General features: G+C 35.7%; 20 protein-coding genes, 1 long non-coding RNA gene, 2 other non-coding genes and 2 pseudogenes across 39 annotated transcripts in view; 11 read left to right on the top strand and 14 right to left on the bottom strand.

The window, feature by feature from the left end:
* The window catches only part of LOC140834799 (stem-specific protein TSJT1-like), a 1,944-nt gene extending 859 nt beyond the window's left edge, over positions 1–1,085 (top strand). Inside the window, exons 2-4 of the mRNA XM_073199934.1 lie at positions 58–298; positions 383–503; positions 640–1,085. Coding sequence (XP_073056035.1) covers positions 58–298; positions 383–503; positions 640–836 — 559 coding nt within the window. The 3' untranslated portion in view covers positions 837–1,085. The remainder of the gene's footprint in view (positions 1–57; positions 299–382; positions 504–639) is intronic.
* A 209-nt stretch (positions 1,086–1,294) lies between these two features.
* On the bottom strand, positions 1,295–2,579 carry LOC140835517 (E3 ubiquitin-protein ligase RMA1H1-like; annotated as a pseudogene).
* Positions 2,580–3,226: 647 nt separating this feature from the next.
* Positions 3,227–5,473, top strand: LOC140833575 (uncharacterized). Its single transcript, XM_073197908.1, has 8 exons — positions 3,227–3,399; positions 3,483–3,572; positions 4,369–4,428; positions 4,518–4,557; positions 4,658–4,751; positions 4,824–4,883; positions 4,985–5,076; positions 5,278–5,473. The coding sequence occupies exons 1-8, from the start codon at positions 3,299–3,301 to the stop codon at positions 5,362–5,364; spliced, it is 624 nt and encodes a 207-aa protein (XP_073054009.1). The 5' UTR covers positions 3,227–3,298; the 3' UTR covers positions 5,365–5,473.
* A 1,003-nt stretch (positions 5,474–6,476) lies between these two features.
* On the top strand, positions 6,477–7,878 carry LOC140833576 (CASP-like protein 1C1). The gene is made up of 3 exons (XM_073197909.1): positions 6,477–6,786; positions 7,021–7,123; positions 7,517–7,878. The coding sequence occupies exons 1-3, from the start codon at positions 6,626–6,628 to the stop codon at positions 7,745–7,747; spliced, it is 495 nt and encodes a 164-aa protein (XP_073054010.1). The 5' UTR covers positions 6,477–6,625; the 3' UTR covers positions 7,748–7,878.
* Positions 7,879–8,548: 670 nt separating this feature from the next.
* Positions 8,549–12,836, bottom strand: LOC140834796 (probable ubiquitin-conjugating enzyme E2 24). 2 transcript variants are annotated; one of them, XM_073199931.1, is made up of 7 exons: positions 10,830–12,836; positions 10,580–10,693; positions 9,817–10,227; positions 9,673–9,736; positions 9,397–9,536; positions 9,015–9,326; positions 8,549–8,936 (listed from the first exon to the last, which is right to left on the bottom strand). In XM_073199931.1, the coding sequence occupies exons 1-7, from the start codon at positions 12,189–12,191 to the stop codon at positions 8,718–8,720; spliced, it is 2,622 nt and encodes an 873-aa protein (XP_073056032.1). In that variant the 5' UTR covers positions 12,192–12,836; the 3' UTR covers positions 8,549–8,717. The 2 variants fall into 2 exon arrangements, with proteins under 2 accessions (XP_073056032.1, XP_073056031.1); XM_073199930.1 differs by having other exon boundaries at positions 10,580–10,717; positions 10,830–12,834.
* A 9,998-nt stretch (positions 12,837–22,834) lies between these two features.
* LOC140834795 (large ribosomal subunit protein bL21m-like) lies at positions 22,835–25,218 on the bottom strand. Its single transcript, XM_073199929.1, has 5 exons — positions 24,687–25,218; positions 24,379–24,459; positions 23,337–23,438; positions 23,136–23,210; positions 22,835–22,969 (listed from the first exon to the last, which is right to left on the bottom strand). The coding sequence occupies exons 1-5, from the start codon at positions 25,080–25,082 to the stop codon at positions 22,853–22,855; spliced, it is 771 nt and encodes a 256-aa protein (XP_073056030.1). The 5' UTR covers positions 25,083–25,218; the 3' UTR covers positions 22,835–22,852.
* Positions 25,219–25,423: 205 nt separating this feature from the next.
* LOC140834792 (probable hexosyltransferase MUCI70) lies at positions 25,424–29,938 on the bottom strand. The gene is made up of 9 exons (XM_073199926.1): positions 29,658–29,938; positions 28,372–28,614; positions 28,018–28,228; positions 27,801–27,910; positions 27,523–27,722; positions 27,363–27,464; positions 26,304–26,493; positions 25,993–26,192; positions 25,424–25,801 (listed from the first exon to the last, which is right to left on the bottom strand). The coding sequence occupies exons 1-9, from the start codon at positions 29,914–29,916 to the stop codon at positions 25,664–25,666; spliced, it is 1,653 nt and encodes a 550-aa protein (XP_073056027.1). The 5' UTR covers positions 29,917–29,938; the 3' UTR covers positions 25,424–25,663.
* A 2,270-nt stretch (positions 29,939–32,208) lies between these two features.
* Positions 32,209–32,281, top strand: TRNAF-GAA (transfer RNA phenylalanine (anticodon GAA)). Its single transcript has one exon. It is a non-coding gene; the product is annotated as a tRNA-Phe (tRNA).
* Positions 32,282–32,493: 212 nt separating this feature from the next.
* On the bottom strand, positions 32,494–35,096 carry LOC140833574 (uncharacterized). Its single transcript, XM_073197907.1, has 3 exons — positions 34,695–35,096; positions 34,369–34,594; positions 32,494–33,126 (listed from the first exon to the last, which is right to left on the bottom strand). Exons 1-3 carry the CDS (start codon positions 35,094–35,096, stop codon positions 32,693–32,695), a joined length of 1,062 nt encoding a protein of 353 aa, XP_073054008.1. The 3' UTR covers positions 32,494–32,692.
* A 9,740-nt stretch (positions 35,097–44,836) lies between these two features.
* Positions 44,837–52,014, bottom strand: LOC140834793 (cysteine-rich receptor-like protein kinase 44). 2 transcript variants are annotated; one of them, XM_073199927.1, is made up of 7 exons: positions 49,190–49,663; positions 46,982–47,116; positions 46,776–46,897; positions 46,441–46,651; positions 46,114–46,351; positions 45,515–45,665; positions 44,837–45,260 (listed from the first exon to the last, which is right to left on the bottom strand). In XM_073199927.1, exons 1-7 carry the CDS (start codon positions 49,407–49,409, stop codon positions 44,973–44,975), a joined length of 1,365 nt encoding a protein of 454 aa, XP_073056028.1. In that variant the 5' UTR covers positions 49,410–49,663; the 3' UTR covers positions 44,837–44,972. The 2 variants fall into 2 exon arrangements, with proteins under 2 accessions (XP_073056028.1, XP_073056029.1); XM_073199928.1 differs by lacking the exon at positions 49,190–49,663 and adding an exon at positions 50,993–52,014 and having other exon boundaries at positions 44,851–45,260; positions 46,982–47,118.
* Positions 52,015–53,098: 1,084 nt separating this feature from the next.
* LOC140834794 (uncharacterized) lies at positions 53,099–53,801 on the bottom strand. The gene is made up of 3 exons (XR_012118760.1): positions 53,673–53,801; positions 53,470–53,591; positions 53,099–53,351 (listed from the first exon to the last, which is right to left on the bottom strand). It is a non-coding gene; the product is annotated as an uncharacterized lncRNA (long non-coding RNA).
* Positions 53,802–54,104: 303 nt separating this feature from the next.
* Positions 54,105–55,000, bottom strand: LOC140835515 (antimicrobial ginkbilobin-2-like protein; annotated as a pseudogene).
* A 2,270-nt stretch (positions 55,001–57,270) lies between these two features.
* On the bottom strand, positions 57,271–62,054 carry LOC140834791 (cysteine-rich receptor-like protein kinase 15). 2 transcript variants are annotated; one of them, XM_073199925.1, is made up of 7 exons: positions 61,059–62,051; positions 60,439–60,564; positions 59,486–59,616; positions 59,166–59,376; positions 58,838–59,075; positions 58,363–58,513; positions 57,275–57,863 (listed from the first exon to the last, which is right to left on the bottom strand). In XM_073199925.1, the coding sequence occupies exons 1-7, from the start codon at positions 61,975–61,977 to the stop codon at positions 57,489–57,491; spliced, it is 2,151 nt and encodes a 716-aa protein (XP_073056026.1). In that variant the 5' UTR covers positions 61,978–62,051; the 3' UTR covers positions 57,275–57,488. The 2 variants fall into 2 exon arrangements, with proteins under 2 accessions (XP_073056025.1, XP_073056026.1); XM_073199924.1 differs by having other exon boundaries at positions 57,271–57,863; positions 58,838–59,376; positions 61,059–62,054.
* Positions 62,055–66,751: 4,697 nt separating this feature from the next.
* Positions 66,752–68,394, bottom strand: LOC140833573 (uncharacterized). Its single transcript, XM_073197906.1, has 4 exons — positions 68,249–68,394; positions 68,003–68,119; positions 67,021–67,131; positions 66,752–66,942 (listed from the first exon to the last, which is right to left on the bottom strand). The coding sequence occupies exons 1-4, from the start codon at positions 68,262–68,264 to the stop codon at positions 66,878–66,880; spliced, it is 309 nt and encodes a 102-aa protein (XP_073054007.1). The 5' UTR covers positions 68,265–68,394; the 3' UTR covers positions 66,752–66,877.
* A 2,796-nt stretch (positions 68,395–71,190) lies between these two features.
* Positions 71,191–72,531, top strand: LOC140834790 (thiamine thiazole synthase 2, chloroplastic-like). Its single transcript, XM_073199922.1, has 2 exons — positions 71,191–72,157; positions 72,324–72,531. Exons 1-2 carry the CDS (start codon positions 71,264–71,266, stop codon positions 72,489–72,491), a joined length of 1,062 nt encoding a protein of 353 aa, XP_073056023.1. The 5' UTR covers positions 71,191–71,263; the 3' UTR covers positions 72,492–72,531.
* Positions 72,532–73,973: 1,442 nt separating this feature from the next.
* Positions 73,974–77,320, top strand: LOC140834789 (CRIB domain-containing protein RIC10-like). Of its 3 annotated transcripts, none has more exons than XM_073199921.1 (6): positions 73,976–74,251; positions 74,349–74,449; positions 74,906–75,066; positions 75,353–75,450; positions 75,569–75,653; positions 76,835–77,320. In XM_073199921.1, the coding sequence occupies exons 3-6, from the start codon at positions 75,006–75,008 to the stop codon at positions 77,059–77,061; spliced, it is 471 nt and encodes a 156-aa protein (XP_073056022.1). In that variant the 5' UTR covers positions 73,976–74,251; positions 74,349–74,449; positions 74,906–75,005; the 3' UTR covers positions 77,062–77,320. The 3 variants fall into 3 exon arrangements, with proteins under 3 accessions (XP_073056020.1, XP_073056022.1, XP_073056021.1); XM_073199920.1 differs by having other exon boundaries at positions 73,976–74,266; XM_073199919.1 differs by having other exon boundaries at positions 73,974–74,449.
* A 2,378-nt stretch (positions 77,321–79,698) lies between these two features.
* LOC140834787 (homeobox-leucine zipper protein MERISTEM L1-like) lies at positions 79,699–84,822 on the top strand. 4 transcript variants are annotated; one of them, XM_073199918.1, is made up of 14 exons: positions 79,699–80,098; positions 80,203–80,291; positions 80,556–80,606; positions 80,988–81,242; positions 81,325–81,442; positions 81,523–81,711; positions 81,861–82,301; positions 82,407–82,508; positions 82,644–82,844; positions 82,938–83,112; positions 83,190–83,461; positions 83,568–83,663; positions 83,841–84,232; positions 84,553–84,822. In XM_073199918.1, the coding sequence occupies exons 4-13, from the start codon at positions 81,013–81,015 to the stop codon at positions 84,207–84,209; spliced, it is 2,193 nt and encodes a 730-aa protein (XP_073056019.1). In that variant the 5' UTR covers positions 79,699–80,098; positions 80,203–80,291; positions 80,556–80,606; positions 80,988–81,012; the 3' UTR covers positions 84,210–84,232; positions 84,553–84,822. The 4 variants fall into 4 exon arrangements, with proteins under 4 accessions (XP_073056019.1, XP_073056017.1, XP_073056018.1 ...); XM_073199916.1 differs by having other exon boundaries at positions 80,983–81,242; XM_073199917.1 differs by lacking the exon at positions 80,556–80,606.
* Positions 84,823–90,053: 5,231 nt separating this feature from the next.
* On the bottom strand, positions 90,054–90,927 carry LOC140834786 (vacuolar protein sorting-associated protein 28 homolog 2-like). Its single transcript, XM_073199914.1, has one exon. The coding sequence runs from the start codon at positions 90,925–90,927 to the stop codon at positions 90,298–90,300; it is 630 nt and encodes a 209-aa protein (XP_073056015.1). The 3' UTR covers positions 90,054–90,297.
* Positions 90,928–94,333: 3,406 nt separating this feature from the next.
* On the top strand, positions 94,334–102,379 carry LOC140834785 (phospholipase A I-like). The gene is made up of 18 exons (XM_073199913.1): positions 94,334–95,321; positions 95,803–95,950; positions 96,075–96,153; positions 96,265–96,418; positions 96,515–96,724; positions 96,802–97,047; positions 97,132–97,294; positions 97,380–97,640; positions 97,747–97,868; positions 98,255–98,416; positions 98,524–98,716; positions 98,810–98,946; positions 99,527–99,665; positions 99,863–100,054; positions 100,170–100,647; positions 100,743–100,959; positions 101,035–101,124; positions 101,741–102,379. Exons 1-18 carry the CDS (start codon positions 94,644–94,646, stop codon positions 102,179–102,181), a joined length of 4,110 nt encoding a protein of 1,369 aa, XP_073056014.1. The 5' UTR covers positions 94,334–94,643; the 3' UTR covers positions 102,182–102,379.
* Positions 102,380–104,805: 2,426 nt separating this feature from the next.
* On the bottom strand, positions 104,806–108,056 carry LOC140834784 (pentatricopeptide repeat-containing protein At1g11630, mitochondrial-like). Of its 5 annotated transcripts, none has more exons than XM_073199912.1 (3): positions 107,941–108,056; positions 106,646–107,846; positions 104,808–106,000 (listed from the first exon to the last, which is right to left on the bottom strand). In XM_073199912.1, the coding sequence occupies exon 2, from the start codon at positions 107,828–107,830 to the stop codon at positions 106,658–106,660; it is 1,173 nt and encodes a 390-aa protein (XP_073056013.1). In that variant the 5' UTR covers positions 107,831–107,846; positions 107,941–108,056; the 3' UTR covers positions 104,808–106,000; positions 106,646–106,657. The 5 variants fall into 5 exon arrangements, 3 of the variants coding, with proteins under 3 accessions (XP_073056011.1, XP_073056013.1, XP_073056010.1); XR_012118759.1 differs by having other exon boundaries at positions 104,814–105,256; positions 105,450–106,000; positions 106,646–108,047; XR_012118758.1 differs by having other exon boundaries at positions 104,815–105,269; positions 105,450–106,000; positions 106,646–108,047.
* On the bottom strand, positions 107,985–108,056 carry TRNAW-CCA (transfer RNA tryptophan (anticodon CCA)). Its single transcript has one exon. It is a non-coding gene; the product is annotated as a tRNA-Trp (tRNA).
* A 4,731-nt stretch (positions 108,057–112,787) lies between these two features.
* LOC140834783 (polyadenylate-binding protein RBP45-like) lies at positions 112,788–117,633 on the top strand. Of its 2 annotated transcripts, none has more exons than XM_073199908.1 (7): positions 112,788–113,224; positions 114,089–114,554; positions 116,147–116,202; positions 116,292–116,422; positions 116,515–116,611; positions 116,696–116,853; positions 117,272–117,633. In XM_073199908.1, the coding sequence occupies exons 1-6, from the start codon at positions 112,901–112,903 to the stop codon at positions 116,846–116,848; spliced, it is 1,227 nt and encodes a 408-aa protein (XP_073056009.1). In that variant the 5' UTR covers positions 112,788–112,900; the 3' UTR covers positions 116,849–116,853; positions 117,272–117,633. The 2 variants fall into 2 exon arrangements, with proteins under 2 accessions (XP_073056009.1, XP_073056008.1); XM_073199907.1 differs by having other exon boundaries at positions 116,696–116,857.
* A 1,527-nt stretch (positions 117,634–119,160) lies between these two features.
* LOC140834781 (iron-sulfur cluster assembly SufBD family protein ABCI8, chloroplastic-like) lies at positions 119,161–121,449 on the top strand. Of its 3 annotated transcripts, none has more exons than XM_073199904.1 (2): positions 119,161–120,584; positions 121,033–121,449. In XM_073199904.1, the coding sequence occupies exons 1-2, from the start codon at positions 119,202–119,204 to the stop codon at positions 121,132–121,134; spliced, it is 1,485 nt and encodes a 494-aa protein (XP_073056005.1). In that variant the 5' UTR covers positions 119,161–119,201; the 3' UTR covers positions 121,135–121,449. The 3 variants fall into 3 exon arrangements, with proteins under 3 accessions (XP_073056005.1, XP_073056006.1, XP_073056007.1); XM_073199905.1 differs by having other exon boundaries at positions 121,016–121,449; XM_073199906.1 differs by having other exon boundaries at positions 120,975–121,449.
* A 3,915-nt stretch (positions 121,450–125,364) lies between these two features.
* Positions 125,365–130,056, bottom strand: LOC140834780 (uncharacterized GPI-anchored protein At1g61900-like). Of its 2 annotated transcripts, none has more exons than XM_073199902.1 (9): positions 129,784–130,056; positions 129,573–129,659; positions 128,231–128,410; positions 127,542–128,147; positions 127,112–127,357; positions 126,973–126,984; positions 126,493–126,636; positions 126,324–126,371; positions 125,365–125,777 (listed from the first exon to the last, which is right to left on the bottom strand). In XM_073199902.1, exons 1-9 carry the CDS (start codon positions 130,001–130,003, stop codon positions 125,707–125,709), a joined length of 1,614 nt encoding a protein of 537 aa, XP_073056003.1. In that variant the 5' UTR covers positions 130,004–130,056; the 3' UTR covers positions 125,365–125,706. The 2 variants fall into 2 exon arrangements, with proteins under 2 accessions (XP_073056003.1, XP_073056004.1); XM_073199903.1 differs by having other exon boundaries at positions 129,573–129,656.
* A 4,680-nt stretch (positions 130,057–134,736) lies between these two features.
* Positions 134,737–136,211, top strand: LOC140834779 (ATP synthase gamma chain, chloroplastic). The gene has a single exon (XM_073199901.1). It carries the CDS (start codon positions 134,917–134,919, stop codon positions 136,051–136,053), a length of 1,137 nt encoding a protein of 378 aa, XP_073056002.1. The 5' UTR covers positions 134,737–134,916; the 3' UTR covers positions 136,054–136,211.
* The last annotated feature ends 1,816 nt before the right edge of the window (positions 136,212–138,027 follow it).

Raw genomic sequence — 138,027 nt, 5'->3', positions numbered from 1 at the left:
AAACCTTTTCGACAGCGGCAGCTACATTTGGCGCTGATTTTTACGTTATTTTTACAGATCAATTGTAGTGATAGATGAGATATCCTGCCTGTTTTCTGGGGCTTTGTTCAATACTCGTGATTTGAGACGTCATTACGGGCTTGCGAGACAAGCTACGGAAACCATGGTTATAGTTGAAGCCTACAAAGTATTGCGGGATCGTGCTCCTTATCCAGCCGATCAAGTTGTCAAACAACTCCATGGAAGTTTTGCTTTCATTTTGTTTGATTCCAAAGACTCCACTCTTTTTCTTGCCAGGGTTTGTGTCGTCTTCAAATATTTGTTTGAGATCAGCAACAAATTATCATAATTACTCAAATTATGATGGCCAACTTTTTTGCAGGATGGTGATGGACGCGTGCAATTTCATTGGGGAACTGCAACGGATGGATCCTTAGTATGCACTGACGATCCAAATGTCATCTCTGTTGCCTGTGGAAATTGCTACACTCCCTTCCCTCCAGGTAAAATTTGGTGCTTTCTACTGTTTCCATGAACTGAAGTAAAAATCTTGATCTACTATATTTGTAGCCCGGTCGGTCCCGTTTGTTTGGACTTTAAAAAATGTGCATGGAAATCCAAGTTTACGAAATTTTGCAGGCTGCTTCTTCATAAACAAGAGCGGGCTAATGAGTTTTGATCATCCACTTCATAAGGTGGTAGGTATCCCTCAAGTAGATAATCATGGACATATCAATGCTGTCATTTTTCAAGTAGACCTCTTTACCAGACTTCACAGCATCCCCCGCACCGGCAGCTCAACGAATTGGGCTGGTGCCGCTATCTTTGACGGCTAGTAATGACGCTTTCTTTTCTCAATTCACACTAATCAATCAAACCACACAACCCATAGAGTAATTGGGGTGTTTCGTTTTCTTGAAAAGATATGTACATTCGGTCTATTCGTATTTGACGAATAAAGCCACTGGGTCTGAACTCTGAAGTATTGTATTTAAACGATCACCTTCGATTCTGCATCGCGAAGATTTTTTTTTTTTCTGTTCTGTAGTTCGTGCCTCGGTGCCACGTTAGTTTTGATGGGAACTGGCAATTAGTGTATTTTGGAATATGAAATTTATATTTTAAAAGTAAAAATTGGAAAAAGTATTTTTATTTACAAAATGCAATTGGATATCTGCTTGTCGCTGCTAGACCCGTCCCTAGTAACTCATTGCCAGTATAGTGTACTGAAGCTTACAAATGGTGAATATATCGTCATTCATAAAAAAAACTAATGATCAACAAAGTCGAAATCCAGGCCAAATTTATCATTTCAATGAAGTTGACCATTATATAAGACCGTTGATTATCATCTCTTCGACAAACAGGCACAAACAAAAGTCCCATAAATTTATACAAACGTGAATATATATATGGTCTTCAAGCTCAAAACAGGAGAAGACACAAGAGAATGCAGCAGAATGGAAAAATGGTAACCCTGTTCAAAGATTTATCAGCCTGTATCTAGTAAATTCTGCTCATTCTCATAAAGATTATGCGAAGGGAGGTGCTGTAGCCACTGGCCGATGGCCTAGGATTGATGGTGTCCGCTTCTTGTTCAGATTTGGAAAAAGAGTCCCCTGCCGTATAAAGGGATCATGGTTTTCTCAGAAATTTCGGCCTCGCAAACGGGGGCATTGGGGGAGCTCATTTGGGGCGGGGGATACGCTCTGGGAATTAAACCATTTGTATATGCTGGGCCAGCAGTAGAGGTAGCCACAGAGCGTTACTACCGGTTCACGAGCAAAATCCAAGCATATGCTGCAATCGAAACAAACAGAAATATTTTCAGGTCCCCATTCTTGCACAAAGTACTGCTGAAACGCCATCCGCGGAGTTTTCGTAGTTCTTTATAGCTCTGGATTCTTCAGACTCTGCAAAGAAACGAGCCGTCTTGGTGAAAAAACTAAAAAATTTCTACTTCGCACGAAATTTATTAGTGGAAAATTGTTTTACTAGAATAATGATGATTCTCAAAGGTGATAAAATTGAGAAGATATACAAAGGAAACCTATTATCTTTGCATCTCAAGCACAAATCTTTACATAACAACTAATTCCAAGGTAAATGAATGGAAATTTTCTTCCATAATCCCGAACAAGTATCCATACATTAATTTACACATTCAGCGTGATTTGTTTCCGATCTAAACCCAGTGAAAATTTCCTACACCGACCTAAATGATGGGCCAAGCTGATGCACAACTCTGCTCGGAGCTTAAGATCCATAATACCGCAGTAATCTCTTCCCCAACAATATTATGCAGCCAAAGAATTTGACAGTGATTATGTGTACACACACGCTCGTTAGGTCCAACTTCAAACTACAGATCTTCACTAATACTCTCCCAAAAAATCACGCAAGCAACAAAAAGTTGATAAAACCCCGAATTTTGTTTTGATAAATTAACGTAAAACAATCCAAGAACAAATCAACTTCTTATACAAACCAACCAAGATGGAAAAAAGAAGGGATAATTCCAATCACTGAAAGTAAAGAGAACAAAATATGGAGACCAATTTAAAAAATCAGAAATTATCGGTCACAAAGAGTTGGCAGCTGGGTTTATACCTGATATTTTTATTCAAGTATGCATGGATGTGATATTATTGTTCATCTATCTTTTTTGAAACAATTATAATATTTTAACTATATTTTGTTGGTAAATTTTAATCCATTTGAAGTATGACACCATATAATTATATAAACTTATCAATGATATTAGCTATTTAATTATATAATTATTGTGAGAAAATAAAAATTGATTATTGTTATATAGTTATATAATCATATTTTATTCAACTAAAGATATATGATAAAAATTGTCACACTTCACTTATCGGTCCATCATGTACTAGATGAAAACGAATATTGTGCTGGTGTCTTTTGACTAGATTTTCAATTAATATTTTGAATTTCATAATTTTTCCATGAGATCTATATTTTTCAGAACGAATAGTAAATTTTTTTTAAATAAATAAAATGTTATTTAATATTTTTTTCTATCAATGGGCTGAAACACGAAAGTTAAACCCAAAAATGAATTGGACTCGGACTAGCTCGTATTTACTTGTACCGGTACAGTTGGGACTTGGGAGTCGGCCCAGCCCAAAATATTTGCGAGGCATCTGGTATTATATAAGCAGATTCGCGGTTCACCGCCAAAATCACTACTAGTTCGATCATATTCAAATATTAGTAGCCGAAACAACTGCAGCAGCGATCGTGCGTGGAAGAATCAAAGCCTAAAAGATTCGCAATGTCAGCAGAAAAAGGGATCTCCAAACGAGTGTTGGAGTCGAATAATCTGAAACGAAAGCGAGTCATAGTCGACGATGATTTTGATGCCGCTATCTCCAGGTTGGCTTCTGTTTTCCGATTATTGTTATTATCGTGTTTTAACAAATTCCGTGAAACGATGTAATTTTTATATGGAAATCAAGTGATATCAAAGGAATTTTGAGTGCTCTTCAGCATATCAAGGAGAAGGCGCAAAAGGATGGTCAGAAGAAGAATGAGGAGACGATTTCGAGGCGAGACTCTGCATATCTCTTTAGATCTAACAATTTATTCATGTTTGTGCATTGATTCTATGATATGGTTAGAATACGTTGAAACGTATAACAAAGAAGTTGTTCTTTATTGTTCGTTGTTAGCTATTTTTAGATCTCAAATTTTGGCGTATTTGGATCTCTGTACGTGTAGAAGAATGTTCGAAAACTATCGTGATTCTAGATTTCTGTAGTCTTTTTTTTTTTTTTGAGTTGGATTTCTGTAGTTAATAGGGGAATAATTTAGATAATTATCTATGCAAATAGAACGACAATCAGGTTGCTAACGTAGAAACGTTTACCAGGTCCTTACCATCATGTGTTGTTCAGAAATCTCACTGATAAAGGAGTGTTGGTATCTATTTCTATTTACCCTGAATGCATGTGCAAGTTATCTGAATCATAGCATGTTAGTTCGCAAGAATGTGTATGCATATCGAACAATTTTTGGGTAACATAGATGGACAGCATACATAAGCAGCTTACATGAATTTAAATAATTTATTCACTGTTGATAATGCGGGGTGAGTGTGCGTGCATCACAGAAAAATTAAGGTCAAATTTATGCTCATGGCTTTTGTTTTCTCATTTTTTTCTTGACATAAATAGCTTCAAATCAGAGTTGTGTTGATCTATCAGAGAAATAAAACCTGCTTAATCATGAGCGATCACGTTCTTACGCCTATCACACAATTGGTGAAATGCTAGGTCACCTTGGCCATAAGAATCTCCAAAATTTCAAGCCTGTTCATGACCTTATATGTGATTTTCTTGACAGTGTGTCTTCAGAGATCAAGTCAAGTTTGGATGAATTGAAATCAAAGCTTGAGAAAGAAAGGTGATAGCACTTTTGTGAACATATAGTTATCTTACTCTTGCCTGTCATTAGCTCTGGGTCACTTCTTCAACCATTTCTGACATTGTCAGGCAAAACTTTGCAAAGACACTCTACAAGAACTCAAAAGAGGTGACACACTGGGAAATGAAAAGGACTTTTCTGAGTGCTTTAAGATCATTTCGCTTTCCATGCTTCAATTTGAATGCATGTATTTCTTGGATCCTTGCAGTGTGAGAATCTACTGAAGAACGAGACAGCTAAGTTTCAAGAAACTTTTGAGAAGTTCTGCAAGGAGAAAGCTATGCATCTGCAGGCCTTGAAAGGTACTTCCAATGCATATTCATCTGTGAACATAAAAAGAGTAACTGATTTGTGTTATACTTGGGTATTGACAGATGTGATCTCCAAGTATGAAGAAGAGAAGGAACGATTATTCATACGATATGAACAACTAAGTGAGAGATTTTTTATAATATTCTATTTAGTATTTCCTACTGCAGAACTACATGCATAAGGAGAAATTAAAATAAGATAACATTTTCTTGAATGCTCTCAGGAAAGAAGGAGAAGAATATGTTAAATGAACATGAGAAATCAAGCGCTGCAAGAATAGGCCAACTGGAGGAGTCATTGAAGAAGAAGAAGCAGGTGACATATATTCCTTTTGCTTTGTCATCTATATCCATATATGAAAATAAAAGAACAACAATAACTTCTTTGACATGTTTCATGTGCATAATGATGTAACAGTGCTGTCATTGTTATGGTAACATGTATCGATCAGTAGTACATGAATGATTTGTAAGTCGCTGTAGGATGAGTTTAATTGAACATCTGTGTTATTTGCAGGATGATAAAACATTCAGCATGCTAAGGAAGACTCTGGGCTCTTTTTTGGGTAATACTTCAGACGAGGACTTCCCTCCTGATGACTGAAAGTTGCTCTTCCGATCATTGGTCTGTCCTGTCCTTTTGAAATATGACACTTCCACTGATGCTTTAATAACAACACATCTTGTGAATTTCCGTAAGTTCTTTAAACTAGTTATTTTGGCACAAGATTAAATTTCATTTTGATCGACAATTTTTAAAGTCAAACCAGAAAAGTTATTTCTCTCTTGACGTTCAATTACACAAAAGGGTGATGCATCTAAAAATTCTAAACTACACCATGAGCAATTTGCCTTGCTAGTTGCAACTTGCAACATAGTCAATCTGTGAGTTTAATTGTGATATAAATGTATGTAAGTCAGTTTGGGTAATTTAAAATTTAAATCACTTTTCCTGGTCTTCGAACAAAGTCAAAGGAGGCAAAAGAAAAAAAAAAGAGTTAGGCCCCCCATCCTAAGTTCTCAACCGGTGAGTAGTTGAACTTACAAGACAACATTCAACGGTTCTCAGCCCACCTTTTTTTGTGAATATAAAAGAGTTGCAATAATGTCATTATATTACGTGAGCACTAACTCTGCGAAAACGCCCCCCGAACCAAGCCTTCATTAATTGTAATGTATTCAAGATTCTACAACTTGCATCATATATATATCAATTGGTTTTCAGAAAGATCAACGTTCTGTAAAAGCTAAATTCAACTAGATTTGAAATGAGCAGTGATGCATCTTAATTTTTTTTTTAATGATGATTGGCAATTTTTTTTAAATATATAAAATGAATTCAATCAGTTTCTTACAATCCTAAAACTATAATTTAAAAATTGACACCTCTCCCTATCGGGTCTTCGCGCCACGGTTGATTAGCTAATTTCTGCTTACCCATTAAATTATTTCAAATAAAAAAATGGCAAAACGTGCATGTCACCTATTGGATACGTAAGCTTAAATATGAATTCAAGGCATGCCTTTCTCAGGATCAAGCATTTTTACCCTTGTAAGTTCAAGTCAAATTCCAAAAATTATAAGAATAAAGGCATCATCACGTTTCTATTTTATTATATTATATAATAACATTATTTTATGCCCTTTTTATTAGGTTACCTAGAATATAAGGACCCCTCCAGGATTTTCAGAAAAGACAAACTTCACCTCCCAACTTATTAGCCTTTCCTAACTCACAATTTTCCATCTTAATTCTAACCCTCTTTGCCAAAATATTTCAACTTTAAATATCTTTACACTCTTCTAGTTTTAGTTCACAAAATTTTCATTTCGTTAAAAATTTAAGCTGCATCTTCATATAATCGATGGGTTTAGATTATAAAGGCAGAATCCCCATGTTTGTGCTGAGGCTTGTGGCCTTGGCTTCCACACTTACTGCAACATTGATCATGGTCACAAGCCATGACTCGGCTGAATTTTTTAGCATCAAATTCGAAGCCGATTACAAGAAATCACCGGCTTTCAAGTAAGTTAATTTCACTTGCACAGTTTTATAGAATATTATCGAATAATCTCTTTGTTTGAACTGGGAATGGAGAATCGTGTTTTCTATGAGATCCTTAAAAAATGGACGTTTTATACTAACATTTGATATTTTAACTACCTATTTGTTTGAACTGGGAACAGAGAATCATGTTTAAATTCTCTTTCAGATTATTCAAAAATGGATGTTTGATCACAACATTTGATATTTGTGCAGCTATTTTGTAATAATGAATGCAATAGCATGTGGCTACACCTTTATACTATCCTTTCTCCCTGCTAAGAATTCTTACGGCCACTTTGTCTTGGTTCTCGATTTGGTAAGCTTAGTTTATTAATATTTTCCTCTCTTTTTTGTGGAATAATAAAAGGGAAAAATGGTCTTATTTTTGTTCCATAATAAATGTTTCTGCAATTTTATTTTTGCACATATACATGTATGATACTTAAATTTTCTTTTTTCCATCCTGTGAGCATTGTTTCACCGACACCTTTGATAGTTTGGCAATGTAAAAATATTTTTGGTTGTGGGAGAACTCAGGCAGACCTTGCTATCTAAACTTGCAGAACATGGTTCGAAAATTGGTTGACCTACGGTATGGATTGGATGTGATAAAACCCACGTAAATTAAAATTAAAAATAATTATCTATTTTGTGATTGTAAATATATATGGCTTTGAAAAGTTTTATTTGTCCCCATTTTGGTTAATAGGTTATGACACTATTGCTGGTTTCTAGCATATCGGCATGTTTGGCTATAGGCCAAGTGGGGAAGAATGGAAATAGCAATGCTGGTTGGCTACCAATTTGCGGCCAAGTTCCTAAATTTTGTGACCATGTTACGGCTGCTCTTATTGCTGGCTTTGTGGCCTCAATTATTTATCTTATCATAGTTATTTACTCTCTTCATAATCTCATTAATTTACTCACTCTCAAGTCATAGATTCATTCGTTCGGAAGCTTCTTCATTTTAATTTAATCATGCAGATTTCTTTTTGTCCTTAATTATTTGTGAATTATAACATGTATGTTGTGAGTTTATACGTTCAACCATATGTTATGTACAATTGTAAGTTGGGAATATAACTATCTATCCTCTATATAAATAATACTATATTGAGTTGAAGATCATAAGAAGCATCTATATAATATTGGTGATGAGAAAAAATTGTAATTTTTCCAATTAGGAAGTAAAATTTATTGTAATATTGTCCTTGTGATGAGTCCACTTAAAAATTTGTATGTATACACAATCTCGCTGATATATAAGAATTTGCAATGGTTGTAAATCATATGTTTTTTTTTTATTATTTTTAGTGGTGTTGGTCAATAGTATATTAATTTGAAATTTTTTGAATTTGATAATTTTTTTTATCAAAAAATTGACGTGACAACATATATCGTTAGCATTATGGTGAAATACGATTAAAATCGAAAAAAAAGTATATGCATAGAGTAAGACTGAATTTATGATATGATCATAAAACAAACGTGTAAACGTAATTTTCTGTTGCAATTTATATGTACTTGCCTGTACGCGTGCCTTTGAAATATTTACCAACGAAAATTGATATAAACAGACCGCTAAAAATCAAATGAAAACTCATCCGTATATAATCTGCGAAGTTAGGTCTGATATATCGATCCAATGCACAGAAATTTATCCCAAGCCATCATTTTCCACGCACACATCGACAATACTGCATGCCTTAGTTTCTTACAAATCAACATACAAACACAGAGCACACTTAAACTAATCTACACACATTATCATAAATTATTCAAAGCTTCAAAATATTGTACCCCTAATGTTACATATACTTATAAAATTTCTTTCTAGATGTACGGACAAGAAGTGTAACACCACGTTGGAACAAAAGATCAGAACAGAGCCACACAGAAACTGATATTTTTTAGGCACATACATTGCCAGAGAATGCTTCCACAAGCCTAGGATAGATCTTGCTCAGCATAATCTTGAATCCAGTTGAGCTTCCTTTCCGATTTTCTTGTTCAGTTTCCCTGATCCTGAATGGATAACCTACTGGAGCTCCTTCCATATATGCCTTACAAGCCAATAAAATACTGTTGCCATGTCGACTGAAGTGTTCTTCGACAAATCCCTCAAAATGCTGTTAGAAAATTCAACAGATTGAGTTCAAGATTCAAGATTCATACACAAGGCTCTACATGATAGATTAATAATATACCTTAGGTGGCTTGCGTAGTATGTATAACATGGATGTGCAGCTGACAAGAAAAGCATTTTCATTATAGTTAAGGGAGTTTTTTTCGCCCTCGGCTTTCCCTATCTGAGAATCATACCCCGTCTCATTGAAATAAGGCTTTTCGTTGAGCACCAGGGCCTGGAGAGAGAGGAGGACTTGAAGTATTGTGGAGGATCCTGGATTCCAAATTTCGGTATCCGAACCTTTCCATGTATTGAGAAGACTCAGACAAACTTTTCCTGATTCGTATAAGTTGGGATTGATCCGAAGTCCACCAGAGTTATAGCGCACCAGCTGCATAAATATGGACTTTATTAGTAGTACAACTTCACTCAGATGTGCAGAATTTAAAAGAACAACTTACGGGTGGTTCGTTGGGATATTGTGGAGGTAGGTGGACATCAAAAAAGAATAATCCATCATGATATGGTGTCCCAGCAGTCCCAACAACTGCTGCTCTAAGCAAGTCTATTCTATCCTCATACACGCGTACATAAACCGTTTCTGTCAAGAACATAGAAAAGCCATATTTCAAAGTTTCTCGTATCTTGGATGATAGGACGACTGATTTTCCAAAAAATGTAACATTAAAAATATATGTTCAGATATGTAAATCCAACATTAATGTGGGACTTCTCACCTGGAAGATTTTTTTCTAGAATGTTCCATTCTTGGTGAACCTTCTTCAGCCAACCTCTTTTCATCTGTACGTCAGAACAAATAAAACTGAACCAGGAGTTGCACAAGAGAGCTGGTTTAATCAACTTAGATTTCTTTCTTTTACCTGGGAACACTGAAGGCCCGTCCCAGATGCATTGACAAAGTGGTGTTCCAAGCAACCACTTACAATATCAAACTGCTTAAAAAGTATTGGATGCTTGCTGCAAGATGGTAATGTAGTATCATCACTTGATTCTTTACTTTCTTCTGAAGTGATTGTTTGATGTGTCTTCGAGTCATCTACCATCAGAAGTCGTCCACCGACATCCATATTGCAAAGTTCCAAGGCATCCTCGCCCTTGGGTTTCCCATGATTTATCGCATCCATAGATGTGCCTCTATATGCGCCAACTAATGCTGTACTTAGAGACTGAAATAGGCTTGAAGTAATACTAGTGCAAACACTAAGAGCAGCTTCAGAAAAGGAAATTGAGCCAGAGTCCTTTGCATTGTCGTGATCAAAACCTAGCACATCCTGGCAGGTATGTTTAGTTTAACACTTATAAATATCTAACAGAGCTACAGCACAAAGAACAGATCCAGTAAAAGTAATTTTTTTAAAAAAAATTATGCATAATTTTTCTAAAACGACATATTTTTCCATCATGCCGGCATGCCCCTCTCCTAAACTGCTCAATCCGTGCCTGTCAGAGATTATGAGGATCACAGGTCATCTTTGCCCAAGTGCCGGTGATCGATTCTTTTAGAGTTTTCGTAAGGAGTAGCAGGTTATTTAGCTTAACTGCAGCAGGTTTTGCGTTCTTGAAAGTGTAAGATAGTACAAATTCATGGAACATACATAAAGGGTGAGAGTATGTTGGTGCTACCTTTATTTTTTGGCTTAACAATTGGTCGTCTTTCACTTGAATAACCTCATTAGGTTGCAGAACATTTTCACCGCTGTGCATAAGAGTAGAAGTCATCCCTTCGCACTTATCAACCTGATAGATATCATATGGGGCAACCTGTTATGATGTTGAATATTGAATTAGTACTTTAAGAAAAGTACAAATATGAATTTTTGAATTTAATACCGAAGCTGCAGAATTTTAGCAACTAAGGGTCGAGAATGCATACCTTACTTATGGTACCTGTAGCCCATTTTACTTCAATCTCTCCATTTCTTAAAGCAATTATAATCCCGATGCGAGATAAGAAATTATTTCTGAGATATTCAGTCTGATCGCTGCCATTTTCAAGGTCAGAGTTTGCCAACGAACTGCAATCTGTGAAAACATCAACAAACCTGCCCTTCCTAAAAACTGCCTCACCTGGACTGTACGCATAACCTGGATGCTCGACCAATTCATAAGCACTCACAATCTCTTCCACCTGCATTTTGTCATCAAAATTTTCATTCACAGAGGACATGCACCATTTCACCTTTACCATTCGTTCTTTACAATCCACACATCTGACAATACCAAATTTTTTGTTTTCAGGAGGCTGCAAATCAACTGTTCTCTTTTCCAGCACAAATGAATCGGGCAAAAAATCATGGAGATCTAGAATATTGACTGGGCGTAGTGTACATGAATCACGTCCTAGTGCTTGGCTGCCATCCTGCCACTGGACATCAACCATAGTCTTTGTCTTCACAATAACAGCAGTCTTAGTCTCGCTTGGTGTTTCAGATTTCTGACTTCCTTCAACCAGCTGAGACGTGTTTAAGCTTGGCAAACTCTGCTCATTTGGAAGAACACACCAATCACCAAGTTTCCAATTTCCATAAGGGAAACATGGGAAAAACGATAAATCTTTTGAATTTTGTAAACGATGCGGAGCAGGACATTTCTCACCGTTGATGCCAACACAATCAAGCCAATCAACGTACACGAGTCCAGCATCAACTTTGCAGATGGTTCCTAGATCTCGTTTACCCCTTCTATCACCGCACAACCAATTAGTTGACTTAGATAGAGAAGACTCCACCTGAACTCTTTGTCCGGGATAGAAAGGATACTGGGGATCTTCAACTAAATCTGGAGATAAGGAAATAATCATCTCTGGGCCGTTGGCGAAGAATTGGCTCTTTCTACCATCGTCAAATAAGACAATCACATTGTCGACTATCTTTTCGACTTTGCCGAGCCACATTCCGTGAACCACAAAGTCGTTAACTGAAATGTGGCGTATTTTCTGGAGTTTTTCAGAACTGATACTATGAATTTTGCTTCCACAAATGCTCTCCAAGTCCACGATCATGTCCATATCGATGACCTTTCCTATTTGTCCTGACGGGTCAGATGCCATGCAAACTATGTCCCCGTGCAGGTATCGGGGCTCAAACAACAGATAATCGTCAATCTTTTCTATGGTTTCCTCAAGACTAGAAAATATAGAACGGGCCTGCCCTCCATATAAGGATTCAAGGTCGTCCTGATAATCAGAACTGCTAGTTTCGCTGTAGCTATCAAAATCATTGAGTAGAGAATCCATGGTACTGTTTCTTGATAGACAGATGCTGCCAGCCACAAAGATAATATCGACTATAGACAGATTCTTGCAGGTTACCTCGACGGTTTATCTCTGCTTGTAATCCATCTACTTATAATTTCTCCAGAGATGGAGATGAAATGCCAAAGGAGATTTGCCCCCGAAGGGAATCAAAGAAAGTCTTTTCAAAACTCTGGTTCCCAACGGAGATTGTACAAAAAAGTATCACAAAGTTCCACCAACAGATACAGCCAAATAAACAAAAGAAATCCAAATTCAGCAATCAAAACAATTGGAGTTCAATCTCATGAGTACTGGAAATTTCTTATTGCCCTCCTCAACTATTGCTGCAAACTGGCACGGCCTAGCTGTAGGAACTTCAAATTAAGCAAAGAAGTTTACGCATTGTAAGAGAATATATACAGTTGAATGGCAACTATTGCTGCAAACTGTTGGGTAAAACAAATAAAAGAAATGGCGAAGAATTCTGCGATACGAAATCGGCTTCAAATCGTGTAGGATCTACACTTTCCTTTAGGCTTTATTTGCTCTCTGTTTTGTGCAAATAAATCAGAGCAAATATCCTGTAGGATAAGATGAAGAAACTAGAAGAAACAATGCACTTTGAATGTTCTAGATACAATATACGTAAGAAAGTTTCTTTCAATAATATTCAAACCTTGTAGATAGATTTTCTGCAGCAAACCTAACTCAAGTTGACCCCTTTTATTGACTTCAATAATTGATGAATTAAACATTGCAACTATTCATATATGGCCTTTCAGAAAAGGTGTAAACCATTCCTTTTGAAATTGTATTGTTTCAATACAAATACAACTTTTCATACACACCTTTTCAATATATACGAATATATTTAACAATCCCCTGCCATTTTCTATATATTGAAATGCCTTCAAAGAATCACCGAATATTCGTGAGAATTCATGCATCAACAATGGTATCTTTCGATTGAACCATTATCTTAGTAAATGTGCTTTATAGTTACTGAATACAAATAGGTAGACAAGCTTTGAACCACCTGTATATAAGAATAACCACATAGACAAATACACACAAATTTAAAACTTCCTATTGTCATAAACGATACATTAGGTCTCGTATCTCTATCCTTTCGTGAGTGTTTACAAAGTCTAGTCCATGAAACTTTGTGGATGCCCTAAATCCAACACCCATATAGGCAAGTACTCAATGCCCCTGCCATATGTGGCATTTAACAAGACTTGTTAAGAAAATTATTCAACCTTTAACTACTGGCAGGAATACCAACACTACTCAACTTTTGGGATGACATCGTAGTGTTCAAATCACTATAACAATGTACTTTTAAATCATTGAATTCAAGACCAGAAGATATATCTAGCATTGAATTGAGGTTTCCATTGTTAGTGATTTTATTTGTTGGACTTTAATCCCATCTCTTTTGATGTTCGCAATACCATTTCTCTGTTCAATCCTTTTGTCAAAGGATCTGCTAGATTTTCTTTTGATGGTACAAAATCAATTGTAATTATTCCACTTGTAATCAAGCTTCTTACTATACTGTGTCTCAATCCAATGTGCCTTGATTTACCATTATACACTTCGTTGTAAGCTTTTGCTAGTGTAGAGGCACTATCACAATGAATAGATATTGGTGCCATTGGTTTGGGCCACATTGGAATTTCAAAAAGTAAATTTCGAAGCCATTCGGCTTCCTTGCTAGTTGATGCTAAAGCTACGAATTCAGATGCCATGGTGGAGTCTGAAATACATGTTTGCTTCTTAGAACCCCAGGAAATTGCTCCTCCACCAAACATAAAGATCCAACCACTTGTGGATGAGTGGTCATCTTTGTTAGTTATCCAACTAGCATCTGAGTATCCTTCAAGAACAGAAGGATACCCACAATATCGTAGGCTATAGTCTTTTGTGCCTTCAAGATACCTAAGTATCCTAGTTATTCCAAACCAATGTTGCTTATTTGGATTGCTCGTGTACCTACTTAACACGCTAATAGCATAAGCTATATCAGGTCTTGTGCAAGTCATTGCATACATTAGACTCCCAACAACTTGAGCATACTCCAATTGGGATACTGAACCACTAGAGTTCTTCACATAATTGATCTTGGGATCTATAGGAGTTGAGGCAGGTTTGCATTCTAAATGATTGAACCTCTTGAGAATTTTCTCTATGTAATGAGATTGTGAGAGTTGAATTGATTCTCGATCCCTTACAATTTTTATTCCTAGGATAACATTTGCCTCACCTATGTCTTTCATTTCAAATTTGCTAGATAGCAATTCTTTGGTTTTAATGACTTGTTCTAAATCGGTGCCAAAAATTAGCATGTCATCTACATACAAGCATATAATGACACCTTTGCCTTCGTTATACTTGCTGTAAACACATTTGTCTGATTCATTTATCTTGAATCCATTAGCAGTAATAACACAATCAAATTTTTGATGCCATTGTTTCGGTGCTTGTTTTAGTCCATACAGAGATTTCACAAGTTTGCATACTTTTCTTTCTTGACCTGATAGAATAAACCCTTCTGGTTGTTTCATATATACTTCTTCTTCTAACTCACCATTTAGAAATGCTGTTTTTACATCCATTTGGTGAATTACCCATTTTTGGGTCGAAGCTAAAGCAATAAGTAACCGAATTGTAGTTATTCTAGCTACCGGTGAATAAGTATCAAAATAATCCAAGCCGTGTTTTTGAGTAAAACCTTTGGCTACTAATCTGGCTTTAAACTTGTCTATTGTTCCATCTCTTTTCATCTTCTTTTTGAAGATCCATTTACAATCAATAGGTTTGGAACCAGGTGGTAAATCCACTAATTCCCAAGTTTTATTAGCCATAATTGAATCCATCTCATCATTTATCGCTTCTTTCCAAAACAAGGCATCTTGAGAATTTATTGCCTCATCAAATGTTTTGGGATCACTTTCGGTAATAAAACAATAAGGTATTTTGTTACTTAGTTCTTGTCTTGTTCCTTCAGTAAGATAAGTTACAAAATCTGAGCCAAATGACTTAGTTATCTTGGCTCTTTTGCTCCTTCTTAACTCAATAATTTCTTCTTTGTCATTTGAAGCTTTTAATGCTGTGAAGTCTTGTTTTATTTTATCACAGACTTCCTTGTGCATTGAGGAGAACCTAGACTCATCAAAAATGGCATCTCTTGATTCAATTATAGTATTAACTGAAATTAAATCATGAGGTTCTACCACAATAAATCTATAGGCCTTGCTATTTTGTGCATATCCCAAAAATGTGCATTCAACACCTCTTTCTCCCAACTTTCTTTTCTTTGGTTCAGGAAGCTTCACTACAGCTCTACAACCCCAAACTCTCAAATATTTGATGTTTGGTTTTTTATTGAACCAAAATTCATATGGGGTGACAGAATTTCTCTTAGTAGGAATTCTATTTAGTATATAACAAGCAGTTAAAACTGCTTCTCCCCAATATCCTTGACTTAATTTTGAGTTTGACAACATGGCATTAACCATTTCGATTAATACTCTATTTTTCCTTTCAGCCACACCATTTTGTTGTGGCGTATACGGAGCAGTTACTTGATGTTTGATACCACTAGTTTCAAAGAAATTGTTTTGATAGTATTCACCTCCTCTATCGGTTCTAAGACATTTTATTCTAGATTCACAAAATAACTCAACTTCAGCCTTAAATATTTTAAATTTTTCAATTACTTCATCCTTAGTATGTAATAAATATACATAGCAAAATCTACTGTAGTCGTCAATAAAAGTAGCAAAGTACTTTTTTCCTCCAAAAGTTGGTGTACCATGTAAATCACAAATATCACTGTGTATCAGTTCTAATTTTGAAGTTTTTCTGTCTATTTTAGGAAATGGTTGTCTAGTTATTTTTGTGAGCATGCAAGTCTTACATTTTCCTGCATCTTGTTTAATCCATGGCAATAAATCAAGTTTTATCATTTGATCAATTCTTTTATAATTCACATGTCCTAATCTATTATGCCATAACGTAAAAGGTGACTCAATAAAGTACACAAAAGAAGATATATCTTTATTCTTGTTTATCGGCATGACATTTAATTTAAACATGCCGTTACAAACGTAACCCTTTCCAACAAACATTCCTCTCTTGCTAAGGACAAACTTATCAGCTTCAAATACAAGTTTGAAACCAAACTTGTTAAGCATACTACCACTAACAAGATTCTTTCTTACTTCTGGCACATACAATACATTTGTCAAAGTTACAACATGTCCAGAAGTGAATTTTAAATCTACTTCTCCTGTACCTAAGATGGAAGTAGTAGATGCATTTCCCGTATATACCACTGCATTGGGATCATTCATGACCTTTAAATTCTTGAAAAATTCCTTGTTTTTGCACACATGTTTGGTAGCTCCTGTATCAACCCACCAGGAAAAGTCTTCCTCCACCATGTTCAATTCAGAAATCATGGCAACCATGCTCTGTGTAACTTCTTTTGGTGCTTCACCCTTGTTAATCTTCTTTTTCAAAAGGCGACACTCAAACTTGTAGTGCCCTTCTTTGTTGCAGTGATAACACTTGCCTTTTCTCCTCTTTTTTTCAAGTTGATCATCTTTAGACTGATTTGCCCTTTTTCCTTTGTTGAACTTACTGGTTTGTCCAGATTCCACCACATGCACTTTGCTTGGTGCATCTTTGTATTTTGACTCTTGCAGAACCTGAGAATTGTTTTTCTCTTGCACACGAAATTCTTCTTCTATTCGAAGAGAGTTAGCAAGGGCCTCAAGAGAAATATCTTCCTTTTTATGTTTGAGATCCTTTTTAAAATCTTTCCAAGATGGAGGAAGTTTATCTATGATAGAACTGACAACTATGGTTTCATCCATGTGTAATTTGTGTTGGTTAAATCTATTAAGCATTTTCTCTACTTCTGAAAATTGTTCCATGACAGGCCTTGAATCTATCATTTTGAAATTCAGAAAAGTAGAGACCAGAAATTTCTTACTTGAAGAGTCCTCTTGCATGTATCTTGCCTCTATTCTGTCCCATAACTCTTTAGCGGTGGGTATCAGATGATAGACGTCAAATAAACTGTCACACATGGCGTTGAGTATATGTCCCCTGCATATTTCGTCATCATTCTCCCACTTTTGACGGTTCCTTATTTCTTCAATTGTTTCTCCATCAGTTTCTGTAGGTTTGGGAGTACTGAGAACATATGCTATCTTTAAAGCCACCAACAGGAAGTGAACTCGTTTCTGCCATCGTATGAATTGCCCACCATCAAAACGCTCCAACTTCACGATATTTGTAGCCAGATCCTTGATCGAACTTGCCATTATTTTGAAACAAAGATAAAGCCTAAAGATTGTTGGGTAAAACAAATAAAAGAAATGGCGAAGAATTCTGCGATACGAAATCGGCTTCAAATCGTGTAGGATCTACACTTTCCTTTAGGCTTTATTTGCTCTCTGTTTTGTGCAAATAAATCAGAGCAAATATCCTGTAGGATAAGATGAAGAAACTAGAAGAAACAATGCACTTTGAATGTTCTAGATACAATATACGTAAGAAAGTTTCTTTCAATAATATTCAAACCTTGTAGATAGATTTTCTGCAGCAAACCTAACTCAAGTTGACCCCTTTTATTGACTTCAATAATTGATGAATTAAACATTGCAACTATTCATATATGGCCTTTCAGAAAAGGTGTAAACCATTCCTTTTGAAATTGTATTGTTTCAATACAAATACAACTTTTCATACACACCTTTTCAATATATACGAATATATTTAACAAACTGGCATGGCCTAGCTGGAGGAACTTCAAATTAACCAAAGGAGTTTACGCTGAACTATTGTAAGAGAATATATACAGTTGAATGGCTTGAAGAAAGTTCTTCTTTCTGAAGCCTAGAAAGAAATGCCGAAGGAGATTTTCCCGAGTGTACCCAATTCTCAGTAAGCTCCAGTCTACGCCAAAGAAGTGAGATTTGCCTCTCAAACAAGAAAATTGAAAGTTCATGTTACATCAATTAAGAAATGGACAATAGCAGAAATCTGATTTTATTGTCTGCAGTAAGACACTGGATATCTTGGCTTGTTGAGTAAACATTCTTGTCAACCAGTATGTTTCGCATGGCGAGATAAGCATAACATGAAACCTGCATGTGCACCACATAATAAAGTAGATAATGTAAGCAAAGAACCACTCAATGCACTTTCAATCTACGCAATTTCCGCTTTGTTCTCCATAAACAAGCATTTAAGTACTAAAGCTATTAGAAGATAAATCCATGAAACAACAGGTAAAACAAAATTGGCATAACTAAAATCTCTACAAATGGAAGTGATAAGCATCACAGCGATGAATTCACTGGAAAGATGATGAGGGACTACTTTGAAATTCTCTATATTATTCTGATCGAGTATAGAAACGAAAGATCCATCATTTCAAACGAATTGAAACCAATACAATTGACATAAATAAAAGTTTCACTACCATCTATCAACAGGGTATTATAATTCAAATAAAATCCTTGACAACTTTCATTATCTTGTCTGTATATTGAATAATACTAAAAAATAACACATGCATCCGCATTTTAATAATGAATAGAAGAACATCAGGATCTTCACGTTCAATCCTAGACGAAAATCCTCATGGAAAACATGAAAAGAAATGACATTCCAAAGAAAATAACAACCAAAGATTTAAATACTAATAATAAGAAATGAAAATAAAAGTAAAACTCAATTTGATCAAAAAAGCTTACCCGTTTACCATTTTACTGAAGGAAACAATTGAACCCGAAAGAAGAACGCTACCAAATGTAGTCAGACAATACTAAATCAGAAACCTCCTCCTCCAAAAGCTGTCAGAATCCAAGAAAATGGAACACTGGCCACCGCCCATATAATTTTCTCCCACTTTGTTTAGTTGTTTAGCATTATCTTGCCAATTTACCCGCAATTTCTTGGCCAGAGTCCACAGTAAAAAAAAGAAGAAGAAAAAAGAAAAACAAAGACAAAAGCAGATGATGAATAAATGTTTTCAACGTCAAAAAAAGGAAAAAAGAACTCGAGGGAATTTAGAGATGCCAACAAGACACCCTCCAAATTCCCTCTATCAATCCATTTGTGCAGTTCTCAAACATGGAAAAAGATGATTTTTTCACTCTATCCTTGAAGAAAAAACAGTTGTTCTCCGCTTATTTATTTCTTCCGTGTGTTGTGATCATCTCAGTGTGTTGTGTAACGGTCGTTCGGGGACCGGTAATTAATCCAATGGGATCTTGTCGGATACAAGGAATATACCACATAATATCACGCTACAAAATTTACAAATCTATGCGTTTTAGTATTTTATTATAATTTTAATTATATCAAATCAATAAATAGATTAAAAAATATATCAACATTCAAATTTAAAAATAAATGTATAAATTTTAGAAATTTTTTAATATCAAAAGTAATCAATAAATAACATTTAGCTCCCTTTATGATTTTTTTTTCCAGAACAAAAATTATATTAACGAATATATAAAACCAAAAATTTTAGAGTCTACTTCACGAAAGAAAAAAAAGTTAGCTAAAAAGTAAAAATAAATTTAAAATAAACTTTTATTTAAAAAGTAGGCACTTAGTGCGGTCAACTCTAAGTTCTTTCTCAACATTTTTACCCTAATTTTTTATATTTCACACTTATTTCTAGTTCTGACTTCCCTCCCATCTTAGTAAACACAGCATTTTTTTGCAATAAATTTAATCTAAGCAGATGCTTGCGACTAAATAAATAAAAATGCCGTGCTTACTAAAAAAAATTATATAAATTGTTCAATTAGGTGGTATTAGCCAATGTTTTCCTAATGGTAAGGGTATATATTTTAAAATAGCGGTTTAGTCTGTCGATTCGATTGGAATAATGTTATATTATATAAAATAATAATATAATATAGTAAATTATATATTTTAAATGTGTATATAAATAACGAAATTATATATATAAGAAATAAGTAAATTATAAAAAGAATGTGAACCGGTTTTTAACCGTGCATAATCTGTCCGACCAATTTTTTACTGGTTTTAACCGGCAAAATGGTTTATGTGTGTCGTCAGTCTCGAGCCGTGACCGGTTTTCAGTCGAATCGATCTCATCGTGCCGGTCTTGTCTAGTTCTGAAACCAATTCTATTAGGGATGATTCGTCATCCCTCACTTAACGAAAAGAGTAACAATTTGCTGACATAATTTTTTTCTAACCAACTATGCAATCTAAAATTTTCAATGTTTGATGTACCACTTACAGAAAGTTATGTTAAAATCATTATTCGTATCAAATTGTTTTTCTCTTGTTGGGAAGCCACTGACCACTATAATGGAAAAGAAGAAGTTTCAAACGTGTTGGGCATGAGTCGATGGACTGTGTGAAGTTTGAGCTCAAAGTTCCAGTTTAAATCTCACAAAAAAAAAAAAAAATCTTCGTTTGAGTCTGTCTTCAGTCTTCTGGTAGATTACAAGGTGTGTGTGATATTTGTAAACTACTGCACATATCCGACGTATACCTAGTGGAAAAAAATGAAAAAGAAGATTTGAACGTGATTGTTTACATAGAATAAATCACAGTATGAAGCACTATTCTAGTTGGAAATACCACATTAGCAAGTGCATGTAGTTTACTAACTGAAAATGACATACATAGGTCTTGATGTTACATTTTGATGCAATAAAAACACTATTTTCCGCTTTCTGGCCCTTTTAGATTGTCATCTTATTTAGTGGATTACAAAGGAGATTCAACACTTGCCTTTTAGGATTTCAATCGGCTGTTTCGACAAAGTGAATTATCACAGCATAAACTTGGGATCTGCTTGCTTTTCAACTGAGCACTTTCTTTATCCATTTCTGAACCGTCCAAATATTTGGGATATATATATTGTCACACTTGGAACAATAACTACTCCTACCTACTATGCAAAGACGGTGGCAAACCTAAGAATTCAGCTGTTTTTAATGTATAGAATTGAAAATATGTCACACTAAAAAGGCAGCACTTGAGTCCACCTTGTTGGAAGTTGGAAAACTGCATGAGAGAATATTTAGGCATGCTTTTTAAAGTAAATGAGACTATAATTTTGGTGCGGTCTCTAGTTTTTTTAACACCGGTCTCTAGTTTTTTTCAACACTGGTCTCTAGTTTTTTTAAAGTAATGGAAACAGTAAAGATTCCAATCATGAAGAGCACGAAAACCATGCCACCCCAGTATTAAAATGGTTTTCTTGTTTGATTCTTCTATACTGTGATATATGATGGATGTATCAGATATTTTTGGTTAACAATCTGTATTCTAAAATGATAAAATTTATATGAAACAAACAAAGCATATCGCATATCTTTGGAGATGATTCCCTTTGATGCAGTGACATGCTCATCTTTTTCGACCCTTTCTTTTTATGTTGGCTGATGGCAAAGATGGTGGACCATTAGGGGAGGCCTATTTTTTAAAAAAATAGAATAAATGAACATGACGTATTGATGCTTGTAACACATCAATAGCCAAAATCAAATTTAAATGTTTTTGACTCGATTCATTCGTTTTTATTCCAGGGAAAATATCAACAATGCACAGGCCAATACACAACCCAAAAAGGTCCAATTTTTTTAAGGCTGCTTTATGTAATGGAGAATAAAAGTTAAGAGTGGAGAAACTATTAATATGACACGGAATTCCATAATAGCATCACGGAGTTTCAAAAAAGGCTCCTCAAAATGCTTCAGAAAAGTTATTTGCACGTATTCTGGGCTCTGTAGAAGCGAGATGGTGCTCCGTTAATGTACAAAACGAGTAAAATTACACACGGGACTCCAAAATTGGAGAGAATGAGACAATGGCAAACATCACATTGATTTGAAAATTTGTTCATAGTGTCACAACTCTCGACCTTAATAATTAATATTTAAGTGGAGAGAGAGAGAGACCAAATTTCTCATTAGAAAAACCAACACAGATGCCTGAACACCGTCCATTGCTTTTCAGTGCAGATGTAGATTTGGATGTTTAGATGAGGAACACTTGTTTCCACTTGCCAGATATCGCATCCATAGCTGCTTGCAAGAAGTTCGTCTGGAGAGTAAAAAATTACGTGTTTATCGATGAAGGTAAAAACTTAATAATGAATTGCCTGTGATAAATAACCGAACAATAAACAGCCATGAGAATTCCCAAGTACGGCCTAGAAAATAAAGTGATTTGAAAAAGAATGCAAGTCGGGCATTCTCTAGTCATCAGAGTTGCTAGGCGCAATAAGGGCGCATAAGTTCTGGCACTTAAGCTAACATACTTAATCAGAGGAACGCTCAAGACCTGCCTCGAGCCTTAAGGCACACCAAGGACCAGCTTTAGGACAAAGGCAATGCGCCCAGAAGAAGAGTGTGCTTTGGCTCGCCCCTAGTGAAAGAACCGTGGCTTAAGCCTATACACACGGCTTATGGATTTGTAATAAATATGAGACATCATACTTAATTGGAAGTTTTTTGGTCTTCAAGACTAAAAAAATTACCAATTTTTAAATACGAAACCTCTAGGAATAAGAAGAAAATGATGAGAAAGTAAAAGGTGTTCTACCGAGTAATAGGTATAAACCCTGCCATGTAAACTTCGAGTTTCTAAATAGCTTCAATCGCCAACTTCCGCAGCTTCTCTTTCTTTTCTGTCTTTAAGGGTATTACTTTTTCTGGCTTCTCGATTCCTTGTATATCTGTTATCCTTAACTTGGTCAGCTCCTGAAATTTTCCAAGGAAAAAATGTCGGAGATTTTTATTAACAGAAATCAACTACAAGTTCCAAGCACTGAATTTAAGAAAAATCACGACAAAAGTAGTGAGGAAACATAAACCCATCAAGATTCAGCTTAAGAATCTATCTAATATAAATCTCAATCCCAATTACCTGTCGATGACCTTTGGTTCTCCTATAATTTTTCCTTCTCTTTTTCTTGAATATAATCACTTTTGCATCTAATGCCTGCATGATAAAAGAAAAATTAGAAATTAAACTTCTAGAGTAAAAATCCAAGATGAAGTAAAAATGATGAGTAGTTAGATATCGGAAGCAGCAGCTAACGAGTAAATATAATCTAGATTTTCTTACATGCTCCTCGACAACAGCATGAACCGCTGCATCAGGCAAAACCGGCCGTCCAATAATCGTCTGACACTTTGAGCCTAACATAAGAACCTTATTGAGAATCAACTGCAAGAACATGGTAATAAAAGAACAAAAATTAATTCAACTCGAACTACAACTACTTCAAGCAATTAATTAGTGCTGATCACTTAATATCTAGATGAATGAAGTCAAACCGAGGTCCTGAATTGGATATATTTTCCGGTAGAAAAATATAGATCATCATTAACATCAGCACAAAAGGCAAGCAAAAGCATTACGGATCTCCAAATGACACAACTCGAAAAATGAGTAGAAAATTTGATACTTTGATCAACACAAAATACAAGTAATTTTGAAATCTCATCATTTTAGTTTAAAATCATTTGAAACAATTGTTAACCATATAGATGTGTCGAAACTTGTTATATTGAGGGAAAAGATTACAACACTTTTTTTTCTAATTATATCATTAGCATAGTGGTAAAATATAGAAATCAAGAACGAAAGCAATATTTACAAGATATCATTTCAATCTGATGCAAGTCCAGAATTTGTTCACAAAATTTAAATCCTAGATAATAAACAGAGTTTTTTTCTGTGAATAGCCAGCCTGCAAGGATACGAGCATCATATTTTAGTTTTGCATAATGCAGTTTAACCAAGAAGCGGCAAACACGTTGATGCATGAAAAAGATTTCACCTATTCACCTAATAACGAGGTTGCTGTGAGGTATAATGCAGTTAACTTATCAGACAAAGTTGTAACTTAATGCTGACAGAGGCTTCAGAGACCAGGGAACATAGGCTCAGACCAAATCATGTTAGGCAAGTTGACCTAATAACAGCCATGCCGTCCGCTCTCATATACCTTACAATTCAGTATTTGAAAAACTCGACCTTGCAAGTAATGGGACAATCATAACCTTATCCTTTGACATTATAGCAGGTAGATCAACAACAATTCTGGCATATTTGTTGACAATACTCTGTACAGCACCACAAGCTTTCAAAATACAACACAAACCTTGTCATTGACATCACAGAACTTCAACCTCTCTGTGAAAATGCTATCCCCGTTGCTCACTTTAAACTGATGCGAGCCAATCTAAAATATTAGATATCAAATGGGATTAATGGGAATAAAGATCTTGAAAAAAAGGGCTTGATTGGGCAAAAAAAAAAAAATGATCAAGCTACTGTACACAAATATCCATAACAGAAACGCTTAATTCAACACAGTAGTCAATAAACACAACATTTTCATGAAAAGGTACAGAGCTTCCTCAAGTTCCCAACTTTCAAAAGAAAAGCAAGAGAAAAATACGAATGAACCTGAACAATGGCGAATATGGGTTCGTAAGGTTTGAAAACCAGGTCAGATTCCTGGAGCGGGCCCATGACTTTGTACCCAATTTCATCAGCTTCTCGTTCTTTATCCTCAGGCGATAAAAAAGCTTCCTCATCTCCAATTTCAGTTTCCTCTGCTTCATCGTCACTCTCATCAGTGTCCTCGTCATCATCCGTGGGCGTGGATGAGAAATGCCGGGAAAACAGATAGCAGTGTGGATAGGCAGACAAATGTTCGCAAATGCGATTGATAGGCTTGGGGTTCTGGGTTTGGTGGAGGAAGTAGATTGAGGCAGGGGAACGGGTATGGGAAAGTGGGTTCAGGGTTTTAAATGACTGGAAATAACGGGTCCAGAATCGAAGGCAACGTCGATTTGCCATTGTTGTCACTTCCCCCGGTGTTCTTTCGCAGGGTTTTGTGAATCTAGGTTTTAGTTTCCGCTTGAAATCGCACTTTCTATTAGCGCTTCTTCATACTTCTCCCCAAGAAAACCAGCATGGACCATGTCTGATGCATTCCGACAAAAACCCATTAATATTTCAATTGAGCTGTTTTAAAAAAAAGAAAGATTACTTGATTTGAGTTTATATAATTTTGAAAGTTGACGTAAATATTTAGATTGCCTCCAACTGTTAATGTTGACCAGCCAATTCTTGTTTTCGTAATTCGTGATTTTCAACTTTTAGTCTTTGAAATTTTGTTTTAGCTCTAGTCTAGAATCTCCAAGCTTCTAATATTCAGTTTGTTTAATTTATATATACATCAGATCAGAATAAAAAAAATATGGATGCATGTAACAAAAAATTAAAAATGGCAACAAATGGAAATACAACTCTCAAAATTCCGAGTCAAAAATTTCTCTCCATGCTGGTATCCTTGATCGCACTTGTGCTCTTCCGGTAGCGCTTAGACTTCCTATCTTTCCCACGCCCACTGGAAGCTTTCTTCACTGGAAAGCTTGCTAAAATCTCTGGGGAGGAGGTGTCCTTAGCTTCATGTTTTCAATGGTTATGGAAGGTAGCGGCGGAGGATGACCGTGAGCAGGAGCATTGGGAGGCGGCGGGGGAGCCCAGTGCTCGAGCAAGTCTCTATGATATCCCTGCAACAATAAACCAGCCAAAAGGTTGCTGAGATCCATCTTTAGGCATCGGTATACACTTAATAACCCGCTTGATCTTGATCCAATGAAGCTAAGCTTATTTTCTCTTCATGAAACTCTACTGAAGCAAACAATGCAATAAACCTAGAAGCTTTTTGGAATTTATTTGTGGGATGCATAACACCTTTTACCTGAATGACAAAGTTGCGTCTCTCGCAGTCCAGGAACATATCGATCCTATAATTAGTCTTCAACCAGATCTTAACCCTTACAGTGGCAAAGCTAATCTGATCTCTGGGTGTAAATCTGTCCACCTCATTAAACCAGAGGCAAGTGAAGAGGTTGGAGATTGGAACGTGCTCCCGAACTATAACACATCCTTCAGGGACATCTGACAGCAGCCAAACGATTCATGTTCATGAAACATGTAATGACCGGACAACCACTGCTTAAAAAATAATGCAACTATAGGGAATTAAATTGGTTAATCGGATAGTCCTACCACTAGTTATTGGGAATTTATCGGCGGAGAATGGGGTTAAGCCCTCCTTTTTATAAAACTCGATTTGGAAATCAATGGAAGCATTTTCATACTTCCCGGCAGCCTTGTTAGCTTCTGCTTCTACGAAAACATCAAAACGTCTATAATGCCTCGATATGGCAAAGCTAGCATTTTTCCTCCACAAAAACCTGGAATATTAGTAAAATAAATTTCAGTTCCAAATAAATAAACTACAGAAAAGGGATAGTGTTTCCACACACACCTAAGCAGGCGAGTATTGGTTACGTATACTAGTACTTTTCGGCTGCGTTTGGTTGGAAGGATATGATAAACTAATGATTAGTACGTAAATGATAAAGAAAATTATTTTGGTAGGATTGTAATATATGGTGTAAAATAATATTATGTTTGGTAAGATTTTTAAGTGTAGGATAATTTTGAATTTTTGGATGAAAAGACGAAATTGCCCTTCCCTTCGCGATGGCCGCGGCCGGTCGGAAATGGTGGCAGTTTCCGGAAAATTAGCGACGGATTTTAAAAACCGTCGCTATTAGCGACGGTTTTTGAAAAACCGTCGTCGATCTGGTTTTGAATTATTTTAGTTACTAAAAAATTTGACATTTAGCGACCGTTTGAAAAAAACCGTCGCTATTTGCGACGGGTTTTTACAAACCGTCGCTAAACAGCTGTCGGCCGGCGGTCCATCGCCTGTCGGCCGGTGCTCGGCCGCGGTTGGCGGTCCGTCGGCGGTCGACCGGTGGTCGGCCGGCGGCGGTTGTGGAGGCGGCAGTCGGTGGCGGGAAGTGGTGGTAAGTTTGATTTTAAGCGGGAAGTGGTGGTGAGTTTGAATTTAGGAGAAGGGTAAAATTGGAAAAATAGGAGGTATTAAGAGTGAGATAAATAATCCTATTGGGTGAGGAGATATTATTTTAACCTACCTAATATAACCTAATCATTCATAGGAGGAATTGACTTGGTTAAATAATCACCCCAACCAAACGCCGGATAGAGTAGGATAAAATTATCTATCCTACCCAATCACCCCAACCAAACGTTACCTTCAAGAATTTGATACGGATCAACGACTAGTTCCAGTTTTGCATCAACCCATAGTGAATACCGGGCATTTGGGAAAAGTCGATGGAGAAGCAATTTTGGGATCTGCGGTAGCAAAGTAAGTCTCGGTTAAAAATAAGAGAAATCAACATGCAAAAACTACCTTTCCATTACGTCTTGGATCAGAATATGGTAAATTGTGCACCACTAGAATTCTCCACAGCCCAATTTTCTTGTCACTCCGAAGTTCACTAGAATTTTTTAGAAAAGCCTCTGTTTCTTCATCCACAAAAATATGAAAACAGGAATTTCGCCGGGTATATTCACTAATATTTTTTGGTTGTCGAATTATATCGAAGGCCCCTGATCAAGAAATAATTCCTCCATCAATTAACCAAATACTCTCACTTAAAAGGAAACAATACATAGGTAAGTGGGTACCAAATATTGCTGATGCAACAACCACCCCCTGGCAAGTTTCCATCTCAAGAAGGACCGAATCAGCAACGTCAAAACCTGTCTGATGGCCAGGCTTCACTCCTCTGACAAACCTAAGACACATGCACCAAGCATCAGAGTTCGGGTATGTTGAATGATGCAAAGAAAATAAATACACAAATGTTTTCGAGAAAACTGTTTCAGCCGATAACTATCATACCCACAGTGCACATTCATGGACTCCTTTACATCGAATGAATCACTTCTCTGTCTCAATGAAGGATACCCACCGAACTCAGAACCTCCAAATTCAGTTTTAGTTAAGTCGTCTTCTCGCACGTAAGTCAAAATTTTAAGCACGGGAGAGAAGGATGGCGCATTTGGCACGAGTGCAATAACATTTTCCATAGGAAGGTAGCAAACTGGGCATGCTGAAAAAGCAAAAGGCAAGAAAATGCGCAAAAAGGAAAACCTCAGTCATAACATGAACTAGTAAAAAATCATGCACATCCTGGTTACTAGTATTTTTGTACAGGAAAACAGAGAGCCCATAAAGCACAATGTTCTAACTCACGACGGGGTCCAGTCCTCTTTTTGTCCGCTGGTGGCGGAGGTAATGTAAAACTCTCACATGGATTCCCAGGAGGAAGAGTATAACCAAGAAAATTTGGAGGTGCTGAAGGTGGAGGGGCTACATTTGCAATTTTCTCCATCTCCTTGAGTTTCGAAGAGAAAGCTCCGTTCGTATTATCCTCCTCGAATATTGGCTTGGATTGAACATCAGTTTTCAGAATAATGGTTTCTCGAGTAACTTCACCTGAAAGCAACCACAAAGTCCAAAAATTAACTTCTCATAATAAACAGCCGGGCATTGATCACATAATATAAGGAAGTTGTGGAGCTCATTGGGAAGTCCTGGTTTAACGATTAGCTTTTTATCTCTCGCCACAAGGCTGCTAAACATTGTTTGAATGCAGTGTTAGAGCTTTACAATCTTGGTTATACGCCTCATCATATGCTTCAGATCAATAAAATTTATAATCAATCCCCTATTACATCACCTTAATAAATGAAATCACTGAGTAATGGTAAGTGATGTGATCCAGTTGAAATGGATGAGCCGGGTAAAGAGCTCCAACGGATCAAATCAACAATTTATAGTGTTGTTTAGGAAAATGAACAAGGTAGATGGCTTCGAACGTGACCTGCAAACAATGAAAGGAACTCGTGAATGGACGCCGGAGGGGTGTCCGACGTGACCACTCCGATGCTTAAGTCAGCAGGTTATAAGATGATAACCAGTGTAGCTTTTAGAGAAATAAAGACTACTGGTGTAAATATGTGTGTTAACATATGTGAGTGCCAATACTCAAGATTCAGCCCCCACTAAATGAGAAACATACCTGCCATTTATAGTAAAAAATGAGGTAGGTACCTCGATTCCAGTGCCACCTACTAAGTATGGCAAGTCGGTTGTCCATACCCTAGCTTCTGATGACTTCTAAGACACTCCAAGCCCAAGTTGTTCTGACAGATTAGACGGCCTGTATCAATCATACTCGAGTGTGGTTCAATTCTCGAGGTGGCCTGGTTAGAATACCTCTCGGGGCTTTATATGAGAGCCCGGGCGTCTGGTTGCCCGGAGAGTAGAGTCCGAGCTTGCACTTGTCCGACTTCAGAAGAATCCATCCTGCAAATTGATCCTGATTTGAGAATCCATTTGATATCCCGGGTCATTCATGACCCAGGCTCTTACAGGAGGCTCTACAGGGGTATTAGTAAGCTAATGCCCAAATTAAACAAAATCAAAACTAGAGTAGAAATTTATCAACAAAGATTTCAAATTTTAAGCAAACCAACCTTTGCCAACATACAACACCCACACGGAAACCACCGCGGAAACAATAGACAATAGCAGCATTCCAATCTTGTTTCGAGGGGCAAATTTGCAGATCCAGTGGAACAATCTATCCTTTTCCTTGAACATCTTGGCGGGCTTTCTTGAGGATACAAGAGGTGTAGTTTGTATAGGCAATGACAACAAACTGTTCTGAATTTGCTGCTGCTGCAATGATCCATTACTTCCTGAAGATCGAAGATCCAATGACCCTGTAGTCATTGTTGTCCCCTAGATACAGAAATTTCACGGATTAGGATCCTCTGTTGTGCACAGGACGTGCTGTTCTATTCTTTTGGTTTCACCAATAGTTCACGTGTAAAGAAATAATATATAATATTATATTATATAAAAAGACGCAGCACTTTGTTCTGTTATATTCATTTCAATTTTTTTTTATTTACGATGGTTTTTCTTTTCAATTCCGTGTGTGTTATATTTGGAATTTCACGTTGAAGTATTAAAACCAATTTTTATAGTACCCCATGTTTTATTAAATAAATAAATAGGAAAACATAACAAAATATTTTTATTTGAAAGTGGTAGAAATTTGAATAGAGAAATAAGGGAATACACAGATTTTGAATCAATGCATAATTATTTACGTCCAAATGTATAAACATTAAACATATCATTTTAAAGCTATGTATCTAATATTAGCATTAAAGTTTTGTATCATTATCGTACAAATATTTTTTTCGGACGAACAAGTCGCACATAATTTATTAAATATAATTTAAAATTTATCTAACTAATATGATTTTCAAATTATTATGTTAATCCAAAAATTTATCCAATACAAAATAAATGATAAAAGTCCGTGATTCTATCGATATAAAAAAAAGTTAATGTATCAATTAATTATACTAAAACAAGTAATATATTTGATCCTTTCGAATAAAAAAAAATTACAATTCAATAAAAAATTTAGAAAAAATAAAACTGCAACTTGGCAATTATCCTTTTATACAATATAATATTATATATTATTATTATTTCTTTACACGTTAACTATTGGCGAAACCAAAAAAATAGAACAGCACGTCCTGTGCCACAGTAGAGGATCCTAGTCCAAATTTCACCACCCATTTCCCCTAATCCCACTTCCAAATTCAGGTAATGTATGTACATATAAAAAATATACTCGAATTTTGAATCTTTATCCCTTTACCGCTATATGAATCCACTAATACCAATCCAAAAATGGGAAAAACCATAAATAATGATTATAAGAGTCCGTATTCAACAGAGTACCGGTGATAATATAACTTGACGAGAAATGATACATCACTTGGCAGATAATTACATGGCTCAATGGAGTTTTTGTGCTATCAAGTATCTTTGTTACGAGACGATTTGATGTACTTATATATTTAAGAGGTGTTCATTTGGTTCATATTTGTTTCATGAGTTAAATATGATCGAATATGAACCAAATCAACTCGTCTACACGTAGAGATCCATCTTATTCTAAACCCATGTTTCTGTTAGCGTCAATGGTAGATGCGAGAAATTTGTGTAGATTTTCTTTGTTTCCCTCCCAAAATGCGCTCTTTATAAAACTCTATTTGTGTGTTTGGTTGAGTGGATTAAATAAGGATAGATTAATAATCAAATATTTGTCGTTAAAATTTTAAGATGTTTTAATAATCATTTTGACCCCGTTTAATATCCAATTTTATCAATCAAATATTTATCCATAAAATTGGATCTTAAACCGGGTCAAAATGATTATTAAAACAACTTAAAATTTTAACGATAAATATTTGACTATTAATCTATCCTTATTTAATCCACCCAACCAAACACACTATGTGACATAAATAACAAATATAGGAATGACGCAATTATCGTATATATTAATGTTCATTTATATTTTTTTCTTGTTTGCAGATTAATTTTGGTGGTATATTTGCTATGAAACAAGTCATTTGTGACAGATTTATAGCAACCATGAACAAAAAAAAAATGAAATTCTAATCTCCCAAAGATTACCACATGCGGTACTTAATTTGTAGGTATATTGTTGGTTTCAATAATTGTTCCTGATAGGTAGAACAATTGAAACGTGTTGTTTAATGCAATTTAAAAGATTTGAGTAACAATGTTATCAACTATAACTTTTGATGTTCGATTATACATATATTATACTATATAATATATATAAGGTGAAAATGAAATTCATCCTATATACCAAAGAATAATGAAAAATTTTATATGTATAATGAAAGTTATATTTTAGGTTGCATATTACATATGAAATTACAAAATTATTCCAACTGCATTTTAAAAAAGTTTTTTCAATTAAAACGTATTTGAGGTAGTTTTCTTATTTCAAATATAACGTATCGTTGTATATATATATATATACAAGTATACAACTCAAGAATTAATTAGCATTTAGATTGATTGGCTAGTTTAATCCATTAACTAAATAATGTATAAATATATATAAATATAATCCAGATACTTTTATTTATATATTTATATAAACGCACAAAAAAGAAATATCTAGCGGGGATAGCTCAGTTGGGAGAGCGTCAGACTGAAGATCTGAAGGTCGCGTGTTCGATCCACGCTCACCGCATGATGGACTTTAATTTTGTTTTGGGCTTTTGTTGCTTTATTTTTCTTTGGGCATTTTTTTGCTTTATTTTGTTTGGGCTTTATGAGTACAGCCCAAAATTGATCTGTACAGCATGTCAGCGGCCCACCCTAAATTTCCGCGTAATACCGAATTTTTATTTTCATCGAAATGTACATATAATGTCACATCGATCGATATGAACCTCGATTCAATCTATCTTTATATCTGTTGCTTCAACATATATATTTTAATTGTGTTTTATCTCAAATTTGAGTAAAATACATATCCAGAATATACACTTTTAAAAATATAGTTTATTCGTGTACCCAAATGGAACACAATCGAATGACTCAAGTCCAAATTCACGGGATAAAAAAAAACGAAGAAAGGTTCAAATTCATGAACACCCATTCACACAGCTTCAACAGCAGCAGGTCTATACAAATCCCCAAGACTTTCCTTAAGATCCACTGTTAGCAACGATACCCTCGGCCGCGCCACCCTGCCGGCATATCCATATTCCTGCCACAGTGGCTGTGCCACGGCGAACCGCTCACAGGTTTTAAGCCATTTAGCCTGCATGTACCGATGCTTTCGCCATGGTCCCATATGCTGTTTTTTCGCCTTCATGCATCTCTTGGCAGCGGTACATAAGATCTTTAACGATGCCAGAAGCCTTTCTATTTTTCCCACGAAAATTTCGGGCAGGGCTGCGACCAGCTTGTCATATTCCGGGTTTGCTAGGGCCATCTCGAACTCGGCCCGAAAGTTCAATTCAATGATCACCCTTAATTCCCCTTTCTTGGGGTTTGAAGTGTCAATTACATCCAAGAATGTGTGTTCACCTGCATAAACATCCACTCTTTTTCAAGACAATTGTATAATTTGTATGTCTAAGTGAGAGGGTTACTTTTTGCATAGTAAAAATGTCATAACAAAATTTGAATAAAATTTAAAAGTTATTTTGCTAAAAAAATAACTAAAATAGAGGAAACTAATATATATAGACACTCATCTTGATGTACGTGCTCATGTATATATATATATATACGTGCTCATGTGAGGCATTCATTAAATTTGTAAAAAATTATATATATATATATATATATAATGGTATAATTTTTTACAAATTTAATGAATGCCTCACATGAGCACGTACATCAAGATGAGTGTCTCAGTTGTCAGCCAAATAAATTAAAAACACGATATTTTCGCAAATAATTTAATTCGTAATTGAAATAAGTTTACTTTACTATACTCCACGGATTACAGCTAACTTTTTGCGAAAACTTTTGACTCAAATCAAAGAAAACTTTCCTAGCTAGATCAACATTTGTAAAGCTAGCTAAGACAGTGAGTATTATATAAAGTAAATGATAAATAAATCTCTAACGATATATTTATATTGTGTTCCGTATCTGTCAAATCATTTTTTTTTTGCAATATTTGATTTACAAAAAAAATATTGTAAAAAAGAAAAAGTTTTTGCCCTATCTTGCCTTGCAATTATTTTCTTGGATAAAATTTGATATAAAACATTAAAAATCTGATATTAATATATGATATTTGAGTACAAAATATTTCAGATCTGACAATAATATATGATTTTTGAGAATTCGAACATGTATAACTAATATTAATATTATTGTCATGTCTTTTTTCAAATGAAAATGAGTACAAAATATTGAAAATATGATATTGATATATGATAATCGAATATAAATATTTTAGATCTAGTAATGATATATGATTTTTGAATATCCAAACATATATAACAAGTAGTATTAATGATATACATTAATTTGAAAATCTGTATAAAATATAAAAAATGTGATGTTGATATATGATATTTCAATATCTACTATTTCAAATACGATAATAATATAACAGTTAATACTTATTTATCTTATATCAATTCAAGATTTTAAATGTTTTATATCAGATTTCATCTAAAAATACACATGGGCCTGTGATTTGAAGAATCATTTTTTGCATGAATCAAATAATGCAATTTTTTTTTTTATCTAACAGATACTTAACGCAAATGCATCTGGATTGAGAATGAAAAGCGTCTCCCTTTTATATACCTGAGGTGATATGTTGTGAACTTCTCCACTTGGACTTGCAAATTCCACTGTTAAAGCCAGAACTTTGCAGGCGCCGGCAAACGACTTCCATGAGACATTTCCGGCAACCCTTCGGCTCCGGCATCCCGCAGGCGCAAACATTTCCTGCCTGCTGCGCTTCTTTCAACGCTTCCTTCACGATTTTTCTGATTCTTGACTCTAAACAACTCGTTCTAGATATTGTAGCCTGCAAAACAGCGCAAATTTACTCAACATTTCTTCAGCTTATCAAAATCAACTAAAGACTGGTGCATGGGCATATATAGATAAATAAGCTTATAAAATACTTGTAGAAGATGGAGTTGTGTCTCCCATGAGTTCTTGTCATCATCTTTAGCATTTCCATTGATATTGTTATTTTCGTTTTCGTTGTCTTGTTCTTGTTCTTCTTCATCATCAAAGCTGGTGCTGATAGATGAGAGTCTGTCGGACTCTTCGCTTAAGAACTCAAAAACTGTGTCGGATAAATTAATTCCAGGGTCTCCGGATAACTCAACCAGCTCCCCGATTTCGTAACTCAGAATCCTGTGGTTTATGGGAATTCTAGACATATCTCCGGCCCCGAACAGTGTACGTAATTTAGTTTTGTTGGGACCGAAAGACTCTTTCAGTTCTCGCTCTAACCTACATTCCCCAACTTGGGATGAGATGTTGGCATTAAATACAAGAGCGGTGCGCAGGCTCCGCATATTCTCATTTTTATGCATAATATATAGGGAAAATGATGCATAGTTTATTTTTAAAAATACAATAAATGTTTAAAATGATGCATGGAGAAGAATATAATAAATATATATTAGTTTTGATTGTAAAAATATATTTTTATTATCATAATATGTTGGGATAGTGATGCCACATCATACATAATTAGTTATTTTAATAATATATTTTAAAAAATTCTAAATATAATAGAATAATAATTAAAATAACGATAAAAATATTGAATTAAAGTAGTGATGCTATTGGAGATATATAACATTAAAATAAACAAGTTTAACTAGAGGACAATTTTTTGGAAAATTTACTACATGTGGTTTTTCAATATTATTTCAACTTTTCACTTTGCTAGCTATTTCTAAAATGGCATTCCACATAAAACAATTGAGATCATTCAGAAAAGAAATCTCTAAATTTTGAAGTATAAAATGCAAATTTTTACATGTAACAAAAAGGTAAATATATATTTGAGTAAGTATCTTGTAAGACGGTGTCACGAATTTTTATCAGTAAGATGAGTTAATCCTACTGATATTCATAATAAAAAGTAATAATTTTAGCACAAAAATAATACTTTTTCATGAATAACCCAAATAAAAAATCTGTCTCATAAATACAACTCATGAGATTGTTTCACGCAAGTTTTTACCGAAATATATTTGGAAGCACAATATGGCCATTGCATTGCTCATGATGTCTCCACGTGGGTTTATCTTATTGGTGTCATAAATAGATTGGTTCACTTGTGGGACCAGACAGCCATGATCCACCTCGACCACGCTCAATCATTGAATCGGCTCTGAAACTTATGGATATACTCGAATATTCACATTTTATTTTTTTATTCTTAATATCATTTTTTTTTGCTTTTGGCATCTGTATTAATTATTTTTTTATTTCTACCTCACCACGTAATTTGTTTACGTATTGGCTTCTCTTATTATATTTTCAGCTTCATTTATTTTTTTTGTATAAAGATTAATTCTAAATTTTCGCATCGCCGAATACACAACGTTCCATGAAAAATTATATTAGGCTTATTTTATATTAATTGAAACAATTCATCGAATGTTTTCTTTAAGTGTAGAATTGAACCAAGTTTGGATGAGAATTGAATTGATTTAGATCAGACAATGTAAGATTGATTTTCGTGTGAAAGAGTCCATATTAGTGATCTTCTTTCTCTTTCAAATCTCTATCTATTTGTTTATATCTCTCGATTTATCATATCGACTCAGTGTTTCATACTCATGGAAGAGTTTTCCATCGTTGGTAAACCTTTTTTTTTAAAAATAAAATTTGAATTGATTGGATAAGGCACATCATTGTACGCGGCGACGGGCCCGTGGTTGTGTTCCAACCGAATATTAGATGTCCCCAAGTTTCCACTGAATTTCGAAGTGTGTGGGAAAAGGACAATGGGCAATTTAGTATTTTTACCGCTCGTCCCATCTGTTCTTTGCTTGAGTCATTCAAAATAGGAGCTAGGAATAAATGACAAAGTTGTTGAGTAAAATAAATAGGTAAAAATTTGTGTGAGATTGTCTCACGAATCGTATTTTGTGAGACATATATCTTATTTGGATCATTCATGAAAAAATATTATTTTTTATACTAAGAATATTATTTTTTATTGTGAATATCGGTAGGGTTGACCCGTGTCACAGATAAATATTCATGAGATCGTCTCACAAGATATATGTATTCAAACATATATTCGGTTGGATTATTTTATCCAATGGATGCACATTATGCATGATTCAATTTATTTAAGTGTCCCTACACATTATTGATTGTTAAAATTTATATTCTTGGCCAAAAAAATATAAATAATGTATGTAATATTATTAAATATCCGTTCATAAAGTAGATAAGAATGCGTGGAGCATTCGACTTTTGAAATTTTTCCGTGTTACAAAAGCATATATTATTCCTCTAACATTATAAAATTTATTACATTCAATAGATAATATATTTAATTGAGATCAAGTAAAAATAAACAAGGATGTTAATATTTCTAGAAATTAATGGAAAACATTATATATGCTGTTGAATTTCAAATTTGTTTTTGTATTTTTTTTAAAAAAACAAGAAGGAAAAAAAAAAAAGCAAAATTTGTACAAGTTTACGGCATGGCCTGCTTTTATATGTGCTTTCCGATGTCAACAAGCGAAGATAATATCTATATTGAACATGCCTTATCCACATCAATGAATGAATGCTGATCGTAGTTGACCATTTCAACACCAAAAAGAGAAAATTAAATGAAAAAAAAAAATCAATTCCATTCAAATTCCTCTTCTAAATTTTTTTTAAGCAACGCAATGCGCTTCAAATCTTCAACTCTAAGAATTAAAATAATTTGTGTCTCAAGAAATCATTATTTATTTCGAATTTTGGACTCAATGAATATTTTTATCTGAGAGCTGAAAGTATAAAATAATATTTTTAAAAAAATCTTGTTTTTTTTCTTCTAATTAACGCGCCAAGTCAATCCTCTAGTCTTTGGCTCTATTGGGGAGAGACTGTTGAAGAGTATTCGGGTCTACTCATTTGTCGAAATTACGAATTATTTTTTTTGAACATCAACTAACAACTTTATTAATCTTAAACTTGAGAGTGATAATCGTTCATAATGATTGTGCTAATAGAGATAGGGTTGACTACAGAAATATCAAAGCAAGCTTGTTGGAGAGTGGTTTTAACCAATGTATGAGCGGCTCTATTAGCTTGTCTCCTAACGTGATCGACTTTGAAAGAAGTCTGATTCCTGATGATGGCCCGACATGCTGTGGAAATGGAGAAAATAAAGACTTTGGGGGAGGAAAAAAGTGGCTATTTCCCTCGGTTCGTTCGATCCTACTTGTGGGGCATTTTTTCACGTGATTTAGATGGTCCAGATTTAGCCATATTTTTTATTTTTTTAAAAAAATAGTGGACCTCATGTACTTGTGGCTAAATCTGAATCCTAGATCTACACATTTGCACTGCCCCACATATAGGGTGAAACATTCCATTTCCGTCTGTCTATTCAAATTAATGTTTTATAAATTTTTGTGGCATTTTGTCATTATTCTATATTTTTAACAATCTTTTTCTTCCACCTCTTGCCTTGTGCAATTACCTTTCTTCAAAATAATGATAATGAATCAAATACATATGACTACATGAGGCATTGACTTTTGATACCCCCGGATGGAGGATGGGCTCGGCCCACTCCCGATAGCCCATCTCGTGGGAAGCCCAGCGCTCAGAGGAGCGCTTGAAGTCATCCGCGGGAGGTCATCCGGGAGGTCATCCCAACCGACCTCCCATGTCAGCAGGACCGTCGATTAGAGAGGGTGGCCGAGGTCCCATGCCGATCTCCCGTGCCGACCTCCCAGCAAGATGCCGAGCCGACCTCATACGTTGCGATATCGGGGCGGTATGAGACGCGTTGGCTGAGCTCCCGAGCCGAGCTCCCATGCGGTCCTGGCTTCACGTGGGCTCATGCCTACAAGAGCCCTTCCTCAGATGCGAAGTGCGTAGCCCACGGAGATCAAAGCCCAGAAAAGTAAAGCCCATCAGATATCTAAATCAAATCTGGGTGAAGATCTAATCAAATCTTCCGGAGATTCTGGAGATCGAAACCTACCAAAACTAGGACTCTATTGTTCTCCTATAAATACCAGGTTCCGTTCATTGTTTTAGCAATTCATACTTTTTCACATTCTCTTTACACACACAGTTTTCTCTCTCAGTTTTCTGACTTGAGCGTCGGAGGGGCTACGCCGGAACAACCTTCCGGCCCCCTTCTAACACTCTTGTTTGTGTTTCTGGATTTCGAGGTGTCTGATCCGAGCTCCCAAGGTGAAGATCCGACCTCCCAGACAGCATTCAAACGTTTGGTCCGAGCTCTCCAAGCAGGGATCTGACTTCCCAGCTAGCATCACCGATTTCAGCGATATCAATTGGCGCCGTCTGTGGGAATATACTGAGAAGACGTAGACATGTGGGGACGAACAGGTATAAGAACAGGCCCTGCGCGTGGTAACCGAGGTCCCGGAGGTGGCAACCAGGGCCATGCAGATGGCAACCGAGGTCCGGAGGTGGCAACCAGGGCCATGCAGATGGCAACCGAGGTCCCGGAGGTGGCAACCAGGGCCATGTAGATGGCAACCGAGGTCCCGGAGGTGGCAACCAGGGCCATGCAGATGGCAACCGAGGTCCCGGAGGTGGCCAAGGCAGAGGTGTGGCTGATCTTAGTCTAGACCAATTGGCCCAGTTGATTAATAGGTCTGTGAATGAGGCCCTCCGTCGAAATCGTACTCCATCACCACCGCCACAACAACCTCCTCCTCCTCCTCCCCCTCCTCCCCCTCTTCCTGAGCATATGGAAGCCATTTGGGAGGAAGTCAGGAGGCTTGGCAGGCGGATGGGGGGCCGACCTCCCGTATTGGACAGAGAAAGCCCACTCTCCCTCGAGATACTAAATGAAGACCTCCCCGTTAATTTCCGTCAACCAACCGTCAAGGATTATGATGGAAGTACGGACCCCGAAGAATACCTCGGAAGGTTCAATAATTCTGCTTTGCTTCACCGATACTCAGATGGGGTCAAATGCCGGGTCTTCCTTACCACCCTAGTGGGACCCGCCCAGAGGTGGTTTGATTTGCTCCCGCCACATTCCATTACCAGCTTTCGAGAATTCAGCACCCTATTCATAAACCAGTATGCTACAAGTAAGAAATACTTGAAAACCTCATTGGGTCTGTTCAATTTGAAACAAGGAGATACAGATTCACTGAGGGACTTCATTAGGCGATTCAACAGTGCGGCCTTGGAGGTCCCAGCTGCAGCAACGGAAACTCTGGTAAATGCTTTCACACAAGGGCTCCGAGGGGGACAATTCTTCAACTCCTTAGTCAAAAAACCCCCTCAAAGTTATGATGAGCTCCTGAGCCGAGCTGAGAAATACGTGAATCTTGAGGATGCACAAAGGCAAAGGCGAGTGGATATCCGACCCGATGATAAAAATAAGGGGAAAGAGAAAGTGGAACCAAGTAGGAAGAGGCCTGCAGAAAGAACAGAGGAACGGAGCCGAGGTACTGGACCTTTCCCTTATGCCCCGTTGGCAATGAGCTTGGAAAGAGCTATGGCCATTTGTGAAGAAAGAAGAAAGCTGGAGCGACCGAAACAAGCCGAGAAAGGGCCGCGTTTACCGCCCTCAGAAAAGTTTTGTGAGTTCCATCAAGAGTACGGTCACGTCACCAATGATTGCCAGAAATTGGGGGAAGAGGTCCAAAGAATCATGCAAAGAGACCCTCACATGAAGAACCTCCTAGCTCGATCAGAAGGAAGATATCGAGATGATCGAAGGGATCGAGGACCTCCTGGGGTTAATCAGAGGCCACAACCCCGGGAGAACCGACCCAACCGCGGGGGTCGAGATGACCCCCCGCGACATCAAGGCCCTCAGGTCCAGCAGATTGCTAATGATCCGACCAGAGGTATAATCCACATGATAACGGGCGGCGCCACCGACGGAGATTCGGGCAGAGCTCGTAAAGCTCATGGTCGGAGATTGGAAAGTTTGGGGTTAGACCTTGCCCCCAAAGATGACCCCGTCATTGGCTTCGGGCCGGATGATATGAAAGGTGTTGTGGCACCTCATAACGACGCCTTATTAGTCACTCTTACTATCGCCAACTATGACGTCGCAAGAATCTTTGTTGACACCGGAAGCTCAGTTAACGTTATTTTCAAAAGAACCCTGGACCAAATGAAAGTGGAAGGTTTCGAGTTTGATCATATCTCTACGCCTTTATTTGGCTTCACAGGACATGCGGTCCAAACTGTAGGGCAAATCATGCTCCCCTTATCCCTAGGGGCGGGACCTCACCGCATCACAAAAATGACATGTTTTACTGTGGTGGATGCCCCCTCTTCCTACAACGGAATACTTGGCCGACCTGCCCTGGCCGACTTCCGAGCTGTAAGCTCTACCTATCATCAAAATCTGAAATATCCTGTGGGGAATGAAGTAGGAGTCGTCGGGGGGGATCAGAAATCCTCTCGACGATGTTATGTGGATGAGGTAAGGCAAGAAGTCAAAAGATCTCGGACCGAGGTAGGGATGATTGTGGCCCAACCAAATATGACCTCCAGAAGAGAGGTTCAGCTCACCTCAGAAGAGGAGCCAGAAACGGTGGAAATAGGGGTCCAACGGAGTGTCAGGGTGGCGGCTGATCTTGATCCCGAAACCAAGCATGATCTACTGGCTTGTTTAAAAACTAACATTGATGTATTTGCTTGGTCTCCACAAGAGCTTCGGGGGATCAGCCCCGGGATAATGAAACACCACCTCAACATTCTCCCTGAAGCCCGGCCAGTCAAACAGAAGAAGAGGCATTTTGGCCCCGAGAAAGACAAGGTAATAAAAGAACAGGTAGACGAGCTTCTTAAGGCAGGACACATTAGGGAGATCTTTTTCCCAACATGGCTATCAAATGTTGTCCTGGTCCCCAAGAGCTCGGGAAAATGGAGAATGTGCGTCGACTTCAGAGATCTTAATAAGGCTTGTCCAAAAGATTGTTACCCCTTGCCGAGGATAGACCAACTGGTTGATTCCACCGCAGGTCATCAGTACTTATGTTTGATGGATGCTTATCAAGGATACCATCAGATCCCCTTAGCAGAAGAAGACCAGGACAAAGTGAGTTTCATCACTTCCGAAGGGACGTTTTGTTATGTAGTGATGCCTTTCGGGTTAAAAAATGCGGGAGCCACCTATCAAAGGCTCATGGACAAGATTTTCTCAGCCCAGGCCGGAAGAAATGTGGAAGTGTATGTGGATGATATTCTTGTAAAGTCGAAGAACTCGGCTGATCTCATAAAAGATCTCCGTGAGACCTTTGCCACTTTGAGATCTTACAGGCTAAAGCTGAACCCCCAAAAATGCACTTTTGGGGTCAAAAGTGGGAAATTCCTTGGGTACATGGTAACAGAAAGGGGAATTGAGGCCAATCCTGAGAAAGTAAAAGCTATTCAATCTATGACACCTCCTGGGAATCTCCAGGAGGTCCAGAAGCTCGCCGGGAGAATCGCCGCTTTGTCACGATTCATTTCAAGAGCGGCACATCGTAGTTTACCCTTCTTCCGAGTCCTCAGGAAAGCTAAAAAATTCGAATGGGATGAAGAATGCGTGAGGGCATTCGAGGATCTGAAGAAGCATTTGGCGGAGCTCCCCATATTAGCCAAACCAGCCCCAGGGGAACCATTGTATGTTTACCTCTCGGCCACTGAGATGGCTGTTAGTTCAGTCTTGGTCAGGCAGAAAGGCACGGAACAAAGCCCCGTATATTACATCTCTCACGCCCTCAAGGGAGCGGAGCTCAGATATACAGTTGTGGAGAAGCTCGCTCTGGCCTTGGTAACAACAGCTCGAAGACTAAGGCCTTACTTTCTATCTCACCCCATTATGGTCCTCACCAACAGCCCTCTCGGGAAAATAATGACGCATGCTGATATCTCAGGAAGGTTGGTAAAGTGGACCACTGAACTAGGGGAATATGACATTCAATATGGGCCTCGAACCGCAATCAAAGCGCAGGCCTTGGCCGATTTCTTGGCCGAGACTTTGCATGTGGAGGTGGAAGATCTTTGGAAGGTCTATGTGGATGGTTCATCCACCAATGAAGGCAGCGGAGTTGGTGTGTTATTAATCTCTCCAAAAGGGGATGAACTAAAGTTAGCCGTGAGGCTAGACTTTAGGACATCCAACAATGAGGCAGAATACGAAGCGGTCTTAGCGGGTCTAAGAGCAGCACGGCAGGTCGGAGCAGCTCGAGTCCACATCTTCTCTGATTCTCAGCTGGTGGCCCACCAAATGAATGGATCATACGACATCAAGAATGAAAGATTGATAGAATACGTAAAAGCGGTGGAAGCAGCTAAAGAACTCTTTACAGAACTGGTTTTTAAGCAGATCCCCCGAGAGGAAAATGAGGGAGCCGACGCCCTTGCTAAAATGGCCAGCTCGCTCCACAGCTGGAAATCAAGAGAGGTGGTGGTCCAAGTAGAGCTAAGCCCTTCTGTGCACTACCCCTCTCCTGAGCACGAAGACAATGACTGGCGCGCCGAGTTATTAGATTACATGAAAGATGGGGTGCTCCCCGAAGATCCGAAGAAGGCTTACAGGATGAAGCGAAGAAGCCTTCGGTTTGTAATGATCAACGGAACTCTTTACAAGAGGTCAGCCTCTCGGCCTCTTCTCAAGTGTTTGGGTCCCAAGCAATCTAACTATGTACTAAGAGAGATTCATGGAGGCTGTTGCGGGAATCACTTGGGATCTTATTTTCTAGCACGAAAGGCACTCTTGGCCGGATATTTCTGGCCCACTATGTTAAAAGATGCTCTAGCCATCGTCATCTCATGCGACAGCTGCCAACGTCATGGTAAGCTCCAACATCAACCAGCTGCCCTAATGAAGAGTATTGTGGCAGCCTGCCCGTTTGACCAATGAGGGATCGACATTGTGGGACCTTTTCCCCCGGCCCCAGCCCAGAAAAAATTCTTGCTCGTGGCCATAGATTACTTCTCAAAGTGGGTAGAGGCTGAGGCTTTGGCTAAGATAACTGAAAATGAGGTACTCAAATTTCTCTGGAAGAACATCGTCTGCAGGTTTGGGGTCCCGAGGAAGTTGATATCCGACAACGGAAGGCAATTTCAAGGAAGCCGGATCCAAGCCTGGTGTAAAGAGATGAAGATCCAGCAGCACTTCACCTCCGTGGCCTACCCTCAATGCAATGGCCAAGTGGAGGTCACCAACAGATCCTTAGTGCAGAGCCTGAAGACCAGACTCGGGAGCGCGAAAGGTAATTGGGTGGAGGAACTCCCCAGCGTGCTTTGGTCGTACAGGACCACCCCAAAAATAGGCACGGGGGAGACGCCTTTCAGCCTAGTCTATGGAAATGAAGCCGTGCTTCCGGCGGAGATCGGTGAAGAGACACCTCGCGTCACATTCTATGATGAGCAAAACAATGAGAGACGAGCAACAGACTTGGATTTCGTGGAAGAAAAAAGAGAAGCCGCGGCCATAAGAATGGAAGCTTACAAGAGACGCATAGCCCAGTCTTACAACAAAAAGGTCATTCAGAGGAGCTTCCAGGTGGGAGACTTGGTCTTTAAGAAGGTTCAGGAAGAGAAGATCGGAAAGCTCGATCCAAAGTGGGAAGGGCCGTTCAAAGTGGTGGAAAAGCTCAGCTCGGGTGCCTACTACTTAGAAGACTGGACAGGGAAGAAATTGAAGAGGCCGTGGAATGCTTATCACCTTCGCAAATATTATGCTTAGATATTGCTAGAAGCTTTAGTTTTTTTTTATGTCATTTACTTTCGATGCAAGGACGTCAGGCTTTGATGCTTTATTCAAATACATTAATAAAGTTATGCATTTTGTTTGAAATTGTTATTATTGCAGAAAGGGTTTTCACCCTCAGTCAGGAGCCCAGAGCTCACCTCATCTTGGTCACGCCAAGTATGAAAAGGGTTTTCACCCTCAGTCAGTTCAGGAGCCCAGAGCTCACCTCATCTTGGTCAAGCCAAGTATGAAAAGGGTTTTCACCCTCAGTCAGTTCAGGAGCCCAGAGCTCACTCCAAGCAGGGATCTGACTTCCCAGCTAGCATCACCGATTTCAGCGATATCAACTTTATTTGTGAATTAATAAACCTCAATGATTTTTTAAGGAATTCCAAGAACTAATAGTATATTTATCAGAACATCAAATCAATTCTTCTCGACTTGACAAATTACAAAAGACAGATGGAAAACATAATACGACATTCCTTATCAAATATATCGTTTCGAAAGATCATCTCGGATAAAACTCAGTGACTGACATGTCATTTTTTGCATTACTTGAGTTATATCTATTGACCGTGGAATACCTTGGCTCCAAAGGTACCGGAGGCAAAGATGCACTGAAGCTGCTAAGCATAAGAACAACAGAAGACATCGTTGGTCTGTCAACAGGATTATCTTGTACGCATAACAAACCGATATGAATGCATCTTAACATATCATGTATGGCACTCGAACTAGTCCTGAGCACAGGATCGATCAGATTCTCAGCCACTCCTTGCCGCCAACTTTTCCATCCCTATGAAATACATTTTCCTCAACACTAGTTAATCATACATGCACATGTATGTCCCACTACCTATGGGTATCAATGGATGGAGATTTGAGTTTAAATGAAAATTAAATGGGAATTTTTTGTATAAATTTCGTGTCCTAAATATAATCAGAACTGTTGTAATACAAATCAAACAAAGATATTAACCAAAAATATTACTTCAGTTAACCACTGATATTAGTAGCTGATAGAATAGGATTTCGGCTTTCCTTGCTTACCTTATTTAAGAGGTCGTCCATATCCTCCCAATTTTGATCTGATATATTTTTCTGACCGCTTACAATTTCGAGCACCAACACACCGAAACTAAATACATCAGACTTGACAGAGAAATGTCCATACCTCGCATATTCTGGTGACATGTATCCACTATAATAAGCATGTCGTTCGTTAGTTGTTGAAGCAAGGAAAGTCTTACAAGACATAATCATTCATCCTCCATTAAAAAAAAAAAAACAATGATGTTTGCTAGTCAAGAGGGGACTCGATCTTGGCTGAGAAGGAGTTGATTTCTAAATAAAAAAAATTTGAAATTTATATGTATTTTTTATAAAAACGTAAAGATACTTAGTTGAACATTTGTCTATTTACCAAAAATTATATCTAATGTGAGAAAATTACAAAAAACATCCGGTAACTTGGTCTGTGATGCAAGTAATCAGAATTTTTTTTTTCTTTTTCCCTTTCTGGGTCTTTTTTTTTTAAAAAATTGTCGCAGTGTTGATCTAACATCTAATATTGTAGAAATGACAACCCGAAATCCATTAACCGCGATTTTGGATCTCAGTCCTAGTAATGCTATCGTGAGAATACTTACTATGTTCCGACAATTCTATTGGTATGAGCTTGAGTTTCATCAGCGGCAAACAACCTCGCCATGCCAAAGTCTGATATTTTGGGATTCATATCACCATCTAAGAGTATATTGTTGGCTTTAAGATCACGGTGAATTATTTTGAGTCGAGATTCTTCGTGCAAATACAGAAGTCCCCTAGCTATTCCTCCTATGATCTTGTATCGCTTCCCAGAGTCCAAATTCATACGTTCTATCGGGTCTTTAATAATATGTAAAAAACAAAAAAACGTTAGAGCTCAAAAGTATTTAACTGATTAATTTTTGCTGGAAATAATATCGAAACATTACCAAATATATATCTGTCGAGACTGGCATTCTCAACAAACTCATAGACAAGAAGTCTCTCTCTGCCTTCAATGGAGAAACCCAAGAGTCTCACAAGATTCCGGTGTTGTAGTTTGGCCACTAGTAAAACTTCATTCTTGAATTCGATGTCACCTTGCCCCGAATCTATAGACAATCTTTTTACAGCAATATCACATCCGTTCGAAAGTTTACCCTATTATCAAATACTAACATATTCAAAAACCAGTCCAAACTAGCTATATCGGTGTCACCATGAATATTGGATGGATATTGTTGCAAACTACAAGAGTTTTTGTGGAATCTATATGTTTGATTACCTTGTAAACAACACCAAATCCACCTTGCCCTAGTTTATTAGTATCTGAGAAACCATCTGTTGCAGCTTTGATCTCCGAAAAATCATATTGTAAAGATTCAGCAAAATTAATGCCATGTGTGGCTTCAAATTATTAAGAAGGGAACGCTTTAGAGAAGTTTCTACTAAAACCTGAGTGACAAGTTAGGGAAAAGATGAAAAACTTACACTCAAGTTCTTCCTTGTTCTGTTTTTTTGTTCTCTTTATCAACAGGATGCCAGCACATACAGCTAGTGTTATACACACAACGATTGAAACAACAACGGCGATGATGATTCGAGTTCTACTGGCATCTTTTTTCCCTGTAAAATCATAATATTTCAATCATTTTACAACCCCAACAAATTGAAGTTCTGAGTATGTATTATTTATTTTGAGAGGAATGCATGTCATTATCATATTTCGGCAGACGATTGCATTCCTTCAAAATGAACATGGACATGCAGAAGAAGGACAAGGGGAAGACGATTGTATTCTAAGTCTCGAATGACTCTTATAATGATCTTCTTAAAATATCCCAAGAGGTTAATGAAATCAGATCTTTGTGAGGATTCAATCGCATATATCACAAAGAAAATTGGGGATTATTTGAAGAGAATCAGAGATAAGAAGAAGGCTGGACAACCATCGAAGTTTCCCAGTCTTCCAGCCCCTAAACCTCCTGTCCAACAACAATTTCGACCAAGAAATGAAGGCAATGGTCAATTTAATTTGAAGAAGTATGACTCGATGCAGTGTAGAAAATGCAATGGATTTGGTCACTATGCCAATGAGTGTGCTAACAGATTACGAAAGAACAAAGACTATAATGTTTCTCTAAGCGATGAAGAATCTGATAAGGAGGAGAAATCTAATGATGACGATAATCACACCTCTATGACTGCACTCTTGACTGAAAAACTTTGGCTGCAAGTGAACCCTTTAGGTGTTGCCCTAGGTGTTGCCACTCCTGGACGCAACACGTGCGCAAAATTAGTATGCTTAAAATCTATGTCTTCTGGAAACTTGAGTACAGATGATGATTTGGAACCTGATGATGAAGAATTCACTCTTGAGAGTGTACAAAATCTTTGTGAAGATTGTATGCTGATTGGATTAAAAGAAACAAGCTTAACTCAACTCTCATGAAGGGAACACCGAACTAAAAACTGTGGTTGTCAAACTTGAAGTAATCCTAAGCAAAAAGGACTTCGAACAAGGCAAGACCAAGGGTGAGCTTCAAAAAGAAACTGAGACTTTATCCAAGTTCAATTCGAGTACATCCAATCTTGAATCCATACTTTTGATGGGAACAGATGACAAAAAATGCTTAGGTTTCAAAGACAGTGTGTTTGAAGTTGGTGAATCTTCAAAATCAACTATCTTTGTGAATGGAAAAGCTGATACATCCACACAGTCACAATCCACGTCGTCGATCAAAAGTTCTCCACCAAAAAGACAACTTGCTGCACACGTTCCTAAGAAAAGAAACGCGGTATGTATGTCATTACTGTTTCAAACCTGGACATATCAGGCACTACTGTTTTAAACGTAGGGAGGATTGCATAAATCAAAAGACAAGCCGGATGTTGCCCCGAATAGGGGTGTCAATCCGGATGTGTTGGCTGGGTTGAGCAATAGTACTATTCAAAAATTGCTCGTCCCGAATCCAACTCGAACCCGAGCCAACCCGAAAACTCTTAACCCGAATCAACCCGTATAACCTGATTTTGAATTTTTTATAAAAATTTAAAATAAAATTCAAAAAAATAATACTAATATTTTAATTTAAATACATAATAATAAAATCTCCCTCATATATATAATTTAAATTTGAAAGTCTAATTGTAGAAAAATAAAGTGTATTTACTAAATCAAATAAATAATTGTTTAAAAAAAAAATATTCAAAATAAATATTAAATTATGAAATATACAATTAATATTTTTCAGACACACAATATATAAAAATGTAGGTAAAATTTATTAATTATATATTTTAAAAAAAATTAAATTTTTTGGGTAAACTGAACGCAACCCAACCCGATCATTTATTTTGGGTCAGCTATCGGGTCTAACCCGATCTGACCTGAACCCGAAAACCCCAAACCCAAACATGTTTTTTTCGGGTTGAACCGTGTCGGGTTGGTAGGTCGTATCTTATTTTGACACCCCTAGCTTTGCATGTTGCCCAACACTTCCCGCAACACCTCCAACCGTCGACCTACAGTAAGACACATTTGAGTACCAAATGTAAAAACTAATTGTAATGTTGTCTATACTTCATTGAAAACAAACATTGCAGGTCATGATACTTTGATAGTGGAGGCTTACGTCATATAACAGGATCACGAGAACATCTCATTGATTATGTGGAACAAAAAGGTGGTAGAATAACCTATGGAAGAAGATAAGTGTTCTATAGCCTCTTCAACTTCCTCCCTGCCGGGTCCTCCAGATAGTAGGTGTCTGAACTGAGTTTCCCTACCACCTTGAATGACCACTCCCATCTCGGATCCAACTTTCCAACAGCCACATCTTGAATTTTCTTCCAAACCAGGTCTCCAACTTGAAAGCTCCTCTAAATGACCCTTCGATTGTAGGACCTGACTATACATCTTTTGTAAGCTTTCATCCTAATGGCTGCGGTTTCTCTCTTTTCTTCAACTAGGTCTAGGTATGCCACTCGTCTCTCATCATAAAACATCACTTGGGAGGTCTCTTCATCGATATCTGCTAGAAGGGACTGCTTCATTTCCATAAACCAAGCTGAAAGGTGTTTCCCCGGTGCCAATTTTCGGAGTGGTCATGTATGACCACAGACGGCGTCAATTGATGTTGCTGAAATCCGGGATGATAACTGGGAGGTCGGATCTTCACTTGGGGATCTCGGATCGGACCTTCGAAATCTAGAAGCAAAAACAAGAACGTTAGAAGGGGGTCGGAAGGTTGTTCCGGCGTAGCCCCTCCGACGCTCAAGTAAAAAAAAAGAAAGCTGGGAGAGTAATGTGTGTACTTAGAGAGAGTGGATATATAAATGAATAAATAACGAACGAAACCTGGTATTTATAAGTGAATAATAGAGTCCTGATTTGGTAGATTTAGTTCCTCAGAATCTTGTGAAATATTTAGTTAGATCTTGTGCCAGATTTGGTTAGATCTTAGTGAGCTTGATTTGGTTAGATCTTAGTGAACTTGATTTCTGTGGGCTACCCGTTAACGTCTAAGTAAGAGTTCTCATAGTCATGAGCCTGCTTATCATTTTGGTCTCTCGTAAGCTCGACTCGGGAGGTCGGCCAAAACATTACCAATCGGCACGATGACCTCATCTTGGAGGTCGGCTCGGCTCGGCCATGGGAGCTCGGCATGTGAGGTCGGCATAGGGGCTCGGCACCATTTTCCCTGTCGCGATTACGGGAGTTTGGGAGGTCGGCCGAGATCACCTCCCGCCAACTTGGCGGAGATAATCTCTCAAGAGTTTCTGAACGTTGAGCCACTAACTATCTGGGCTACGGAGAGTGAGCCAGACCCATCCTCGGTCCGGGGTATCAGTTATCTATGAGGAGAATCATAACATGAGTTTTTGAAATTATTTGATAATATAGAACAACCATCTTATATAATGGATTATGTGAGTTATTGCATGGTTATTTTAAGATTTTTTAAAAATATATTTTAAGATTTATTACAATAATAACAATCTGAAAAACTAAAAAATAATAATAATCCTGCGAAATATATTTACGCGCTTGGTAGAAATGAGAGAACAAAAGATCAAAAAATTAGACCAAAAAATTATCCATATAATTCAAGAGGTTTGATTTAGTATTATAAAGGTCCAACAGTAAATACATATAATTATCATCTCTTACCTGGCGGTGCCGGCTGCTGTGACAATCCTGCTGGTGGCGGCGGCTGCAGCGGACCTGGTGGTGGTACCGGCTGATGTGGTGGTGGTGGTGGTGGTGGTGATGATGACAGATGTGGTGGTGGTACCGGTTGATGTGGTGGTGGTGGTGGTGGTGGTGATGACAGATGTGGTGGTGGTGGTGGTGGTGGTGATGATGATGATGATGACAGATGTGGTGGTGGTGGTGGTGGTGGTGATGATGATGATGACAGATGTGGTGGTGGTGGTGGTGGTGGTGATGATGATGATGACAGATGTGGTGGTGGTGGTGGTGGTGATAATGATGATGATGACAGATGTGGTGGTGGTGGTGGTGGTGGTGATGATGATGATGACAGATGTGGTGGCAGCGTTGCAAGCTCCTGTAACTCCCGAAGCCTGGTTTCGTTGTATAATGGTAATTGATGATAACGAAAATTGCAGCTCGGCCATAGTACTCTACACCATATGGAAATGTTGCAATATGTTGGGATACTCTCAGCGGCACCAATTAAACAACTACTGCAATTCTCCGGAGACAAATCAGGGGTACACTGAACCAACGAAAAAATAATCCGAAAATCTGCAGAGCTACTATTCCCAGCAGCCACTTTCCTCAGAGAACCACCATTAGCAGCTTGCCCACGAAGCTTGTCCAGTAGCCTGCTAACGTCCGCCATATACTGGACAGGACTCGAGGCGTCCTTTGGATTCCACCAGTACTGCCATGGAAAAGTCGTCATTATCCCGAACATAGATTCATTAGAGTACCGTAGCATGCATATTTCATTCCAGTGAGCGGCTTGCTTGTAATTTGGACACGATTTTACTAATTCAGCAGTGGCGTTTCGGATACAAGTACGGCATTCTTCAAGCTGTACGTCCCCTCTACACAGCACTGCTGCATAGACTATATCCGGGCTCTGCCCTTCGGAGGCGTTGTAGAACCCATTAATATCTACGTTTGTAGGAAGGGAGGATAAGAGTGTGTCCATATTATCCTTGTACGTGCTCAAACTGCTGTAATTGCCGTTGTTTATGCAAGAAGACTGCGCTGCGGCAAACACCAAAAGGTTTGTAAGGATTAAGAAAATGGAGGCGAGCCGCCATCTCTGTGAAATCATAGCTCTCTAAATTTTACTTGCCAGCTACCTTCAACTCCATAATCACTTTTAAGAGGCTGTTGAGGTTCGTAAGTATCGGTATTTAATTAGACAAGCTTGTCTCGACAAAACTCAATTTTATAAAATTATGCACAAAAGTATATAAAAAAAACACAAAAACAATATTAATATTATCAGTTATATATAGCAATATTTTCATAATCGGAATATATGATCGAACCAAGTTTATATTAAAAAAATTAGGACATGAGTGTATGACGGACAAGGGCACAATAAGGGAAGCTTCCCACAATTGACCATTTCAACACCAAAAAGAGAAAATTAAAAAAAAAAAAAAACAAATCCATTCAAATTCCTCTTCTAATTTAATTTTTTAAGAAAAGCAATGCGTTTTAAATCTTCAACCCTAAAAATTAAAAACAAAAATTAGATGAATATTTTTATCTGACAGCTCAAAGTATAAAATTATATTTTTTTAAAAATCTTGTTTTTTTTTCTTCTAATTAGGGCCCCAAGTCAATCCACTAGGCTTTGGCTCTATTGGGGAGAGACTTGAATGCGACTTGAGTCTATACCGGAATACTCAACAGTCTCTCCCCACTCGTTATAGAATTATTGAATGCGACTTGAGTCTATAACGAGTGGAATAGAGAAAAGAAAGACTTCGAGGGAGAAGAAGAGTGACTATTTCCCGTCAATCCAAGTCTTTATAATGGGACCAAAATTAATGTTCTATCAATTTTGATGGCATTTTGTCATATTAAATCTATCCTTTTCTTGCTCTCGTGCCTTTCCTACACGGTAATATTTACAGCCACTCAAACTTATCTAATTAATTTTCTATTTTTTTATTTATCTAAAAAACTCGAATACAATATTCCTGTTTTGTTTGCCATTCACTAGTAATACATTCACTAATAATAGTTATATATTCAATTTAATCTAGCTTAAAATCGCGTATTGAAGAAGAACGTGGAGAAAATAGAAGATAGTTTTAAGATTGAGACTTTGTCCTATCTCACCCCAAAAGCTAATACAAGAAGATAAGATTGTTCAAATCTATATATACAATTCCCCTATATTTTATTTAATCAGTGCGAGACAAATAATAGCCAGTTATCAGGGAAAAAAAATCATTGGAGAACCGAGAGCAATTGTTAAGACATTTATTTTAATGTAATTGGCGAAAAAAATTGAATTGAAAAGTTTGGCTAATTGCCCCAACTGAACCCACAATCCTCTGGGGAGAATATGGACTTAAAGTCATACTAATTCGTTTAAAAGAGTAAATATCTTATAAGCAATTGGACATTGCAAATCCATAACAAAAAAATTACTTCAGTTAACCACTGATATTAGTAGCTGATAGAATAGGATTTCGGCTTTCCTTGCTTACCTTATTTAAGAGGTCGTCCATATCCTCCCAATTTTGATCTGATATATTTTTCTGACCGCTTACAATTTCGAGCACCAACACACCGAAGCTAAATACATCAGACTTGACAGAGAAATGTCCATACCTCGCATATTCTGGTGACATGTATCCACTATAATAAGCATGTCGTTCGTTAGTTGTTGAAGCAAGGAAAGTCTTACAAGGCATAATCATTCATCCTCCATTAAAAAAAAAAATCATATAGTTATGGAATCTATATGTTTGATTACCTTGTAAACAACACCAAATCCACCTTGCCCTAGTTTATTAGTATCTGAGAAACCATCTGTTGCAGCTTTGATCTCCGAAAAATCATATTGTAGAGATTCAGCAAAATTAATGTCATGTGTGGCTTCAAATTAAGAAGGGAAAGTTTTAGAGAAGTTTCTGCTAAAACCTGAGTGACAAGTTGGGGAAAAGATGAAAAACTTACACTCAAGTTCTTCCTTGTTCTGTTTTTTTGTTTTCTTTATTAACAGGATGCCAGCACATACAGCTAGTGTTATACACACAACGATTGAAACAACAACGCCGATGATGATTCGAGTTCTACTGGCATCTTTTTCCCTGTAAAATTATAAAATTTCAATCATTTTACAACTCCAACAAATTTAAGTTCTGAATATGTATTATTTATTTTGCGAGGAATGCATGTCATTATCATATTTTGGCAGAGTATTGTTATACGTAATATCATTGTCGGAGAGTTAATCTTAGCAAATCTCACGCACAAATCAATCAAGACTGGAAATCTATGAAAAAACATTTCCCAGTCATTGTAAAAGAGAGAACAAAAGATCTAGATTAATCCAGATGAAAAAATGGGAAAAAATATAATTTAAGAAGCATGATTTTGGTTTATATATCATCTATTACCTGGTGGCATCGTTTGCGGTGCTGGTGAAATGGTGATGATGGTGACGGTTGTAGTTGTGGTGTTATAGGCGTCAGTATTTCTTGAAGCCTGGTTTCTATCTTCATAACGAATATTGCAGCTAGGATGTAGCGCTCGACATCCTCTCCTTCTGTCACAAAATCTCGAAATGTTCACCGCAGCCCTTGTCAAACAATTACTGCAATCATCCTGAGACAAATCTGGGTACACTGAACCAGCGAAAATACAGTCTGCAAATTGACAGTAGTTCTATTCCCAGCCGCCACCTTGGACAGGGAACCACCATATGCTGCTTGCCCACGAAGATTGTCTAGCAACGTTCTAAGATCCGCCATAAACTGGTCCGGACTCGAGACATTCTGTATACTCCACACGTACACCGGTAGATCAGCAGTCGTCAGGATCCCCAACATGGACTCATTAGAGTACCGTAACATGCAGAATTCATTCCACAGAACGGCTTGTTTTCTATTCGGACACCAGTTAGCTATCTCAATGGTGGCATTTGCAGTACAATTACGACATGTATTGAGCTGAACGTCCCCTCTACAAAGCACTTCCGCATATGCCGTATTAGGGGCCTGCCCCATCGTGGCTTTGTTGAATCCATTGTCATCGATACTTTGTGGCAGAGAAGAGAGGAGGGCATCAAGATTAGACCTGAATGTGCTATTGGTCGTGTAATTGCCGCTGTCCGGGCACCAATAAAATTGGTCTGTGGCTGAGGCCAAAAGGTTTGTGAGAATCAACACAATGGAAGTCACCACGAGTCTGAATTTAACAAGCTTCGTGATCTCCTCCATACATTTTTTGTTGGTAGATTCTCCCTTTCCAACTTAAACTGGTTTGATTAATTGATTTTTCATCAATCTAGATGCATGGCTGAAAGTGCCGTTTAATTGTCGCTTGCGTGCCCTCACATTCATGTAACTGTAAGATAAATAAAATAAAAGGAAAAATATTATTATTATTTTTATTTATGACAAAGAAAGATATTATTATTTTTTTTTTACCAAAGAAAAGATATTATTATTTTGACCAATTCATAGTCATAATTTGCTTGCTTTAAGAAAATTTAACTAAAAAAGTCTGCAAGTCTTTTAGAAAATATATGCAAACCTTTTCGATCCACGTGTCACACTGTAGAAGTGAATGTGCACATTATTTATGGACAAAATTGTAATTTTTTTATTACAATTGAAATCTCTCCTGGCCAGCAGTGTCCCAAATCTGCCAACCAAAAATTCACTTACATTCCTCGAAAGCAAACCTGATTGTCAACATTAAAAATTCTCTACCAAAAACCTTCAAACACAATAACCGAGACACTAATACAAAACACAAAAAGAACATTGGTTCATCAACGAGGTCCGTTTTTCCTACCCTGAACAATATAAACAACATTAGGAACCATAATTAAAGGACAAAACCTTACACCTTACTAACCAAAAAAAAGGGGAAAAAAATGAAAAATGGCATAAAGAAAGGAGAAAATACCCGCTGTCCCCCAGGACGATGACCTTGAGCAATGTTCGCCTAAGCATGGACATTTTTAGAGATGTCAATGGGGTGGGTTTGGCTAAACCCAAGACCCTCCCCATGAAAAAATTTTTGACCCATTACCCGTCCCATCCCGGTTAAATATTCTTCAGACCCATCCTACCTCAAATACGAAACGGGGCCGGTGAGACCCGTGAGACCCGAATTTTTTTAAAATAAAAAAGTAATATTTCTTCTCACATGACTAAATTATGAAACAGACAAGCCTCTAAATACAACATTGTGGAAAATTAATTCATGTTTTCGACCACATTTAATAATAACAACCAAAGTATTTTCACAACATAAAAAATTACATAAAAAAAGAGTTACTAGCTCTCCAAAAAAATCTTGACATCCCCAAAAATAAGTCATAACATAATTTATACAGATCAATATAAAATCAGTGAGTAGGCAATATTTAAGTCTATTAAGATGAATACCAACTATTCTTCCACTATTGTTAAAAGGATATTCAAATGCAACAATTGACATAAGAATAGCTAAGATCGTTATGGTTGAAGTGAGCTACTAAAAAATGAAAATTAATAAAACTAAAACCTTAAAATATTTATATCTACATATATGGGGCGGGTATGGGGCGGGTATTATAGAACCCATGACCCGCCCCATATCCGGACGGGTTTGAAAAATTGGACCCGAAACCCACCCCATGACCCATTTAATATGTCCAAATCCACCCCATACACGCGGATCTATTGCGGGTTTTACCCAGACCCATTGACATCCCTAGACATTTTCTTGATTAAGGCGAATTTTCCTTATTTACTTTATCGCCTAATATTGTTCTTTTTTTGAAAAAAAAAAACGTGAGAATTGTGAAGAAAGGAAAGAGGAAGAAGAAAGGGGCGCCAATTTAGAGCTCTCTCAGAATTTTCCTTTTGACTTTTTTTTTAATATTCCAACGAATCCATCGGTTGTTGGATAAAATTCATAAATTTTACATGTAAAATAAAACAGTAAATTATTATTTATCATATTGATTTTATTTGCTATTATATTAAAAATTCAATTCATTATTATTCATATATTTATTTTAAACTACTTATATACTTATTATTTAAATTTAGGTTTTAAATAAAAATATTTTAAGTAACAATAAAAGCAAAAGCCGGTCAACTAACCTATAATTTATTCAATAACGAAAGCCTATCATATACAATGTTTCTTTTTTGTCCCATGTTTGTCCTACCTTATTAAGTTATATTCTCTCGTTTGGGCTACATGATTAATTTTTTGGTCGTATTTTTTAATATTTCTTTTAAAATATCACACCTTAAAAAAATTATTTTATCTCGATATATTTGATATACATTTTACATCCTATATTAAAAAGTTGGTACTTTGTGTATATGTTATGCATAATTTACACAACAGGGCAACAGGCCATAGTTCGGCAGATTAAGTTCGCAATTTTCGAGTTATAATCACGGGTCATAGTTCGGGGGATCCATTGGCTTTTGCTCAACTGATACTCAAGAATACCACATACGTGTATCTCTTAAAAAGATCATGCACAGATAGTATGACAAACTTCTCCATTATATCAGTTTCAAAAAAGAACTGAAAAAAACGGAGAATTAGGCATTTACAGCAGTACTAGACATAGATAGGAACGAACAAAATTGCTCGACTTTATTGAGCAAAACACTTGTTCAACAAGCTTCTAAGCACGTAAGCAAGCTAGAGCAATTGATATATAGTGATCGACGTTCAAACATTTTACACTTCACAACTTATGACAGTTAAACAGGAGACATCACACACCAAGAACTTCAACCATATTCTTAAAAATCACCTCGGATGAAAAGCAGTCATTGACATGTCGGTTTTTAATGATTCCATAGATTGATTTGACGACCTTTTAAAGGCTGATGATCCACTTGAATCAAATTCATTTAAACCATACCCACGGAAGTTCGGAATTCTCGAGTTATAGCCACGGGTCGTAGAATGTGTTGGCTCGAAAGGTGCTGGCAGAGACATTATGGAGCTACCAAGCATAAAAACAACTGAACCCATTGCTGGTCTATCACTAGGATTGTCTTGCACGCATAGCAAACCGATGTGAATGCATCTTAAAATACCACGTAGGGTATTTGAACCAACCCTCAACAGTACTGGATTGATGATATCCTCTGCCGTTCCTTGGCGCCAATGTTTCCATACCTATGAAATATATAGTCTCTTTATAAATAAAAAAAAAAACAGCATTCACCAACATCATCAAGTTCGTAATTGGTTTCAGTTAACACGTCAACAAGACACACACATTTGATACATAGGGGGTGTCCATGAACCAGGCTAAAAGGTCCGGTCATACAAATAAACCGAGTTTAAAAAAATAATGAATAAATATAAAATTTATAAGATCCAAGTGTCTAACCCGTTCGGGTTCACTTGGAATTAGCCTTGTTTAAAACCAGGTCCGACCCAATCAAGGTAGGTCTTGATTAGCCAGATTTAAATAAAAAATCAAACCAAATGATAAAAAAATAATGATTTTTTGATTGGGTAAAAAATAATGATAAAACTTGGAATTATTTATTAGTATTTAACAAATAAATTTTTTAAGCATACCAAATTATATTTTTATTAGCGTACTAGACAGGATTTTGGCTTTCCAGGTTTCAACTTTTAACAGACATAACGAATTCATGTTGCTTACCAGACTTAAGAGGTCTTCCACATCCTCCCCATTTTTATATGATCTATTTTGCTTACCGCTGATAATTTCTAGTATCAGCACACCGAAGCTAAATACATCAGACTTAGCAGAGAACTGTCCGTGCATTGCATATTCTGGTGACATATATCCACTACATAATAATCAAGTTGTTAGTAGTTGAAGAAAGGAAAAGTTACAAAGCTTAATCATGCAGTCTCCATATAGTAAATAAAATCACCATACAGGACTGGGAAGAAGATCATTTCTAATTTTTTTTTAAAATGAAATTTATGTAATTTTAATGGAGAAAAAGTTTCCCAAAAACTTTAATGTTACGATAATTATGCAACTTAAATCTTGTAGAACTTGTAGCAGTGTAAGCTCCACATTTCGATCAAGACAAGTTGCTCATGCCAAAATCCATTCAATGACACTTGGGGCTGGCTCTTCCCACTGCTACTGAAAGAAAACTTACTAAGTTCCAACAATTTTGTTGGTATTGGCTTGAGTTTCATTGACATCAAATAACCTTGCCATGCCGAAATCTGCAATTTTGGGGTTCATATCTCCATCTAAAAGTACATTGCTAGCTTTGAGATCACGATGAATTATTTTGAGTCGAGATTCTTCGTGCAAATATTGAAGTCCCTTTGAAATCCCACATATGATCTTGTAACGGGTCTCCCAATCCAAATCATTGTGTCTGATAGGGTCTGCAGCATACTCAAGTACATGTCTAAATCTAAAGAATATGCAAGCAACAAATAGTGGACCGTGAACTGAAAAGAACATCGAAATATTACCAAATATAAATTTGTCAAGGCTTCTATTCTTGACGAATTCATAGACGAGAAGCCTTTCCTTCCCTTCAATGGAAAAACCCAAGAGTCTTACAAGATTCTTGTGTTGTAGCTTGGCCACCAATAAGACTTCATTCTTGAATTCCGCGTCACCTTGCCTAGAATCCAGGGATAGTCTTTTTACCGCAATATCTTGTCCATTTGTAAGTTTTCCCTTATAAATATTACCATAAGTCAGTCCTGCTCTATTTGTTATCACAAATATTTCATATCGATGTAACAGGGTACAAAAAGTTTTAAATAAAACCGATATAGTAGATTACCTTATAAATGACCCCAAATCCACCTTGCCCCAACTCGGTAGAAACTGAGAAATCATTGGTAGCAGCTTTGATTCCGGAAAAATCATATTGTAGAGATTCGACTACGTTAATGTCGCGTGCAGGCTGTGCAGCTTCAAATTAAGAGATGAAGTTTTAGTGAAATTGCTGCTAAAGCATGAAAATTACGTTGGTTAAATTAAAGATGCGATAATAACATGGAAAATGCTATGTGTACATAATGGGTTACATAGAGGCTTACATGTAATTATTAATTAATTATTAAATTACAAATAAAACCCTCACCCTAAATTGATAGACTACCTATTCTATTAATTATTTTTTCTCCTATCTCAGCCCTCACTCCAAATCGATTGACCGTATCTTTCTTCTCCTCTCCCAACCCTCGCTTCCAAATCCATATGCAGTAAAGACGAAGAAAAAATCGAGATCATAGAAATATTCTATTGCTTATCGAGACGACCATCTATTCTCTTTATTTTACATCTTTATTACTGTAAATTAAGCTTAGTTTTTTTCTTCCAATTTGTTGTTTCGTTTGTTTTAAATGTAGATTCGTAAAAGAGATCGTAGATTGTTTCGTTTGTCTAATTCTAATTTTGGCAATATAATAATTTATTATTGTAGTTACAATCATTAATTTTTTTAATTTTAAAAATCATTACTATTAATTTTTTATATGATTTATTAAATATTGAAAAATATAATATTTATCAAAATATATTTTTTTAAAAAAAAAAATTATATGATAAATCTCAGGACTTGCATTAAAAAAAACAATTTAATATTATTGATAGGAGAAGAAATAATGAATGGAATGTGTAGTCTATCAATTTAGGATGAGGGTTTAATTGTAATTTAATAATTATTTAATAATTACATGTAAGTCTCTATGTAACCCATTATGTACACGTAGCATTACCCTAATAACATACGTTCAAGTTCTTCTTTTGGCTTCTTTTTAGCTCTCTTTATCAGCAGGATAATAGCTAATGCAGCCACTATTAAACCCACACCAACTGAAACAGAAGCGATGATCACAGTAATATTATTTTTTTTCCCTGCAAAATCATAACTGAATAGAATTATTTTCCTATTCCAATTATACTTTCAAATATTTATTATGATAATAACTATAGCAATATTGGTGGATAATCATTCAAGGAGTATCTCTTTTTATTTTGCTTAAAAAATCATACCAAATTATACTTTTATTTCATTGATTAAGTTTTAGTTATCTATTAGGAGAATCATAACATGAGTTTTGAAAATTATTTGATAAAATAGAACGACCATATTATATAATGGATTATGTGAGTTATTGCATGGTTATTTTAAGATTTTTTAAAAATATATTTTAAGATTTATTTACAATAATAATAATCTGAAAAACTAAAAAATAATAATAATCCTGCGAAATATATTTACGCGCTTGGTAGAAATGAGAGAACAAAAGATCAAAAAATTAGACAAAGAAATTATCAATATAATTCAAGAGGTTTGATTTAGTATTATAAAGGTCCAACAGTAAATACATATAATTATCATCTCTTACCTGGCGGTGCCGGCTGCTGTGGCAATCCTGGTGGTGGCGGTGGTGGTGATGGTGGTGGCGGCGGCTGCAGCGGACCTGGTGGTGATACCGGCTGTTGTGGTGGTGGTGGTTGTGGTGATACCGGCTGTTGAGGTGGTGGTGGTGGTGGTGACAGTTGTGGTGGCAGCGTTGCAAGCTCCTGTAACTCACGAAGCCTGGTTTCGTTGTAAAATGGTAATTGATGATAACGAAGATTGCAGCTCGGCGATAGTACTCTACACCTTATGGAAATGTTGCAATATGTTGGGATATCCGCAGCGGCCTCAATTAAACAACTACTGCAATTCTCCGGAGACATGTCAGGGGTACACTGAACCAACGAAAAAATAATCTGAAAATCTGCAGAGCTACTATTCCCAGCAGCTACTTTCCTCAGAGAACCACCATTAGCAGCTTGCCCACGAAGCTTGTCCAGTAGCCTGCTAACGTCCGCCATATACTGGACAGGACTGGAGGCGTCCTTTAGACCCCACCGGTACCACGATGGATACATCTTCATTATCCCGAACATAGATTCATTAGAGTACCGTAGCATGCAGAGTTCATTCCAGTGAACGGCTTGCTTGTAATTTGGACACGATTTTACTAATTCAGTAGCGGCGTTTCGGATACAAGTACGACATTCTTCAGGCTGTACGTCCCCTCTACACAGCACTGCTGCATAGACTATATCCGGGCTCTGCCCTTCGGAGGCGTTGTAGAATCCATGAATATCGACGTTTGTAGGAAGGGAGGATAAGAGTGTGTCCATATTATCCTTGTACGTGCTAAAACTGCTGTAATTGCCGTTCTTTATGCAAGAAAACTGCGCTGCGGCAAACGCCAAAAGGTTTGTAAGGATTAAGAAAATGGAGGCGAGCCGCCATCTCTGTGAAATCATAGCTCTCTAAAGTTTACTTGCCAGCTACCTTCAACTCCATAATCATTTTTAGGAGGCTGTTGAGGTTCGTAACTATCTGTATTTAATTAGACGCCACAAAACTCGATTCTATAAAATTATGCACAAAAGTATTAAAAAACACTAAAAATTTATTAATATTATCCGTTAGACTTTTATATATACATTTATTTATTATTATTATAAAAAATCATTAATTGTATCAATTTAGTGGGTAGTTTTTTGTGTGTATTAAATCGATTTACAACTCATCATGGCACAAACATTTCTTATTTATGCAATAATAATAACCCTTATGGAATTAATATTAGTTATTTATAAGTAAACATACCGTTAGCTATTATTATGTTTATAATATGGTAAATGAGGCTATTTTCTTTTATTATTTTATATAATTTCATCTTTTAAACTAAATGGTTAGTACGTATAAGTTTTGAGATTATGTATATATAGCAATGTTTTCATATTCGGATAGATGATTGAACCGATTTTTCGATAGATCTGTCCAAAAAACAGTTATATCACATAATTGTGAATAATAATAATAATAATAATAATAATAATAATAATAATAATAATGATGATAATAAATTTATTTATTAAATTTAAAATCTAAACAACATACACATAATCAAATATAATTATATTGTATACAAAAATAAAATTCTATAATACCAAAATAATATTTTAAACAAAATTCAAATAATCATATATATATATATATAGATAACTAAAATAAAATTTATATTTTAAAATCTAAGAAATGAGCAAATAATTTTTATAATCCCTGGGTAAGTTTTTAGTACAACATTTTCACATGATGTATACCACATTTTGTATGACACAGTACCACAATTTTGTGGGTTGAAAATGAACCTAAAAAAATGTTTTGATTGATAATTTTTCATCAATTTCGTCATTTTTAAATTACTTGTATATACACATTAATGACATCGGCTCTTGTAATGAGTAGCAAAAGATAAGTGATCTGATTGTAAGGACTCGTTCCACCTCACATCTAGAAAATTCCATGATGTGACCGCTGGAATTTACACTCTTTTAATAGATAAATTCCTGTGAATGTCAGATATATTGAGGAAGATGCAATATTTTTCATTTAATTTGTATCGATCAATTTATGATTTTAATTGATTAACATGCATTAATTTTTATTTTTATTTTTAGTCATTTCTCATGGAAGTTTGATGTAACATCTTATATGTCACTATTTTCTGGTGTCACGTAAGAATTTTTCAGACACCACATCAGTATTCTGGTGAAAAAAATTTAAATACCCTAATTAAAATCGTGAATTTATTTATAATATGACAAAAAAAAAAGTTACCAAACTAAAAAAAAAATGTTCCAAAATCTTAAGATGCTAAAACGTGACACAGACTACACTTGGTTTTATATTATTTTAAAGAAATTAATGTCTTATCATACGTCATGTACACTGAGATCAGATGATGAAAACTTATTATTTAATTAAATACATACAAATTTAACTAGAGGCATGAAACTTGAATGATTGGAAACATTATATATAAAACTAGGGCAATAAATAATATTTGAACCCCTTAAGAATTTAAATTTTATTTATTTATTTAAATAACACATTCTTCTGATTAAATCGTAGGTTTTATTTTTGTTACTGCTATGTGAAATCTTAATCATCACACATTATCTTGATCAACGTGACTTGAACATAACAAAACGTAAAATGAAAACAAATTTAAGTTTTCATTACAAAAAAGTTTGGCTATTGATCCAAGTGAATCGACGAGTCTATGTACGTACAAATTGCGTATAATTATATATTTTTCGAGACTGCGTCGTCGTAGTGAATGAGACTGAAGTTTACTAAGACAAGTAAATATGTTATAATATTTTTTTAAAAAAAATTGTTTTAATAACAATCTTTTTCTTAGTCCTTTCAAGTAGCTAGGGGCTTTTTAAAAGTTATATGTAAGAGAGAATACCATCAAGAAACTAACAAGAAACTTCTCACGAGTTGATTTTTTTTTTTTTTGTTGGTTTGGCTTCGTAGAATATGCATGCTGATGGCTTGATCGTTTGTATAAAAATTTAAAAATGAGACTTTATTCATTGATATGTTCCTAGTCTATTTTGTTAGATTTGTTAAATAATGGTGGCAAACGGCTCCTCTGATGTTATATTTTAGAAAAATATATGCAAAGTCAAAATAGAATGAAAGATATGTCTCAAAAATATAATTTCGAATATATATTTTTTACAAGGCATAAAATTAAAAAATGTGTAAATAAATTTGTTTTATTGAATATATATACACGATGTATATAATTGTGAGAGACAGAGTCATCCTTTGAATTAGTGTGAATGATTCGTGTCATATCATGAAAGTCATATATATCCACAATGTTATGATATTTTCTACTTTGAAAATAAACTCTCGTGATTTTCATCTAAACTTTATCCCAAAGACCTCATATTAAAAAAAATGTCATTTCATCTTATTGACATATGATCTTCCCCGTCTATTTACAAGTATTTTTGTTGTGGAATATATTAATTAACTGAAGTTTTTGTTTAAAAACGATAACTTGACATGCGAATGAACAATTTAGAGTTTATATGGATCGATTTCGTAATCTAATCGGAAGGGTTAAAGGGAAGAAAGCATTTTCAACAAAGACATAGATACTTCTGTAAATTCAAAATTTTGTTAACGAAATTAAAATCGAACAGTACTACAGATAGATTAGATATTGAAATCAACATTGTACGACTATATAATATATTCGGTCGAGCCATGTAGAGTAGGAGTGAGACCAAATCATATTAATTAAAATAGTTTTCTATAAATACAAATGAATATTTTACATTATACATCAGTTTTCAGGACACGTATCCAAAAAAGTCACATCCATTTTTTTTATGGAAAAATCATATACATATAATATGTGGTCAACACTTGAAAGATATATAGCATAAATATAGTCCCAACTTGCAATTTCGCATTAATCTAACTTAACATATATATTAAAAAATTAAACAAAATGTAAATGTTACTCGGCTAAAAATACAAAATATACATTAGGGCTGGTTCAAACATTTTATTCATTTTATTTTATTTATCTTACATCCATTAATTTAATTTATTTATTTCCTTACGCATTATGGATTGTTCAATCATTTCCATATTCCACAATATATAAAGAATTTGACAAGCTAGTATAATGATCCGAGTTGGAGACGGGTCACTGTTCAAATGAAATGTTTTTATCTAAACGCAACAACATTGGATATCTACATCACATATGTAATGATTGTTATATTATTGTCAGTTAAAAATGAAAGTCTAAAATAATTTTGAAGAGGTTATAATTGACTTTCATACCAATTTAGGTTAATTATTTTTGTAAAACAAAGACGAATACAAAATAATTGTTATAAAAGTTCATCGTGCAATCGTGTTTGTGCGGGTCTTGAGAGACACCTCTTGAACCTTCAAGATAAGTGGTACATGACGGAAGTCGCCTATTGAATTTGTAGAAACAACATCTAGATTTCTGTGGCTGGTGGATCGAAAGATCAGGTCGCGACATCAATAAACTTTCATTGCACATCAAGATGCTAGGCTGTCTTCAAATTGTAAGAAAATCTTTACATTTGTTTGTTGATTAGTAGATTATGCATCAAGCAAGTAGTAAAGTAGGTTATTAAAAACTTCATAACGCATGTAATATGACTTATCAATAAGTGTTGGGGCTTATTATTTATGTCTGTAATGATGCTATATATGAAATATATGACAGTCGCAAAACATCGATTTTTTCCTTGTGGAGTAAGCATCGGTCTGAAAGAACATTGAAAAGGTTGTCTTGAATTCTGAATAAAATTATTAATTGTACATGATTCTCAAGGAAGGGATCGGATAAACGACTGCAAAGAGTTGAAAGACTGTTATTTTCAATGGATCCGACCGGCTCACAAACAATTGGGTAAAGCTAGACGCCTAGACTTACCTACGGGAGAGATTGAGTCGAGTGCGAATAACTTTCATGTCAATTATGTGAGCTACGTATTCATATTTTTATCGTTGGTTTCATATACACTCGATTGAAATGAGATCCACTCAACTTGAAGCATCCATGCATGGAGAGAAAATCCGTGTCAATATTATAAGAAATGTTACAAAGAGAATGATTCCCTATAAATGGTGAGGTTTTTGTTTTATTTTTTAATTGTAATTTGAGGGGTGATCTCCGATCTCTTTGTTAGCTACCCCGGCCACCACCTGTAAAAAGTTATTATTATTCATTTCCAAAATATTGCTTCAAATTATTAGTAATATTACATATACCAAGGTCAAAAAGGTGGCGAAAGTCGTTATTTTCAAAACGTAGGTCTCTTGTAAGACGGTCTCACGAATCTTTATCGGTAAGACGGGTCAAGCTTAGCTATATTCATAATAAAAAGTAATGTTCATAACATAAAAATTAATATTTTTTCATGGATGACTCAAATAAGAGATTCGTCTCACAAAATACAATATGTGAGCCGTCTCACACAAGTTTTTGCCATTTTCAAAAGTTGACTATTAGGCTTTGCTGAGAATCCATGTTACAGTATGGAAAGCCTGAATCCATGTTTGGGAAGAGATTATTATAATCCTCGATGGTTAAGCATTTAAATATTAATAATAACTTGGAGGAAAATGGGCACAGAAGCAAATTTCAGTTAAAGCGCAATTTTGGGTAAGAAATGCAGATCGAAGCAACTATCAAAGTGGTATTCCATGTTACCAAAGTTCTCCAGCAGAAGAAAGTAACACACAGAATACAATCATCTCTTACATTTAGTTCAAGTCTTTGAGACAAACTGAAAATTGCATCACTTATACGTTGCTTTGTTTGTATAACTTCGTATCAAGCACTTGCTTTCCACACATTGCACATACTCCTGCATTACACACAATAAATATGTATCTCATATATGCTTTCCAAACAAGTATCTCCAGGAAACAAAAATATGTCGCACCTTTGCTGTAAGCACAGGTATGGCAGTATTTGCCCTCTTGATGTACTTGCTGCTTACATATAATACACTTGGTTTGTCCATAAGGTGCCCATCTGCAATAGACCCAGTTTACTAAAATTTAGAACAGGGATAAACCTACCGGAGTATATGAACACCTACACACAAATGAGATTCAATTTCCGCGCCTGATTTTCCTAGAAAAACATAGGTTTAACAAACTCTAGAAAATAGACTAAATCACCCTGTGGTATTAAATTTGGAGTGTGCAAGCAGCAGCTAGAAATGTAAAAAATAACTCAGCAGCCCAAGCATCCACACCTAGGAGGCATTGATCAAATCTCATAGGAACCACATATTTTCATATTGAAAGCCAACAGAACTTGCAAATTGTAGATTTGTAAGAGAAGAACTGTCAAAGAACACAACTTTCTTCAGACAATTGAAGAAGGCGAAGGATGTAGTAGAAAAAATAGAATAATAAGAGATAAATCTTAGCATTTATTTGCATCTCAATTTCACAACGTGCAACAAACAGCATTTTTTCAAGAAGGTAAGCTTTGATTGATCCACATTTATCACCAACAAAAAGGCATAATATTAAAATTATTGGTCAATGCTTATTCATCTACAATTTTCCTAGAATAAATACGAAACACACGAACCAAAAGCAATGAAAGACAATCTATCAGAAATTCAACACACGGAATTCAAAGTAACGTGAGATTTGCAATGTTTTAGGAACAATCAAACTTTAAAGATATACATTGTGAAGGTTTCCAATTTTAGTGGCAAATTGAACTCGTCAACCCGGTTGAACACTCGAAACTAAGAGTCTAAGACCCCTCACTCGCTCACGCACGCACCACCGCAAATACAAAATATTAAATGCTGTGATTTATTAAATTTAGATTTTAAAAAATCATAGCACGTTAAAATTATACAGGAAAATCAGTAACAAGTAAGCAATAAATGAGAATGTAACCTGTTTTCTTGGAGAGCAGCTTGTTCTCGTTGATCTTACGGCCAGAACCTTCAGTGGTGTTCCGTGCCCCTTCTTTCCATTTGTCCGGCACTATTACCTTCGAAAGCTTCTGCTCACCTGCACGAATATTGGCAAACACAATAAACGATCACAAATCTCCAATCTACAAAACCCTAATTGATTAATCCACAAATTATTCGAACAAAATATCTAATTGGGCCGACACCATAAAGGAAAAAAGCTTACACTTTTCGCAAACCATTCTACCCTCCGAGTGCGTTCCGATGGACGATAGAGGTGAATTCGAAGCTCTGGATAATGAGTTTTATTTGTTACCAAATTTTGTGATAACTGAATGACTAATTATTGTTCTAGTACAAATTTGTGCAAAACGACACAACATTCAATTTTATCAATTTGATTTTTATTTTTATTTGTTAATCTTTTCCAGGTTTGTATATTTATATAGGTTGAAATAATTATATATCTAACAAATATCATTATTTTAAATTTAATAATTTGTTTTCATATTTTTTTAATCAAGAATCTATTTTATATAAAAGTTTAATAATATAGTTGAAATAAAGATATGGTTGATGGGGATGATAACGGGTCTGGGTTCGGGTTCGGGTTCGAGTTAAGGCAGGTTTGGCCAAATTTGAGGCCCGTCTTGTTTCCTTTAGACTCGCTCCGTCTCATCCCGAGAAAACGGCTGGTTCAATCTGAGTCGGACTCACTGAAAATATATAAATTTATATTTATTCAATAAAAAATTTTAAAATAACAAATTATTAAATTTATATATCCAATTTATATTAATAATACTCGTGACAAAAAATGTATCACATGTTAAAATATATCGACTTATATTTAATTGATAACCAAAAAAAATTATAATGATATATTTTCATATTAAACATATATTAATAAAATAAAATAATTATCATCCAAAATTTTTATAAATTAAAATATAAATAAGTTATTATTTATTTAGTGAAAAAATATAATTATATCATCAATACTATATTTACATATATATTTTATATTTTAAATATATAGGCATATTTCGACGAGCGAAGCGAAGTGGGTCAAAGTGGGTTTGACCAAACCGAGACTTGTCTCGGACCCGCGTATAGGCCCACTAAGTCAGGTCTAAATCCGTCTAACCGGCCACAAATTTAATATAGGGTCGAGTTTATACTCGATTCATTGTCATACCTAATGATTGTTATAAAATAATTTACAAATCATGATAAATTCGAATGTAAAAATTTCTTAAAGTTCATATTAAACCCAAGTTTATTATATATAGTGGGTCTCATGTGAGACTGTTTTAAGGATCTTAATATGTGAGACGGGTCAATTCTCTCTATATTCATATTCACAAAATATATATATATATATATATATATATATATATATATATATATATATATATTATCTTTAATTAATAATAACCTATTCAGTTAATAACTTTTACTTTAATTTCTTTCTTTTAGGACAATACAACTCCATTGTCTTCAAAAAATTAATTCTTCGAAACTAATCAATTTTTATTATATTGTAATTCATTTGAATGCATTTAATTAGAATCAAGTAAAAAGAGTTGGATATGTCGAGTAGACCCAACCCACCTTGCCAAACAGGAGGTTGGATTAATAATTTTTCTACCACTAAAGAGGTTCGCTCATCCTACCCAAAAAAAAAAACTTGAATCCATAATTTTCCAACTTATCCACCAAATTATGGGTCATGGACCGACTCTCTCACTGACCCGTTTTTGACGGATTTGGAATGGAGAAACTATTTAATCCATCCGCAGCCAATAGGCAACAAAAAGACGCAAGTTGATTAAGATTAAAAACTCGACTATCTCATGAATAAATTTTATAAGATTTTTTTTGAAGAAATTCGATATATTAAAAATATTAATTTTTATATACAATGTATTATTTTTCACAATAAAAATATTATTTTTTAATTATTTATGTTTAAAAAAATAGCTTATAATACATAATGATTTAAGTGAAAATTATTGTTTTTTATAAACAATATTTTTTTGCTGCAAAATTATCGTTTTATATTGTTTTTATCATGAAAAATCATTATATAGTATAGCTGGATTAAGATTGAAAAACATAAAATATTATTTTATTTCAAATATAAATCAGATGCATCGGTCACCAATCTAACTAGTGAGACCATTGCAAATCAGATTCGCTCTCTTGTTGATTGTGATTAGGGGTGGGTACGGTACGGTATACCGTACCGAACTATGGTACCGTATATCGTACCGAAAATATCGGAATGAAATTTTTTCATACCGATATCGATATCGAAAATTCGGTATAACCGAATTTTCGGTATGAAAAAAACCCATACCGATACCGTACAGACACCGAAAATTTTGTCGGTATACCGAAAAAAACCGACATTTTTTTTTTCGGTATACCGAACTTAAATTTTTTAAAAAATAATAATAAAAAATTATTTTCGGTATATACCGAAATACTGAAAAAAAAATATTTCATACCGATACCGATACCGAAAATTTCGGTACGGTATCATACCATACCGAAATTTTCGGTATCCCGATTTTTTTCGGTAAGTTCGGTATTTTTTTGGGCACGGTTTTTCGGTATTTCGGTATTTTTTCCACCCTTAATTGTGATTTCAGTTACACACAATATCTTTTCAAGAGTCAGTCTCACCGTCTCATGGATCTTAATCTGTGAGACGGATCAACCCTACTCATATTCACAATAAAAAGTAACACTCTTAGCATAAAAAAGTAATATTTTTTGTGGATAATCCAAATAAGAGATCTGCCTCACAAATAAAATACGTGAGACCGTCTCACACAAGTTTTTGTCTCTTTATCAAAAAAAACTTTTCCCACTATCTATTACATTAATTGTTTTTTTCCTTATTTTTGAGGTCGCGAATGATATAGCCAAAACAAAAGATATACAATAAAGATTAATTTGATTTGACATATAAATCTATAATATATTTCATTGATTTTTACATATTATATTTATATATAATAACAATGATACCAACATATCTCGAATATATTATTATTGTAGTCCCAACAATTCTCTATCGCTCAAATTCTATCTTATTAACAACTCGAAGGATCTTCAGATATTTTCTCGCTTTTTCTACTATTTATTTATATATATTTGTCCTCCCAACTGTGATACAACTCAACACTATTCACTCAAATACAGCCAATCCTCTCTCCATTTCATTTCATCAATGGCGGCCATGGCCACAACCATCACCTCTTCCATCTCTAAATCCTCCCTATTCGACAACAAATCCACCTTCTATGGCTCCCCAATCACCCAACGCGTCGCTCAGCCATTTAAATCCGCCGCACAAAACTCACCAATCACCATGTCCGCCGTTCCATACGACCTCGACAGCTTCACCTTCCAACCCATCAAAGAATCTATCGTTTCCCGTGAAATGACTCGCCGGTACATGATGGATATGATAACCTACGCTGACACTGACGTGGTCATCGTCGGTGCCGGCTCCGCCGGTCTCTCATGCGCTTACGAGCTCAGCAAAAACTCCGACATCAACATCGCGATAATCGAGCAATCAGTCAGCCCCGGTGGCGGTGCGTGGCTAGGGGGACAGCTCTTCTCTGCCATGGTTGTCCGTAAGCCTGCGCACAAGTTTCTCGACGAACTCGAAATCGAATACGATGAGCAGGACGACTATGTGGTGATCAAGCACGCCGCTCTTTTCACCTCCACCATCATGAGCAAGCTGCTGGCCAAGCCCAACGTGAAGCTGTTCAACGCCGTTGCGGCGGAGGATTTGATCGTGAAGGGAGGCAGAGTCGGCGGCGTGGTGACCAACTGGGCCCTGGTTTCGATGAACCACGACACACAGTCGTGCATGGACCCGAACGTGATGGAGGCGAAAGTGGTGGTGAGCTCCTGCGGCCACGACGGACCCTTCGGTGCCACAGGAGTGAAGCGGCTGAAGAGCATCGGAATGATCGACAGCGTGCCCGGAATGAAAGCCCTCGACATGAACGCGGCAGAAGACGCCATCGTCAGGCTCACGAGAGAGATTGTGCCCGGAATGATCGTCACCGGCATGGAAGTCGCCGAAATCGACGGATCTCCCAGAATGGTAACCAATTCTCCTCCAAAATGGAGTCTTTCGAGCATTTTTAGTTAATGTTAAATTGAAATTATTAAAAACAAGTACATTGATTGATCATTAATTATAACTCTGATACTGATTTACGAACAGAATTTGAATAGAAATAAATCACCATAATCTTGATTTGCTGTAGGGTCCAACATTCGGGGCGATGATGATATCGGGGCAGAAAGCAGCGCACTTGGCATTAAGGGCATTGGGACTGCCAAATGCATTGGATGGCAATCAAACCTCAGTCAAATCTGCTCAACCTGAATTCGTTCTGGCCTCTCTCGAATCTGATGAGATTATTGATGCGTAGATATGCAGTTTTAATAAATAATAAAAATAAAAATTGGTGACGGTTCGTTTTGCTTGGATGCCACCATCTTTCTTGGTTTCGATTTTCATTGCATAATTAATTCATCGGATTTTTCCTTTCTTTTTTCCATTTATCACACTATAAATTCTAATGACTTTTAATTAATGAAAAGTGATTTTAACCGATGAAATATACCTATTTTATTATTTTGGGTTATAATTTATCCCTACTTATAATTTTTACACTAAAATGTAATATAATGAATGGGATGACCAATATGACAATACCTATTTATAATAGGCAAAAATTTATGTGAGATGATCTCACCGATCGTATTTTATGAGACATATCTCTTATTTTGATCATCAAAGATTATTATTACTTTTTATGTTAAAAATATTATTTTTTAATGTGAATATCGACATGGTTGATCCGTCTCATAAATAAAGATGGTGAGACCATCTTAAAATATATCTATTCATTATAATAATAATATTATTCCATATAATTCAAGTTCAACAGACAAAAGTTGATACATACGTCGTTAATCGCTAATATTCAATGAATCGAATTAAATTATTATTATCTATCAATTATTATCCAACATATTTTGATAATAACATAATTATTTATCAATATTTAAACTGATAAACTCGGGTACGCACAGAGAGACACGTATACATGTACTCGTGAAATAAATCGGACCAAATTCGGCTACTATGTGTTTATTACTCTTATGTTTATTGGACTGGACCACTAACAAATTATTGCCTAAAACCAGACCGAAAGATTTCTCCCATTCACCTGAGGAAAACCCAAATCTTTAAATGTCCAGTCAAACAATATCTGGGCCCCTTCTCCTTGTTTAATTAATTGTGACAACCTTAATTTGTGTAATTGATAAACTAATAAAGCATATAGAAATCTTGATGGGAGATCACGAGTCATCTTTCACAGCTAATTCATCGCTGCTTTTGTTAATATCAAGAATGATTAAAAAGGACTTATATGAATTGGACTGCACATTTACATTTCAATCTATATTGGATTGAATATTTTATTTTTATGGAATTTAAAACCACATGAATCCGATTTTAACTTCATCTTAAAACTTTGTATCCAATTACTTCATTCTTTGAGTGGCTAAGAATATTGGATTTTGAGCACAAAGAAGCTCTAGTCTTCATTTGAAGCAAACGCAGCATTAATAGGAATACGTGCTTCCAACTATGAAACAGCATAGCTGGCATGTGTGCTGTATTTCTATAAATGCCATGTCGAAGAATATTTTTGGGGTTTGTTATTATTATTTTTTAATGATGTTAGAATTAAGCATTATAAGTAAGAAAAGAGTAATCTAGTAGGTGTAATGTTCTTTGTAAGATACCATAATTTATAAATCGGAAATAATTTATTTTTACGTGTAAATCTTGAACTTTTAACACGATATTCTATAATTTATTGCTATCATTTGATTTTTATGGCCGATATATTTGTGTCATTCTCTCTTCTTTTGCTGATAATATTTTTTCTGCAATTTTTCTCTCACCATCTCCATCAATTCAGCCCCCACCCCTTTTGAGGGAGATTTGGTGGTGCTCCCTCCCTCACTCTTCTTATTCTTAATCGGTTTCTTGTTTCTCTCTCCTCTACTTCCCTCCAAACAGCCCACATCCTGGCCTCTTAATGCCGAGCACAGTTGGATCACGCCGCTGATATTCCCAAGAACCCACATTTTCTTGCCTTTTCATTTCATACCAGTATCCTTTGTGTGTGTGTGTGTGTGCTCTTTTTATTAAAATTGAATTTTGGTCTGAAACTGCATGCATGCTTATCTTGACATGCGTATGTCTACAGTATTGGAAGAGTTATGGGGATTGTGAGCAGGAGGAGAGGAGAAGAAGCTTCCCTGTTGAATCTCCTTTCTCCCTGTGTCATTTCTGTTGCTTGATTATAAGGTACATGTTTTGTTTCATCCTGTTTCATTTTTCATTGGGTAAACTGAAAACAACAATCATATTGCATGTCTTTATGCAACTTTTTTTATGTTTATGTACATCAAATTCTTGATTGTTAAGGTTGGAAGATGATTCTTTTGTTTGTTAACATAATGACGACGACAGACGAATATTACTTTTGGGTTGTGAATATGTAACACTTGGATTTGCTTCTCGTGGAAATTTTCATAACGCGAGAATGTAATCAGGGCGGGTTGGGGGGTGTAATCTATTTGGGAGCAAATTTAGCCTTTCTTTAAGATGGAGTTATGGAGACATGTTGTGCCCATTTCCAAAAGCTAATCTCCTATGCAATTTGATGTGAAATTCATTTCTTTTTACTTTTTCAATATTTTAGATTAGAGAAAATGCTGAATGATTGTTTATGATCCCGCGATGCGTTTGGTTTTATCATAGGCAAAGGAACAGTTCTTACATTTGGTGGGTTTTTCTTCTGCATTGTGCTCCATATCTTGAAAGAGAGCAGGTTTATTGGAGTTGTTTTGCACTGACAATAATGGGAACAAAAATAAAAGGGATTTACAAAGGATTCAAATATGGCCTGTCTCAAATATTTGGTAAGCCCCCCATATCTTTTTGTGCATGTTCTATAAAATATTTTCTCCACATCTTATGTTGGTTGCCCACAATTTCCTTCTTGGAGGTGGACCAAGTAAAGAAAAGGTGGGAATAAAATTTGATCTTTCGAATGCTAATTTTATAAAAGTAAGTGTTCCGATCACCCTAATACAAGAAATCGTCCCCTGACCTTCCCTCATTTGACCGTCCTGGATATGTGGGGTTTTGAGTTGGAAGGCTTTGCATTTCATCTTGCTGATATTTATAGTGATTGGATCTTTGAAGTTGTGAAGGAGCGAGAGATTGAGATCGGGTACCCAACTGATGTTAAGCATGTGGCACATATTGGCTGGGATGGCCATTCTGGGAGTGCACCTACTTGGGTATGTTGATCCGTTAACTTGGTCTTGTTTGCTTGTGCATAGCTTTTTATTCAGATACTTTCTATATTGTTCTTGAATTGAAAAGCTTTGACTTGTTTGTTTGTTCGTTGATCTGTAGATGAATGAATTCAGGACTGTGCCTGATTTCACGGCAACGTCGATTGGCAATTCGGGCTCTGCACTTTCTCCATGGTCATCTCAAGGTTAGTTGTTGACAAGTACGTTGAATTGTTCGAGTAATTATAGACAGTGCTCCATAATTCAAGAAACGATCTGTAGATCTGTTCACCATGAACAGAGTCCCTTTTCAAGCATGAATAAAAATATGTCACGGGTTGCACTTTTGAATGGAAAATGCTAAAATTGTCCTATGTATTGTTGTACTTCTAGACTCTTTTTTTAACAAAAGGGATGAAGTTAAAAAAGATTCTTTTACTGATAATTGGAGATAGATTTTTGGCTGATTGTTCACGAGATGTTTTAATGTTGATTGGAATCTGTCAAAAATTTGAGCATTAAATTTCTCTTCTTCTTTTTTCCCTTTGTGGTCGAGCATATGGGGCGGCAAACCACTTGGCCTTTTTAACATAAAGATCTAGATGTCCCAATTTTTACAAGCTCGAGTTTTGGGAGTTAGTGATATTGTAATATGATCAGAAAAGAAGGTTTCTTGCTCTCGCAAGCGTAACTTATATGACATCTGGTTCTCGTTGCGTGGTACACGACCAACATTTATACACCTTGATACTCCCATTAGCCTGTCCAACACGACATGTAATTACATTAGCCTACTTCCTTTGATCTCAAAATTTTGAAATTAGTGTTATTCTCACGTACTTTTAGTAGTTGTTTCTCCAACTATGCTCCTTGATCAACTGAAGTTTGATATCACAAGTAAAAAAGAGATTTGAAGTTAACCTTCTAGTCAACTAGTTAAGGATTGAAATGAATGACAATCGATTATTCATTGTTGATCATGTATGCGCGACATTTGCTCTTGCGAATCTTTGTGGTGCAGCGATCTAGAAGTATTATTTTATGATCTAAGTATTCGAATGATATAATTTATGTTAGAATTAACTTTTCAAATATATCATCAGTTCCAGTTCCAGCAATCCATGAGTTGAGATTGTTGAATTTGTTTACTCCACTGGTTCTTGATAGCTAATGCTAGGCATTTGAAACATGAGTTATATACATCGAAAAATATTTATTTAAATTATATATATATATATATATATATATATATATATATATATATATATCGCTACCATGCCGAATTATGCGGTAGGATCATCTGTTAGATGCATATTTCAAAGTGTGTTTTAATTTGGACTGAAGCACTCATATGATGGATTATTTTGCATTTCTAACTTGTTGACAGATTATGGAGAATCGGTGAGGCTGCAATCAGGTTCTGATATGTTAAAAGACATACCATCTGCGGAACTGCCTAGCATCAAGAAAAAGCAGAAACGGAAGAAATCAAAATCTTCTTCCTCGCCAAAGTCTAGTTCTTCTCATTCGTCAGGAACATCAAGAGCAGTAAAATCGAAATCCAAACTCGTCGGAGAATGCGGCACAAAACCATCTAACATGGAAGTTGCGTAGGTACTTGGAGCTTCAAGAATCTGAATATAAAAACAAGAATCCTCGTGCCAATCAAATGTCGTTCCGATGCTATGAAACTATGTATAAAATTTGTGTAATATAGCAGAGTGCGTTGTGAATTACAATGATTGACGATGATCTGAGATCAGACTCAAATCTTATCTTATTTTTCAAATTTATTATTGTTTGTGTTTCCTTCGAGGAAGGCCGCCATGTAAAGAGCTCACAGTTGTTAGTTTTGGCTAGCTTTCAGTTATTATTATTGTCTGAATGAGGATCAAATTAAGCATAAATCATAATATTTGGTTCTAACGCCAAAAAATAAAGAATTAAAATTCTTGGAATATGAGAGAATATTTATGAAATGGTTGTGGGCCTTTTCTCTGGACTGAAAAATAGCATTGCACCAAAACTAATGGGCCATCTACCATTGTTTTGGAATCAAAATTTATACTAAAATAATCGAATTTCTGATTCATATCACATTTTACAGTCGCGTACATGTTGAATTAATCATATTACTAACTACTCAACAAAATAAATCAATTGCCCATTTTGCTTTTAAAAAAAGTTCGACATAGTAATTGATCAATACAAAACTCTTATGAGATCGTCTCACAAGTTTATTTTGTGAAACAAATCCCTGACCTGACAAAGATCATGAAAAAATATTCTTATGTCAAAAGTATTGTTTTTGTAGAGTGAGAGCTACTCGTAAAACAAAGGAAGTGTGCACCATATCTTTTAATGGTGACATTGAGACAATGATGGAAATATGTCTCACTTTATTATGTCAAACAACCCGAAAATGGAAAACCAAAAATTGTATGAACTAATTTGGTTATGGAGATATTGGCATTTAAGTGACGAATGGTGAATTGTATTTCCTTGTTTTTTTGTCTCACATTTTCCTGTGCTTTAATTATTCACGAATGTGGACCACTGTTTAAATCTTAATATAAATATTTCTGCCAATAAAATGAATATAAATATTTCAGCCAAAAAATATATATACAATATCAATATGTCACCATTGTTGAATGTCCTTTCAGTATTATTACGAAAAATAACTAAAATAATAATTAATTAGTGGAAAATTTGTGATCATGTGAGATTCCACTTCAATATAATTTAAATAAAAAATTTATTTGAAATATAAAATTCTATATCTTTAAAAAATAATTAGGATGGAGATATCTATACATTTTTATAAACCATTGGCCACTTTAGTCCCCGAGGATTTGAGTCGTTCCTTCTGTGCCATATATACAAATTTATAAACCGTTTGCCACAAGTAACAACTGTCGCTATAATTAGCGATTTTTTTTCCGTAGCGACAATTTTATGATTCGTCGCCGATTTAACTCGGCGGAACCGTCACTATTAGCGACAATTTCTCGTAAAATCGTCGCTAATACATTTAAATAGCGATAGCGACAGTTTCTAAAAACAATCGTCGCAACTTGTCTATAAATTTGAGCGTTTCGGTCCATTTTATCACACCTTTTTCACCTATGTAATATATTTTTCCTCTTAAGCAATTTTTTTTTACTTATTATCGGGAAGATTTAATTGTTTCATACATTATTTATAAATTTGAAAACCATTATTTAGATGAGTTGAGTAGATTATTTAAAAATTTGTATAAATAATTTTAAAAATAAAATTTATTTTAAGAAAGTATAAAACAACATTTTTTTTATAAAAACGAAACAATTAGCGATAGAATATGAAAACAATCGTCGTTAATGAGCGACAGTTTTAGAAGAAACCGTCGGTAAGTAGCGACGGTTGTTTAGAAAACTGTCGCTAATTAACAACTGTTTTTGACAAAATTGTCACTTATTAGAAACGGTTTATTTATACACTGTCGCTAAGTAGCGACAGTTTGGGTCATATTCGTCGCTAAGTTGGGGACGATTTTTGTCTAAACCGTCGCTAGTTTCTCAGAACATGTCACAGTCGCAATATTTTACGACGTTGATTTTTGCGACGATTTTTGCAACGGAATAAACCTTCGCTAATCAAATTAGCAACGGAAATTAACAACGTCGATTATATTTGGAAAATTTTTGGTCACGTGTTAATTATATATTGTAATGTATTTAGAGTGCATTCCATAAAGGCTTTTTCCCCCTAAATTTCCCCCCAAACAGATGTGTTTATAAAAAAATTTATTGATGTTTGAGTGAGCTATTTTGTGATAAAATAAAGTAAATAATGAGATGAATTTGAAGGGGTGCAAGCATTTATGGAAAAGGTGAAAAGAAATCGCAAGACATACTTTGTAGATATTACATTAAATGCGTTTGTGCAGTGCATTTTATGTTTATCAGGTGTCTGATTTAACTTTCGCTTGACAAAGTCATGATTTTACCAATCGAAATTATTATACAAAAAGAGACAGATCGATCACATATATATATATATATATATATATATATATATATATATATATATATATATAAGAGTAAGATAGACTAAAACCGACCGGCTTGACCGTTCACAATCTTATGCATGAAATTTGAACAACTCCATCCCACATGGCCCGCTATTAATGCTGTTTGCATTAACTCATCGCTTCTCCACCTGTTTCTCTTCGCTTTCTTCCTTCACCTCCTCACCACCAGAGCTTTCTTGTTTTTATATGTCGCTTATTATGTTTATTCTTCTTCGGCCTCCTCCGAATCTTCAATTACTAATTCACCAATCTCCTTCACATCCCATCTGTTTTTTTCTTAAATAAAGGTTCTTACAAGAAAACCAGTAGCTAGCTTCATCAATAAACCTGAATTCCCAGTGCTCCTCATTTCACAATCCAAATGCTGCTTTCCCGGCATTCCTTTTACCTGAATTAAAGATCTCTACTTCTATATCTCTTCTCCAAACTTGTTCTGTAAAGGGTTCTCACTTTGGTTTTCCCCGTCAAAGTTTCATGAACAGCGAGCCCGATCTATTCATTCATTCTGTAAAGGGTTCTCACTTTGGTTTTCCCCGTCAAAGTTTCATGAACAGCGAGCCCTATCTATTCATTCATGTAAGCGTCCAAACACGTCAGTTTTTCTTGTTATAAGTTTCTGCTGTCAATATTGAGTTTCATTTTCTGTGCTGAGGTTTATTATTCATTCTTTTTGTTGGCAGAGAGAAAAGATTTGAGATTTACTCCACCCAGTTTGCATTGGAAAAAAACAGCGGTGTACTCAAAGAGTGCCATTTCAGATTCTGCGAATGTAAGATTATTTTGGGAAAAAAATTATTGTATCATTTTAGTCTTTTTGCATGTCAGCACAAGGAAAACAAATCTCTTGTTTGGAGAGCCAAAACCAAGAAATCAAAGTCAATGCCATTTAAGATACTGCCAGATCAGCAATCACTTTCAACCCGACCTACTATCTTCCAAAAACCAAAAAGGGAAAAAAATAAAAATAAAAAACTAAACCCATTTTATGAGAGCAACTTTTTAGGGTTTCTTGGTTGATATGTGAATCTTCCAGGGTTGCTGATTATACGAATTTTCAGGCCACTGAGAAAAACGCCATTCTTGGGTAGGTTCCTTGAATTCTGGTTTTCCTAATAAATTAATAAAGTTCGTACAAAATCATGACTTGTCTGTTGCACATTAATTTGATGCATCCACCCTCCATTTTCCACTTGCAGCACGAACATCGTCATTTATTACTTTTAAGTTTTAATGAATACTTCTGGCGACTATCCAATTAAATTTTCAATCACGTCAAGATTTCTTGACGCATTATTTGTGTTAATCCGCTAAAGCTTTTACTTTTAAATATGGTTATACAATTATAAAGACCATATGCATGCATTCTTTTTACATTTCTTTAATGAAATGTAAATATTCTTCGTGTTCTCATTGTAATTCTTTTACATTTCTGTTTCAAGACTTGAGCTTTTATTTCTCAGCGTAGACTACAGTTAAGTAGTTAAAGATCGATGTTTCCACAAAACATGTTTGACGGGCACCAATTTTTGCTGGACATGGAACAAAAAACACCAGAAAATGAAATGGACGACTTAATCCGGGGTGATGATCATAATGAAACAAAATCAGGCACTAATACTATGGAAGCTCCGGGCTCCATTGATGATCAAGACCCCAATGAAAGACCCAAGAAGAAGCGATACCATCGTCACACACAGCATCAAATCCAAGAAATGGAATTGTTAGTATTATACTACACCTACATGCAATATAATCACATTTATGAAAAAAACTTCATTTTTTTTAAATAAACATTTGAACAGATATTTCAAGGAAAGCCCGCATCCTGATGACAAGCAAAGAAAGGAGCTTGGCCGGAGATTAACGCTGGAGCCTCTGCAAGTGAAATTTTGGTTCCAAAACAAGCGCACCCAGATGAAGGTGAAGACAGATTCTTTTTCGACTTGTTTTGGAGATTTGTTTAATGTAGTTGGTTTCACTGATGATGAATAATTGTACAGGCTCAACATGAACGCCATGAGAACACGAGTCTGAAAACCGAGAATGATAAGCTTCGTGCAGAGAACTTACAATACAAGGAAGCTCTCAGTAATGCTACTTGTCCCAAATGTGGTGGCTCGTCTGCCATTGGAGAAATGTCCTTTGATGAGCAGCAACTCAGGATTGAAAATAGCCGCTTGAGAGAAGAGGTAACTGAAAAAGGACTTAATTAATTCTCCGTATCTTTTAAAATTGTGATTAATATGAAGTTAATGATTGACTAATTGAAGAGATATGGGGGAACGTGTTCCATTACATGTAAAATGAAGTAAATAATGGCCAAATTTTTCCTTTCCAGATTGATAGGATTTTCGGAATAGCTGCAAAGTATGTCGGCAAACCTGTGCTCTCATCTCCTCATCTCCCTGAAGGAGTGGCTCGTTCACTTGATCTTGGAGCTGGGAATTTCGTTCCACAAGCAGGCATTGCTGGAGAGGTTTATGGAGCTCCAGACCTTCTTAGGTCACTTTCTGGCCCTACCGAGGCTGACAAGCCGATGATCATCGAGCTGGCTGTAGCAGCTATGGAGGAACTCATACGAATGGCGCAAACTGGAGAGCCCTTGTGGATTCGGAGCGCTGAGACGAATCCTGTTCAGATTTTGAGTGAAGATGAATATATTCGAACTTTTCCTCGTGGGATTGGAACAAAACCATTGGGAATGAAATCTGAAGCCTCGCGGGAGTCGTCTGTGGTGATTATGAACCATGTTAATCTGGTGGAGATCTTGATGGACGTGGTAGGTTAATTTCGCTCATATGAGCTTATTGCCATTTATCTTTATCTTGGCTTCATTTGAAAATTTAATAATCAATTAATTAATATGCTGTAACTGTAATTGTAGAATCAATGGTCCAATGTGTTCTCCAGTATTGTTTCCAGAGCAACGACCATGGAAGTATTATCGACCGGTGTGGCGGGAAACTATAATGGAGCTCTTCAAGTGGTATATCTTTATAGTATCTGATTAATTCATATGCGAAACTTAAGTTTACAGATTGATAATGACCGGATTCTTGTTGATATTAGTCCATACACTGCAGCAAATTTTAATGATATGTTTCTAATGTTTTGATTTCAGATGACAGCCGAGTTCCAGGTCCCGTCTCCATTAGTTCCGACTCGCGAAATCTATTTCGTGAGATACTGCAAACAACATACGGAAGGGATTTGGGCTGTTGTTGATGTTTCTTTAGACAACCTTAGACCTACCTCTATATCAAGATGTAGAAGGAGGCCATCAGGTTGTTTTATTCAAGAACTTCCCAATGGTTACTCTAAGGTATAAACCGATAAAAATCTTACCAATACCATGAATCTGGCCTGGATACTCCTAGTCGGGATCGTAATATTGTATCTAAACTTAATATGTTAGGTTACATGGGTTGAACATGTGGAGGTGGATGACAGATCTGTTCATAGTATCTATAAACCTCTAGTTGAATCAGGAATGGCATTTGGGGCAAGGCGCTGGGTAGCAACACTTGACCGACAATGTGAACGATTAGCAAGTTCAATGGCAAACAACATTGCAGCTGGTGACATTGGAGGTAAATTAATTATGGTTCGATTAATTTAATGTCCTTTTTCACAACACTGATCGGGAAAAATAAAAATAATCATGAAGTGATATCATCCCCGGGGGGTAGAAAGAGTATGCTGAAACTGGCTGAAAGAATGGTGATGAGTTTCTGTACCGGTGTTGGCGCTTCAACCGCGCATACATGGACGACACTTTCTGGAAGCGGTGCTGATGATGTTAGAGTCATGACTCGAAAAAGCACGGACGAGCCTGGGAGGCCGCCTGGAATTGTGCTGAGTGCCGCAACTTCATTCTGGCTTCCAGTTCCACCAAAGAGAGTTTTTGATTTCTTGAGGGATGAGAATTCAAGAAGTGAGGTACACATGAACAGTTCAAGCATTGAATTTTGGTACGGATTTTAACTTGGGCATATTATTTCATAAATCTGATTTGTATATTCTGCTTCATGTATGATAACTTCAGTGGGATATTCTTTCGAATGGCGGCCTTGTTCAAGAAATGGCACATATTGCCAATGGCCGTGATCCTGGAAACTCCGTTTCTTTACTCCGTGTTAATGTAAGTTTTTAGTTCCATTACCTTGAAAAGCTTGATTTGCAACAAATATGGTAAAAAGATTGTAGTTAATTTTTTTTTGTTATATAAATTACGAGTCATGTTATTTAGATCTAGACCATCACATTTGTTTATCTCATTGAATTGGTTAATTGATTAATTTCGTTCATTTTAATGCAGAGTGCAAATTCAAGCCAAAGCAACATGCTGATCCTACAGGAGAGTTGCACAGATTCGACGGGCTCATATGTCATTTATGCACCAGTAGACATCATGGCCATGAACGTTGTCTTAAGTGGTGGAGACCCGGATTATGTTGCCCTCTTGCCGTCGGGATTTGCCATACTTCCAGATGGGCCGAATAAACATCAGGCTGGTAGGGGACTGGAGATTGGGTCCGGCGGATCTTTACTGACTGTCGCATTTCAGATATTGGTTGATTCGGTCCCGACCGCGAAGCTTTCATTAGGATCTGTTGCAACGGTCAACAGCCTGATCAAGTGCACTATTGAAAGGATAAAAGATGCTGTGCTAGGCGAGAGTGCATGACCCAAAAATCATCTTCCCCACAGGTAAAATTCCACATACACTGCTTCTCTCATTTATGTTTCGTACATGTGAGTTTGTTTGGACAACTTGAGTGATGACTGATAACTGAGATATCATATCATAAATATATATAAATTATCTGAACAACTCTGACAACCAAGCATCTTGACCTCTGGTTTTATATTTGATTATTACATTAAAACGATTAACAGAAGTTGCTAGAAAATCAGTTTATTATAACACGCTAGGAAACCCATTCGTATCGTCTCAATATTTTTCCCGTGATCCCGACAAGGCTAATATTTTAATTCCAGCTCTCCATTGTCTCATTTTGTTGCTGCAGTTGAAGCCTCCATGCACAAAATAACAGACGACGAAAATGGTTTTGTTTACTGCAAAAACTAGAGAAAGGAAGAAGTCAAAAACGAACCTCAAAACAAACCCAGCTAGCGAGTCTTGTCTGAAGAAAGCAAGAGTGCCAGCTTGACTGAAGGATCAATCGTCTGGAGAAAACCTTTGTTTTGCTGTAGAGTTACTTGTCTAGCCTAGAGCTTTATTTTCTTTTGGTAATGTTGTCTGTTGTCAGTGATGTAATAAATTGCATTGTATTTTGAAAGAAATTAAATATGATTTAGTAAATTATAATAATTTCTTCATGAATATGGTTATTTCATTTTGATTTAGTCATTATTTACTAATTAACCCATATTACATTAGCAATTTTTAAAGCAACATTTGGTTCGAATTGGAAAAATAGCATTGCATTGAAGTACTACTACTCCACCCCTCTTCTCCTTCGTTCGTTCTTTTTTCTCTGATAGATGGTCGATCGGATTTTGCCTCTTTTTTTCCTGCAGTACCTTCTCCATATTACTATATCTCTAGAGTCAATAATTTGATACGAGAAACTACTGAATTCAATCACTATATAAACATCATTTTATTTTCGGCTGTCTAAAATATTTCGACCAATTTCTATTTCTAGTACCATTTTTTTCAATTGCTGGCATGCCCTATTAATTAAATCATAGAAAGATGTGTGATAAACACAGGTAATATCGTTTTGAATTAAATTTTACATATTTTACATGTTTATTTTCACCCAAATTTAGCGGGATGTCATCAGATCTAGCGATGACAACGGGTTCTAGTTGGAGTGAGTTTGACCAAACCTAGTACCCGCCCCGTCTTTTTTCAGACCCGCCCTATCCCATGACCCGAAGGGTCCTAATCCGGGTTGGACCCGTTGGAACGGCCATTAATATATAATTTTATATTTATTCAATAATAAATTTAAAAATTAGCGGATCATTAAATTTATAAGTCCAAATTTATATAATAATATTCAGGATAAAAAAACAAGTTAAAATATATAATTTGTATTCAATTGATAACTAAAAAATATAATGATATATTTTCATATTAAACATAAAATAATAAAATAAAATAATTTCAATCCAAAAAATTTATAAACTAAAATTATAAATAAGGTATATTAGTGTAAAAAAATAATTATATTATTAATAATAAATATACATATATATTTTTAATATATAGACATATTTTGGGGTGACGGATTTGACCAAATTCGAGAACCACTTTTAGATCCGTCAAGCTGGGTCTAAACCCGAAAACGTATTACCCATTGGGACGGATTTAGTACAAGTATAGGTTTAAATCTGATACATGAGTAGGTCTATTGTGATACGGTCTCACGAATCTTTATCTGTAAGATGGGTCAACTCTACCGATATTCACAATAAAAAATAATACTCTTAAATTAAAAAGTAATATTTTTTTATGGATGACCCAAATAAGAGATCTGTCTCACAAACAACAATACAGAGACCGTCTCACATAAGTTTTTGCTGAGACACATTATCATTTCTAATTATGTATTCATTTGTCTTGAATTGCTCGAAAAGTGAAGAAAATAAGTGGAAAAGTCAACAAAATGGTTCCAGTACATGAGCAAAACCCTCGAGAAAAGTTGGAGATATATACTAATCAAAGTTGTGAAAGAAAGACTAATAAGGCACGGTCGCGTGATTTGATTTGTGGTTACATACGACAGTGTGTGGCCGGTTGGGATGTCATTGAAGTTACTGTACAGACCCAGGAAAGTACCATATATGCACGAAAGACCCACGATACATAATTCTGCGTGTCAAGAGTAAAAAAATCAGATTTTTCGAATCCCTACTTGTTGGAACACTCGATTTTCTCCTTCGGAACTCTCTCTTTGGAGATTTTTTGAAAGTCTTTTCATGGAAATAAAATTATTAAATCCTTGGTTCATCAAAGGGGACTTTTGACGCTTCACATGGGCGGCTATAGGGATTGGAAGAGATGAAAGAACGACTTCAATCGAAATTTGTACCATCCATTTAGATTCTTATTCTTCTTCTTCTTAAATATTATTTTCATAGATTTGAACATTGTTCATCCTCTTTGTTTCGAATGTACGGAGTAATTTCTCTCTGACGGCCGAGACCACGATAAGGTCGAGACGAGATTATATTACAATTTTACATTGTGTGTTTCTAGTTCTTACCAATTTCGATGATCAATGTGTAATTATTTCTTAAATTAATTAAATAAGATGAAAACATGTAATTTGTTTTCCCATTAACATTTTTATATTCGTGTGGAAAAAAAATATTATATATATTTTATTTTCTAGTTCAATATAAGTATCGAATTATATATATAAATCATTTTTTTCCGCAATAAATAGGAGTATATATACTCAATCTTTGCTTGGATAAGAATGTTGACAATACATTAATCGAATTAATTAAATATCTATCTCGTTATGGTTAATAAATAACACAGTGGGGGAGAATCAATCTGGGATATTGAAATAATAATTTCCTTGCATAAACGTAAGGTGACATTACCAACCAAAACTTAATGCAATAAAACAATGAGTCGTTGAAATTATAAATGACTTCAACTTATGGAAGCTGCCATTTCAGTCACCTCATTTTTTGTCTTAACTTTTACTGTACAACATTTATTACATTCTCGACTTTTCTTAGCTTTTTTTTTACGGTCAAATAATCGATTGTTTTTTTTATATTTTTTTTAAAAAATAAATAATTGATTTTAATCTTCATATCAATATTTTTTTATCGTGATTAATTTTATTTAAATTATTAAAAACAATAAATATATATAACATTCATTCGGGGAATAGAGAACCCTATTTTCGAACACAAGCCCTTGAAATAAATGCTCTTTCATCCTTTAATTTTGGAATGGCATAAAGAATAATTAGAAAATACCCATCGACATAAAAATAACCCCTTCCTAGTTTGGTTTATAATACTTATTTCATTTCAAGGGGGGGAAAATATAAAAGAATTTTACATAAATGTGTGTCTATTTAAGGCATGGAAATTGCGTACGCATAGTGCTAAGATTGAACCCCAAAAGATAGTTCAAAGGAAGAGGATTTTCCAAGACCATATATATAACTCTCAAGTATTTTATCCAATTGATGTGGGAGAACGAACACACTCTCCTCACGTCCACGAATGGACATCTGAAGCGTGAAGATTGTAAATGACCCAATGGTGAACAGAACGGGTGATCCAAATATGGGCAGTCCATCACATAACGATGAAATCTGGGATCTAATACCAATTTAAGATTGGAATTTGGACATAACTCAACCCAAAAGCTAGTTCAAGGAGAAAAGATTGTCTAATACCATATATACAATTCTCATGTATCTTATCCAACTGATGTGGGAGAATAACATATAGTGAATACTTATAGTTCGCATGTAAATTATGCATGAATTTTTGTGACAAACCAACAATTTGTAAGAATATATTAAGTTCAAGCGAATTTATAACCCACTCTAAAAAGTATTTATTGATTTTTGTGTTTATATATAGATTTATTGTAAACGAGAGTTGATGAAATTTATAAAGAAGCAATAAATTAGTTATTAAAATCATACCTACGAACAGTTTCAATTCGTACAAATGGCAGCAGCCATTTAAGTTGAAATGTTATATGGTCAGAAAATGATGACTTCGAGAGATGATGTCAATGTATTTAAATCTGAAAATTTTATAATTACAATCTCCAGAGGACCAGAAGATTAGATATAATTAGATTGATAACATGTATGTATATATATATATATATATATATATATATATATATAATAACAGACGATTAAATCAATTTATTCAAGAAAAATAAATAAATTTTTAAAAGCAAAATCAGAAAGTCATGATAAAACGACAACGGACAAAAGAATAGCAATTTTTCCTTGAGAAAATTGATGTAGGGTTCACCGGATCGGTCCTCGTTGAAGTGAATCGATGTATTATGGTGAATGGAGGAGATGATGGACCAAAAATCTGTGAGTTGTCGCTGGAAAATTAATGAAGAATAATAGAGCGTGATATGGATACCATTACCCGGCATGCACGATACTGATACTGCGTGTATAGGGAAATGCATCAAATTTGGTGCCACATTTATTTTACACCAAAACCTTTACAAATACTTAATATAAAAACTTTACAGAGCAATTAATGACACTTGTTTCTCTGTAGCTACCGATGCATTAAAATATTAAAAATATATTTATTCATATATGATTTACTGCACCTAAAATCTCTAAAGCTGGCTTCGATTTACTTAGAAAATTGTACATTGTGATGAATACTTAAATTGATTAAATAAATAAATTATTTTAAAATTCCACTAAATTACTTTTTACTGTAATAACAAATCTAAAGAAAAAATTAATGTTGTGATTTGTCAAACTATTACTTGATGGCAAAATATTTACATTTTTATGATTTGATATATCGCTCTAGGGAGTTAAATATCTTATTCCTGTCAAGCAAATAAAGGAATATCCGAATTCTATCTTCTTAAATGTGCTACAATTCAGACAGTTTTCGTAAACCTATTGACCGAGTTCATGCTAAAATAAGGATAGTACCCTCGACCTACTTATAAAGTTTATATATATAAAGTCACAATTACTGCTGAAAATGATCGTGTTGATACGAATGGATTTGAAATTTAACTGAATCGAGTTTTATCAAACACGTGAAAGAATTTAAAATCATAGATTTGAAATGATGATCCAAACTCGACCTCAAGATTGAGATTTCGGCGATGATCGAATATGAGATGAACTATAAAATTGTGACATAAAATGTGATAGAACATGGAAACACCAACCGTGACAAGAGGACTAAAAAAATCGTTACTAAACGGAAGGGAAATGATGTTTAGCCGAGACTGCAGTCACTGAAGGTATGTTTAGAAACCCAGTAGTGTTTGCCGGTTTGTGTTTCAGTGAAAATAGATGCCCAATGCATAATGGGCCTATAATGGATATATACTCAATCCGGAAAACCGAACAACCCCAGCACTTTGAATTGGTCATTAGAACAGAGAGCAACTTTAGTCGGATTAGATTTTTTTTTACTACTATTATTGAATAGATCGAGTTCACTGTAAATTTATGTTCTTATACCGAAATGCGATTTGATTAGCTCGAACAAAAACTTGTTTGGTTACTCGAATATTACATGCAACTTAATTAACTAGACTGCTAAATTGTTCGTTTCATGCGCATCATCACCAAGCACGCACGTAATGTGAATTCAGCCCTTCGTGCGGCTGACCAGGGAAATCGACCACTTCTTCTTTATTTTTTCTATAATTTTTAATTCATTTGATCAACAAAGAACACACGAACTTATGGATCATTCCGCACCCGCGGGGATGAAATAAAACTCTTGATTACAGGGCAAGCAAACATATTCGATCGTAGAAAAGATTAACCCAACTTTTAATAGAAAAGAAAATAAAGATCACTTCTTTTTCTCATGAGAAATCAATTTCTTCACACAATCCCATTCACCTGAGACACAAATCAAATTTCAAAGATTCTGACTTCCTTAAATCTTGAAATGCAGACAATTAAAGTCCAACAATATCAAGATCCCACCAACTTCTAAAATCGACATACACATTTCATATGCTACAAAACCATGTAGACACAAAACAAATGTACCCACTTATTTACAGCCTTACCCCACACCAACTACGTTCCTGCGGCTGGTAACGCAGCCATGAAGGAGTTGTAAGACGACTCCAGATCAAAGTGTAGCTGCCGTGCATGCTGCTCCGTCAGCTCATCAGCAGCACCCATTTTTGAAAGTCTGGCAATCCATTCCTTCATCTTCGTCTTGCCCTCGAAATCGGGTGGCAGAATCGACAACTTATTGAGAGAAGCAGCTAAATCAGACAACAATGGATGGACCTGATCAACAGCAACCATGTTCAGTTTCAAAGAATCCATTGCCGTAATGAAATTCTGTACACACACTGCAACAATGGCAGCTGAAGTTGTGGCTGATAGTGCTGAAGTTGTACGGTGCTCAATAGTGGCAGGAACACCTGAAATCACAAGCCGATTCAGGGCAGCCGGGCAGTCCATTTTATATATATCATGGAACCTCTCAATGCTTGGCACGATGTCTTTCACAGTGGAAGATAGAGTCTTGAAGTGGGTTAATAATTTTTGGCATTCAGTTTCGTACTCTGATGGAGAAATTATGTCACGAACATAAGCTTTCTCAAGCTTCTCAGTAGCTTTTATAATTGCGAAAAGCTCACCAAAATTGTCGTACATCTCTCTTTCGCGCTTGTCGTTCCATAGTTTAACCTCCATGTGTAATATATGAAGTTAATAATACGATTACAGTTTGGAGAAGAGAACGGGACACGCGCAAAGAGAAGTAAGACCTTGTCACTGCACATATTCAACAAAACAATAGTCAGATCCACGATATAAAAATCTAATGCCACGGATCTGATACAAAAATCACATTTTCAAGGCTTGGCATGGACGTGGTGTAGCAATTTCAAAAACAGCAAGTAACTGGTGACAAACCAAGATATGAATCAAATCAAAGCCCTCAAATGAGAATCTTGAGAACATAATCCTGATATTCAAGCCCCAAAAACGAAATACACATCCTCAGGCCGTGCTAGGATCGTCGAGTATTGCGACGCATGACGGCGCGATATATTCTTCTTCCTTTTTTTTTAATGACAATAATATAAATCCAGGACAAAGTTATATCATAAATTAAAAATCTTGGAACTACAAGCATAGCTTCAGATAGCCAATCTTTTCATCGTTTAAGTTTATGATATGGAATCAAGAACAAAATAAAACCGATACCCAACCCTTATTCGAAACCAACCCGGTAGCCTAAAATCGAGAATTAAAATCAAACACTTTAACCTAAGACCTTCATAACAGCAAAGATAAATCCATGTCCGCAAATCGCCATAGTTTTAAATGGTGGGATAGAAACAGAGGGAAAGGGAAATCACTTACGGAGAATGAAAGAGAGAGACGCAGCCTTGAACAACGGGAGGAGTGTTGCAGGGAAGAGGAGAGAGCAGCAGGTTGTGGCCGCTCTGAGCTTGCGTGTTGGATTATAAGAAAAGTGTAGATTACAAAACTACGAATTTATTTATTAAAATATGATTTTAATAATTTTTTAATTTACTTTTGTTGATTTTATCCAAAACACTTGTTTTATAAGTTAAGTAAATATTATTTTAAATGAAATACCATCTCGAACACAATAAAATAAAATAAAATAAAATGAAATACCATCTCGAACACAACATTCAGATTCATCATATCACCTCGTACTCTCTTCTTGTAGTACAAGCAGTCACAAGGTCAGAAGAGGATCTTAGTTATGTGGGCTCAATTGCTGCGGATATTAGCATTCTTATGGAGGCTCTCGAGAGTCCTCATCTTACTCATGTTAGGAGATCAGCTAACCGGGTGGCTCACTCGGTTGCTGTTTTTGCTTTTTCATCCTCCTCTCATTTTGTCTGGGAGCATGGATCATTTTTTTTGTGGTTGATTAAACTTGTAATTGCGGACCTATCTTCATCTTAATAAATTACAAGATTTCAGCTGTCAAAAAAAAAATATAGACAATATCTATTAAGTATATATTTTATAAAAAAATTAACCCAATCTCTTTTTTGGTTAGATATTGGATCTAATCCGATCTGACTCAAAGCCTCAAACCCATACTCCAAACGTGATTTTTTCGGATCGAACCGGATTAGGTGGACAAGTCTGGTCTGATATCATCACTCCTAATAAAATCCAAGTTAAAAAAAATAAACAAAAGGTAAAGTTAATATGTATTTCCCACCAAATCCTCCCGAGTCCAAGACCATTTAACCGTGAAGAGCGAAGAAGAACGTAAATTAGAAAGCACCACCTCCATCGAAAAAGTCAAGACTTCCATCTCTGGTGTGGAATTTTGTCCATTTTTATTTTTATTCTTCGACGAAATTAAAAGGGACTAGTAGACTTCAATATTTTTTCTCAATCTCATCGATTGAAGTGTTTTAGGGCTTCAACTTTTCTGATTTTCAGATTTCATTTTTCTTGTCACGTGAGATGAAAAAATCTCTCTTGTATTTTGTCACTTAGATTTTATGCTATTAAAAACATTTTTAATATAAATAATATGATATGATATAGATTTTAAGTTTTTTTTTTCAAGTTTATTAATTACGTCAACTTTAACTACAGTCTAATTAATGTTTTTTGGCGAAAATCGAACATCTCGGCGTTTGACTGACTAAAATAGTCGATTTTCAAAAGTTATTATTCCAAAACAAAAAATTAGAAAATTTGTGAACTAAAAAAATGTGAGAAGTTGTTGGACAAAAAAACTTATTTCTCCTTAAAAAATCTTTAGGGTATTATGTATTATGTATGTATACATATATTTATTTAGAAAGTAAACGAAGACTGTCGTTAATGAAATAATAATGGTATAATTGGTCTTTGATGAAAAGTCTTGGGTTCATTTTATACGTCCAACTTCTAAATTCCACCCAAAATTATTGAATTATTTCACCATATTTTCACCCGATATACAATATTTTAATATGTCTCTATATCATTAAATATATATCTATAGCAAAATATCTACTCCATAATTTTAAATAAAATTAAAAATACTTCACATTCTTCAACATATTTTAGCGAGATTATTTGCTTTTTTTTTTTTTTTGAATATAACCAAATATATCAAATGAAATATGTACATATTTGTTGCCATTATAATGTGATTGGTTTAGATCAAATATATTTTATATATATATTTTTTATCTATATTGTTATTTATATTATTACTAAAACAAGAAGTGCATGTATTGATAAAGCAAGCAAGATAAACACTAATAATCTTGAGTGAATTTTTTTTCTTAATTCTATGTTAGTTCACATGTTTAACTCCAGTACATATTTAATTTTGCAAAATATATTTAAATTTTATATTTTATAATTATACAAAATCATATATCGTATTGACAAAAACTTGTGTGAGACGATCTCACAGGTCGTATTTGTGAGACGGATATCTTATTTGGATCACCCATGAAAAAATATTATTTTTTATGCTAAGAGTATTACTTTTTATTGTGAATATGGGCAGGGTTGACCCGTCTCACGGATTCACATGAGACTCACTCGATCATATTTGATTTTTAAAATATCGTAACTAAGTCGAATTCTTTAAAAAAAAATTCTCTCAAGTCACTAGTTGATATAAATTTCTTATTTGCTGATTATCTAATAATTTTATTGTAAAAAAAACTATTTTCTATTTGAGTAAGTCTCTTGCGACGGTCTTATGAATCTATTTTCATGAGACAAGTCAATTAAATTCATATTTAAAATGAAAAAAATAATATTTTTAATATAAAATATAATATTTTTCACGAATCAGAATGGATGAAAGATATATATAACAAATTGACAATTAAGACGATATCTGAACATTTTGATGTTTATATTTTATTAAGAAGTATTGCAAATTTTTTTATCATATATATTATTTCATTCAGTTTCTAACCATTTTGAATTCTAATGCTAATTTGTTTTACTGAATGTGTAATCTATAAAACAAAACCCTTGATGGCATGCAATTCACTTTGAAATTGTTATACGGCGTCGTACTAGCCGTCTGGTCTCCGTCACGACGTAGAAACGAGTTTATAAGGATTCCAAAACCGCCAAATCCTACGCAACAAATGCATTACACCCAACGAAGATGGCAGCAGTCCACATTCCACACTATGCGTAATTACTTCCTTTATTATCAATTATTAATAACATTCTGTTACGGTTCAATCGAATCCACAAAAATCTGGAATTTTGATTCATACTGAAACCAAGATCTTTATTTTTTTTAATTATCATTTTGATTCTTGAATGCAGAGTCATTTGAATCGCATTCTTGATTTCAATATGATCGTTCAATGCTGTATCAGTCAAAGAAGTTCAAGAAAATAGAGAAAAAGGAGATTAATAAACCCTGATCTGATCTGGGATCAATGTCGTGGGGACTGGGTTGGAAGCGCCCATCGGAAGTCTTCCACTTGACGTTGAGTTATGGAGCAGATGCGGATTCGCTCGATGACGTTACCCCGACGTCGTCTCGGTCATCATCTTCCGCTTCTCCGTTCTCTGGATCCTCCCCGACGACGTCGGTACAGGACGCCGTAGCCATAGCCGCCAAACTCGATAACGATCAAGAGAAACTGGGGTTTAGGATTGACCTCGATTGGAACGCGGGGGATGACGAGGATCAAGTCGCGTTGAAACTCCAGTCACAGGTCATGGTCGCTTTGCCCTCACCCCAAGACTCCGTGGAAATTGAGTTGAGGGAGAAGGGGGGAGTTCCGGTGACTAAGAATGAGGTGGACAGTTTAGAGAATGGAGGGGATGATTTGGGAAGTAATGGTGGTGGAAGTTTGGAAACTTACGCTAGGGAGGGAGAGGGTATAGGAGTGGAGATGAGGGTTGTCAAGAAAAGGGAGCCACTGAAGGGTATTATACTTTGGAGGGCGGGGGGTTCTGGGCAGCAGAATGATGGTGGAATTGGGGTTTTGCTGAAGTTGATGAAGTCCAATTTCGCCAATGGTGTTGCTGATGGAGTGGTTATCGGGTCAAGCTGCCTGAAACATTGGCGAAATGTTGCTGTGGTTAGTCTCTGCGGTCTTGGATTAAATGTGAGTAATTTGTCTTACCAAAATCATGTTGGACCATTTTCTGTAACCAAAAATTACATTGTTTTTCAAGCTCATGCTGACATATGTTTTCTTTTGTAGTAAAGAATCAGCACTTCTTTACACAGTTGAGTGTCATAGAGTAGATCAAATTAAGAGAGTTTGAGTATGTTCTATGATGTTGAGATTCAAGTTTGATGGTCTGCATTACTTATATTCTCTATACGAGAGGTGGTGGTCTTCAAAATATACCTTTTTGATGGACTGTACTTGTTGATTCATGTATATGCCAATAAATTCCAATTAGACATCTGCTAGGTTTGTATCTCTTAATGTAGCATAGCTCCAACTCTAATCTTGAAATGCTAGATATACAGCTACGTGTTCTGTTGTCGCAAACTAGGGGAGTCTGTTTCTCTTGCATCAAAACTAAACATTAGTATCAAAAGGACCTTTATTTATGCTCATGTTTGTGTTTCCTCAGTCACTGCCAGTGGAGATAACTCGCCTGCCACTTCTTGAGAAATTGTACCTTGATAATAACAGGCTCTCCACTTTGCCACCTGAGCTTGGTGAGCTGAAACACTTGAAAGTTCTTGCCATAGACTACAACATGCTTGTCTCCATACCTGGTAGGATTTTTATGCTTTGTTTTGGTTTTATTTTCTGTATTAATTGCAAAGACATCTTGCACCATATGATAATCTATCTAATTTTGCTATTACCTGTTATGTCTATGTTGGCAACTATAAGCAGTGGAATTAAGACAGTGTGCTGGTCTTGTTGAATTGTCACTGGAACACAACAAGCTGGTCAGGCCCCTTCTTGACTTCAGGTCATTGAATTGCTATCTATAGTTTTCAATTTGCTGATCTCTATCGTTGTGCTCTGGTTATGTCCGCAGAAATGTTTTCAAATCTTAATGGTTGTCTCCAGCTTTTGACAGGGCTATGGCAGAGTTACGCGTTTTGAGGCTTTTTGGGAATCCCCTTGAATTTCTTCCTGATATTTTACCATTGCAAGAACTCCGCCACTTGTCTCTTGCAAACATAAGAATTGTGGCTGATGATAATTTAAGATCAGTCAGTGTACAGATTGAGGTGTGTAGTGATGTAGTCTTTTGGTTGTTTGATTAAGTTGTACTCTAGATTTTGTCTTTTCAACTTAGATCACACACTTTTCTGGTTTGATCGCAGATGGAGAATAGTTCTTATTTTGTTGCATCCCGACATAAGCTGAGTGCATTCTTCTCTCTCATATTCCGTTTTTCTTCTTGTCATCACCCTCTACTGGCATCTGCTCTTGCAAAGATAATGCAAGATGATGGAAACCGTGTAGTTGTTGGAAAAGATGAGAATGCAGTGCGGCAGCTTATAAGTATGATAAGCAGTGATAACCAGCACGTGGTATGCTACAGTTTATCACAGTTAACTCTTTGTTTATTTCTTGATATTTTTTTCACATTAATTGTGGGTTGTATCAGGTTGAGCAAGCTTGCTTTGCTCTCTCATCTCTTGCATCAGATGTTCAGGTGGCAATGCAATTGATCAAATCTGACATTATGCAACCTATTGAAAGAGTGTTAAAATCTGCAGGGGCCCAAGAAGTAATCTCCGTTTTGCAAGTTGTGGTCAAGTTGGCATTTACTTCTGATATTGTTGCTCAGAAAATGTTGACTAAAGATGTATTGAAATCAGTTAAGTTATTATGTGGACATAAAAACCCAGAGGCAAGTTCACCTTACTCATGACTCAAAATTTTCCATTGTTTTTCCCTTTCATATGTGCTCAAAATGAATGTTTTTCGGTCTTAGGTACAAATATTAGCTCTATTTGCCCTTGGAAATTTAGCTTTCTGTTTGGAAAATCGTCGAACCTTAGTCACTTCAGAAAGTCTGCGGGAACTTCTTTTGCGACTGACAGCTGCTTCTGAGCCTCGAGTGCGTAAAGCTGCAGCACGTGTTCTGGCTATATTTGGTGGGTTTTTTTCTAAGATATATTTCCTATGATTGCCTACTTGTTGCGTGCATAATCTTGAAGCGGATACATTATGCCATCATAGGGGAGAACGAGATTCTGCGCCGTGCTACTAAAGGACGACAAGTTCCTAAAAGAGGATTACGCATACTTGCAATGGATGGTGGTGGCATGAAAGGACTGGCAACTGTCAAGATTTTGAGAGAAATTGAGAAGGGTACCGGGAAACAAATTCATGAACTGTTTGACCTTATTTGTGGAACATCTACCGGTGGTATGCTTGCCGTAGCTCTTGGAATTAAATTGATGTCCTTGGAAAAGTGTGAAGAAATTTACAAAGAACTTGGTAATGTTCTGCTTTATTAGGAGACTCGTGCTCATGATTTCACCCAAATTTGTTATTTGATTTTCTGTGCTTATAGTCTACTTACGTTTTGTTTTGATTTTCCCAGGGAAACTTGTTTTTGCTGAACCTGTTCCGAAGGACAATGAAGCAGCAACATGGAGAGAAAAGTTAGATCAAATCTACAAGAGCTCATCACAGAGTTTTCGTGTTGTTGTACATGGATCTAAAGTATAGTCTTTGGTTTTATTTCATTGTTGCTATCTTCAATTTGCTTGTGTGGCCAGTTTGATCTGTTAATAGTTGCCCATCTCTCATCATTTCCTCGCATTTCCTGTTTTCTTCACCAGTAACATAACTTCTATGGTTCTGCCTTTCTATTTCAAATTGATTTCCGACAAATGATATAAAAATGTATGCTTCTGAGCAAATGTATTTTGATCTGTTAATAGTTGCCCATCTCTCACCATTTCCTCGCATTTCCCGTTTTCTTCACCAGTTACATAACTTCTATCGTTCTGCCTTTCTATTTCACTTTGATTTCCTACAAATTATGTGCAAATGTTCTGGAAATTCGTCATTCTTTTTGGAAATTGAGAACGACTTCATTCTTTCAGCACAGTGCAGATCAGTTTGAGAAGCTATTGAAGGAGATTTGTGCTGATGACGAAGGAGATCTCTTAATTGAATCTGCAGTTAAGAGAATCCCGAAAGTTTTTGTTGTATCAACCCTTGTCAGTGTTGCACCAGCTCAGCCATATATATTTCGAAATTATCAGGTTTGACGCAAAAATTTATATCTTGTTTTTAATGTTTGCATCATTGCAAACTTGAAGGTTTTTTTTCGGTTGCTGTTTGCGTAATTTTTTGCTCTCACGAATATCAGTATCCTCCTGGAACGCCTGAAATTTCGTCTGCATTTACTGAAAACTTGACTACTGGTGGGCAAGGAGCTGCTACTACTGGAGCTCAAGTTGGATACAAGCGCCATGCTTTTATTGGAAGTTGTAAGCATCACATCTGGCAAGCTATAAGAGCATCATCTGCAGCACCATATTATCTAGATGATTTCTCTGATGGTAACTTTTCTTGTGTCCCTGAATTTCTTTTCACCATTACAGAGGTTATCAGGAGAAATCTTTGCCTTCTTTTTCTGAACATTTCATGCACAGGTGTATGTCGTTGGCAAGATGGTGCTATAGTGGCTAACAATCCTACTATTTTTGCCATACGAGAAGCACAACTATTATGGCCTGATGCTAAAATACATTGCTTAGTCTCCATTGGTTGTGGATCCGTTCCAACAAAGGTATCAATTTCTTGGCATTGTTCTCCTGTTTTTATGGGTTGTACGTAATTTGGACATATTAGCCGAACCTGAGGTGACGCCTAATAGTCGGCTGCCTTAAGCCTAGTATTGAGAAGAGCCCAAAAAATTATTTATTATTTATTAATAAAACAATTAGACCCAACACAATTTGTATAGCTACTTAAACTTGAATAAAAGTGAAGAATTTCTTTTGAATTTAGTCTAATCCTTCACTAAAGTGAAATGTTTTTTGGAACAATCTAGAAATTTTTCTGAAACTTGGGAAAAGATTATGAAAAATCAGAGATTCTACTATGACTTTTTCCCACTTAGTTTTTTATTTTTAATTTTTTATTTTTGGAAATTTCCATTACAAGTTTGGTGATCGCATGAATATTTCTTGAGTTACCATTTCCCTTTGCCACTTGATAGGTAATTTCTTGTTGTTGGACCTTTATTTTATTCTTAGAATGTTAACACGGCAAAACAACTATTTAAATTCTTTTAACCTTATTTTTTGATTATATTATAAATATTTTAATTATTATATGTTATTTGTTTTCTTCATTTGATTTGTCAGGTTCGCAAGGGTGGCTGGCGTTATTTGGACACTGGACAAGTATTGATTGAGAGTGCTTGTTCTGTTGATCGTGTGGAAGAAGCGTTGAGTACATTGCTTCCCATGCTTCCTGATGTACAGTATTTTCGATTTAATCCAGGTTATATATAGATAATTTGCCGTGCATCTTATCAATATGCAAAATGCAATTTTTATCTCTCTTTTATTGCACGTTACACATGAAATTGAATTCATTTTCGAAATATTGTTGGTTTTCACATACTTCACGTGGTGTGAAATCAAACTGAAACTGTTAAGACATCTATATATTCTTAAAAGGTCTAATTATATGGGCAGTTGACGAACGTTGTGATATGGAGCTGGATGAAACTGATCCAGCTAATTGGTTAAAATTAGAAGGTGCAACTGAAGAGTACATTCAGAATAATTCCATTGCTTTCAAAAATCTAGCTGAAAGATTAATCGAGAGTTCACATGATGAGAAATTTTCGGACAGCTTGAAGTCTCAAAAACTCTTCAATATAAGGGGTATTAAATAACATCTCTTTTTGTATTCTTTTTTTTATCCATACTCCTTTTTTATTCTTGCTGTAGCTTTTTCTGTCCTTTTTCATATTTGAGCTTAGCATCTGTTAATGGACAGTGTCCAATGTGAATAGCCCACTTTTGGGTTGGAGACGTGGTGTTCTTCTTATAGAGGCTTCCAACAGTCCAGATTCTGGACGAGTTTTTCACCATACCCGAGCGCTTGAGACTTTTTGTACGAGTAATGGGATAAAGTTTTCTCTTTCTAATGTGGGAACCACTAAGATGGCTCAAGGATCCGCATTTCCAACACCATTTACATCACCTTTGTTTACTGGAAGCTTTCCATCAAGTCCTCTACTTTATAGCCCTGAAATTGGCCCCCCACGCATCGGTAGAATTGACCTTGTACCGCCCTTAAGTTTGGATGGATTTCATTCTGCGAAAACAACCGGTTCACCACCCCCCGACTCTCCTCCAAAACGCCGGCAGCTTTCTGTTCCGGTGATATCTTTGCACGAGAAAATACAGAACTCACCCCAGGTTGGAATACTTCATTTGGCACTGCAAAATGACACATGTGGCTCCATATTAAGGTCTTGTTTTTCTGAGCATCTACTCATCTTTCAGTTTTTTCTAAGATCTTGTTATTGTAGCTTCTATTCTCTAAAACTTTTCCATTTTGGTGTAGTTGGCAGAATGATGTATTTGTGGTTGCCGAACCTGGAGAGTTAGCGGATAAATTTCTGCAGAATGTTAAATATAGCATGTTATCATTGTTGAAGGGCCGAAGGAGGAATCATGCATCAGTCATTACTAACCTTTCAACTGTTGCTGATCTCGTGTCATGCAGACCATACTTTCATATTGGTGGTGTGGTCCACAGGTATATTGGACGTCAAACACAGGTGCGGCGTTTAATATTAGGTCGCATTTGGGGGCAGTTATTGAAGGAATATTGAACTTATATGTTTTCTCTGAAGGTCATGGAAGACGATCGTGAAATTGCTGCTTATATGTTCCGTAGAACAGTACCTCTGGTTCACTTGACCCCTGAAGATGTCCGTTATATGGTATGTCCATGAACTATGTGTTAGTTGCTTTTTATTTGTTCCATCATTACCAAAGATGCTGCTTTTTTTACCATTAATTTGAAAGTGAGCGAAGAATTCAGGAAGTATTACTGCCAATCCAATTTTACTGTTATTAATCATCTGTATGCCGTTTGGCTGATACCCTGGATCTCCTTCCATCAACTCCAAAACCTAGAATTTTATGCAAAGGAAGTTTGCTCCTTGGGTTTCTTCATTTTTTTATGAAACCTTTACGGGAAAGGGGAAACAGATGATAATTAAGAACTTTTCTATGGCTGAAGGTTCAAAATTGATAAAACTTATGGGTAACGGTCCTGTTAATGTAATTTGGTAGCTCACGAGGAAAACAGAGTTTCTTAGACATTAAAGATAGGCAAGCATGTTCGAATCTGGATTCTCTCTTTTCGAATCACAATCTTTTTTAAATTTTTTATTATCACATTGTTTTTTAATATAAAAGTATTGGAATCTTCGAACAATTATCTTTTCCATGGTGAACTTTTCTACTCGACCTAATCGTTTTGGAAACTATTCAGAAAATTTGGGTTGATCTGTCACTAGAACATATCTGTCTACGTTCTGATGAACTTTGCAGATTGGAGCTTGGAGGGACAGAATTATAATCTTCACAGGAATATATGGGCCTATCCGGGCTTTAACCAAAGCATTTCTAGATTCTGGTGCTAAAGCTGTTATATGCCCTTCATCAGAGCCTGAAGAAACGCCTTTATTATCATTCCATGGATCAGGCGAGTTTAGTACATTTGAAAGCGGGAAGTTTGAGATTGGAGAGGAAGCAGACGAAGATTCTGAACCACCCAGTCCAGCTAGTGATTGGGAGGATAGTGAACCTGAGAAAAATGGAGAGCAGTCGTTGCGTTTTTTGGATGATGATGAGAAAGAATTGTCTCAGTTTGTTTGTGAATTGTATGATTCACTGTTTCAACGGGGTGGAAGTTTGGATGTAGCGCTGAAAAATGCTCTTGCTTCTCATCGAAGCCTGAGATATACGTGCCATATCCCCAGCGTGCCGTAGCTTTTGAGGTAACTGCATATGATTTCAGGGAAGGTCTAGGTATTTACACCATTTTAGAGAAAGAGTTGAGTAAATGTATAGTAAAACGGGGAAAAGGAAAAACGAATGAGAAAAGGAAAACTACTTTAGAACAAAAGGAATTCATGTAATTTATATTGTATCAGAAGATAAAAGGAAAATCCAATATTTATTGGGCTTTGCCATTTTCTGGTATCTAATAAAGTTATATCAGAGCATCATATGTCATATCTACGTGCATTGAACTAAATAATTACTGTGGAGTTGGATACGGTCGGGTGCTTGAAGTGTCAAAATTCAAAGTTACGGGTTTTCTTAGTACTTGCGTGAGAAGCGCAAATAAATTAATCGAAGTAAATCACTCAGTATTTTCATAGTCAATATCGAGTAAACTCAAATGTAAATATTTGCTTCATCCCAAATATGAAGGTCACTATTTTTTTTTCCATTCGTCTCAAATATGTAATACAATATCTCTTAAGAAAACTAAATATATGGACGTAGGGAGTATAAGGATTTGAGTTTGGCTTTTATTAAAGCTCATTTATAAAACTCGGTTTAGGCATGGTTATCGGTTCCTCGAATCTGGCTCCAGTCTGGTTCCGAACCGGTAGTTGATGGACCGGTTTTGTTTCGGTTGGATTCAAACCGTTCTGTGGATTTTTTAAAAAATAAATGGTGGAAAAAACTTTATTTTTATTAAGTATTTGAGTTGAGAAATACATCACACAAAATGATAGATAGATATAAATTAAATTTTGATGTGTACATTAAAAATTTAAAATTCATCATGATTTACTAAAATATATTTGGAAATTCTCCGAATCTTTCTCAGAACTTGAGTTTACAAATTTGTCTATCCTTCTGGTCATCATCTTATTATTATTATTATTATTATTATTATTTCACAATTATTTTTCGAAAAACTTCTTTGGTAATTGTAAAACTTTTTTAGCAATTAAATGATTAATTTGTTATTGGCTTGGTTATGTGTCGAGTGCCTATAAAGTATCGATGTCAAGTTTGTGTACTTTAACCAAATATTTTTTCAAAGTTCTGGTAGCACTGGTACCACCAACTGTTTTACAAGTATATCTATTTTTCCAAATTCTACACATAACAAAAGAGTCGTTCATACTTGTTTTTTTTTTTCAATATCGAAGTGATCACAAACTTTGTTTCGTTTTGCTCGACCCGACAATGTGTTGCTTCCTTGGTGGACGACTTCATTGGGAAGTTCCATAGCCTCTTCCCCTCATGACCGTGTTCGACTTCATCAAATTTAGGAATATAAACAAAATCTTCACCAAAATCCAAATTACAATTCGAAGATGACGTCGTTGAAATTAAATTTAGTGAATTAGTATAATCATAAATAATAACAAATGCATTGAAAAATAATAGCAAGTATAAGATTGGATGCAGAGAAATCTAGAATTTGAATAATGAGATTTTGTATGAAAATGTTTTAAAAAAATAATAACACATTTAAGATGGTACAAAAAAATTTGCAATTCGGCCTCCAAATTGAAATCATATGGAAAAAAGAATTTGGCCCTACGACTAAATTCTTTTATAAAAAACAAAAATTCGAACATGTTCTGGTTCGGATCCGGATTCAGTTTCAAAAGTTTTTTTTTTATTTACAAAAACCGATTCAATCCGGTAAAAAAAGCTTAACAAGTCGTTTTCGGGTTGAACCGACCCGTCAAACATGCTTAACATGGTTCGAGTTTAATCATTGAACTTAATAATTTCTAATACAAGTGAAAGAATGTTAACGTGACTATGGAAGAATCAAGACTCTATTTTGTTCCTGAAAAGAAAGATGGAGACATCCAATACTGTTTTGGAACTTAATGTCGCTTGCTTTTGGTCAACAGACGGCTTTAAACATCATTATTATGTGGTTAAAGGGCCTTAACTCCAACATTTTGACTTTTGAGATTTCAGTTCATAATTATTTCGAAAATTAAAAAAGAACGAAATTATCATAAAGCACTTCTGAATTACCTTGCCCCCAACCTAAACAATTAAAGGAGCTTCAATGATGCTATAAATATCAAGAAATCCAATACTTTTTTTTTTTTAATTAAATAAGCGTCAAGCATCATTTAAACATCCTAACCTACATTTACAATTATTCTTTTCAATATTAAATGTGAACAAAAATAATCCTACAAATTATAAACATATACTTTATCTCTATTCATTACTTATCACCATCTTTCTTTTTCTTTTTTTAATATTAATTATACCTTTTTCATTTATGTACGCATTTTCCTTTATCTTTTCACAATTGCCTCCAAAAATAATAATATTAAAAAAATCATACTAGATGTGCATTTAGATTTATGCACATGATGACCCAAAATTTTTCATATTAAAAACTCATACAACAAAAAGAAAAGCTAAGAGAGAGAGAAAAAGGAAACGAGGCGCAATGATTTAGTTATTTGAAAGTTTCTTTACAAGTCTAATGGTTTGGAGACATGAAGAATGAGTTGGTTCTTGTCAAACAATTGAAATCATGCAAGACCTCATGCTCTTCACTTTAATTGAACAATTGAAATTATTACAGCAAATTGATTCGAGTTTGGATATAATTAACACTTGAAAACTAAATTCGTTATTAATAACTTACTTTAAATGCAATTACACGACTTTCACAGTTTCGAGACAAGTAGGGGTCTTCAAATCAATAGGCAGAGACGGTTAGACATAAAATCACCCCTTCTTTTGATACATAAAGCAAACCGCACAGCAAGAATATTGCATGAAGAAATGGTAGGAAAGGTTCCATTGGCGATTGGCACATGCGGCACCATGGGATCACTTCTGAAAAAGGAGATAGAGTACTTCAAAGGGTTGGAATTGGAGTGCGTTGAGAGCCGCAGACAATCCGAGAGAAACAATAAAGAAACGGCTTCGAGAAAATGCAATTCTTGGCCTGGTTTCAGGTTCTTAACTGGTTCTTGGAAAAAGAAGAGAAGGAGCAGTGGGATTCAACCTGGTATTTGTTCTATGGTGGAAGTTGCAGACTTGGACTTGCAGGAACTGAATGGAATTCCTGGATTCAGTTATCAAAATCTCAAAGACGATGCCATAGTAATCAAAGTTTGAGTATGAATGTCGTTGCCTAAATGTGTTTCTTTTGAAATCAATTAATTGAGTGGTTTGCATTTATAAGCTGTGTGTTAATGGAATATGTATATGTTTGCACACATACAACTATAGGAGAGTAAGATACCTTTGGAGATCATTTGTGTTTGGTAATGTAATATTCTTTTCCAGATTGCATAAAGCAATGCACGTAGTTCTGTCAAACCTTTAAGCTTTTCTTTCTTTACCCAGAACAAGCTGTGGCAGATGAGAAACAACTGTCTACACATCTTTAAGCTTTTCTTTATTTACCCAGAACAAGCTGTGGTAGATGTGAAACAACTGTCCACACATTTAAGCCGAAATGGTGGCATTCTGGCTTCCACTCGGAGGAATGCTGATGCAACAGCAAGCTTGCAGAGGATATTTCTACTTCTGATTTTGCAACGAAATGCAACACTAGATCTGATGGTTTACGTTTTTGGAGATGATAGCTCACCAAAACAGCTAGATCTTCCAAATCGGGTAACAAGTTATGGAAATGGTTTAGCATTGAATCTTTCACCAAGTAATAAACAAAGTCTCCATATACAATTGCACAGTCCGCAATACCATGCAAGTATTAGAGTCTTTGTGCTGCCTTTTAAGCAATCTGCATCCTTACATACCAATCTAGAGGCTTTTTCTTTAGAGGTAAATCTGAAAGTGAAAATTATTTACGGTCACCACAAAATAATAAAGACAAAGATCCCAGTTCACTTTTACCATGGCATCACTGCCTGCAATCTTCTCCTGGGAGGAAGAATAAAGATCATGCATAAGATGATATTCCTAAATTTCTAGGATGCATCAGTCATGAACCAGTTTCATTTGGTTCCCATCCAAGCAGCAACACATGAGATAAACAAGATTCAGGAAAATATATGGCTCCTAGAAACAGCTTAAATAGAGACAGCTAAAAAAATATAATAAAGCCAGGAAATAGGCATTCTTTGGCATGATGCACGAGGCTAAAAAGAATTTGACAAGGAGTTGGTATATAGTTGATTTTTGGTATACACTCCAAAATCATTCTTCACCCTCCAGCGGATCAGGATTGAAATTTTGGTAGCATTTGCTGTTCTTCATTGGAGAAGTAAAATAATACACAAAACAAACTACACAACATTTAACCATAGAATGCTTCAAAGTTCAAACATTTAGTGAAACTCTGACAAATATGCGCAAAGAATAATATCACACTAGCAAGTAGCAACAATATTTCCTCAGGGCTACGATCATACAGATGGACCTATATATTGTTATCCTGATTGACGTATATGGTATAAGATGATGAAAACTCACATCGTACGAACCTCAGGACTCTAACTTAGGCAATCCTTCTTCAATCTCTTTCCATTTATCAGCATTCCTCGAGAACTTCTTCTTCACTAGTCTAATAATTTTCTTCGCCTCAGCAGTCTTCCCAATGCTTGCCAATCCATCAACAAGAGACTTCATGGTCGTAAAATTCGGCACCCAGCCATTTCCCATAGCCTCCTCACAAATGTTCGAGGCAACCTCAAATTCTAACCCTCGACACAAATAATAGATAAGTGTGAAGTAACATTCAGCTTCTGGCTTCAGACCCATATCAATCATCTCCTTGAACAAATTTTTAGCAACGTCTAATTTGCCTTCCCTGCAAAACCCATAAATCAAATGGCCAAATGTTGCAGAGTTCGGCGTCATACCCCTGCACAAAATCCCATTCAATAAAGCCTTTGCCTCACTGGACCTCTTCAGCTTACATAAACCCTGAATCCTAACATTGTAAATACCAATCCCTGGTGAAATGCCATAACTTCTCATTAACTCCATGATCTTCCCGACATCATGGAACTTTTCTTCAGTATAAAATCCTGTAAGAACAGTGGCAAACGTCTTCCCATTAGGCTTTATCCCTTTATTCTCCATCTCGGCCAATATCCGATGTGATAAATTCGTGCTCCCTGAGTCGCAAAACCCCTTCAAAACAGTGTTGTAAGTATCCAAATTTGGTACGAAACCATATTTACCAGGAAACTCCTCGAACAACCTCTTCATTTCTCCATAATCCTCTGCCAAAATACAAGAAAACAACAACGAGTTGAGCGTCTTCACATTCCTAACAATTCCCATCTCAGGCATTTCAGCGAACAGCTGAATAGCGTCTTTGACAAGACCCGCCTGTCCATAAAGAACGATAAAACGGGAAATACATCGCTCAGTTCTTGATTCAGATCGCGCCACAGATTCTCTGATGAAGCTCCTAATACCATCGTAACAATGGGATTCTTTGAGCTTGGAGATTGCCTTGGAGTAGGCAATCCGGTCTAGTGGTGACTCAGGCGTGAGGTCAGCTTCCCGGCATATCTCAAGGATGCGTTCTGGGTTTTTCTCGAACCGGAGAAAGGCCAGCGCAGCTCGGGATTTCTCTTTACTGGTAAGCGAGGATCTAGAATCCGGGTTCAGGATGGAGGTGGATAGTTGACGGTGCCCTTGAATCATCAACGATAGGAACTTTCTGCGAAAAGCCATTAAAAAAAATGAAAAAATGAATGAAGAAGCCGTTGCACTGCACGTAATCAGAATGGAAATAATAATAACGCAAAACCCACAAAATCGTCGGAAAAATCGAAAATCCGGCGGGGGTTTTGGGGATTGAACCCGACGTGAATCGAACACGCAACCTTCTGATCTGGAGTCAGACGCGCTACCATTGCGCCACGGATCCCTTCGTTGACATAAGTTACCATACATATTATATATAGATGTACATAAGGGTGTAAAATAATTTTACTTTCTTGTAAAGAACCGCGATAAATTTAAAAAGTAAGAAAATTTTTAGATTCAACTATCTTCTTCATTAGCTATCACGATAAAAACCGTTTTTGAGATTATTAATTTCAATACATTATATAGAAATCAATCTCTTTTTAAAATTGAAATTGAATTTATTTGGTTTAAGAGAAATAAATACAATATGAACCAACAGATGACTTTTTTAATCCATTTCTTCAAAAAAATCCAAGCATTGTATTTGATATTGAATATGCGAAGTATATTTTATAATCTTGTACTTTTTGTTGTTATTACTATCCAAGGATGATATTTAAATAGAGCAAATCGAGTTTGACACTAGCGTGTGGAGGGAGATGGCGAGAATGCTCCTGAGCTTTACGGCGATCAACATCATGGCCGGAAGGCTTTCGGCGAACTGGTGGCATGAGATCAAGGAATCGACCAAATGGCAAGACATCATCTTCTTCGCTCTCTGTTCTGCTTATGCTCTTCTACCATCAATTGCCCTCGTGAGTCGATTTGATCATGTACCTTTGTGGGGAGAAGTTTATATGATGTATGTACGTGTACACATTGTTATGAGTTAGAAATTAAAGATGAAGATAAAAATAGAAAATGGATTGCATTGTGAAATGAACAATAGTATTACTGGTCTTACAATTACCATCAAAGCTTCCCCTTATTTATACACTACTGTGGCTAATGGCTAACTAGTTGAACCATTCTGCTGAATTGTTTTAACCAGAGTAACTAACTAATATTCCTCCACAAGGGATAGGTCGGTTATCTCGATTCTTCTTAGATTTGGACTGGATCATTCTTGCAAGCGTTCTGGAAACATCAATGGTGGCTCAACCCTTGTGATTTTGAATCCTGCCAAGCAAATCAATTCTGTCAAGCTCAGTGACTATAATTTTCTTTCATGACATCTTCAGGTTTTGGCTGGGATCCGTGGGTTGGGTCTTGATCCTTTTATTCTTGATAACCCACCCGTCCCTTCCTGAGTTATTCAAGACTGACACAGGAGCTGAAATTCTCAGTCCTACTTTTATGTCTTGGTGTCGGCAGAATCAGCTCTTGTTTTTCTTTCTCTTGGCTTCTATGACTGAAGGAGTCAGGGACAAATGATTGGGTGTCTCACTTCGAGCCAGCTTTGGTCTCGGGTTTCACGTTTGTTTGCTTCTCGTTCCAAAGCTAAGGTAATGCAATATAAATTGCAACTCCAGACATTAAAGAAAGGCAATCTCTCTATGAAGGATTATTTGGGTAAAATGAAGAATCACATTGACACTCTTGCCGCTTGTGGTCATCCTCTTTCTGAAGATGATCAGATCCTTCATGTGCTTGACGGCATTGGGCTTGACTATGATTATGTTGTTATTCACGTTAACAGCGCAATTTACTTTATGCAGGTGAGTTTCGCATACTTTTGTGGGACAAATCTTGCGCATCATTACCAGCTCTTGGGTTTTAGTTGTGTGTGTATTTGTTTTGATTTATGGTGATTGTTATGATCATGAAAGTTCTCATCCAGTATTCTATCATGCGTGTGTTTCTATAGAATTCCCATAAAATGGTATGGGGGTTGTGCAAAATCCTACCTTTATATTAAACCAAGCAAATTATGGAGGAAAATTTGGATCTGCTGCATGATTTGTACTGCTTCCTTAATTGTTTCATATATTAGCATTTTTTCCACATGCAAATCTAGCTATCTATAACTTATAATTTATTTCCTCTTTCCATTCCTTTAAGCGACGCAGATTGCAATGAATTTCTCAGAAATCTTTCTTCTGTGTCTTTCCTTTTCTTTTCCATCTTTCTCTCGCTTTCTTTATTTTTTTGAGGCAAACTTTTGATGGCAGTAGTTTCGGTTGTTCTGGCCCGACATAGTATTATTGGAGGCTGAATTCTAATATTTCTTTCCCTTTTTCCTCATTTTCTGCCTTAAGATGCATGCTGTCTGACTAAATTAACTACATTCTCTTTGTTGAAATTTGTTCTCACGGGTATGATGAGCTAATAAGTTTTATAATAAATTTGTTCACCCTTAATCTGTTGATTGCATGAGAATTGAATAGAAAAACTGACAAGATAGCCGTTGGAGAGGTGCATCAGATAAACTTCTGATCATTCTGAGAGGTATTAGGTGGCCCAGGGAAGAAGATGCGTAAATTATTTTTAAGGAGAAAACAACATAAGGTACAATAATTGTCCCAGCTTGATAGAGCAATCGAACCGTGGTGCTTGAGCTGCTGTGCGGTTTAAAAGATTTGAGTTGCACCATTACCACTAGCTATAACTTTTGGTAAAGCGGTAAGCACTCGGTCCTACACAGTGCTCTTTATTTTATCCATAAAAATTTCATGAAGGCATGTACATGAAAGGCAAACTAACCAATAAGCTTATTTTTTAACAACTTTGACAATACAGAGAGACTCTTCATAATCCTAGTTGTGAACTTATTCTAAATCTCTCAATTCTGTCAGTTCTTCACTTTTAAGGATACAGTTGAATGGATAAAGATCTGATTAATTCGTATTGTAATGTAAAATATGAAATTGCCCTACTTTCCCACACATATATGCATAAGTATAACATGCCAATTTAAGTAGAAGAAGGTATTAGCGTGTATGAGGACTATTGTAACATGATTCAAAAAACTGCAGAAAGAGAAAAACAAGTGACTGGTGACTAGATTCAAATAATTTCAAGCAAGATTTTACTTTTAATTTTTTCTACATCCACATGTACTGCATCAATGATCTCATCTTGTAGTGAATTTATTTCTTCAATTTTCTTTCTGATAAAATAAAATCCATTTCTAGACAGCTTTTTTTATATCATCATCGAGGTCTTTGACATTTTATAAATTTGCTGTATTAGATTGACATTTAACTATGCTCCAAATTTTTTCTTCTTTTGCTGTTATAAAAACTTTTAAAAGGTTAGAATGTTTCAGAATTTTTATGGAATATATCTTCATTTGAGCGTTTAAATGCTAAAAAGATGTCTTGAAATCAGGTTTGCATCTGGATGTACATCTGGATCGATGACAACAGTGTTGTGGAATTTGTTGGAAAATTATTTATTGCCGGTCAGTCTCACCATACTTCTTTGTTTTTTACATCTCAAATGATGTTGATGGAAAAAAAATTGAACTTTGGCTTGCTTGGTTTACCTGAAAAAATCTATACTTGTTTGTTTTTTACATCTCAAGGTGGTATTTTAATCAATTATCATAGTGATACATGCAGCAAGGAGATCAATAAAAACCTCAAATACGTTTTTGCATGCTTATGACATAGATGTAGAGATTTGTAGTTAATAAATTTATGTTAGGATTTCATACTTCTCACGAAAGAAGATCAAAGTTTTTCTCCAAGGTGCTCTTGTATAGTATATATGTATATTTAGATAAATGGCACACGCCTGTAACATCAACGGAAAAATCTTTCAATGCAATACATTCATCTTACTTGTAGAACAGAAATGTACTTCATATGTGCATAGCATTATGTCTTATTGCTCACTCATATAATTCTTTAAATTGCAGCTGGTTGAGATTCTTCCTTCAGCTCTCGTTTTGTACATCTTGCGAAAGCTACCCCCAAAACGAATATCAGCCCCATATCACCCCATTTGCTAGTCCCCAAAATAGTTCAGCGCCATCTATCACATATAGATCTGTCAGTTGACGTTTTCACTCGGGACGTGCCCATGCTTGTGCCCTGGTTCTTTGAAAGTTAATGGAGTTGAGAAACGAAATATGAGCCTGGAAAAGTCTAGGTTCTGTTCTCATCGTGGGATTGCTTGTGTTGTATGAAACTCACGTTTGCTTCTATTTCCAACTACAAAATGGTTACTTGATTGATTTCTTTTTGGCTCGCATATAATTGGCAGCATTGTAAACATTTATTAGAGCTATTCAGCTATTATACTTGTAATTGTCATGTTTGTAACCCCATTTTCCTACATCATTCTAGTCACAAAGAAAGAAAGAAGCATAACAGCTTTGCATCATGATGTTTTAATAATTTATCTTATTTGTGTTGATTAATAGTACGTATCTATTAAAGAAAAAAATATAATTTGCACTCAAACATGTACCATTTGATTAATATAAGCGAAATTGGATGTCGGAAGAAAACATATATAATGAAAGATATACGATAAACTATGCAAGTTTACGATATTTATCAAAAATAAAAAGATTATATCTACATCCACAAAGCTTCAAGTTGTTTACAATATTATTATATGATATGCACAACTTGAGAAATCAAAAGCTGGAATTTGTCATAAAATAAGTCCAAAATTATAATTTTTTACACGTTAAAAAAATCTGTGTGTTCGATTTATGTTAAAACAATATTCTCAAATATATATATTCTTAAAAATAACCTCGATTTTTATATTATTTCGAAATAACATAAAAGGTGTGGTCAATAAATTTAAATTGAAGAAGAAAATCAATATTTTTAAATAAAGTTTTAAACTTTTAAAAAAAGATGTGTCATTTTTATTTTTCTTGGGAACTTATTTAATAAATAAATAAATAAATTTTGATGTAGAATATTTATGTCAGTGATGATGTCATATACAAAAAAAATAAATAAATAAATGTTGGTAAATATATATTCGTGTGTGTGGTCGAGGAATTGCCAAGAAGCCTCGACATTCTACTAGGGTTCTCTCCCCACCGGTCCCCTTATCCGCAGATCCAATTAGGGTTCCGCTCCCATCCTCTTTTCTCTCAAACACACGTCTGCAACGATGATGCAGCCAGGAAACACAATGGTCCCGCCGTCCATGGTTCCACCACAATACCAGCAGCAGCCACCACAGCCGTGGATGACTCAACCGGTTCAACAACCACAGTACCAGGTTCCCCCGCCCCAACAGCCACCTGCCTCGGCATACTACTATCAACAGCAGCCTCCACAGGCCACCGCGCCTCCTCAAATCCCACAGCAATATGCCACCGCGCCAGCTGCTCAACCTATAGCCGACGATGGAATACGTAGCCTCTGGATTGGAGATCTGCAGTACTGGATGGATGAACAGTTCATATATAGCTGTTTCGCATCCACTGGCGAGGTATATCCCCTTTTCACACAAAACACCCGTATAAGAATCATTTGTTTATAGATTCACTCGTTAATTGTAAACATCAAAATTTGTGCATTTGTAAAATATTTTGGAAGAAGATTAGGTATTTTTTCTTATCTTGTGTGCTGTGTGGCATGCTCGATTTATGCTCTGGGTAATGAATGCCTGAAAATTTATCTAGTGAGAAAGATTTAAGTTTAGGATGCATCAGCTGCATTAAGTAATGAAGTTTCTGTTTGAATTTTATCTATCTTTTAATTGTTCTGTGGTTCTTTTGTTAAAGTATCCTTATCTAGTATTGCGTGGTTTAATGCAAAGTTTTTTGCACTTCTGTGCGCTCCGCACTGTGGAGAAAAACAGAGTTTTTATAAAAAGATAATCTGACAGGTGAAATTGCCTTTCACAGTGCAATTTGTATTCTGTTTATTTTTACCATAAAAAGAGCACAGAAAACCCCAACAACGCATTGCCTTCCCCCCAGCGCCTCTGCCCATGTGTCACCTCGTCCTTTGCTCTCGCAATTTAATATTTGATATTTAAAAGATGAAGATTATGATGATTTCTATATTTGATATCTTATGTTTCATATATTTTTCAATAAGTTGAATTTCTTTTATCTTTTAGAATATTATGTTTGTTGTGTTTTACAGAAGGAGCGCTTGGCTTTACTCTTTGCACTTAAAGCCCAAGGGCACTTGAGCGCTTTAATGTGCCTTGGGCTTTTGACAACTACAAAAAAGTAGTGATTTCTCAACGCATCATTATGATTTTGTTTGTTGAGGCTGGTTAAACTTTATGTTCCTTTTTATTTTGTTCATTTTATGTGAACCTCATGTATACTTTCATCTTTAGGTAGCCTCTGTCAAAGTCATTCGTAACAAGCAAACTGGACAATCAGAAGGTTATGGCTTTATTGAATTTGTTAGTCACTCTGCTGCAGAGAGAAACCTTCAGATGTATAATGGAACCCTAATCCCAAATGTTGAGCAAACATTTAGGCTGAACTGGGCCTCTATGGGTGCGGGTGAAAAGCATGATGATTCTCCTGAATATACCATTTTTGTTGGAGACTTGGCTGCTGATGTTACTGATTTCATGCTTCAAGAAACTTTTAGGGCCAATTATCCTTCAGTTAAGGGTGCAAAGATTGTCACAGATAGGACTACAGGACGTACAAAGGGTTATGGATTTGTGAGATTTAATGATGAAAGTGAACAAATTCATGCTATGACTGAAATGAATGGAAGGTTTTGTTCCACAAGACCCATGCGAATTGGTCCTGCTGCCAACAAACAAAAAGTGGGTGTCCAGACTAAAGGTGTGCACCGTGTTTCTATCATTAATTTTAGTTTGGGTTGGCTACTGGATCATTGGATTCACTTGAAATTTTTGAGTTTGATATTAATTGTCTCTTTCATTTGATTTGATCTCTGAATTTTGGCAGTTTCAATGAATTGGTGGCATTTTTAGTTTTGGAATTCTCCAATAATGATGTGTCTTTGTTGAGCAGTGCTTTAAGTTGCTTTCTTTGAGTATGAATTCTTGAAGATAAGCGCGGATAATGTCATTTCCTTCCAGTACTTTCAAAATTTTAGGTTCAAAATGCTAAAAACTTGCATAAACTTATGAAAAACTCCCATTGTCTCAAAGCAGGGTGTCAGGAGGCTCTATCATATAGGGGCCTGGAGACAATATCAGCTGAAATGATAACCTTTTTAGTGCCTGGTTTTTTGTAGGTCAGTTTTATTATAATGTTCACTTACTTTGGCTTTTTAAGGTTTCAATTATACCACGATTTTACTTTATTTCCCGTCAGTCCTTTTATTATCCAAGCTCTCAGACAAATCACGTTACTCTTAACACTTGAAGCCCTTCAATTTTTCAATTTTTAAAATCAGCTGCTACAATAACTCAAGATATCCATGTACCACTTTCCTTCGTGCCATTAGTAATTATTAGTAACTATTAGAATTTTTTTGTTCCCACCTTTATTCCTTATTGAATTGAGGCTGGAGTTACGTCTCTTAGAAAAGGCTGACCATGAAGAGTGGGCAAATGATTGAAGGTCAGTGAATTTGCTTACGTCATGGAGTTTTTTAGTTCTCTGTGTACCCAATGCTTACAATTCAGTAAGTGGTTCTCTATTTGGTTTAGTTATCGTGTACTGTTTGGTGTTTCTCCCTTTTAGTCTTCAAACATTTGGAGGGTGGTTAATATATTCCGTCTGAATCAAATTGTTTATAGATAAATTTAGTTAAAAAACAGTTTTGAGATACTATTTCTTATTTTGACATTGGTGCTGGATTGCTTGCAAATTCTAGAAAGGTTTGACTGTGGTTTGTTTGCATGTGATGCACAACTACTGTACCAATCTGGAAAATTTCCTGTTGAAGATGTGTAATGTGTAAGACGTTGCAAATCATGGTTCTGGGTCATGATATTGAAATGGAAAATCTGATTGCAATCCTGAAAGTGACTGGGTTCTCATATTTTGCCATTGTTTGTCATAATGTCGCATGATAGTCTTCAGCACTTGTGCTTGGTAAGTTGACTGAATGACCAATTCCTGTCTTGTCGATGATTGTTTCCCTTGTAACATGGTGTTTTTATTTTTTTCATGTTAGGTAACATTTTTTTCAGCCTTCTATTTGTCATTTATCCCCCGTATTGTTAACATTCTGTTTGAAATTCTCTGCTTGTTTTTCTAGTTTGTGCTGACAATATTCTGAAGTGCCTATGGTTTTATATTAGTTTGTATCCAAGGTTTTGAATCATGATAGTGCATGCAACGTCCATTTGGTGACCTGCAGTTTTTCCTTAAAAGCTGAAATCTAGCATCAAATTTGTTTTACTTCTCCATCGTTCCCCTTCCTGTGGATTTCCCTCACCTACATTCTCTCATGATTACAGTCTCATATCAGGCTTCACAAGGAACGGCTAGTGAGGATGATCCTAGTAACACTACTGTCAGTAAATTTATGGACAACTATTCATACATGATAGATTTTTAGAAAATCATTTGTTCACAGTTTTAAGTTTTGTTTTTCCACATCAGATCTTTGTTGGGAATTTGGATCCTAATGTCACAGATGACCACTTGAGGCAGGTTTTTGGACAATATGGACAATTAATTCATGTAAAAATTCCCGTAGGCAAACGATGTGGGTTTGTTCAATTTTCTGATAGGTAAATTGATTGTACCTGCAGTTTTTTTCTCCCTTTGATTTATATCTAGAAATATGACATCAAGATTTTTTTTATCTTATACTGATATTTAGAAGCTGTGCTGAAGAAGCTATACGGATTCTAAGTGGAACACAGCTGGGAGGACAGACCATTCGACTCTCATGGGGCCGCAGTCCTTCAAACAAACAGGTTAACTTCACCCATTATGCAACATTTCAATTTTCAATCCTTGCTCATTCATGGTATTCATCTATTTGAATCTTCCATCGTCAGGTTGATGCCAACCAGTTGAATGGTGGATATTATGGATATACCCCTGGATACGAAACCTATGGATATACTCCAGCTCCGCAGGATACAAGTATGTACTATTCAGGCTACCCTGGATATGGGAACTATACAGCCCCTAGCCAACAGCAGCAGTAGCCTCAGTAGGTATATGCGGATGAGTTCTATAACTAAATGGAAAATCTGTGATTTCTTCATTTTTATCCCCACTTTCTGTTCTGTTTTTCAATTGTGATATTTTAATCAATCTTGCATTTTGCAATGCAGTTAATTTTTCTTGTATTTTCTTGTTTAGTGTGCATCATCAGTTGCATAACATTTTTGCTTGTGTCGCCAAACTTTTCTCCAATCTCTGTTTTTATGCTTGCTTGTTTAGTCTTCTGTTTAAAATTTGTTTAGAGTAAACTTTATTTACTCATGGCATCAAGACTGGTTTTGGGCCAAGACGAAACCCAATGTCCTTTGCACTAAACGAAAGCTATGTACGGCCTCTGTGGTTTTTCCTTGTTTTGGAAGTGTATCTTGTAACACAATCAAACCATAGTTTTTCATTATCTACAGACTACAGGCATCGAACGGGAGAGCTCCTTAACGAGGCTGCTGATATTAAGATGGAGCTGTTTACTCTTTCAGTGAAACGATGCTGTTGCAGGGTCTCTAAACTATTGTTAGGTTCATAGGCGTTTTAGTTCCTCCTGTACTTCTGCTTTGAACTAGATTTATGACGCGTTGAAGTCTTTCATTGTCATTAGAAACTGAGAGAGATTGTCTCTTGTTTCGATGTTCTTATATCTGTTTGGTCCTTTGTCCTTGCCATTGTTTCGATGTGATTCTGAATTCCGTCTTTACTATCTTATTGTAGTTGAAACGGTATTTTGGTAGCCTCTATTTCTATGGTTAAATTGAGCCAATTCTTCGGTGAAGCCAAAATCTAGGTGATTGACAAATCTTAAATTGGGATGTACCGGCCATATTGTTGTTGATATGCTTCTTATTCTTGCCAAAGTTAAACTAATGACAATTTTTGCACATGTAGCATGTTTTTTCGACCATGTAGGTCTGCGTGGATTTGCTAGGCGTAGGTTGACCCACCTGGCCCAAAATGCGCGGAGTCATATTAATAGGATCGTTCTCTTTGTAATTAGTTTCATCTTCTAGACGTCCCTATTAGCGATTGTTCTTTTTTTCTTTTTTTAAACTCAAAGGTGTTTATAAATTTTCATTCTAGGAAAAATATATAAGATTTGTTCTGTGGTAAAACAATTCAAGCTTAACTTTTCAATGTAATACCAGCTTAATTGTCATGATAAATCATAGAAATGGGGGTAAAATACCAGCTTATTTGTCATGGTAAGCATAGTAGTACCAGTGAAAGGTGATACTGGAAAGTTAACTTTAATGTTGAATTTTATAAATTATTTTTTAATGTTATCTTACTTTTAATTGAAAAGTAAGCATACTTGTTTATTTATTCAATAAATAAATTTCTAGCTTTGATACTGAAAATTCCACTACAGTATGGGGGGGAAATTAATTGGACATTTCTCGTAACATTGTCGGTCACATTACAATAACATAGTTAAAAAGCAACTATAATTTGATACACGTGTGAGTTAATGAAGGAATCTGTTTCGATAAAAAATATGTATGACAGACATTGAAACAATACAGTAAACCCAAAATTAGTTTGATGCAAGGCACGTGGTCATCAGACGAAATATCTTCTCCGTTTTTGGCTGCCTAAAAGTATAACTAGGGAGATAAACGATTCAAACAAAATCAAACAATATCAAGTTTGAGTTTGGTTTGTTTAAAATTGTTTGAGGCTCGAGCTTGAGCTGGAGCTCGATTCGAGCTTTTATTATCAGGCTCGAGCTCGGTTTGAATTGAAATTACTGAGCTCGAGCTCGTTAAAAGCTCGTTTAGCATGTTAATCAAGCCAGGCTCAAGCTTGATTCATTAATAGTTCGTTTAGCATGTTTAACAAGCCTGGCTTGAGCTCGTCTCGTTTTCGAGCTCGATAAACATAGAATTGAGTTCGAGTTTGAGTTTGAATAGAATTTGTTAATTAAATATATCTATAAATTAATTTTAAATCAGATATAAAAATCTAAATCCATTCATAAATAACCAAAACGGCACAAATAAGAGCTAAAAAAACATAAATCAGTATATTATTGAACATTCCAAAATCATGTTTGCGAGCCACCTAAACGAGCCGAGCTCAAAGCTCGAGTTTGAGCTCGCGAGCCTATTATCAAAAATGTTTGCGAGCTTACGAACCGAATATTCTTAGGCTTGAGCTTTGTTTGATTAAATTTTCGAGCTCAAAATCGAACTTGAGCTTGGTTTTATATGATTAACAAACAAACTCAAACGGACTTTTTATCAAATCGAGCTTCGAATAACTTGCAAACAGTTTGATTCATTTACGTCCCAGTAACCAACGATTTTCGATTTTCGTTTGCTGAGCCCGCCACAAACCCGCCGAATGGCTGCTCTTCTCTCCAACGGAATTTCACCCATCTCTACACAAGCCATGTCGGAACTCTCCAAAGGGGCTCTATTTCTCCCCAGCCTCAAATCCCCGGCCATCAGAAAGCGTAATTCAAGAGGTTTTCTCAAGATTAGGGCTGACGTCAGCTACGTATCCACTGCAGATGACCCACTTCACAATTTCTTCAAAAGAGACTATAAATGGGGTTTCACGCAGGAGATTGATTCATTTTCCATACCCAACGGGCTCTCTGAGGAAACTGTTAGGTTAATTTCTTCGAGAAAGGTTGAGCCCGATTGGATGTTGAAGTTTAGATTGAAATCTTATGAGAAATTTTGCAATATGAAAGAGCCTAAATGGTCTGATAATCAGTACCCTAGAATTGATTTTCAAGGTATTTTTTATTATTCCGAGCCAAAAAAGAAGCCAACTTTGAATAGTCTTGACGAGGCTGACCCTGAGCTTGTTAGATATTTTGATAAGCTCGGGATTCCTTTGAATGAAAGGAATAGATTGGCTAATGTGGCGGTGGATGCCGTTCTTGACAGTGTTTCTATTGCCACTACACATAGGAAGACTTTAGAGAAGGCTGGTGTGATCTTTTGCTCTATTTCTGAAGCTGTCAGAGAGTATCCAGATTTGGTTAGAAAGTACTTGGGGAGAGTTGTCCCTGCAGATGATAACTTTTACGCAGCTTTGAATTCAGCAGTGTTTAGTGATGGTTCGTTTGTTTACATACCTAAGAACACAAAGTGTCCTATGCAAATCTCGACATATTTTAGGATAAATGCCATGGAAACTGGGCAGTTTGAGAGGACCTTGATAGTCGCAGATGAAGGAAGTTCAGTGGAGTACTTAGAGGGGTGCACTGCTCCTTCATATGATACTAATCAGTTACATGCAGCAGTGGTGGAATTGTATTGCCACACCGGTGCCGAGATCAAGTATTCAACGGTTCAGAATTGGTATGCCGGCGATGATCAGGGGAGAGGAGGGATCTTTAATTTTGTGACCAAGAGAGGTTTGTGTGCTGGAGCTCGATCAAGGATATCGTGGACACAAGTTGAGACGGGTTCCGCTATTACTTGGAAGTACCCTAGTGTTGTTTTAGAGGGTGATGAATCTGTTGGTGAATTTTATTCTGTGGCATTGACCAATAACTATCAGCAGGCTGATACGGGGACAAAGATGATACATAAGGGGAAGAATACCAAAAGTAGAATTATTTCGAAAGGAATTTCTGCTGGGCATTCAAGGAATTGTTACAGAGGTCTAGTCCAAGTATTGTCCAATGCAGACAATACTCGGAATTCATCTCAATGCGACTCTATGCTTATTGGAAATAATGCAGCTGCCAATACTTATCCATATATTCAGGTATTTATTTGAAATTCTGTGCATGTTTTTTTATATCTAGATGTTACTGTTCTTTTTGTATGGTTTTGTTGTTTTGATCTGTGATTCATCAAGCTGATCTCATTGGTTTTATGTTAATAAGATTGGCATGTGTTGATTGGACCCTTGCCTCCTGTCTTTTTCAGTCGGTTTCTTTTTCATGATCTGGGTTAGTTGTTTCCGTTTCATTTTGATGCTGGAGCGATGTGGTCGAAATTAAAATGTAAAAATAATAAGTTCCTACAGAATTTCTGGAGTGGTCGAAATTAAAATCCAAAGTTATGTGAGTTCCAAAAGTTTGATAGTATAATTAGCTATTACCCCTCAAATTGAGAAGCTGAAACCAATATTTGTAGCATAAAAACTTTTTAGACTCGAGGGTTCTCTATAAACTCAACTTGTTCTCTTAACAGACACAAAAACCCCTCAGCTCGTGTGGAACATGAAGCCACCACCTCAAAGATTGGTGATGACCAGTTATTTTACTTCCTACAAAGAGGTATTGATTACGAGAAAGCAATGGCTTCCATGATCTCTGGGTTCTGCCGGGATGTCTTCAATGAACTTCCTGATGAATTTGGCGCCGAGGTGAACCAGCTCATGAGCTTGAAGCTGGAAGGATCGGTTGGTTAAGCTGCGATAACAGTAAAGAAACAACACTCATACGCTGCCTGCTTAAACTACTAGATCTGTTAGATTCTTAGTTTTGATCTGTAAAATGGTGTCCAGCCTAGTCCATTTTCCAAAGAGCCTACTGTAAATGCATAGTGTATTACTTGTTTCTGTCTTGTAAAAATGAAGATGCCTCAAAGGAGTTTTGGTAAATAAAATCGCTAATTCCTGTTAATGGCGTTTGTTTTCAGGGTTGCTGTTACTCCTGTCAGTCTTTCGATGTCCACTCAGCAAGAGCTAACAAAAAAAAAAAGCTTGCCCATATTGGCGAGGCTCGAGACTTCTTAATCAGTCGTTTTAGAACACTGATTTCCAGACTTACAATTTAAACACATTACACTACAAAATAAAATCGTCATGATAAAGAGCAATATAGCGTAAAACTACTATGTTTAAGAAATAATACGCACTATAAGTATGATGGCTCATGTTTTCTTTAAATGAAAATTTATTATAGATTAATATATTTTTAAAACATCTCTCTCTCTCTCTCTATATATATATATCAAAACTCCAAAAGCACAGAGCCGGCTCCTCCAAAAAACAAAACAAATGAAAGTCCAACTGTGGAAGCACATATTCGCCGGCTTTCGCATTCCACAACACCACTCGGTCACATTATGTATGATATAACTCAGAATAAATAATATTTTATTGCAGGCCAATGAATGACTTTTCATTTCAATCTTTGGTTAAATTTAATTAAAAAATAAGCGTATTTCTAGTTCCAGTACAATGTCTTCCACCAGGGTCACAGTACTCTGCAGGCTACCAAGTGCCCAAAAATATTATTATCAAATTTATTTAAAAATAGAGAAAAACAATCATCATCGATTCATACAACATACGACGGACAAATCGAGCTTCAGTAGCACTAACAAACATGCATCCCAACTGAATGATCAAGTGTTAAAAATTATACTTCTTTTCTTCTTCTTTTTTATGTCTATACTTTCTCACACGAGTCGAATCTCATATTAGAACATTATTTTCATTGTCAAATTTACATATATATATATATATAAAACAAAAACAAGAACAAAAACCCACATCGTTGCTATATACTGTGTGTTCAACGAACAATTATGCAATATAGTAAACTTTTGTCTTAATTGGGGGGTTTGATTTAAATTTGTGGTCTAACCCCACTTCGATGTTGCGTCGATTATAATATTCAAGTATCGATTTAGTGAATGACATACCAAATGAATCAAATTATACGCATTCTAAGTCTACACTTAAATTCAAATTATAATATATTAGAAAGATTAGATTAAAATTATACAACTAGAAATAATAAATATAAAAGTGACGCACCGGCACCACGTAACGCTATAAAAGCTGCATCCAAGTACAAAATCTAGATAATATAAAAAGACACCCTTTCCTCACTTCTGATCTTCAATCTGCAAGTTGAAATGGCTATTTCGAAGAGGCCATATTCTTACTCAAGGATTACACACGAAGATCCCGAAGAAACACAGCACAGGCTGGCGCAGTTCTTGATCTACAAGGCCTTGAAGAAAGCAGATACAAGGAGATCGTGGCTCGAGATTAGAATAGTTCGACTGAAAATCAAGATTGGCACGAGGCTGAAGATGATGAAATTGGGGTTCGTTTCCACGGTTTTCTCTGCTAAATCTGAACTCTGCAAGCAGGTTAAATTTGCGTTGAAATCTTGGAAGCAATTGCTGCGTGGCAAAGGAGGCACAACAGTTGGTTCTATGATCCCTCCAAGGCATTGAGTTTGAGTAAGCTATGGTCTGTGGGATCCCATTTTAGGCAGTGGCTGCAGGTTTGTTCCTGCTTCCACTTCTCATTTCACATACACAAACTTTTATTTAATTTATTGAAAATATGGATGTGCGTTGTTCAAGATTTAATTATTATGATTATATTAGAAAAGCAAACAACCAAAAATATTACTTCACATGAAAACTAAACTATAAATTTGTGGCAACCGGGAAAAATGAAATATATATATAATTGAGACGAATGAAGTATTGTATATTGGTTTCTTGATAAAAAATTGATTAAAAAAAATATAATAACTCGGGTTGATAATTTTTAACATGCCGAATAAAAACATGTATGCATGGGAGTATAGGTGCTAATGAACTCGCTATCGAGATCAACCATGGTTTCTCAAAAATTATATCATTTCTCATTTTATTATAATTCTATGTTAGCCATTTTATTACTGCATCAAATAACTTGGCAATATATCAAATTCGTCTTGATCGTATCCCATGATTTTGTATTATACGAAAGGAAAATCGTTTTGTTAGCTTAAAAGTGCTACAACCATCAAAATTTTTTGTGAAGAATATGCTTAATTGTATTATATGTTTGAGCCGGATTTTACATGTGGATGTGTCGTGTCAAAATATGAATCTAAAAATTATCATTTTCTAGACTCATTTACAATTCGAGCAATGCTTGTAGATATATGAATATGATTGACATGATTTGTGACGATATCTTTTTTATGTTCACATTTAGATTCAACTTTGATTGAAGTTGTGTATGTTAAGTGTGTCTAATGTAGCAACTACATCAATAATACATTAACTATTATTTCAAAGGAATCATGAATGTAAACTATAAAGTCTTGAATCTCATCTTATTATTAATAGTAATAAAACAAATTAACTCAATTACATTTTAAAAGTGACCGTACTATATTTGAGACATATATATTTAAAGTGATGGTACTAAATTTGGGACATATCGGGTACTACTTAACGGCTTTTAATTTGGATTACCCGACACAAATTAATAATAATATATCGGCCTCATGGCTGACCACTCATAACATAGATAAGGCCTTCCCTTTAAACTTTTTTGTTTTGTACGAGAATAAATTTGTGGGTTACATCACTGTGAAAGAAGACAGGTTGGACAAGAAGAAATGAGGCAGATACGTACATTATTAATACATGTTCTTAAACGATATATTAAATATGATGAAACATGTCCAAATTATATATTTTATGAAAAAATGATATCTCATTGATAGATAATTAAGGAATGACAACACAAATTTTTGTTATGAAAAATCATAGGACCGGTTATTAGTCATATAATTAGGTTTATCTGACTTTGAAAACTAGGGATATTATACTATACAAGAGGTGAAAATGTTACAAAGTTAATATACATTTATACGTTTCATATGTATATATTTACTAAAAGTTTAATATGTATATTTACTAAAATAATTGATATTAAATTGGTATACTGCTGATGGCCCCAAATACAGCATTTACAACTAGGTCCCTATGGCCCAACTGATGATCAAGTATAATATGAAGTGGACTTTTTTGTCACTTCATTGATCATTATTCATTTCATAGTCTACCCTTTAAATTTTTATATAATAATTTATTCATAATATGTATGATAATTTTTATATAAAAATCCTAAAATTCTCGTTATAACACACTTTACGAGCACACGACAATTATGTTAGATATGTCGGTTTGAATGTGGTGTAAATCCGAAACTATTGGATCGATATAGCGGAATGTTGCGTCGTGACAAGAGTATCAACAAGACATAAACATAATGTAAGTCGAGATTAAAGTTGAACCCTATCTTCTTAAGACGAATTTGTTTCATATACAGTAATTATGAAACGCAACAATCGTCTCTCAATATACAAATATATTACATTTTGTGATAATAGCACTCTAAATCACAAAATCGGACGAATTTCTAATATGTTTTTTGCACTCTCTAATATGAAGAACAAAAATAATATGTAGTGACAAATGCAAGTTTTTGCACTTAATTAGTGATAAGAGTCGAGTTGAATTATGTTAACTATGGATAGAATTATGCGTGATTTTGTTTAATCTGTGTTTGCAGGATATAATAAATTAAAAAAAAATGTTTGAGATATTCAAAGGAAGAGATAAGATTATGAAGATGAGGAATGAAAAGTCCAAAGAGTTCAAAAGATGTGTGAAGGAGAGTCGAACCCACTTTTTTTTTTCTAACCCAACACCTCTTAGCACGCGATGTTAATATATACATTAATTTTGTAGTAAGATTTGCAAACTGATTTTAGATCAAATAACTTGGTGAATTATTCGAAGGCAGGAAACAACATTTCCTTTCAGAGCCCAAATTTACAAGGTAATGATCCAAATTCCAAGTAGGAATTTTACACGAATTCTATCACCTTTACAAAATTTCTTGTTTCACAATCACACAAAAATGGGGTAAACTAACATTTATACTAAGTAACACATTACCTTCAAGTCAATTTTCTAATGAAGAACGGGTGGAATCCTCTTTTCGACTTGTGACACTCCCAATGCATCATCCCTTCCAACTTTACACAATATCCATAACCTCAAGAACTAATGCTGAACAAATGCCTAGCTTCCTTTATCAAACCAAATTGCAATGATGGTTTCACCAAGTTTTACATAAGAACCGCAAGAGCAGAAGAAACCATTAAAAGCATTAACAAATTCATGTGAGTACAGCGAAGACCTGAAATACATGACGTTTGCTAGTCAAAGAGCATAATAATACTAATGGTAAAGACACGAAGAAAACGGCCATAGAACATGAAGAGAAGAGCCATTATAAAGAAGAATGCAAGACAATACTGGAGAAAATTTCAGGGATCTTTTGAAGCTGTACTGACAGAAAGTAAGTGGAGTTCTACTGCCTAGTGTATCCGTATTGCTGGAATACAAAAGTTAATTCACATGAAAAAAATTGAAATGATATACGTAATATTTCTAAAACAGAAAGACTAGCTCCCAAAAAATCCATTGACGCTCTCCATCTCCCCCTTTTCAAGTCCACATAAAGATCTTTTTTTCTTCAGAGAAGAGAAGCGGCTGTTGGATTGTGATAAACAACTGACATTGAGAGTGTAAGAAGTATCGGCCATTTGAATCAAATCAATAGATCAGTAAGATCTTTTTTGTCATTTATCAAGATTTATCGAACTAGAAAAGCCGACCTTCAATACCAAGCATTACTGATTAAAGTTACAACTACAAACATGTTGATGCAACGAGAACTTACTGCTTTGCCCAGATGACGCTGCAGCAGGTAGTGCCGGAATTTTGATGGCTGTATTTAGAAACAGTTGTGATATTTGTGAGAGAATTCAAAAGAGGAATGATATTTTTGGTGTGAAAAACTCTACTACTAATGAAAAAATTGTAGCAATAAAACTATATAGGTGACATACTTTTATTGCACGATGAAGCTGGTAACTGGGATGTGGATGGCCAAGGAGCTGGAATGTTGTCGTTCAAGTCACATAGAAAGCTGACCCCGGCAGTTACGTCTAAGATCACGTCTGATGGCAAGCTCGGTAAAAGGCAACCAGACTCTATTTTCAAATCAGGAAAAAAATCAAATGAGACACAGAGGACACAATGGTGATTTAAGAGTGACTAGATGATTTGTCCAAAGCAGTTTGCACTCAACAAAGTCCAAGATATTACACAATTGAATTTGTATGGTATTCAAATCTAAAATTGTGTCTTTTCAAATGATAAGATGCTCATATTATTGGCACCAGTCGTCAATGATCATAACATCTGAATTTTCTGAAGCCAACAGGAAAATAAGATTGATAAATAATGATAAATAAATAGACAATAACATATTTACTTATTTCACATGGATTAGCAAAAAAGGTGAAAGAAATAAGCAAGAAAATTACCCTGCGTACCAACTGGTGCAAACAAATGATGATTCCAGAGATATCAGCGGCATGGAAAATGAGAAACTTTTCGCCATCAGCATCAGCAGAACTTGCTTTGATAATAAATATCGCGTAATTACATAATAAAAAAGTTAACCTTGGAGGGAGAAATCCTTGAGGCTAATATGACATTGGTAATAAACATCATTTGTGATGTTTGCTTTTCGCAATTTGACTCCAAGTGAAGCCGCACAATTCAAAGCTTGAAAGTTTGTGACAAAACTCTGCCTTTGCAGATGAGACACATAGCTCTCGACAGCATTGCAACATGCTGTCTGGTTATTTGTTACAGCACTGCAGCCTTCTATAACATGGCTCATGTTTGGGAAATTCAGTGGACAAACTGAAGAGCAATACGAATAGGGAGTCAAAAAATTTAACTTTTCAATTGAAAACAAGTAAGGTGGGATCTTCGAAAAATATAGAAAAAAATCCAAATTCATAATCATGATGGCGAAAAAGTTATAAATTATCAAATGCTGGCGTAATAAGGTTGAATCCTGATAACATCTATACCCACATCTCACCTTTATTAATCTTGCAGTTTGATAGTCCACGAAGAACATCTTTTGCATGTAAAGGATCGAGTTTACTCGCAAGCCACCTTAGTACGATACTTTTGCAGTCATTGACCCTCGTTGTATGGTCAGAAAGCACATGGGATCCATCCAGGCTCAACATATTAAAAGCTTTTTGAGCAAGCTTTCTGGAGGCATCCAAAATAGCATTCTGGCAAACTTGCTCACAGCATTCATTCACAATATCAATCTTCCCACAAGAAGCAAGAAGGTTAGATGAATCCACCGTGCTCTCAAACTCGGAAACATCGCTAACCAGGCAAGAGCCTTCTGTAAGATTCGATGAATGAATAGAGCATATCTTAGATAAACCGACATTGGCACCCTGACCCACCAAAATTTGCTCAAAATCTGAAAGGCAATGGGAGGCTTGTGTTCCATTTAAAGCGAGTCTGTTGGTTGCATTACTAGATTGACCAATGAGAATGACCAAAGTGGCTTCTAATTGAGGACAGCACACTACATTGGCCAACAATGGTGCAAATGCAGCCGTGCAATCCGTTGACGTCAATCGCATCATGCTTGAGAGGGCAGTAAAGTTCAGAGTACATAACCCTATGCAGAAGCCAAGTGAAATAATTTAAAATTTAATTTCAATAACTTAGAACGATTTTCAATTTTCTAATACGTAAACAAACCTGATAATTTGGGGATAGTACTATTTGTGAATGGTGCCAAGGGAGAAGGTGCAAGAAGAGGAAGAAAGGGCTGAGGGGAGGCAGTAGGGGAAGTATCTGGCAAAAATACATCAGCTCGTCTTCCCTTTATCACAAAACTTTTGCGATATTCTGACAAGGAGGCGTGAGATTTTCCTATCCCTGTATGATTCAATGTTTATAAGAAGAACGCAAATTTAGAAGATCTAAAAGATAGAAAACACGCTATGCTGTTTTTCTGGGGGTTTGCCAGAAAAATTAGATTAGATACATCACTGGGAACTCACCGATTGTAAGAAATAAAATCTAAATATAACTTGATATTTACTTGTGGCCAAGTTAACAGAACTAATGGACACTATTGTACACTATTTCAAAGAAAATCATTAACAGCAGCTCAATGTTCATACTTTTGGAAGGTATATCCATTCAGTGTCCATGTGCTTGCTTGAAATTTTTCTTTCGCGGAACACGTAAAACATGTTCTAGTGTGCTGGTAGCGCGATAATTCCAGAACAATGACCAAATATAAGTTTACTGGTTGAGCTTATTAGTTGGATCATTTTGCCACTAATTGACTACATTTGCAAGATCCAAGCTAAAGCATCTTACACAGGTGTCAAAAAAGGTATCCAGAGAAAATGATCAGACACTCATTATATTGAAAGCAGCCCAACTTGCAGGCTGCTGCTGACATTATCTGCCCTTTCCTTTATTTAAAGAAATGAAAATGCTACAGGTCACAAAAATGAAACGGTGAAAACATCACCACATTATGAAAGTGAGATGACTCAAGCTAAAAGGATGCATGAGCAAGGAAAAGGAAACTCAGGATGAAATTCAAGCAGCAACTAGTATAAGATGCGTCAAGCAGATACACCTGCGAGAAAACGGTCCAGTAATTTTATTTTCGAAAAACATATAGAATACAAGAAAATATAAAGCTTAAATTATCAAATACCCAACTTAAAACCCTAGAAGTTGACTGGGTTAAAGAAATTCAGATCAAATCATCCTACAGTAGATATCCACTAGAGAAACCACATGAAAAAATAGTAAAACAACGACAATAAAGATCATTTATTTAGCCAATGCAGTAAATGCAGACATTAAAGCAGAAGCAACTACTGGTAGAGACGAGCTCTGAGAGTATTTTACTGTAAATCAGATCTTTAAAAGCCCAATTTCCTCAAACCACCAGAGATCGCAAAGCCATTTGCACTCATTTGGTTTCTTCAAAAGCCAAGCATTTCCAAAAGACACGAGTGAAACAACCAAAGATCACGCGAAATAGAAGCAAAACACTTAAGTAATTATTACTCACAGGGAAGAATCAAAAGCACAACTAAATGATAGAGATTGAAACTTCGAGCTACCCCTCCTCTCATTTCTCTTTGCTGTGCTGCGCCTACTGACAGCAAACAATACAAGATAAGCGTGCAAAAAGTTCCAAGTTTTTAAACAAGAACAGAATTTGAACTCAGGGAAGCAAAAAAAACAGAGAAAAAATTATGGGTTTGACAATGAGAGAGTACAGATAGGCATCTGGGTAGAGCGGAAGGGGGTTGGGGTAGCCATGAATGAGCTGCTCAAGTGTGTGGGGACAGAAGCAGTAATAAACGCAAGCTGTACATATTTGTGAGAGAGGGCCCGCTTTTTCGAGAAAAATATAGAGGAAATTCTTGATTCTTGGTGTGGAAACTCAGATAACACACAGCAGTACGAATCAATTCCACCTAAGAGCGGAGCTCGCATTAAAGTCCATGGACAACCTTTTTCTTCACAATTTGTTTGTTTGCCTACAAAACTCACATGCATTTCAGGGTTGCACTTTATTTTCACAATGTTTCACAAATTATATAAAAAAAACTCAATATTAATCATAAAAAAAATCATTATTATTGTATTTAGACAGTTGAAGTTTACACTATTACCGGCAATTATTTAGGTCTTAAATGAGCTAGAATGATGGTAATAGTGGATCTCATGTGAGATCGTACTGTATTTTAATATGTGAGACGGTTTAACTCTACTGATATTCACAATAAAAAGTAATAATTTTTGCATAAAAAGTAATATTTTTTCATAGATGACTCAAATAAGATATTCGTCTCATAAATACGACATGTGAGATCGTTTTATACAAATTTTTGTCCGATGGTAATTAGACGAGGAATTTTGGGCATTAATAATTTGAATTCCCTTTGGAGTAAAGTAGTAATAATTACCTGACATCTTAAAAATAATTTAAATAACAACGATTTTTCAGGCTTCATTGCATTAATGAATTCAACTATCCTATCTTCTTTATGACATATAATAGTGAACAACACCTTGTACTCTTCATGACAACAAAATATTGAATTGAGTTATTAATAAATAATCGATACACATTTTTTTTTTATTATTTTCACGTGGAAATTTATATTTAAATCGCCATATGACCACCCAATTTTGAGTCCATGCATACTTCCTTTTCCTTAGCATATAAACAATTGCATGTGCTATATGATTGTTGTATAACCAAAGTGGTCAAATAATGAAGAAGTTTACGATATTTGACTTTCTTGTTGCCTACAAAAATGCTAGCCAGCAATTTATTATATTCGGGAAATTAAACACACTTGTTAATTTGTTCTTATTATTGGTCAAACATGCTTAAATATTATTTGCAGAAAAACATGTCATATAAGAACGCTCGTAATTTTCTACAGAAAATCAATCTAAATATACGTTAATTAAGGACAAGTTCCGATGATCAATAATCAAAATTTATTAAAAAGTTGAATATACGTTCAATATCTTCAAAATAAGAAATAAAACACTTTCTTAAATTACACATAACAAACTAGACAAAAACTTGTCTGAGACGATCTCACAGGTATATTTTTTAAGACGAGTATCTTATTTGAGTCATCCTTGAAAAATTATTACTTTTTGTGCTAAGAATATTACTTTTTATTGTGAATATCGGTAAGATTATCCGTCTCACAGATAAAGATTCGTGAGACCGTCTCACAACAGACTTACTCAATAAACTATACATACAAATAAGGATGACAACATGTACGGATCGTGATACGTACATGTTAGATTTAAACCAGTTTGAAAGGAAAGAGTGTTCCAAAATTTAAACGGGTCAGATCACAAACTCTAATAAACTCGACTAATTGTCATCTCCACATAAAAAAGTCGGTCTATAAATGTTAGGTTGAACCTGCGTGTACATCTTCAAATCCAATACGTATGGCATAAGAGCGCCACAGCACAATGGCCAATATAAAAGCTTTTCACTACAGACCTTCGCTCAACCTTACAACCTATAAACCTTGAATCAGTAGAGGGCCTGCAAATGTTAATACTTCAAGAACTCCCAAGGGGAACATTGTTCTTCGAGAATCCGTGCCTCGAATTTCATTTCTGTCTTAGTGTACACCTCACATCGACAACTAGATGTCTGTTATGTGGAGCATAGTCAGCATACACTTCACTTTCTCAACGTGATCAACCGAAACCTCCCAGCAACGGCCTGCGAGCAACAATTTTTATTTCATCAGATTCACAAAATTTAACTTTTGAATCTCTGAGACTACCATGCTTTATTCGGGACATGCTAAAATACATGGAATGATGTTATGTACCTTAGCGCTTCAATCAGCAGTAACCCAACTACATTCACTGAGTGGAAGGAGGCCTAGGAAGACGAGATCAGTAACTCCCTGCATAAAAAGATAATCCATATAAACTTTCAAGAATAATCAGAACAAGCATGGAATATGATCATTTCTTGAGATCTAAGTCTCCTTACTATGCACATCAATGTGCAAGTTGATTCTTTAAATTCTTTTCTGTCGTTTATATTTTTTTTCAACTTCTTTACAGACGCACCTAAACGATACCTTGTTCCCTGAAATAAAATTTCTTTTCAAAAATTACCATTTTATCGTCTAAAAGATATCACCTGCTTGCAACCACAACTTTCCAGGATAAAATGATAGACACACCAGAGCATTTAATTTTTCGATTCTCGTATAAAAGACATGTAAACATGCAATCTAGTGAGACAATGCCATACTTTAGGAGCTGTAACTCTATTATCTTCTTCCAGAACGAGACAACGGGCAGCGGCATGGAGATTACGATGGAGTACTTGAATGGCATGGGGATGCCACTAACAGGCATACACCATTTTTGCGTTGGCCCTGATTTACCATCGCATATAAAAAATAAAATAAAGTGTTGTGGCAAATTTATATACTCAGTATAAAGGTATGGATGGCAAGTAGGACTATCAAACATCATTCCACATAATTGTTAGCAGATAGAATTCAGATCATTTGAAATTTCCTAGAGATACATAGGAATAGACCTCCGAAGAAAAAGAAGAGAAAAGTATCCTATGCCTGCGAAAAAATCTACAATCACTTGATCTTTACATTCTAGTCGGGCTATCCGAAGCTTCTCAGAAAGATTACCCCAATAGAACATTGCACTTGGTTGTATCAAAAGAACAGAGCATGCCATTTTCACGGTGATCAACCCAAGCATCATCTCCAACAAGAATCTCCAACGCAGAATTCCCCAAAGTTTCAATCTTTTTGACCTCGCTATACTCCTCAGAACCACAGCCATTCACTTCAACTTTCACCGGAATTCCATTACTGGAAAATCCATTCTTTATCAATTTACTCGGGAAAAGATCGATTCTTTTTCTGTTAGCCCCCATTTTTCCATTAGCAACACCTACAAGGTACTCAACATGCTCCTAGGAAACCATAAGTTTGATGGAATCCCCCAGCAGGACCTCCAACCGGATGGAGCAGCGTATCGCAATGGTAACTCTCTTACTGACACTGGTAATGCCACTCTCTCTGAACCCACAGAAAAACCAAACATTGCGCCGCCTCCAAGTCTCTGCACTCAACCGCAATAATCAAAGGCTCAAAACTGAACACTATGCTCGGAGACTCCAGGAGATAAGACTGGCTTGTGACACGGGAAGGAGGGGGATCCGATGAAGCAGGGTAGAGGAGGGGAAGAAGGGAAGAGGGTTGAACTGGGTCGTGGGAGATGAAGAGCCAGGTGCCTCCTTTTGCCTTTTTCTTGAGGGCGGGACGGAAATGCGACCGGAACAAGAGCTGGTGGTGATGCATACAGATTATGTTTGGTCTTATTGTTCAGAGGCGGTTGCGGGGCGGTCGGTGACGGCTCTACCGCTTCGGCTGCACAGGTGGTGGCTAGATAGTTGAATTTTTTTATATAATTAATCATATATAATCATATAATATAATCACAAATAGTCATATTTTTTTTATGTAAAATATATAATTAAATAATTTTTAAGTACAAAAAATTTCATATAATATAATATCATCTATATAATGTGCAAATAAATATATAAATGCAAACTAACAAGATAATTAATAAAAATTCATCATTATATTAATGTTATTATACTAACAAAGTAATATAATTACTTTTATCAAAAAACTAAGTTTAAATTTCAAAGCTTCAATTTATTATCTATCATCATTATAATAAGTACTAGAGTAAACATAACTAATCTTCTAAATCATCTACATATGCACCATCTACATATGACATAACTAATCTTCCAAAATCATCTACATATGCACCTATCTACTATATCTACATATGCGGGCGGCGAGCGACAGAAAGTGTGTGGTGGGCTTAGTGATTGAGACTTGAGAGTGAAAACCAAAAGTAAAAAAAAAGTTGGGTGTGCTAGGGTTTTGAGATTTAAATTTAGTTGATTTTGACTAGGTTTTTGAAATTGTTGACTACAACTTAAAAATCTTGACGTCTGCCTTGGCCGCCTCGCCTGTCTGCTCATCGCCTCGACCCCCCTCCCCAACGCCGTATAGTTTTGGCCGCCTAAAACACCCGCATCAAGCGTAGGCGGTGCGGTCAAGGGTCACCTACCGCTTAGGCGGTCATCTTGACCGTTTTTTAGAACACTGTTAAAAAAATATTGTTTTAAATATTATTTTGAAGTTGATTAGAAGTTAAATAAAGAGAATTTTTAAAACTAAAAATTAATGTGATACTAAATGCCGGTATGAATCCGGTCAAGCTACAAATTTACAGCAGACGACGTTTTTTTTTGTTTGTTGAACCAATAGCACCAAACTTTTGGGACCTTGTTAAATTTCGAAACTTTATTTTAGCAGTTTTTAAAAATATAATTCATACTTAGCTTGAATCTAAATATTTGTGAATATTATAATTATAAATTCAAAAAACCAAAACATTTGAAATATATAAATCTCACATGAAAAATACCATCATTTTGATGCAAATTACGGTTCTCCTCACGCAGATATGCCACATTATAGCGTCACCAAAAGATCTAAGAAAAAAAACCATTAAATTAGGTTCCGAACTCTTGCTCAAACTGAGGTTTGTTTCACAATTTGGTCCTACGTTAAGCACTCCTCATCTTTCAAAATCCTTATCCTAAAATCTCATCCAAATATTCCCTCCACCTCTCATTCATCACCAATAAACTACCACAATAAGCGATCACCAATAACAAATACAAATAAGATTCAAAATCATTAGCTAAACAAAACCAGAATCCCACATTCTCTTTCCTTCCTCCATTGCCAACTTCTTGTGTTGAATCTCCAACAAAAGGCGATAAAACCATGTCTTGCTCGAGTATCACTATGTGGGTGTCCTCTAAACCCTCCATTTCCGACCCTTCCGCTCTTTCATCGCGCTCCTATATCACCCCTTTTCAGCTTCCGAATTCAAACACTTCCAGCTCCGTTTCCACTCCATCTAGATCACCATCTTCCACCCAAATTCAGTGTGGTTTACGCGATTTACGTGACCGTATCGAATCGGTGAAAAACACCCAGAAAATCACTGAGGCAATGAAGCTTGTGGCTGCAGCCAAAGTGAGAAGAGCACAAGAAGCTGTGGTCAATTCCAGGCCTTTCTCTGAAACGCTAGTTGAGGTCCTCTACAACATCAACGAACAGCTTCAAACGGATGATATCGACGTCCCGCTCACCAAGGTCAGGCCAGTCAAGAAAGTCGCCCTCGTCGTCGTAACTGGCGATCGTGGCCTTTGCGGCGGATTCAACAACGCAATACTGAAAAAAGCCGAGAGCCGTATCAGAGACTTGAAGGGTCTTGGCCTCGAGTACACAGTCATAAGCGTCGGTAAAAAGGGTAACACGTATTTTATCCGCAGACCTGCTATTCCTGTGGATAGGTTTCTCGAAGGCACTAACCTTCCGACTGCCAAAGAAGCTCAGGCCATCGCCGACGATGTATTTTCACTATTTGTTAGCGAGGAAGTCGACAAAGTGGAGCTTCTGTATACCAAGTTCGTGTCATTGGTTAAGTCTGATCCTGTAATCCATACTTTGCTTCCATTATCACCAAAAGGAGAAATATGTGATATCAATGGCGTCTGTGTCGATGCCGCAGAAGATGAATTCTTCAGGTTAACGACAAAAGAAGGGAAACTAACAGTGGAGAGAGATATAGTGAGGGCTAAAACTCCAGAATTTTCGCCAATCTTGCAGTTCGAGCAGGACCCAGTTCAGATTCTCGATGCCCTTCTTCCTCTTTATTTGAACAGTCAAATCTTGAGAGCGTTGCAAGAATCGCTGGCCAGTGAACTTGCTGCCAGGATGACGGCGATGAGCAATGCTACAGATAATGCGGTGGAATTGAAGAAAAATTTGTCTTTAGTGTACAACAGACAGCGGCAGGCGAAGATCACGGGGGAGATTTTGGAGATTGTTGCTGGCGCCGATGCTTTGGCCTAAATGCGCTAGTGGATAAGCTTCTCGTTCTTCCGGCCTGTGATTGTGCTTCTGCTTCCTCTCGAGTAGTTTTGTGGGAATTAAAACACATTTATTTTGTAACATACTAATAATAATAATAATGCCAATAATTAAACAATGCACATAATTAGTAGTGTTAATCAATCGGTTCGGTTTTCGGTTTTTTATTTCTATTTTAACATTTATATCCGAATTATAAAATTCGATTTTCGGTTCGGCTTATTGTTCGATTTTTTCGGTTTAGATTTTTAAGTTTTTCGGTTTTATTCGAAATTTGAATACCCTTACACATAATTGAAAGGCACTGAACATGATCTGATTGTGAAGTGTGGGTTTTATTACTTCATCTCCAACCTTGATTAATCCGGAGGATAAATTGATAAATAATTTAAAAAACACCAACCAAAATTCTTTGCTCGGAATGACATTATATCAAAAAATATTGGTGTGACGACATATATATGTGACCGACGTCACATTAGTACTCTTGTGAAAAATAGTTAAAATTGAAAAAAATAAAAATTAGTGGAATAAAACTGTGAATTGTATCGATATCATGAAAAAATTGAAAATCGTACAAATTATATGATAAAAATAATTTTCACAATATTTGATCTCTAAATTTGACTCTTCTCGCTGAAAATTGTTTAAAAAAATTCTTCTGAGCTCATAGAAAAATTTTGTGATACGGAATTGTGATCTGATCTAATTTATAAAAACAAAAATTTGTATCAAAAATATTATTTTTACGGTAATTATAGATCGTGAATAATTATATATCGAGTCGACTCATATCACAAATATAAATAAATGAGACATTCTCAAAAAAAAAAAAAAAAAACTTGCTCTTTTTATTTTTTATATTTGAACTTTTGTAGGATAGATATGCGAGGTTATAAAACGAGTTCCGTAGATGTGTTGGCTGGATTTTACTCTTAGCCCTTAGGATCTAATCGTTTAACATTTTTGTTTTGTGACAATTTATAATCTTATATATATTCACGAAAAATATAGAAAATGAAGTTTTCATAAATTTTAAATATATAAAAATATATATTCGCGTATAAAATGATACATTAATAATAAAAAAAAATTGGATTTATAAAAATAGTTATATATAATGGAGTTGCAAAATTTAAGCAAAATTATCTTGGAAATAAATAAAATAAAATTATTTTTTTATTTTTGGAAAATGTAACTAAATATTTTGTACACCGTATTTATTTATCATATTTGTATCGGCAATGTTTGAGTTCATTTACTAAGCCTTCATTTTCGTTTTCGATAACGAGTAGGTCTCTTGTGAGACGGTTTCATAAATCTTTATTTTTGAGACGGATCAACCCTAACGACATTCAAAATAAAAAGTAATACTCTTAGCATAAAAAGTAATAATCTTCATGTATGGCCCAAATAAAATATTTGTCTCACAAAATACGACATGTGAGATCGTCTCAGACAAGTTTTTGTTTTCGATAACAAAATTTAATTCTAAGCTCTTGTCATTAATTTTTGGTTCTTCCGAAATCAATTATTTTTTTAGCAAATTTTATACTTCCAGAATATTTGATTATTATATCGTGTTAAAAATAATTAAAAATATTCATTATCTCATATCATAAACCTTACAAATTAATTTATACTCTGAGAACCATTCTCTATTTTTTTTCTCGTACTAAAATAATCTAAGTTATCCAAATTTCATAGTTTTCCCCATATGCTCTTTTAAAAAAATTGAAATATTTACAAAATTATTTGATATGAAGGAGACGAATTCAGTTGTGTAAAAATTGAATATAATAATTAATAACGATATTACATTAAACATAAAAAACAATATTATATTAAAGTTTTGGAAATAATATAATACTTTAAGGATCTGACACTCATGTGCATTAATTATTTGTTTATATTAATTTATTTTATATCTTTAGTTGTTAAGCATGAGAAAATTAT

Source organism: Primulina eburnea, chromosome 6 (genome assembly GCF_022965805.1).
Source record: "Primulina eburnea isolate SZY01 chromosome 6, ASM2296580v1, whole genome shotgun sequence".
Taxonomy (NCBI): Eukaryota; Viridiplantae; Streptophyta; class Magnoliopsida; order Lamiales; family Gesneriaceae; genus Primulina; species Primulina eburnea.
The sequence above is the reverse complement of the archived record's forward strand: the minus strand, read 5'-3'. Positions and strand labels throughout refer to the sequence as shown.

Excerpts from the sequence above, each read along its gene's own strand:
- LOC140833575 (XM_073197908.1), top strand. The coding sequence starts at position 3,299 with ATGTCAGCAGAAAAAGGGATCTCCAAACGAGTGTTGGAGTCGAATAAT. Across the intron at positions 4,429-4,517 it reads TCAAAGCTTGAGAAAGAAAG|GCAAAACTTTGCAAAGACAC; the intron begins GTGATAGCACTT and ends TGACATTGTCAG. Across the intron at positions 4,558-4,657 it reads TCTACAAGAACTCAAAAGAG|TGTGAGAATCTACTGAAGAA; the intron begins GTGACACACTGG and ends GGATCCTTGCAG.
- LOC140833576 (XM_073197909.1), top strand. The coding sequence starts at position 6,626 with ATGGGTTTAGATTATAAAGGCAGAATCCCCATGTTTGTGCTGAGGCTT. Across the intron at positions 6,787-7,020 it reads AAGAAATCACCGGCTTTCAA|CTATTTTGTAATAATGAATG; the intron begins GTAAGTTAATTT and ends ATATTTGTGCAG. Across the intron at positions 7,124-7,516 it reads TTGTCTTGGTTCTCGATTTG|GTTATGACACTATTGCTGGT; the intron begins GTAAGCTTAGTT and ends TTTGGTTAATAG.
- LOC140834796 (XM_073199930.1), bottom strand. The coding sequence starts at position 12,191 with ATGGATTCTCTACTCAATGATTTTGATAGCTACAGCGAAACTAGCAGT. Across the intron at positions 10,718-10,829 it reads CTACAGGTACCATAAGTAAG|GTTGCCCCATATGATATCTA; the intron begins GTATGCATTCTC and ends ACATCATAACAG. Across the intron at positions 9,537-9,672 it reads TCTAGAAAAAAATCTTCCAG|AAACGGTTTATGTACGCGTG; the intron begins GTGAGAAGTCCC and ends TGTTCTTGACAG.
- LOC140834795 (XM_073199929.1), bottom strand. The coding sequence starts at position 25,082 with ATGGCAAATCGACGTTGCCTTCGATTCTGGACCCGTTATTTCCAGTCA. Across the intron at positions 24,460-24,686 it reads CCATATTCGCCATTGTTCAG|ATTGGCTCGCATCAGTTTAA; the intron begins GTTCATTCGTAT and ends CTAATATTTTAG. Across the intron at positions 22,970-23,135 it reads GAACCAAAGGTCATCGACAG|GAGCTGACCAAGTTAAGGAT; the intron begins GTAATTGGGATT and ends GGAAAATTTCAG.
- LOC140834792 (XM_073199926.1), bottom strand. The coding sequence starts at position 29,916 with ATGACTACAGGGTCATTGGATCTTCGATCTTCAGGAAGTAATGGATCA. Across the intron at positions 27,465-27,522 it reads ATCCAAGACGTAATGGAAAG|ATCCCAAAATTGCTTCTCCA; the intron begins GTAGTTTTTGCA and ends TTGCTACCGCAG. Across the intron at positions 26,193-26,303 it reads TAAATTCCCAATAACTAGTG|ATGTCCCTGAAGGATGTGTT; the intron begins GTAGGACTATCC and ends GGCTGCTGTCAG.
- LOC140833574 (XM_073197907.1), bottom strand. The coding sequence starts at position 35,096 with ATGCGGAGCCTGCGCACCGCTCTTGTATTTAATGCCAACATCTCATCC. Across the intron at positions 34,595-34,694 it reads CACAACTCCATCTTCTACAA|GCTACAATATCTAGAACGAG; the intron begins GTATTTTATAAG and ends GCTGTTTTGCAG. Across the intron at positions 33,127-34,368 it reads TTCACAACATATCACCTCAG|GTGAACACACATTCTTGGAT; the intron begins GTATATAAAAGG and ends ATGTTTATGCAG.
- LOC140834793 (XM_073199928.1), bottom strand. The coding sequence starts at position 51,804 with ATGATTTCACAGAGATGGCGGCTCGCCTCCATTTTCTTAATCCTTACA. Across the intron at positions 46,898-46,981 it reads GAACAAGGAAGAACTTGAGT|CCACACATGGCATTAATTTT; the intron begins GTAAGTTTTTCA and ends AATAATTTGAAG. Across the intron at positions 45,666-46,113 it reads AATAGAATTGTCGGAACATA|TGGATACATGTCACCAGAAT; the intron begins GTAAGTATTCTC and ends TGCTTATTATAG.
- LOC140834791 (XM_073199924.1), bottom strand. The coding sequence starts at position 61,977 with ATGATTTCACAGAGATGGCGGCTCGCCTCCATTTTCTTAATCCTTACA. Across the intron at positions 59,617-60,438 it reads GCCAAAAGAAGAACTTGAAC|CTGCACAGCCTGCACGCGAC; the intron begins GTATGTTATTAG and ends CTTAATTTGAAG. Across the intron at positions 59,377-59,485 it reads GATTTGGGGTCATTTATAAG|GGAAAACTTACAAATGGACA; the intron begins GTAATCTACTAT and ends AATATTTATAAG.
- LOC140833573 (XM_073197906.1), bottom strand. Across the intron at positions 67,132-68,002 it reads GCTGCTCTCCAAGAAAACAG|TAAACTGGGTCTATTGCAGA; the intron begins GTTACATTCTCA and ends TCTAAATTTTAG. Across the intron at positions 66,943-67,020 it reads TACCTGTGCTTACAGCAAAG|GAGTATGTGCAATGTGTGGA; the intron begins GTGCGACATATT and ends TGTGTAATGCAG.
- LOC140834790 (XM_073199922.1), top strand. The coding sequence starts at position 71,264 with ATGGCGGCCATGGCCACAACCATCACCTCTTCCATCTCTAAATCCTCC. Across the intron at positions 72,158-72,323 it reads TCGACGGATCTCCCAGAATG|GGTCCAACATTCGGGGCGAT; the intron begins GTAACCAATTCT and ends GATTTGCTGTAG.
- LOC140834789 (XM_073199919.1), top strand. The coding sequence starts at position 74,319 with ATGCTTATCTTGACATGCGTATGTCTACAGTATTGGAAGAGTTATGGG. Across the intron at positions 74,450-74,905 it reads TTCTGTTGCTTGATTATAAG|GCAAAGGAACAGTTCTTACA; the intron begins GTACATGTTTTG and ends GTTTTATCATAG. Across the intron at positions 75,067-75,352 it reads TGGCCTGTCTCAAATATTTG|TTGTGAAGGAGCGAGAGATT; the intron begins GTAAGCCCCCCA and ends GGATCTTTGAAG.
- LOC140834787 (XM_073199917.1), top strand. The coding sequence starts at position 81,013 with ATGTTTCCACAAAACATGTTTGACGGGCACCAATTTTTGCTGGACATG. Across the intron at positions 82,302-82,406 it reads TGGAGATCTTGATGGACGTG|AATCAATGGTCCAATGTGTT; the intron begins GTAGGTTAATTT and ends CTGTAATTGTAG. Across the intron at positions 83,462-83,567 it reads ATGAGAATTCAAGAAGTGAG|TGGGATATTCTTTCGAATGG; the intron begins GTACACATGAAC and ends TGATAACTTCAG.
- LOC140834786 (XM_073199914.1), bottom strand. The coding sequence starts at position 90,927 with ATGGAGGTTAAACTATGGAACGACAAGCGCGAAAGAGAGATGTACGAC.
- LOC140834785 (XM_073199913.1), top strand. The coding sequence starts at position 94,644 with ATGTCGTGGGGACTGGGTTGGAAGCGCCCATCGGAAGTCTTCCACTTG. Across the intron at positions 96,154-96,264 it reads AGGCCCCTTCTTGACTTCAG|GGCTATGGCAGAGTTACGCG; the intron begins GTCATTGAATTG and ends AGCTTTTGACAG. Across the intron at positions 97,295-97,379 it reads ACGTGTTCTGGCTATATTTG|GGGAGAACGAGATTCTGCGC; the intron begins GTGGGTTTTTTT and ends ATGCCATCATAG.
- LOC140834784 (XM_073199910.1), bottom strand. The coding sequence starts at position 107,860 with ATGGCTTTTCGCAGAAAGTTCCTATCGTTGATGATTCAAGGGCACCGT.
- LOC140834783 (XM_073199908.1), top strand. The coding sequence starts at position 112,901 with ATGATGCAGCCAGGAAACACAATGGTCCCGCCGTCCATGGTTCCACCA. Across the intron at positions 113,225-114,088 it reads GTTTCGCATCCACTGGCGAG|GTAGCCTCTGTCAAAGTCAT; the intron begins GTATATCCCCTT and ends TTTCATCTTTAG. Across the intron at positions 114,555-116,146 it reads AGTGGGTGTCCAGACTAAAG|TCTCATATCAGGCTTCACAA; the intron begins GTGTGCACCGTG and ends TCATGATTACAG.
- LOC140834781 (XM_073199906.1), top strand. The coding sequence starts at position 119,202 with ATGGCTGCTCTTCTCTCCAACGGAATTTCACCCATCTCTACACAAGCC. Across the intron at positions 120,585-120,974 it reads ATACTTATCCATATATTCAG|ACTCGAGGGTTCTCTATAAA; the intron begins GTATTTATTTGA and ends AAAACTTTTTAG.
- LOC140834780 (XM_073199902.1), bottom strand. The coding sequence starts at position 130,003 with ATGCGAGCTCCGCTCTTAGGTGGAATTGATTCGTACTGCTGTGTGTTA. Across the intron at positions 128,411-129,572 it reads TGTGCTTTTGATTCTTCCCT|GGATAGGAAAATCTCACGCC; the intron begins GTGAGTAATAAT and ends TGAATCATACAG. Across the intron at positions 125,778-126,323 it reads AGCGTCATCTGGGCAAAGCA|GTCTTCGCTGTACTCACATG; the intron begins GTAAGTTCTCGT and ends CATGTATTTCAG.
- LOC140834779 (XM_073199901.1), top strand. The coding sequence starts at position 134,917 with ATGTCTTGCTCGAGTATCACTATGTGGGTGTCCTCTAAACCCTCCATT.